Source organism: Vigna angularis, chromosome 9, assembly GCF_016808095.1.
Source record: "Vigna angularis cultivar LongXiaoDou No.4 chromosome 9, ASM1680809v1, whole genome shotgun sequence".
NCBI lineage: Eukaryota > Viridiplantae > Streptophyta > Magnoliopsida > Fabales > Fabaceae > Vigna > Vigna angularis.
This window is the reverse complement of record NC_068978.1, coordinates 5,515,852-5,660,030: the sequence shown is the minus strand read 5'-3', so window position 1 is coordinate 5,660,030 and position 144,179 is coordinate 5,515,852. Positions and strand designations below refer to the sequence as shown.

General features: G+C 31.1%; 11 protein-coding genes and 1 non-coding gene across 50 annotated transcripts in view; 5 read left to right on the top strand and 7 right to left on the bottom strand.

The window, feature by feature from the left end:
• Positions 1-9,529, bottom strand: part of LOC108319240 (pyridoxine/pyridoxamine 5'-phosphate oxidase 2) — a 19,608-nt gene extending 10,079 nt beyond the window's left edge. For 28 of the 29 annotated variants that reach the window (XR_008245360.1, XR_008245363.1, XR_008245368.1 and 25 more), the window contains exon 1: positions 7,500-9,529. The gene's annotated coding sequence lies outside the window, so the exon portion shown is untranslated. The remainder of the gene's footprint in view (positions 1-7,499) is intronic. The other variant, XM_052868711.1, reaches the window with a different exon arrangement.
• A 26,925-nt stretch (positions 9,530-36,454) lies between these two features.
• LOC108319242 (transcription repressor MYB6) lies at positions 36,455-37,725 on the bottom strand. Its single transcript, XM_017550303.2, has 2 exons — positions 37,450-37,725; positions 36,455-37,275 (listed from the first exon to the last, which is right to left on the bottom strand). Exons 1-2 carry the CDS (start codon positions 37,580-37,582, stop codon positions 36,539-36,541), a joined length of 870 nt encoding a protein of 289 aa, XP_017405792.1. The 5' UTR covers positions 37,583-37,725; the 3' UTR covers positions 36,455-36,538.
• A 40,766-nt stretch (positions 37,726-78,491) lies between these two features.
• LOC108319230 (dof zinc finger protein DOF2.5) lies at positions 78,492-80,630 on the top strand. 3 transcript variants are annotated; one of them, XM_017550283.2, is made up of 2 exons: positions 78,492-78,637; positions 79,255-80,630. In XM_017550283.2, exon 2 carries the CDS (start codon positions 79,300-79,302, stop codon positions 80,158-80,160), a length of 861 nt encoding a protein of 286 aa, XP_017405772.1. In that variant the 5' UTR covers positions 78,492-78,637; positions 79,255-79,299; the 3' UTR covers positions 80,161-80,630. The 3 variants fall into 3 exon arrangements, with proteins under 3 accessions (XP_017405772.1, XP_017405771.1, XP_052724567.1); XM_017550282.2 differs by having other exon boundaries at positions 78,497-78,637; positions 79,222-80,630; XM_052868607.1 differs by having other exon boundaries at positions 78,497-78,637; positions 79,195-80,630.
• Positions 80,631-83,818: 3,188 nt separating this feature from the next.
• Positions 83,819-89,964, bottom strand: LOC108318803 (uncharacterized). The gene is made up of 3 exons (XM_052868606.1): positions 89,443-89,964; positions 87,488-87,636; positions 83,819-84,261 (listed from the first exon to the last, which is right to left on the bottom strand). The coding sequence occupies exons 1-3, from the start codon at positions 89,626-89,628 to the stop codon at positions 84,123-84,125; spliced, it is 474 nt and encodes a 157-aa protein (XP_052724566.1). The 5' UTR covers positions 89,629-89,964; the 3' UTR covers positions 83,819-84,122.
• Positions 89,965-91,554: 1,590 nt separating this feature from the next.
• On the bottom strand, positions 91,555-91,628 carry TRNAV-AAC (transfer RNA valine (anticodon AAC)). The gene has a single exon. It is a non-coding gene; the product is annotated as a tRNA-Val (tRNA).
• Positions 91,629-92,844: 1,216 nt separating this feature from the next.
• Positions 92,845-97,110, top strand: LOC108319231 (probable serine/threonine-protein kinase WNK10). 3 transcript variants are annotated; one of them, XM_052868870.1, is made up of 7 exons: positions 92,845-93,571; positions 94,314-94,351; positions 94,581-94,629; positions 94,898-95,118; positions 95,215-95,372; positions 95,463-95,862; positions 95,999-97,110. In XM_052868870.1, the coding sequence occupies exons 1-7, from the start codon at positions 93,495-93,497 to the stop codon at positions 96,826-96,828; spliced, it is 1,773 nt and encodes a 590-aa protein (XP_052724830.1). In that variant the 5' UTR covers positions 92,845-93,494; the 3' UTR covers positions 96,829-97,110. The 3 variants fall into 3 exon arrangements, with proteins under 3 accessions (XP_052724830.1, XP_017405774.1, XP_017405773.1); XM_017550285.2 differs by having other exon boundaries at positions 94,581-94,808; positions 96,002-97,110; XM_017550284.2 differs by having other exon boundaries at positions 94,581-94,808.
• Positions 97,111-98,019: 909 nt separating this feature from the next.
• Positions 98,020-99,279, top strand: LOC108319246 (protein yippee-like At4g27745). 3 transcript variants are annotated; one of them, XM_052868592.1, is made up of 3 exons: positions 98,020-98,081; positions 98,254-98,379; positions 98,773-99,279. In XM_052868592.1, exons 2-3 carry the CDS (start codon positions 98,287-98,289, stop codon positions 98,998-99,000), a joined length of 321 nt encoding a protein of 106 aa, XP_052724552.1. In that variant the 5' UTR covers positions 98,020-98,081; positions 98,254-98,286; the 3' UTR covers positions 99,001-99,279. The 3 variants fall into 3 exon arrangements, 2 of the variants coding, with proteins under 2 accessions (XP_052724552.1, XP_017405797.1); XM_017550308.2 differs by having other exon boundaries at positions 98,075-98,161; XR_001831265.2 differs by lacking the exon at positions 98,020-98,081 and having other exon boundaries at positions 98,181-98,379; positions 98,773-99,117; positions 99,213-99,279.
• Positions 99,280-109,305: 10,026 nt separating this feature from the next.
• On the top strand, positions 109,306-110,037 carry LOC108319248 (calcium-binding protein KIC). Its single transcript, XM_017550310.2, has one exon. It carries the CDS (start codon positions 109,454-109,456, stop codon positions 109,841-109,843), a length of 390 nt encoding a protein of 129 aa, XP_017405799.1. The 5' UTR covers positions 109,306-109,453; the 3' UTR covers positions 109,844-110,037.
• Positions 110,038-111,780: 1,743 nt separating this feature from the next.
• LOC108319261 (serine/arginine-rich splicing factor RS31) lies at positions 111,781-114,827 on the bottom strand. Of its 2 annotated transcripts, XM_017550333.2 has the most exons (6): positions 114,692-114,827; positions 114,381-114,503; positions 113,006-113,118; positions 112,666-112,889; positions 112,129-112,593; positions 111,781-112,040 (listed from the first exon to the last, which is right to left on the bottom strand). In XM_017550333.2, the coding sequence occupies exons 2-6, from the start codon at positions 114,484-114,486 to the stop codon at positions 112,010-112,012; spliced, it is 939 nt and encodes a 312-aa protein (XP_017405822.1). In that variant the 5' UTR covers positions 114,487-114,503; positions 114,692-114,827; the 3' UTR covers positions 111,781-112,009. The 2 variants fall into 2 exon arrangements, with proteins under 2 accessions (XP_017405822.1, XP_052724478.1); XM_052868518.1 differs by lacking the exon at positions 114,692-114,827 and having other exon boundaries at positions 114,381-114,674.
• A 5,234-nt stretch (positions 114,828-120,061) lies between these two features.
• Positions 120,062-125,829, top strand: LOC108319262 (calcium-transporting ATPase, endoplasmic reticulum-type). Of its 4 annotated transcripts, XM_052868815.1 has the most exons (9): positions 120,062-120,217; positions 120,295-120,476; positions 120,750-122,255; positions 122,354-122,475; positions 123,157-123,435; positions 123,553-123,936; positions 124,354-124,463; positions 124,543-124,771; positions 125,072-125,829. In XM_052868815.1, exons 3-9 carry the CDS (start codon positions 120,770-120,772, stop codon positions 125,630-125,632), a joined length of 3,171 nt encoding a protein of 1,056 aa, XP_052724775.1. In that variant the 5' UTR covers positions 120,062-120,217; positions 120,295-120,476; positions 120,750-120,769; the 3' UTR covers positions 125,633-125,829. The 4 variants fall into 4 exon arrangements, with proteins under 4 accessions (XP_052724775.1, XP_017405824.1, XP_017405823.1 ...); XM_017550335.2 differs by having other exon boundaries at positions 120,062-120,476; XM_017550334.2 differs by having other exon boundaries at positions 120,063-120,390.
• A 455-nt stretch (positions 125,830-126,284) lies between these two features.
• LOC108319244 (pentatricopeptide repeat-containing protein At5g08510) lies at positions 126,285-128,512 on the bottom strand. The gene is made up of 2 exons (XM_017550306.2): positions 127,361-128,512; positions 126,285-126,922 (listed from the first exon to the last, which is right to left on the bottom strand). The coding sequence occupies exons 1-2, from the start codon at positions 128,288-128,290 to the stop codon at positions 126,320-126,322; spliced, it is 1,533 nt and encodes a 510-aa protein (XP_017405795.1). The 5' UTR covers positions 128,291-128,512; the 3' UTR covers positions 126,285-126,319.
• A 1,047-nt stretch (positions 128,513-129,559) lies between these two features.
• Positions 129,560-138,433, bottom strand: LOC108319259 (U-box domain-containing protein 44). The gene is made up of 5 exons (XM_017550331.2): positions 138,211-138,433; positions 135,847-137,220; positions 134,893-135,196; positions 134,168-134,655; positions 129,560-131,058 (listed from the first exon to the last, which is right to left on the bottom strand). Exons 2-5 carry the CDS (start codon positions 137,068-137,070, stop codon positions 130,063-130,065), a joined length of 3,012 nt encoding a protein of 1,003 aa, XP_017405820.1. The 5' UTR covers positions 137,071-137,220; positions 138,211-138,433; the 3' UTR covers positions 129,560-130,062.
• Positions 138,434-144,179: the final 5,746 nt, after the last annotated feature.

Here is a 144,179-nt window from a genome sequence, read left to right as displayed (position 1 = left end):
TGGAAAGGGCGAGGGATGTGGAGCAATCGGGGTTGGTGGCGAGGGTGACCAGAGGAGGTGCGGTGAGTAAAGGAGGACCCATTTGGGGGAAGTATACCGGCAGTGCGGGCACAGTAGCTAGCACGGAGATCTATCGAGGGTCATCAGAGGGGCGCCCGAACAGTAGCGGAGGTCCGAGTCAGAAGAAAGAAGCGACGACCAGAACCGCTGGTTCTAAAGTGGAAAGCACGTCAGGCGGCGGCGGACCGAATCGCGGATTGCGAATGCTGCCGTATCCGGAATACCTTAAGAGGAGAGAGAAGGGTCGTTGTTTTCATTGTGGAGGACCTTACAGCCCTGGGCATCGTTGCGCGGAGAGGAGTCTCAAGGTGATGATCTTGGGGGCTGACGACGACGAGGCGGAAGTGGCAGAGGTAGAAGAGGAGGCGGAACAGCGATGCATGAGTTGTCAGTGTATTCTGCTGGGGGAATCTCGCAATCGAATACGATGAAGTTGTCGGGATGGATTCGAGATCGGAGAGTAGTCGTCCTCATTGACAGCGGAGCAAGTCATAATTTCATCTCGACACTGTTGGCGGAGGAGATGGGTTTAGAGAAGGAGGAGACGAAGCCCTATAGCGTTTGCCTGGGGGACGGCCAGAGAAAGGAAACGCAAGGCCGTTGCATGGCAGTTTCTTTGATACTGGACGGAGTAGAGATTAAAGAGAATTTTTATCTCTTCGAACTGGGGGGCGTCGACGTCATGCTCGGAGTGGAGTGGCTGGCTACGTTGGGGGAAATTAGAATGGATTGGAAGCAGATGACAATGAAGTATGGCATGGCAACAAGAGAGATAGTGATAAGGGGTGATAACCGATCTTTGAAGAAGGTCGTCAATCCCGAGGCGTTGCAGAAGGAGACAGAGATTGAAACTCTAGCGGTGGTGTGGGGTATGTATCAGTCTGAAACAGCAGGGGAAAAGAAGGGAGCAGAGGATTTAACCCCCATGCAGGAAGCAAATCTGGAAAAGATTTTGGGGGAGTTTGAGGGAGTTTTTGAGATGCCGCTGGGGCTTCCTCCTGTCAGAGAAGTGGACCATCAAATGACTCTTAAGGAAGGTACTGGTGCAGTGAACGTGCGACCATACAGGTATCCTCACCTAATGAAAGCTGAAATAGAACAACAGGTTCAGGAGATGTTGGGCTTGGGTATTATTCGGCCCAGTAACAGCCCATTTTCCAGTCCAGTAATTTTGGTTAAAAAAAAAGATGGGAGTTGGCGTTTTTGTATAGATTACAGAGCTTTAAACAGAGTAACTATTCCCAATAAATATCCAATTCCTGTGATTGAAGAACTTCTAGATGAATTATACGGGGCTGCTTATTTTTCTAAAGTGGATCTCAAATCTGGATATCACCAGATAAGGATGAAGGAGGCAGATATATCCAAAACAGCCTTTAGGACTCATTTAGGACATTATGAGTTTTTAGTAATGCCCTTTGGCCTCACAAATGCTCCGGCCACCTTTCAAGACATGATGAATTCATTGTTGAGACCGTTCTTAAGGAAGAGTGTGCTGGTATTTTTTGATGACATTTTGGTGTACAGTAAGTCATGGGGGGATCATGAGGAACATCTTCGACAGGTGCTGAAAGTGTTAGAACAACACCAGCTGTTTGCCAACAAAAAAAAATGTGAGTTTGGCAAGCGACATATTCGATATCTGGGACACATGATATTCGAACAGGGGGTGGAAATGGATGGAGAAAAAATTTCTGCAGTGACTGAATTGCCAGCACCCCGTTGTATTAAAGAGTTAAGGGGGTTCTTGGGACTCACTGGATACTACAGAAGATTTGTCAGGAATTATGGGAAGATTGCCCGACCCCTTACGGATCTTTTGAAGAAGGGGAAGTTTGAGTGGACAAATGCCGAAGAGGAAGCCATGCAAGCTCTAAAAAAGGCAGTGACCACTGCTCCGGTTCTGGCTCTGCCAGACTTCTCACAGCCTTTCCAAGTTGAATGTGATGCTTCGGGGAAGGGAATAGGAGTTGTGTTATCACAAAATAGGAGGCCTATTGCTTACTACAGCAAGGGATTATCGGAGAGTTCGTTGGGGAAGTCAGTGTATGAGAAGGAATTGATGGCGCTGGTATTAGCTATTCAACAGTGGCGTCCCTATTTGCTGGGAAAAAAATTTAGTGTCTATACAGATCAAAAGAGAGTATTTACTTGAGCAACGCATAACGACTCAGAACCAGCAAAATTGGTTGGCGAAACTCATGGGCTATGAGTTTGATATACATTACAGGACGGGAGCATCCAACAAAGTTACGGACGGGTTATCCAGAAAGGGAGAAGAAGGGGACGAAGGAGAAAGGACGCTGTTAATGATAACCAGGCCCTATTGGCCTGACTACCAAGAAATAATAGACGAAGTGGAAAGAGATGCGGGGTTAAAGAAAATAATGGGAGAAGTGAAGGAAGACCCAGATTCACACCCTGCTTATACGTTGGAGAATGGGAGACTCCATTATAAGGGAAGGTTGGTGCTTTCAGCAAAGTCAGAATGGATTCCGAAAATCCTCGCAGAGTTTCATGATACTACGCTTGGGGGACACTCGGGTGTCTATAGAACCTATAGAAGAATTGGCCAAGCTTTTCACTGGATGGGCATGAAAAAAAGGGTGACCGACTACGTAGCCTCTTGTCTTATCTGCCAGCAACATAAATATATGACGTCATCTCCGCAGGGATTGTTGCAGCCATTGCCTATTCCCAAGGCCATCTGGGAAGAGATAAGCATGGACTTTGTGGTCAAATTACCAAAATCTCAAGGCTTTGAATCAATAATGGTGGTAGTGGACAGGCTGAGTAAGTATGGGCATTTCATACCCATCAAACATCCACATACAGCCAAGATAATTGCAGAGATTTTTGTAAAGGAAATAGTACGTTTGCATGGAATCCCTATATCGATTGTTAGTGATCGGGATCCCACGTTTGTTAGTACATTCTGGACGGAATTGTTCAAAAGACAGGGTACCCAATTAAAATGAGCACCGCCTACCACCCAGAAACGGATGGGCAGACAGAGGTTTTAAATAGAGTGTTAGAGACTTACTTGAGGTGTTTCTGTTCGGAACAGCCCAAGGCTTGGAGCAATGTGTTGCCATGGGCTGAATACTGGTATAACACCAGTTATCAAGGGGCTTCGAAATGTACCCCGTTTGAAGTAGTTTATGGAAGAAAGCCCCCGGTAGTAACCAAGTTCATCCCGGGAGAAACAGTGGTGGAAGCTGTGGTGCAGGATTTACAGACGCGGGATGAGGCTATTTCACAGTTACAATATCATTTGACCCGAGCCCAGGAGCGGATGGTCCAGTATGCAAATAAGAAGAGAAGAGAGTCTAGCATAAAAGAAGGGGATTGGGTTTTTTTGAAAATAAGACCTCATAGGCAAGTATCTATGCCGGTCAAGTTGCATCCCAAATTATCTGCCAGATATTATGGCCCTTTTCTGGTGGAAAAGCAAGTGGGTCCAGTGGCTTTCAAACTGCAGTTGCCTGCCACTTTGAAGATACACCCGGTGTTTCATGTATCACAATTAAAGTTGGCTGTGGGGGAGCACAAGGTGGAAGGGGAGCTACCAATAGGATTGCAGGCGGACGGCCCATTATATAGACCATTAAAAGTACTACAAAGAAGAGGAAGAAATGAACAAGGGGAGGAGACCACTCAAATATTGGTTCAGTGGCAAGATGGAGGGGTAGAGGGAGCGACTTGGGAGGATGAAACATTTATCAATCAGCAATTTCCTGATTTCAACCTTGAGGACAAGGTTGTTGAAGAGGAGGGGGGTATTGATAGGGGATTAAAAGTATATGTAAGAAGGAATAAAAAAGGCGGAAAGTAAAGAAGTCAGTTAACAGTTTGTTAGAAGTATATGAGAGTATAAATAAAGAGTTTGTTGAGAAGGGCGGGGGAGGATAGTTTTGTATTGTTTAGTGTGAAAGGGGGGAGATGAGGCTTCCTTGATAGCTGTGGGAACAATTGTATTTTCTTTCATTCACTAAATACAATCAGAGGATTATTCACTGTGTCGAGTTTGTTTGGTGTGTGTTTCTACTCTTTTTCTTAACTTCTTGATTAAAGAAGTCTATCACACACTACCATGCGTCAGCTTTAAGAAAAAGAAATCATACTCAAACACTACAATTAAACCACTGCACAGACTGACTTAGACCTTTATTAACCAATCTAATTCCAGTACCGAACCATATAATAGGTGTAACAGTATAAGCAGTGCAGAGACAACGGATTCGTGCAGATAAATAAAAGACAGCAAGGGAGGTTCCAGCTCAGGGCACATTCTATCCAAACATTTATTATATTCTGCCAAAGTTTTAAAACAGCGAACTCATGTAGTTTCAGGTTCAGCCACCAACGAGTCAACCACAATTCATGTTTCATATGCATACATGTGCTTATTAAACTTAAGGATTCATATCCAATTACACCAGCCTCCACAGTTATGCATCATTCCTAAACACCACCACTCACGTGAATATTCAGCATATATAAGAAGAACAATTCCTGACAGCTTCTAATATGCAACACAACACTAAAACAGTCACTAAAATCATTGTTAAAACCAGGCAATATGCACCACATACACAAGTCCAGTCCACGGAACATATTCAGGTACCAAAGGGTCAGCAGCATAACAAAACCATCACAAGACAGAACATACACAGCGTGAACAGCTTCATTCATTGGGATGCAGGGCAGGGTTTGCAACTACATAATTACTGAACAGGTTAGAGTTTCACGACTATCATTCCAGAAGTATATCAACCAGACTTAACGTACCGAGTTATGACCCATAATTCCCCCAAAATAATCCATTTTTATAGCTGAAACAATTTAGCACTTTTCACTGGACCATGAATTAAGTTCTAAAGTGTTCAAACAGACCGGCAAGTTCATTACACCACATATCATCCAAACAGTCACTTAATTTTATGTTCTTTGACAACCAATTAGCACATTTACACAGAAAGTACTATAAAGCATGTTATCACCCAACCAAACAAATGAAACTCGTTCATTAGAAACAGCCAACACATTATAATAGTATCATATCAACAACCAAACAGAGTATCATCTCTGACCATGTCCGTGACAGAATCAAGCAATGTATCATATACATACAAGCAAAACGAAACATCCAAGGTTAACTCCTTGTACCTTAATTCTTCCTAATTCTACACTTCTCGTTCTCGACGTTCTCGACTTTCGACACTCCCTTTCACTCTCTGTTTTCTCAAGGTGGGTTTGTTTGGTACTTCTACCCTATCCTCTCCTCTCGCAGTCCTTAATAGGCTTCTCTGCCTTGAATGACACCCTCTCAAAACCCTAAGGTTAACTCTCGCCCTCGGATTCCCTCTCCCTAGCTCTCACACCACCAAAAATCGACATTCACTCCCCCTTTCGTTTTACTCGATCATTGAATGCTCTCCCCCTAGCTCTCCCTTACTCCTCCCTGGCCCTAGGGTTTGTGTTTTCGAGGATGCAAAAACAAAAACAAAAGAGAAGAGAAGAATTGAAGGTTTCTTTGAATTGGTGATGAGAATCGGATTCCCTCTCCCTAGCTCTCGCACCACCAAAAATCGACATTCACTCCCCCTTTCGTTTTACTCGATCATTGAATGCTCTCCCCCTAGCTCTCCCTTACTCCTCCCTGGCCCTAGGGTTTGTGTTTTCAAGGATGCAAAAACAAAAACAAAAGAGAAGAGAAAAATTGAAGGTTTCTTTGAATTGGTGATGAGACTAGGGCTCCTTGCCACCTCTCGCTTGTAGGGTTTCTCTTTTGAGTTTCTCATCCCAGGCAAACAAAATAAAGCTCAAAAAAAATCAAGTAAAGAAAGCTAAATAAAAACACAACACTTTTTGTTCCCCCTGGCTTCGAGTTTGGGACACCCCAAACAGCACACTACCAACCACAATTCTACCACTACACCAATTCATTTCTTTTTATTTTTATTAACATTTAATAGATATTTAATTGCTACCTTGTGGCCTCTATATAAAAGTAAGACCTTATTAAACAAACACACATTATTTGCACCATAACAACACCTACTAATTAAACCACATGGCACTTGTACAAAAATATAACTCATTTTATTAACAATATATATTCCAACAAATAACTTATGCATAAAGTTGTATTAATTTTACGGGTCTTACGTTCTTTTCAACTTCAAAAATTTTCGTCCTTGAAAATTGAGTTACCTACACAGATATTCCTTTACCCTATAATCCTCTATCACCCAACCAGAAACTAGTCCACCCAAAGCCACCACTGATTCCGACATCATCACAACATTTTCATTCTAGACTATCAAGCCACAATAATACTTATACAACATTAAACAGAGTTTCCAAAACTTATAATCTACTCAAACAGCAATAGAACAACATCAGCAATGCTATAAAACTGCATTCTAGAATACGAACACATCATTTTCTATATAAGTAGAAAACAGCATCATAACCATCATAACTCAGTAAGCATACACTGTATAATGTTCTGATAGTTCACTTCAAAGAAAACAAAGCTTCAATTACACAATTAAAAAGTTTCAGCATCAACCCTCATCCATTTTCGTTACAAAAATTAAGGTTTCATGATTAGGCCTTTTTCTTTGACTCACACAGTTCACGTTACCGTAACTTTGCTCTTAGAAAATGAGATTATTTTATTTAGATTCTTATTCAAGAGAGTCTAGTAGCATACATACCATAGTCTAGCTAAACAGTTCTACATTACTAGTCCACATACACCTTAGAACATGACAATTACCATAACAGTAGAAGATATACACCCTATCATTTATTTACCAAGCAGCTCACTGTGATGCCCTACACAACCACTGATCAAACTCTAATTTTTCATATTGACCTGCTCAAAACTTCTTAACTGAGTTAGTTAAGCTATATGCAACTGATGCAGGGGATGATATTGGGTATGCTATGGCAGAGTTGGAATGAAAACTGAAATATGGGTGAACAAAATTCAACTACCATGATGAACAATGATAATTCTGAGATGTAACTTGAATCAGAAAGTAGAAAAACAAAACGCATCACAAAAACAGATTGAAGACTGAATTCTGACTCGAAAACAGAATTAAAATGCAAATGCAGAAAATGGGTATGTAAAACGGAAAAGAAGATGAAATGGGTAATTTCTTGAATTAGAGAAACTCAAACACAGTAATGGTCATTCAACCTTCATTGACTGCCAAGTACTTATTTCTGAATTCTTGGAACATGAAGATCATTTTAGACCACTTAAAAATAGTTTTCAATCAGAAATTGCAACTAGTACAATGCAATGCTGTGAATGCACATGATCTTGTTCTGGGTTTTGTATTTCAGATTTAACATAGGGAATTGAAGGCATTGTAAAGAAAACGAAAATGGGTACAAAAAAAACAGTAAAGGATAATTACCAATATTAAGCAAGTATGTAGAACAAACTGGCAGAATGTAGACTTATCAATGATGAAACCAGCAAAATGGCAGAAGCAAACGTCATTAACTGGACCGCTCAGTATGTAGAGCAACTATTAAGCAAACATGGCTGGAATTACAGCATCTAGTCATGTAAAATTCAAAATCTTTCATTTTTCAATCAAGCTCAAGTATCTTCTTGATAATTCCATAGACAAATCTTTTTCGGCTTTCTTCTCGAGATGCGTCCTAACTTTTTTGTATGCTGAAAAATTAGGTATAAGACCCTTGTCCATCATCTCAGAAAGAACCTTACTGGCAAGCAGAACATTCCCATTCTTCAAATGAAGGGTAGCTAGCAAGCTGTAGTTTGCATTGCTATAATAGCTAAGCTTATCGGCAGAACCAATCACATACACGTGTGCTTCCTCGTACTTTCCTGATTCAAAATAGGACTTTATTATCGCAGCATGAGTTAAAATACTTGGTTCAATACCCTTCAGAGTCATTTTATCAAGAAGCTTCATAACTAAATCAAACTGATGCCTCTTACAAAATGTGTTAATAAGAATACCAAAGCTATGCGCATTAGTTAAACCATAGTTTTTCTCCATATCTTCAAGCACTTGCCAAGCTTCATCAATTTTACCACTCTTGCATAGACAACTGAGTAGCAAATTATACGTACCTGCATTCATATCACAATCACTTCTCTCCATCTCCTTAACCAAATCTCCTACTCTTTTACAATCACCTCTCTTACACATTATCCTCATTAACACATGATAGTTTTTAATCTTTCTCCCCGCTGTTCTTATCACAAACTCAGCTATCTCAAACGATCCTGAAAGACCAAACATTTCTATCAACAACTGAACTCCAAAACTTTGATAAACCCCGCCAACCTCATTGAACACGGTCATAATCTTTTTCACACATTTTATTCTAGAAGTCTTGTCCAAACCTAAATCCAGCAAAAACCCAAAAGCCTTTATTCCCAAAAACACCCTTTTAAGGCTAAATCCACGCAAAACAGGAACCATTGCCTCAAAATTCCACAACAACCCACAGTTAAGAACAAACAAGCTACCTATATCCGGATCACAACAAATATCAGGATCAGAAACTTTAAGCCAATCAAAGAACTGCAATGCTGACACTCTGTCACTGGCTAATATCTGAAAAATGTCAACAACTGACGTATGAGACAAAGACACGTTCATACTATTCAACTTGGCTACCAAATCATCCCCATCCTCACGAATCAGTGCAATGATTTGAGAAATCTGCTCTGAAGTAGCAAGAGGCCTACCCCAGTAAGGAGTACGAGTACAAAAAGTACAAAAATACACGCGAGTATGAAAGTGCAAATTGAGATTGAAGGGTGAGTGCCCATTATCAACATTAGAACAAGGAGTTGAAGAACCCGCAAAAGGGTGATTGGGGAAGGAAAGAGTTGAACACCCGAATGAGATGCGGGGAGGAGAAAGGAGAGTAGCTGAACTTGAAGTTGGGGTGTCAGAGAAGAACGAGATGTGAAAAGTAGAATTACAAGATTGATGAATTGAGACCAACCTGAGATTATTGCGGATGTTTCTAATTGCCATGATATTTTGTTGGTTTTGGTATTGCTGAGCAATTGAATTCAAGACTTATAGGTTTTGGTAAAACCGCTGGGCAATTGGTGTGTGCTTACGTTCTTCGAAACGCGTACTTTGATGGGTACTTTGATGGGCTTGATGATTCCATAGGTGGTCATGTACGAGGATACCCAATCTCACGGAAGAAGTGTAAAGAATATTAAACTTTGCCAAATTCCACAACGAAAATTTGGAATAAACAAGAAGGTTTCTTGTATAGAATCCTTAGAGAAACACTCTCAATTTCAAAACGGAACTCCACATATGCAAGAATACATCTTAATAAAGCAGACTAATTCATTCTTCCAAAAACAGGGGGCATGGGGCATATTTATAATAGGAGAGGCAGTCACGCATATAAAGATCCAGGCGGTGTGGGACTTGGGGCGGAAAACTCAACTGTTGCGTCAAGAAGTAGAAACAGCCCCCACGCATATAATGATACTAGGCTCGTTTAATTCCAAATCTGAAATGAAGCAAAAACAATGAATTGTCAGAAACTAAACTAGGGTTTTCTAGAAATCTGCGCTTGAGTATCCAAATGAGTAGCTCAAATTTTCAAAAACAAAATATGTAGATTATTACATGGAAATATATAACCTTAAAACTACTATTATCAATCTCTTACTGCGTTTAACTCTGGAAAAGGTATAGCGATGTTGACTGTTATTCAAATATTGTAATTAATTTATACTACACGTCTATATACTCAAATCAAAACAAAAAACCTAAAACTGAAGAAATTGTGGTAAATAGTAAGTAACAGTTTACACACACAATCACCATCAATCAAGGTGCAACAACATAGCAATGAAGATGATGGTGAAAAATAATAATAAGAGATATAACAAATTACATTAAAAATTACGAAAATAAGAAATGGGAAGTCTATAAAGAGAAGAACGGAAGACATGATAGAAAATAGTCATGTAAAGTGTTAAGAAATAGATGTCAAAAGAGAGGTAACTTTTTGTGGAAAAACAAATCTTGATGTTAAAAATTGGTTATTTTAACTCAACACACACATTTATATATATATATATATATATATATATATATATATATATATATATATATATATATATATCCGTGTGTGTGTGCGCACGCATTTAAATAACTCAACGGATGTACAATGTAATTCAAAACCTAACAAACACACGCAATCATATCATTACTGAAATAGCAACAGCCATAACCCAGTCTCATCACATATATATTTCACCAAGCCGATTACAGATTGCACAGCAAGGTTAATAACCCAGATAGGATTGTATCAAGATACGTATTCATTCTATCAATTTTGCATTATAGCACACAAGACAATAAACTGCAATACAATACCAACCCTTAATGTACTCTGACAGAGAATAATAATCCTACCAACCTTGGTAGTTTCACATAGCACCATCAATCATACATTCATTCAATTCATTTTATCCTATCCAATACAATAAAGTTTTAGTAATCAAATTTAAACAGCAGAAAACAGTACATAAAATAACAAAAAATAGTATAAAAACAGCAGCTTTTTGATATATAAATTTCCTTCAAAACAGCCAGGTTTTGTGCAGAAATTTTAATACAAACAGCAAGTATTTTATATAGATTTTATAACAGCTAACAGCAAGCCTTTTTGAAAGCAAACAGCAAATGATTTAAGTGCAATAACAGCATCCAAAACAGCACCAAACAGCAAGGAATTAAGTGCAATAACAGCAGCCAAAACAGCACCAAATAGCAAGGAATTAAGTGGAATAACAGCAAAGATTTTTCTCAAAACTCTGCACCTACGGCACTAAACAAAAACTGGACAACAGAGAAAAAAAATAAAATGAAAAAAAAAATACAAGAACACTATAACATTAGTTTCCAGCTCACCTTTTATAACCACACTTCAATGTACACCCTATTTGGTTCCAATATAAAAAAAAAAATAACATTAGTTAAGTTCGTATAAAAGAAACCAACGTTAGTTTTCTTTTTCAAAAAGTTTCTAGAATTAAAGTTTGGGCCAGCTGCACCGTAATGTCCATTAAGCACCACTTGTTTTATGCACCGCATAGAGAAAAGAACATAAAAATAATAGAACTAAATATTTGGACAGCAATAGAATTATTATCCAGCAAACCACTACCTAAAAAAAGTAATAAAATATGAATCAATAACAACACCCCCAAGAAAGAATATAAATGCTCAAAGGCTGCACCAACCTACATCAAACGAAACTTCCCTGACTAACAAGCTTAAATTTTCTCCCAATTTTTTTTCGAAACCCATGTTGCATCAAAACTTATTTTCAGCGTCAGGTGTTTCTCTAAAAGAACCATGATTCAGCTTTAAAATAAATTGGCAGAACCATGGAACAATTATAAATCACTGTAATATATCATGTACCAGCCAGCGTGCAACAGTCAGCACTCATAACAAAGAAACCAAAACAATATCACAGAGCTTAGTCCCACCCAAAACAACTATCACCCAAACTCAATAACAGGATAGTTCATATGACGTCAATCTCTTCCTCAGAAACAGTCAACTACATTAATATGACAGCAACCCAAAACATAGCAACATCACGGACCATATACAAAACACAATCAATCAGTTCATCAATAAAATTTTAAGTCACCAAGCATTTTCAGATATCAAACAATAAACAATCAAGCACAGGATTAGCTCTCCATACCTTGGCCGATTCTTACTTTCTTACTTGATCTATCTTCCTAACGTTCTTCTCCTTTCCCGTCGCGTCTCGTGTTCTCCCTCAATCCTCACTCTGTTTTTCACTCAAGTAGGAATGTTGTGTGTGATTTCACTCCTCCTACCTCCCAATCCTTAAATACCCGCACTCCTCGTACCTCCTTCGCGTCCTCTAACGGCTATTTTCGCGCCTTAACTCCTATTACCAATCTTTATTGCTCACGGGTTCTAGGGTTTTGTTCACTCTGATTAATTAAAATGCAAAAATAACTCACTTTTTATCATCAGGGTTCCAACGGGTCTCTTAAGCCACATAGTATCCAACAACAACTACACTTCTTTTAATTTGGACCTAGTAACAAGCCTTTTAATTTGGGCCTCGTAATAGTTCTTTTAATTTGGGCCTAGTAACATATATTTGGGTGTTGCTCCCTATACCACCCTTTCTTCTTCACCTTCCCAACTTTCAGTAAAAAAATTTTAATTACAAAAGTAATCTTTTTTATTTTTAACTTTATTTATTTATTTTAAACTCAAACTCTACCCAGTTTCACTTAACCCTACCTCCCAATTCTCCATTAAAATGAATTTTAATGGAGAATTTCAGCGATTGAAGGGAATTAATGGTACCTATTTATACACCTACAAGGGACAAGAATAACAACAAATAATAAGAGAAAAAGAAAGAAAGAAAGAATTAATAGGAACTAGAAAAGAATGGCACGAAGTGGAGGAAGGAATTTAGACGAAACACCTACCTAGGAGGTGGCCACTATTTGCTTTGTTTTGCTCTCAGTATCTATCATCATCGAATACGTTTTCAATCTAATAGGAAAGGTATATATATATACATATATTCATATTATTAGTTGTATTTTATTTAATTGTGAACCCTAATACATACTTTCACTATGAGTTGAAAAGATCAAATCTGGTGGAGTTGGAGGGTGGGAATCTGAAAAGAGAGAAAGAGAGTTGAGAGGTGGAAGAGAAAATGAGAGTTAGGAGGTGGGGTGAGTGAAAAGTGTAAAAAAGGTTATTTTTGTAATTAAAATTTTTTGCAGAAAGTTGGAGAGGTGAAGGGAGAAGGGGTGGTGGTGGAGGGAGTAATACCTCAGATATTTTTGACATGGGCATTTTTATAATACGAGACCAAAATCTTATAATCGTAACTTATTTTTTGAGAGTTTTTTTGCTCCCTCCTTCACCCCAAGTGCTTCCTACACCTTCTCACTATTTTTTTTATTTCAAAAATACAATACACCTCCCCATTATCTTTAACATAACTATCACTCAAAATTGAAATATGAACAAGGCCTTATGTGAAAGCACCAAAATCAACAAAGGCACCAAATGGCTGGACAAATTTTACTTTCCCAGTAAAACTTGCCCCAAGAACCAAATCTTCATTCTTTATCGAAGGCATCTCACTTTGATGTACTGACATTTTGGCCTTTGTAGCCCGAGACACTGCTTCCAAAGTTGGTGGCATAAACTATGATGTTCCATCAAGACGTAGAGATGGGTGTGTCTCTATTGGTGACGAAGTGCCACGAAATTTTTCTAGACCATGTTTCAGTGATGATCAACTCATCAATAACTTTGGACAAAAGGGTTTGTCTGTAGATGAAATGGTCACACTTTCAGGAGCACATTCAATCGATGTGGCTAATTGTGGTGCCTTCTCGAATCGCTTATACACTTTCAGTGGCACAAAATCCCTCACTCGACCCTTTATATGCTGAAATGTTGAAAAACCAGTGTCGTTCACCACCCCATTGTGACAGACACCACAATTTCTCTAGAACCTTCCACTCTTATTCGTTTGGACAACAAATACTATGAGGGTTTGATCAACTACCGTGGCTTGTTGACATCTCATGATTCTTAAATGGATGGCAATGTCCGTGAACGAATATCAACATTCATTTATTCTTTAACGGATGTCGATATTTGTTTAAGAATTTAAGGCATATTCACATCCGTTTAAATATTATTAAAGGGTAAAAAAAGAATGTAAAGGTGCATGGAGCAGTGTGTGGTGGTGGGGGGAGTAACTCTCCTTCTTTTTCTATACTTAAAATTACTTTTGAGCATTTTCTTTATTCTTTTTATGTTTGTATGATCGTCCCCCTGATATCTCCATACAAATACGAGTACGTAAGATCTTTTCTAAATAATTCAAAAAAATTAAAAATATTTATAAAAAATCTAAGTTTTTTAAAACTTGAAAATATCAAGTAGTTGTTATCTTATTTAGATTTACCACTGCTTTTTCATTTTAAATAAAAATATAGAAAAACAAAATTAATATTTGTTGAGTCCAAAAATTATAAAAAAATTGTATAAAATTTTGATTTAAACATTAGTCATTAAACGAAACATTTGTTTTGAACATTCCTCGGATTGCTTTCTTCTACTATAACATAAAGATAACATACACCCTTGCACATACATGAACTATACGTTGGTTTAATATAAACTAATTAATAGAAATTTTAAAAAATTGATTAAAAAAAGTGAAAACTTTATTAAAATAGGCCCAACATAAAGAAAAGCTAAGGCCCAATATTCTCTGGCCCAAAAGTGTGAAATATCACTTTCCCAGAAGCCTCTTCTGTCAGATGGTAGGTGAGTCTGAGAGTGAATATACGCGAGAGAAAAAGGAAGGGCCAAAGCTCTCTAGGGTGACTCACGAGCGGAGATGGCAGCGGAGCTCATACCAATGATTGTAAGTCGGAGACGTAAGAGAAGACTAAAGAAGAAGAAAAGAAAGACTTGTAACAGAGGTAAGTAAAAGAACGTTTCTTGTATTCTGTAATATATGAATCTACTGATGAATGAATGTTTTTCTCTTCATTACTCATTAATATGCTGGAATCCCTGTTTATATAAGGTTTTAGTGAAACACAAAAATGGGTTAGTTATAAACCCTAATAATCTCTAACAGAAACATAAATTCCTAAAACTAAAAACCTTAAAACATTAAATGTTACTCTTAGGAGCAATTACTACGAAACAGAAACATTAATAGCCTCCCTTCAAGCTGGATGATGAATATTCACTAATCCAAGCTTGGGGATGATAGATTTGAAACGAGTGCGGTGAGGAAACTTGGTGAAAACATCGGCAAGTTGTTCCTCCGATCGAATGGGGAGAAGTCGTAGAAATTTAGCTTGAATTTTCTCACGTACCACGTGACAATCCAACTCGATATGCTTGATCCGCTCATGAAAGCTTTGATTGTGAGAAATGTACCTTGCAGAGTTGTTATCACAGTAGAGAACGACAGTAGCAGTGGGTTGAATTTGGAGATCTTCAAGAAGATAGTGAAGCCATTACATTTCACAGACAGTGGGCAGTTAGGGCACGATACTCTGCTTCAGTAGAAGACCTTAAAACAATGCTTTGTTTCTTTGACCTCCATGAAACAAGAGAGGTTCCTAGGAAAACACAATAACCCACCAGTAGTGGATCTCCTCGTGTTAGGACAAGTAGGCCAATTCGAGTCACTGAACCCTTTGATCTGTATATCAGAATCAACAACAAAGAAGAGTCCTTCAGAAGGGTTGGACTTGACATATCTAAGGATATGTTGTAAGGCTTGATAATGATAATTAGTAGGTTCCTGTATAAATTGGCTTAAAAGATTAACAGTGAAACATAAATCAGGTCTAGTATTAGTGAGATAGAAAAGCTTTCCTATTAGTCTGCGATAAACACTAAGGTCATCCATATAGTTCTCTGTTTTGTATAAGGAATTGGTGCTACTAAGAAAAGGTGTAGCACATGGTTTGCTTCCAATCATTCCTGTTTCTTTAAGGATATCAAGGGCATACTTTCTTTGACAAAGATGTATCCCTTTCTTAGATCTAGCAACCTCAAAACCCAGAAAATATTTGAGTTCCTCGAGCTCTTTTATCTGAAATTGGTGATGTAAGAGAGCCTTCATGTCAGTGATTTCATTCATGGAATTTCCTGTCAAAACAATATCATCAACATACATAAGTAAAGCTGTGAAATCAGGGGGGTTTTCTTTATAAACAGGAAGTGATAAGATTTGCATTGAATATAATTTTCAGAAAGGAGAAAAGTGGAGAGTTTGTCAAACCATTGTCTGCTGGCCTGTTTCAGTCCATATAAAGATTTAGTGAGCTTACAGACTTGTCCCTATGTGCTAGTATTTAAACCGGGGGAAGGATCCATGTAGACATCTTCATTTAGGTCTTCATGTAAGAAAGCATTATCAACATCAAGTTGATGTAGAAACCAGTTCTTTGAGGCAGCAAGAGCAAGTAATAGTCTAACCGAAGTGAGTTTAGCAACCAGAGAGAAAGTATCAAAAAAGTTTATCCCCTCCTGTTGGGTATAGCCCTTGGCAACAAGACGAGCTTTATACCTTTCCACACTGCCATCAGTTTTGTGTTTTATTTTGTAGACCCACCTACATCCAATGGATTTCTTTCCAGGTGGAAGTTGAGTCAAAAACCAAGTATCATTGTCTTGTAACGCCTTAATTTCTTTTTGCATAGCATCAACCCATATCTATTAAGTTGCCTAATAACTCTACTGTTAAAACCCACTATGCAGGAACTATACAATTTTCAAAGGATTTCACAATTTCCAATGTTTTATACATACTTGAATTTAGTTTCAACCTTATATCTGTTCAAAGTTTAACTAGAGATATAGACTGCACACTATCTTTTTCCTCTAAGATGTGTCAGATCCAGGACAACTCTACATTGAAGATGATTGGATGTGCTAAGGTGTATAAAGAGCTTTACTACCTACAAGCTGTTGGAAGAGATCTGGCACCTAATTTTGTTTTCTCTTATGAGCATGTAAATATAAATCTATGGCACTGTTTCTTTGACCTCCTTGAAATAGTGCTATGATACCATATTAAAATACGCCCAACGTAAAGAAAAGTTGAGGCCCAATATTCTCTGGCCTAAAAGTGTGAAATATCACTTTCTCATAAGCCTCTTCTGTCAGATGGTAGGTGAGTCTGAGAGTGAATGTACGCGAGAGAAAAAGGAAGGGCGAAAACTCTACAGGGTGACTCACGAGCGGAGATGGCAGCGGAGCTCGTACCAATGATTGTCGGTCGGAGACCTAAGAGAAGATTAAAGAAGAAGAAAAAAAAAGGCTTGTAACAGAAGTAAGTAAAAGAACGTTTCTTGTATTCTGTAATATATGAATGTGCTGATAAATGAATGTTTTTCTCTTCATTACTCATTAATATGCTGGAATCCCTCTTTATATAAGGTTTCAGTGAAACAGAAAAATGGGTTAGTTAAAAACCCTAATAATCTCTAACAGAAACATAAATTCCTAAAACTAAATAGAAACATTAATTTAAATTGATTCTATCAGTAACTAGTTTATAAAGTGCACGATTTTACATCAATTAATTGTATTTACCCAATAATTTATTATATCTAATTAAAAATATTTTTTTAATTGATAAAAAGTGGAAGAAGAAATATTTGTGGTTACTAGACACTCTAATTTTGAAAAAATAATTAGATGACATGCCACCACAATACTGCTAGATATTTTATAAAGGATGCATGTTTCTCCCTCTTTCTGTAAATTTACATAAAAAGGATATTTTTGAGAGTTATAAATCTGATATTGGGAAAGAAGGAAGAAAGTATGAGTTCAAATTCTTTATTAATATTTGTGACATATAAAGTAAATTTAAGATATGTGAAAAGTAGGATGGATAGACTGAAAATTCAATTCATCTTATTAATAAAATACTAACAACTAGTATTTATCAACTGGCTTAAAACCAATAATGAATCAATAATTTATGGCTATAAAATAATTACAACAATTTATAAATTATTTAATATCTTATTTACATAGATCAAAATTAATAAAATATATAACACTTTAAAAAGTTTAATTATATTTTGAAACTATTATTCTAAGTTCTTAAATTAATATAAAATCGAGTATTACCGTGAGACTGAATACAACATCTTAATTATTACATCAATAATATTTTTGTATATAATTTATATCTCTATTATATATGTTTATTTATTTGATAAAGTTGTAATAATATAGAGTTTTGATAATTTTTTAATGCATTATGTTCGGTACCGACTAGTACATTTATTTTATAGAAATAATTGATCTTATCTGTGAGACGAAGGTTGATTTATTTCCCTAATAAATTTGGATTGTTACAGCACATAAACATTAATAAAACCACGACAGAACAATTCAAAAGTTGGTATGGGTTCTGTTGCTATCAGACACAGTGAGTCATTGAAATGTTCCAAAACCCAACCAAGTCGCATGCAAACTTAGAATTTCATGCAACTAGTTAAACACCTTCTAAATATTTTATTCTAAACCTGAACTTAGACCCGTTTAGATTCAAAGCTACTTTCCCATTAATTATATATATATATATATATATATATATATATATATATATATATATATATATATAATTATTTTATGCCTATTAGGAAATTTAGTTGTAAGTATAAATTTTATATTAAATAAATATGAAGTTGAGTTTGAATATAATATAATATATATATATATATAAATTTATTGTTTTAAAATTTTTGAATTAAAAATTATGACAATATATTAAGTATAGGTTAAATTCATATTTCATTAATATTGTAATTTTTAGTGACCTTCTTAAAAAAATCTATAAATAATATTATAATCTAATGATTAGTGATTGAGTCAAACAAATACAATATATACAAGTGAAGAAGTATAGATGTATGGATTTCTTGAATAAAAAAATTTCAGACACATGTGTCCAATTGAAATACTCGTGATTGGAACTTGGATTCACAATAATTTACATAAATTAAAAAATAAGAGAATATATAATTTTAAAAAATAAACTACATTATAAATTATTTAATCACTATACTATTGATCTCTAACTAAATATATTATTACAAAAAAAAGTTATTTAATAACTACTTTTTGTAAGATCCCAATTTTTCGTTTTTCAAAACTTATAAACACAAATTATATAATTTAAAACAAAACTTTATTTCTTTTTTATTAAAATTTTCAAAGAAAAAAATGCTTTACAAAAAAAATTAGAAAAAAAAACACACATAATACTATTTCAAACATCTATTCATATATTGACCGTTTATTTAAATATTATGCATTTTCTTTAACATTTGTACTATAAATTTGTTTACATATAACATAGGATAATCACGGAGATTATCGCAACCATAATAGAACAATAAACTAACCAACTAACATACAAACATATGAATATTATTATAAACCTAATATCTCTACTTGCTACTAATTATATTAAAATTCTCATCTTAAACTTTATTTTCTATATATTTATAAACCTAATATCTCTAGGAAAAATATAATATTTTATTATTATTTATGATTTTCTAGTAATACTCATAATATATTTTAATTTATAACAATATAATAATATTAAAAAATATAGGTTAATATCTAATAATTTTTTTCTAATAAGAGATAATTATTCGCTAAATCTTATTTAAAAAAAACTATATAAAATAAATCTTTTAAATTGTAATAAATAAAAAAAATTTATCTTTTACTTAAAATATTTAATTATATTTTATATATTTTTAGTTATTAAAATTTTTCAATACTTTCTACATTAATTATTTAGTATCTAATATAGATTAAAGTTTAACTACTAAATTGTTGGAAGTTCCACCTCGATTAGAGATAAGACCAATTTATAATACCAATTTATAATATATAAGTAAGGTGCAAACCTAACTTTACAAATCCATTTTGTAGGGTTGAGTTAGGCTTAAAACTCATTTTACTATAATATCAAAGCGTTAAAACCTATTTTAGCAAGTTTTAAGTGAGCATATTTGTTTCAATTCCATCCGATATGAACCGCTATTCATTATTTATTTGTTGTCTTGGTTTGTTGTCCAAAAATGGCATAAGTATGTTTTTAAAAACATTTATTCACGTCTTTTTTTTATTATGAGTCTTCAACTAGTATCTTTTCCACGAGACATGTGTTTTCAGGGCTTGTATAGAAAATAAACGAGTAAAAACAAAAGCTGATATTGGGTTATAATGACATAAATATTTTAATTTGATACAAATTTAGTTGAACCATTTTAAATAACTAATTAATTATAATATTTAATTTTAGTGTAATAGATTAATATTGACTTAGTGTGACTATTTTGTAGTGTGTCACTCTTATGTCATGCATACGAGTGACTCGTAAAAGTAGACAATATAATAAATTTTTGGAGCAAAGTAGAATTATTGCTTTAACAACTTACTTTTATGTGATATTCATGACTATTTTTATGTGTACAAACATTTAACAATAAATAATTATTATCTATCGGAACAATTGGTAATATCAAGATATATGAGTAAAAGAAAATCTAGAAGTTAGATGCATATAAACACATATATTTATAGTTTTTTTTTTCATAAGAAATATATCAGGTGGTATAAATTGTTGAATAATTCTAAAGAGTAAGTTTATATTTATTTGTTATGATATTTGTTTATGACTATTTTTGAATTTGAATAAAATGTTATTTTAGGAAAAACATATTATTAAAGCAATAAAAAAACTTTTTATAGTGATTATCAGTCACAATCAATTTAGTTACAAGCTTTTATCAATGTATAATAACTTGCCAATGTGGATAATTCAGCACCAATATGTACTTAACAATATAAAATGCTTACATATTGTATATTGAATGTAATTATAACTAATATAGAATCACATGTTGTACATATAATAATCAATGGGACAACCGACCTTCAACCGTTCAAATTAATTGGTATGCATGGAGAATCGTGATAATATAAAGTTTTTTTCACTATCTTAACTTTTAAATTAAATTTAGATACACATGATGTATTTGAAAAAACATTCTATCTAAATATTTCTTTTGAAAAACATAATTAAAATCTAATAGAAGGTTACAGTAATTAGTATAGAGGTTAATACCAACTGGGATTGAAAATGCGTGTTATTTAAATTAAAAATGTATACGTAAAATTATATTAAAAATGGTTTAATTAATTTCATTTGACTTTTTTATGATTATTCTATTCATGATTATATAATTAAATATAATTTTGAGTTGGCAACGTGACATTCCAATTATATAAAAAACATATATAATAAAGACATTATCATGCATAATATAGAAAAATAATCAAGAATAATTAGGACAATCATTTTTAAAGTGCTAAGAAGTCATGGCGTGAATTATTAAAGTCTTCCCGCATACCATGGGTTCTACATATTATAGTTTTTCAAAATGCATAAGTAAAAGTAAGGAGATCCTAATGATACTAGGATTCGGCATCATCTTCCTCCAATGCTTGCTCCATGAGCACCTCCTTGACATCTGCTCCCATCTAAATGGATGATCATCGCAAAAGGAAACACACCAACATAACATGAACACAAACAAACAAGGGTGAGCTAATTATATAAAAAGCATACGATATGACAATATGTGCATGCAAGAGTTAACTTCAATCAAGCAAGATAAACACGCATCCTAACATGTTGATTACTAGACTTGACTCGTCCGGACTTTAGAATGATAGTCGAGCTATGACGGGTCTTGCACTCGTGGTGGCTTATGAAACTTGGGTTCCCCCACCCTACCACACTCACGAGGTTATCCTGTTCCGGGCCTTGAGGCATACTGGAAGCCCCCAAGACTAAGACCTCCTGCTACTCCTCACCACATGGTTTAATCCTCTCTACGTGAGAAGAAAGGCCATTGGAGTTTCAAGATGACCCTCAAGACTGAGCTCCTACTCTCATTCTAAACACTAAGAATCTCACCAAGAGATCCTACACAGATGGGACTTGGTTTACAACTTGTATCATCTTTCCACCACTTTATAACCATACACTTTTTGTTATCATCCACATACTTGTTTGAATATCACAATACAATACTATAGATGCAAAGGAATGCTTCACCAACAACCAAAGAGCACATTAATCAAACGTAGCACAATATGTAATTAGAGAACCAGACCCAGTACTCGTCGCACAGCGCATCACCCTCGCATGGCGAGACTGGCACTATTCGCATAGCGCACCCACCCAGCTAGCCTTGCGAATTAAGTCTGAATAAGTATCAGACTTTGGGTCTCTCGCATAGCGCACCCAGGTCACTATGCGAGAGCCCAGACAGAGACCAACCCCCTTAAAACTCTCACTATGCGCCTCACTCGCCTTTCGAATTAAATGGGCAGTGGTTCCAGACCACCATCAGTCGCATAACGACAGGATTCGCCATGCGAATCCACAGACATAGAGCAACACCCTCTGGTCATTCGCACCAACTCGCACAACGAATGACTCAGACAGTGAGCACCCTCTACAGGGTCTCGCTATGCGAGACATCTCGCATAGCGACTCTGCATCATCTGCAGAACGCAAATTCTGCAGAATCACACACTCACACCAGTCCTTAACATTTCTTGTTATTTTCTCAAACTTCTAACACTCATAATTTGTGTTTTATACTTACTTAAACCCATATAGATGATTATAAACATTCCCACTCCAATTCTAAAATGATTAAGACTCAATCCCTACTCTAGAACACCAATCTTTCACAACTTAGGGACTCCAATCCATTTCTACCATTTTTAGCATGTTCTAAACCAATTTTATGTTCCTAGCAAGTCCCATTGGACTTAATTAAAATGTATTGACCCTCTTAACACACTCTAGACTTCTGAGGCTCAGAATCCTTACCCCACTTTCTCCCCAATGACCTAAAATACTTCCTAAGTGTTAAAATGTCTATCTAAATATTACTACAACCGAACTCTTACCCAGAAATACTTCGTACAAACTCAATTAGCAGTAACTAAGTTCACCCCACACACCATCCATCACAATTTCATCACGCCCAAATGCTTAAAGTCAAGAATGCAGTCCAAACACCACACCAGTTCATAATTTAACATGCATACATATTTATAAAACAGATTCAACCAAAAAAAATTTGAAAAATTATAACTAGCTCCCCTTACCTTGGTGGTTATAAGCACAATACAGTTCACAACAGTAACAAGACCTCAATAGCTACACAACCAGCACACAGCAAGACCCTACAACCCACTAAAGTGGAGACAAAAACAGCTCTTAGAGCTAGAATAGGCAGAGAATCAAAAGGGAACACTACCAGCTGCATGCAACCAGTAAAGTTGCATGCCCTAGGTTCAAGAGAAATGGAGAAACTCACTTACCCGGTCAAAATGGAAACTAATCGAATGGATGAGAAGCTCTCAACTGTGTGAGCGAAAGGATACGACCTATTTGACAATGCAACGGTTGAAATGTATGAATGGGTAGAGAGAAGGCAGAGCAAGAAAAAGAAGATTGAGTTTAGAGGGAGAAAGAAAAATTGGCTAATGAACTTAGAGTTGGAAAAACGAAACCCCTTCTAAGATCATGGTGCCCTTAGCTTTGCGGACCTGATTGCCTCAACATAGGGCCCAATAGCCCTATTTTTTTCAAGCCTTTACATGGAACGAAAAATTTGGAAAATAATTTATTTAAATTTACATTTCATAGAAAGTAAGTACTTGCATTAGTGTTTGTTTTCTTATATGAAAACTAGTTTATATATATATATATATATATATATATATATATATATATATATATATATATATATATATATATATATATATATATATTAAGTTAGTCTTCAAATGATTAAAAATAGTTTATAAAATAAGCCAAAGGAGGATAATTTAATTCTATTTCGTTTTTAATAATAAAAATAATTTAAACAGCCAAACATATCACATAAATGCTTACTAGATAGTCGAATATATAACATACGATTTCTCACTCTTATAGCTTTTTAAAACATTTGTAGTAAAAGTCATCACAACATGTTTTTATTAATACAAAATGTACAATTTTATTTTATTTATTCAAATAATTTAAATACATTATCCACCAACCTAAAATGTCTTTTTTTTGCAACAAGGTGACTCTAGCATGATAAAATTTGGTTGCATTATGCATCAATTTGTGCAATATTTTTTGCAAATGAAAGTATTTGTCCTCGTGCATGATAAGATTAAGTACTAATATGGGTCCATCTATGACCTTTTCTTTTCTTTTAATTTCGGTCCAATTAATTAGTTTGTCCTAACTATGTTGGTTAATAATTATGCATTTAATTATAGTACATTACGTTTGCGGTCATTAACAACAAACAACCCCTTTAATTAGACAATTGAGGTTACCACCACCAACCTATTTTGTCTCATATACCCTATCATTCAAACTTGTATACTTAACAATTAACGGCGTGGTTGGAACGTTGAATAGAGAAAATTCCTTTCTAAAATACTATTCACATATACATCACTCACTTCAATACTTAAAAGTGAAAAAAAAAAGTAAGATCGTTATAATTTTATAATCAAACATCTTAAAACATCAGTACACGCTTATCCATAAAAATAAACATCTACAATAAAAAAAAAAATTCGTTGCCTCACATCTTAAAACCATATTACACACTTTATCTTGGTGCATCTATATTTTTGGTGGGGTGGTGCATCAATTTCTTTTCTATTTTTAGTTTATTTCAGCTTTATATCACTTATTTCTATTTGTTTCCCTATCTTTTAACATCTTTCCTCCTTTTTTTTATTAAGGTATGATTAGCTTGAGATTATACCCAAAAAAAAGTTAAAAAACATTCGTAACAACCACTATAAACAAGACTCTAAAGTGTGATTTTCAAACACATGCATAATTGTATTAATACTATACTGATCGGTCATCTACTATCGTTAGCATCAGAATACTGCAAATATCATTTTAGCAGTTTAGACATACAAGGAACTCGTACTAAAAAACTTGAACTTTGTTTCATAATTGGAACAATTATAAAAGTTAAAGTGATGCCGTATATTTTTGGAAGTTATTATAGAATAACGTGTATTTTAAATCCTAAAATTTAAAACCAAGGTGAACAAAAGAAATATATAGATTATTATATATACATTTTCATTAAAAAGTAGGTTATTAGGTTTAACTTACTCCAACTTCAATACGATATTTTCAAATTTTAATTTATTTCAGTTTGGTTAACAACTAGTCAAAGATGAACTTCCTCGAAATTCACATAAAACTTAAATATCTATTTAATCTATATAATTTGAGTATTTTATATTTTTAAATATCTATTTTATATTACACTTCAAGATGTTTGACTATAGATATGTTGCAATGGCCTACATGTTCGTCCACAGGTGTATTCGTTAGTAAAACTGACTGATTCAGTTTTTGGAAAATATATCTATCAGTTGAAATATATAACATGTAACGCATGATTAGTTAAAATCATTACATGTTTGGCTTTTCTACCATGGATACGACAATTCTTTGTTTTCCTTTATTCTATGCCGTACGTTCTAATTTGTTGATATGAGCATGTAGAATTTGAAAATTCTTTTCACACTAATAATTTGTTTTGGTTTTTTCACACTAATATAAATATATATATATATATATGAAATTATACATAGTATATATTACATCAATTATTGTAAAACTAACATATAAAAGAGATAATTATTAGTAAAATCAATATATATTATGTGGTTCATTTTAGGATATTAACAACACACCCTTCGTTTTTTTTTACTATTTTACATCTTCTCCTATTATGCTAGGCTATTTTCGTCTTCTCTTATTGTGTCTAGCACTGACACATGAAGTCACTGGTTTTTGTATCAGCCGCCAAGTTATACCAGAAAAAAAAAACATGCAAACACCACCTTTTCAATATGAGATCCAGTGGAGATATATAAAGTTAATGAGACATTATTCTAATTTTATATAAAAGATTCACAATTTTTAATAATTTTAACATATTATATATTTATAAATCTTATTTTTTATACAGTATTTAACTTTTTTATTTTTATTCAATATAAAACTTATACTAATATTTAAATTTTCAATAAACATTTTATGTGTGTCTTTCATCCTTACATTGCCATGATTACTACTTTATCATTTTCGTATGAAAGTCACCTTCAATTTAATATTCTATTTTATCATTTTAATATTTGTTATAAAAATTGTATGTTAAGTTAGCCATGATAAATTTTACTATTTTGTGTTTTAAGCTGAATACTTTAAGTTTTAGTTATATGATAAATTTAGACAATAAATAAATTTGTAAAAGTTTAGTTGTTTGTTAAATTTGATTGGCTTTAATTATAAGTTAAATTTAGTTAGTGGGTTAAAATTTTAAATTATGCGCTTGCTAAAGAAGTTTATTGGGCATTGTTTACATAAGTTAAGGAAAATAATTGACCTTGAAAATAAATGTAATATTCTTTTATGTTCTTTTCAACGATATTTTACGTTAGTGACCATATATAATCATAGTTTATATCAACTTGTAAAATAAGATTTATACTTATTTTATATATTTTAAATTGATTTTATTTATAATTAATATTAAGATATATGTAAGATTAGACAATAATTAATAATAAAAATAAAATTTTACTAAGATATACTCTATAACTTATATAAAAAATAGACTTTAAACATAACTCAACTTTATAAAATCTGTTTGTAAATTAAAGTTTACACCTACTTATCTGATTTAAATTGACTTATTTCTAATGGACATGAGACTTCAAATAAACACATATGTTTTAGTAAATTATTATTATTATTATTATTTTTCGAAATTAAATTTTTGAAACTTAATCATCATCAATTATGTTCGAAACAAATACACATTTTTAATTAACATTATTATGAATTATTTAAATTAAAAAAAATTTATTGAGAAGTTCTTTCTGGATGAAAAAATGTTCAAAAATTTATTATTATTGTACTAGAAATACGAGTAAAAACTAATTATTAGACAATTTCATTTTATTAATTTATAAAATTTAATTGATAAAAGTAAAATTATTAGTAAAAAAAACATTAACCATCAAAGAATTGTTTAAATTGATATATATTTTTATTTCTTTATTTGTATCCAATAAATCGAAGTTATTTTATAAAAAAATAATTTTTTAAAATTTATATTTTGGTGTAACTTATTTAAATTTGTTTTATGAAAGAATAACTTTATTTTAGTTAATATTTTATTGAATGATACTTAAAAATTAAATGTTTTATTTGAATAATATTTTAAAGATTTGTTTTTAAATAATTTAATTAAAACTGTCAGCAGCAGCTATCGCTACATTAATTTCTAATGTACGATATAAAATCGCAACAGAAAGTACAGTTTAGAAACTCAGTCTCTTCACCCTTTTCATACCAACAAAACTTTGACTAAGAGTTATAAAATGTCGCTCTCTAACTATCAGATTTATAAAGTTTTATTTCAACCACAAATAATGATAATACAATCTTTTACCTTTGAAACTCTACTTTTCATTGATAAAAACACTTACGTTGTATCTAGGTTTTGTTGTTTCCATCAGTTCTTCGTTGCATGGCGACTTCATCCCTGAACAAAGACATATATGCCAAACTAAGCATTTCGTTTACCATGTCATTCATTGAAGTTTTCTCAGCGAATGCTGGAGATAGCTTCATCCTTGATACTGTTTGTTTTATATTGTTCAAAAAAAGGGATTTTTCTTCGAAAATTCATGTTTTCAAAAGCAATGTTCAGTTACGATCAGTGTCGATGATATCAACTTTACGCTACATGAGTGGACAGTGGTGTTCTTCTCTCACACCTTCCGAGAAGCTCACTGGTGCATGAACTATATATATCTTTCTTACTACAGTCATGAATATAGGCTCTTTCAAAGCTCACGTGTACAACTCTTCTTTCCCTTTCTTTATTCAACCCTAACTTGATATGTTCCATGAAAGTGACATTAAAATATCTAATTTTTATTTTAACTTTCAAGTGTCTCAACGAGTTAATCCTTTTTTATAATTCGAAACAAAAGGACAACCATGTTTCTACAATTCAAAGTCAAAAACAATTTCAAAACCATACGTACGCCTGTTTCTTTCATTGGTTTAGTCAATATTTTCGGATTGTATAAACTATTATATAAAGAAATTAATACATGCTACCCTTTTTCCCCTTTCATACACTTCTCATAAACAATATATACTACTTTCTCTTTTGGGTCTAAGTTATGTATTTTCGACTAAAAATTAATTTTATACTATATATATATATGAATAAGTTGAACGTATTTTTTTGTAATTTATTTAAATTTATTTTATTATGTCTAATTACTCTTTTTAGTATTTGGAAGGGTTTATATTATATTTTGAAGTTTTTCTCAAATTATTTCAATAAGCTCGTTAAAAATAATAACTTATAAAAGCAACTTGTGTAAAAAATACTTTCATTTGGTTCTCAACTTGAACTATAAAAATGTAATGCAACATGCGTGCGCATAATAAACAATATTTAATAAGTACTTAGTGAAATTGCTTACCCACGTACAAGCATTATTTATTTATTTATATGTAAGTTTTCACTACTATCTTAATTAATTGTGTACTTCTAGTTATAATTTTTAAATACTATAATAACCCTAATTATTCCGGTAGAGAAAATGTTGGGAAAATAAACAACGGGAATTATAACAATTAATAAAAGAGGAAAAATATAATGAAAATAAAATATATTTTTTTTATGGAAAATAAAAATACCAATAGCAATTATAAATGTGGGAATTAAAAGTAGAGAAGAAATTGAGGCAAAACTTATCTTTTTATAGTAATATAAAAGAAATATATGCCTAATTAATAATATAAAAATATATAATAACAATACATGTCAATTATAATTCTAAAAGTTTATTAAATTTTAAGCAAGTGTGTTTCCTCAAAATGATTCATAATGACGTGATCTCTTTTCAAAATTAGCACGTGGCATACGTTTCCACTTTAACACTGTATAAATATAGTTTAATAATCTGCTGTTATTTTCTGTGTAGCTGTTTAACACAGAAAAAATGGTTCCAAGAAAATGTTTTTCCACCTACCGCAATTTTTTTCTGATATGATTCTTACTTAGTGACATAAAAGGTGAACAAGTAAAATATTAAATTTATATTTTTTTCTTTTTTATTATCACTTAATATTTTTATTGATAATAAATTTATAAGAAAAATATTATTTTTTTTATTTTGTGATAAAATTTGTTAATAAATTCTATTAATAAAATTTAGTAAAATTTCTCAACAATTATAATGCAAATATGAGATTTATATATATATATATATATATATATGTGTGTGTGTGTGTATAACATATTTTGGTATATTTAGATCATAAAAGGTAAAATGTTTAACGTTTTAATATTCGATGATTTTACTTTGTAATTAAAAACGTCTCAATTAATTAAAATGTCTATAAATAACGTGAGAAGCAAGAGTTGAAAACTAGAGATTAAAGAAAGAAAGGTATAGTTTGACGGTAGTTACAAGAAAATCAATTTAAACGGAACTAAAGTAATGTAGTGGACTAATATACTAATTATAATTTGACGAATATTAAAAGTACAAAGCTACTTTGATGAAAATGTGTGTTATTAAAACCCAATACGTAAATCCAACCACTAATTAATAATTTTAATTTTGTCCATGTGTCCATAATAGTATATGTATATATTACCCTAAAACTTATACCAAAACGCCAAGAATTTAGCTTGGTGAGTGATGTAAGTGTTCCATATTATTGGAATGTGGCACAATCAATGATCATGTTTAATTAGTAAACACCATTATTAAACAAAACCTACCTACTTTTGCATGCTTCAACATTGAACAAGATTTCCAACCAGTTCAAACTTTTGTATCGGTTGGACCAACATTCAAATATATAGAATAATTAACATTAAACTCTTTGTTTTCATTGTATTAAGATAAAAATTTAAACCATATGACGGCATTTAGCACGACTAAGAAAGAGGTACATGCATGATGAATATATATTATAATAATTCAGTAGTCAAGATTAGTATGGTAGTTTGATGTAGCCTGTTAAGTGTACAAACATGTTTATTGTTGTTGATTCTTTTATTAAAAGGAAAATATTTGGATTTGTTTGCTATACCTAATCGATTAAAATCTTTTATAAAATTTCACACTAACATGTTAATATATATTTAATTCGTTTCAACAACTTGGATGGTTGAGTTATATGATTGATTGAGTGTACAGATAATATAATTCAACTAAATACAATTTATTAATCAAATGAATTAGGTTGCGTTGACAAATCCAGCTCAATTAAATTAATTAAACGACTGCTTAATTATAATATTGTTTTATATAATGAATAATGTATATATAATTAATAGAAATATATGCTTTTATTTTTTATTTGTTTTGTGGATTGGATTCGATTTAATGTCTGAGTTTGGAAAGTTAACTCATTTTTGAACAGATATTTTGAGCCGCAACTTGTAACAAAGTGTATGGAGCACTAAATTCATGTTATAATCCAAAACATGAATTATCCCATTGAATCAAAACTTATCCCATTGAGTCAATAATATAGTCAATTGGATTATCTCAATTGAATCGCAATCCCACCACTAAAACACACACTAATGTTTGCACTTACAAATTAATGAAATGAATCATTAATTTTTATCCTACTTTTATTAAATTTATAGCTTATAGTTTTTAAGGATGGTATTATTAAAATGTGATCCTATGATGACAAATATAATATGTATACCAGTATATCCGATATGATAATATGCTTATTATGAAAATAAATAGAGATGATACATATTTAAAAATGTATACAAAGTATTAAAATAGAATAAATATATAATGGCACTTGTTTATATTCAAATTAAAATTTATATTTTTTAGATTTTATTAAAAAATGTTACAAATTATTATCATCTTATTACAATATTATAAATTGAATATTCTAAAGTCATAAAATTTAAGTTATAAATTACTTTTGGATATCAAACATGAAACCACATTTAATACATTTTAAGTCATAAACTTTAAGTATTATAAATTATCTTAAAATATAAAAAATGGATACATATTTGATATGGCTGACCTAAATTGGAGTATTGATTGAATTATCATGACAAAGAATGATATTTTGTGGTAAATTTTGTTATGCACAATGTTATGTCTCAAGGAAGGATAGTTCAAGATGATATATTATGAAAAAAAAATATATTTCACACTTAGATAAAATGATACCTTAGAGACATTACATTAGGTAGTTGATGACAAGAGAATCTTTCACCAACTCTGTAGACAATACATTCTTCACTAATAGATGAGATATTATTCACTAAATGGGTAAAATTGATTCTCCTTATTAGATGTTCTTTATCACATGCTCTTCATTTCAAGTATATAAAACACATTTCACCATACAATTGTCAAATATATAGTAATTAACCATAACCAATGTATCTTTAAACAAATCGTCTTTAATATCTATACAAGAATGAATATCAATAAAAATCACTTTATTCGCTAAACATATTATCTATGGTTTTGTTTCATTGAGTGATTATGATGCTCAAAAAATGAAAAAGACCTAAAACTCAAGGATAAGAAACAAAGAGATTCCAACAGTTTGAAATGAACTCCAGTTGGAGGGGTGAGAATGATATCCGTGATAGAAAAGTTTTAGAAATGGAAGTATAAGTGTAAATATAAATAATAAAGTTTAATTATATATATATATATATATATATATATATATATATATATATATATATATATATATATATATATATATATATAATATGTGTGTGTATAATAAACTAATTGATTTAAATTAAAAGTAATATTATTACTTTTTATATAAGTTTGATTCATGTTTGATTGTTATTAAATTCCTCTCAGTAATTCTAACTAAGAGTACAAAGTCTTTAGGTTTTATTTTCCTTATAATTCACAATTTATTATTCTAAATATATCTAAGCTTATGAAATCAATTTTACTCATTCTAATTTTAAGAACATAAAAATCTTTACTCATTCCAAGTAATACAATTTAATTTTCCCTTTCGAATTAGCATGTCTTGTAACACTTGTCTTCTCATTTGTCTTAAAGAAAAATTCTTTTGCAAACATAATTGTTCTTTTAATTTTTTTGTTTGGGATAAAAAAGAGTGAGGGTAGGGAGAAGGAATTAAAAATTGTGTTGGATACGTCTTATATGGCAAATCCAGATGCTAAGTAGCAAAAAGTTGTTAAGACGCTCTCTTTGTTTATGTAATATTCATGGATCCTACCAATCAACATTTATTTTATGGATATGCAGAACAATATTATATATATATATATATATATATATATATATATATATATATATATATATATATATATATATATATATATATATATATATATATATAAATATTAGTGTTGATGATTATTTATTCAGTAACTAGTCAACAAAGGAGGTTGCACTTTGGCCGAAATCTATATTCAAAACTAAACTCATTTAACCTTTCGATTCTGAACTTGATTACTAAATATAAGTCAAAGAAAAGTGTATTTTCCCCTCTTGTTTAGGTTAAGTTAATCTAATTTCTCTTGCAACAAAGTTGTTAAAGTATAATTAAGCTAATAATAATAATAATAATAATAATAATAATAATAATAATAAGTATTTATAAACTATTATTTAAAAATAATAACTAATCGGGCCAGATTATAGTAAAAAAGATTTCTGTCATCTATTCTTTTACTTATATGATATTTATTTAAGAAATATTTATAAATATTTTAAAATTCATAAATATAATATTCGCTTTTAACCTGTTTATAAAAGATATTAAAATATACGTTAATACTAATCATTCGTCTTATCAACATAAATACTTTTATCATTTTTATTATTATACTTAATTTATATCAATATATATTTAACATAAAATTTTGTAGTGTGGCAACTTTTAACCCTTTTCGGATTTTTTCTACTTTTATTTTCTAAAAATAATTTTCTTCAGTTTTCATAATTTATTTGTAAATCCCATGCAGCAGCGTGATGATTCCTTGAATCGGTAATATCTTCAATATGCAAGAAGAAAGCCAAATAAGCCATATTTAACTGAAATATATAACACGTATATCTTCTACTATATTTGAATTAATAAATAATTATGAGTTTAAAATTATTAATTAGATTGAAAACATTTCTCGATAATAATTAAGAAAGAATTTTAATTTAGTTACAAATTAGAAATAAAAAATGTAAAGACATTGGAATTGGCCATATCAACAATAATAATACATTAGATATTTTTTTTTTCTGGCAAATAATCTCAAACCAAAAATTATGATAATTGAAGTTTCAGTTTCAGTCTCAAGGATACACAGCTTGTGACAACTTTGTCACTAAATCTTAAATCATAAATTTGATTTTTCACTTTTAAACGAAAACATATTGTATACCATATTTTTTTTCTTGTAATTCATGGTTTTACCATTTTTAGTGTATATTTTCAAAAACATTAAAACAAGTAACTATTTTTAATTTCTTTTCTTTTTTGTTAACAATTTTTTTTCTGTCAGCCAAATATTTAAGCTTGAATTACTTCAATTTGTTTTTTCTCAAATGTTACTTATACGTCAATTATCGTTCAGTCAATTTTGCAGGCCATGCTGGTTTGAATGAAAATTTTCTTTTGACTTATTCTTACGTGGCAACATAAATGTTTGAATGAACCAATTGTTTTGGAAATAGTTCATTTTTTTAAGAATGTTATAGTATGATGCAGTGGCACCATATATCGTTAATTTCAACACTAATGGATCTTAGTAGTGAATATTTATTAAATATCATAATTTAACTTTTCAAGGAATATAATCGTAATTACGAACACTAAAAACAATTAGTGCCGGTCGTGATTTGATTATCTCTTAAGCAAGCACTAATCTATCTCTTCCTCTACTGAAATTTCAGATAAACTTTAAATATATCATAATTATAACTAAGCATATGCTGCCAAAAAAATGGAAAAGAAGATTAACTCAACTAATATAAATTAAAGGGTCGATCAATTCAAAGACGATTTTGTTTTGATTTGAAAGGGTCTTGTAATTAAACTGTTTTGGCATTTATACAGTTAAAATATAAATATACGATTTAATATATATAGATGTAACTTTTGTCAGCATCTATGTATCTATTCATAATTTGATGTTAATATAATTGTTGATGCTATTTTAAATTAAAGATGTAGGTAAGATTCCTTTTAGGTTGCAACTTACTCCACGAAATTTCATATTTATCATATTTATCTTTTATCTTAATATATTTTTTTCATCAATAATTACTAATAATAAAATGATAATGTGTGTACACTTATCTCAATATACTTAATTTAAAATTTTTGATGTTAGATATGTATATATCTAAATAATCCATATGACAGAAATTGTCAAAATATGTATATTGTGATTTTTTTTCATCCCTTAACCTAGTTGATTTTTTGTTGTTGTTCTATTCGTATACCTACTCGATTATGTTGTAAATGACCTATGTGACTATGTCCTTTTTGATTGAATAATTAATTCTGGAAACATTTATCATGTCACTATAATGTGTTCCAATGCCATTTAAAGCATTAAACAAAACAATAGCAATTAAAATACAATATATTATTTGATTACAGATTATCACACGACCAATTTATTTGACTTTTACACTAAAACAAACCAACTATCTTCAAAATCGACTCAAAAATAAATTTTTAATTGACTGATATTAATATTCATTGAAAAAAATAAGAAATTTAAACTTTAAAAAATAGTTAAATTGTAATTTTTTATCACGCTTTAATTTCTAATTTGCTATTTTAGTTTCTCAATTGCGATTTTAATTTGCACATTTTTAAAAAATCTACAATTGAATCTTGGTTTTCACATACACAATCACGGTATTTTAGTTTTCACACACATGAAAAGGTCTTTAATACGAACCAAACGCACTCTAAAGCTTAATAGTATCTTAGACTGAAATTACAAAATGCTATTAAAATATGTCAGAAATTCGTTAGTTAATGTGATCCATCACGAGTTTGGATTAAGTTAGGTTGAAAAAAAGTTTAAAATTTTGATATGAATCAATTTTGAGTCTAATCCATTAAGAACCTGACTCATTCGATTTGAACTCAACTCACATAAATTTGTTTTTTTGTAATTATTTTTTATTATATTTGTAGTTTAAGATGATTTATGATTGTATTTGAATCATATTAAGTTTTTTTTTCATTTTAAATTGTTTTGGAATTTAACATAATTTTAGATTGAAATTTATTTAGATTTGAATTAGAAAAAATTATTAATAAAATGATTAAAACCATAATCTAATTTAAAATAAAACCTAAATCACATAAAAGAAATTAAAAGATTATTAAAACCATAATCTAATTTAAAATAAACTATAAATTATCAATAATAAATACTGTTTGGCACTGACGAATCTAAGACCTTAATAAGAAAAAAAAAATCAAATGATGTATTTATATACTCTCAATTACACATATTTCTTATAAAACAGTGACTTCAAATATATAATTTCCTTTTTTTTCATAAACTTAGTACCATGCGTCCATCACTGCCGTTAAGATCTGTATAATCATGAAGAAAAAATAAAGGTAAGCACATGAGAAGCAAACTTTCAAACATTTATCTTTCATAAAAGTTTTTTCATTTTCCTAGAAAGTTTAAAACGATGAAATCTCTCCTCACATGCATGGTAAAGTTTCACTCTGTATTCTTCTCAACGATCATTCTCCTTCTGAATAAACACTCACTATCAATTTCAATTTTCTACTGATTTTTTTACTGTTTATCTGCCATAATTACAAAAATAAGACCCAATAAATATCTGGACTCATCATGATACTGAGCAAGCATTACCACACATCAGTTATAATTTATTAACAATTTGACACAAAGTAAATTTTATTTTAAAACTTTAGCATAAGCATTATGAATTTATAGGAAAATCATACTTTCACAGTATTTTTTTTATAATATTTTAATATTATTTATATATTATTACGTGATTGATTTATATTAGTGTTTATGATTATAAAATAATTTTAGATCAATTACATAATTAAAAATACATAATATTAAAATATTATAAAAAAATGTTATCAAACGATGATTATCCAAACTTATATTAACGACATGATATAATATTAACACGCAAAATACTAGTTTATATTATTATTATACATCTTAGGCTATTATAAATAATGATTTCTTCAACTTCCACTAAAAAATATTATATCACTTAAAGTAAAAAGGACTGGTTTTTTAGTCAGTGAATGGCAATTGTTTATGGAGTGCATCATACACAAGTGACTGAATTTTTAATTGTGCAAAAACCAAGATGAGATTAGATACGATAGACAATATAAATTATAAAAGTATAAAGTAACATGAGTGGTTGATCAATATGCTCAGCATTATTCTTTAACTAATATATATATATATCTTTTTTCTAAAAATGTTTAACTGTGACGAGTGTTGCAGATTCATCATAGTCAAAGTTTCTCAAGACTCAGTAAACACAGTCACAGAATTACTTACAAATTATTTACCAACAATGTTTTTTTCACATGAACAGTAAAATTGTAACTCTTGTACGAGTATGATGAGAGATGAGTCTCATCTTTATCAAGTGAATAGAGATTCCCCAAATGAACTCATTTCGATGAATTGGCTATGATCCATGTTCAGGAGGTGGTAATATTCTTCATACAGTTGTTGCAGAGAGCCATGATCTGAAGGAAAATAAGAGTGGCATTCCATATCAGAGGCATTGACCAGGTCATGGTCCTCACTGAAGAAGCCAAAATCATCACTTTCTCCCACATTTCTAAATTCACTAGCCAAGTTTGATTCTTTTGTCAAGGGGCTTTCTTCCTTTTCTTGGTTTGTTGATGCACTTGCCGAGTTGGAATCAAAGGTGTATGTGTTATTACTATCTGTTCTTGGCAAATACAAAGCCTTCACTCTGATTGGTTTTGGTAGGTAAACTTGTGTCTTTGGTGGCTCTGCATTATCTTTGTCTCCTTTGTTCTTCTGCTTGTTCTTCTTTTTGCCACCGTTCTTCTTCTTTTTGCTGCCACTTGCAGGTTCTTGCTGAGGACTCTCCAAGGAATTGGGTGTCTCAGTATCTTCTCCTGTTTGATTTTTCAGCTTTTTGCAGAGATGGGTGTTCCAATAGTTCTTTATTTCATTGTCGGTTCTGCCTGGTAATCTTCCTGCTATGAGGGACCATCTATTCCCCAAAAGTGAATGCATTCTGATTATAAGATCATCTTCTTCTGGGGTTATGTTTCCTCTCTTTATATCAGGTCTCAGATAATTCATCCATCTCAATCTGCAACTTTTCCCACATCTAAGAAGCCCTGCATATTCAATCACAGTCATCAATCAGTATTTACCCAATGAATCAAAATTAACAAAAATTCAATTTGTACACTATTTGTGTATTCATAAACCATAACTCATTCACCCCATCAAAGAAAAGATTAAACTTGAGAAATGAACAAGCTAATCAGCAATTAAAAACTCTCAATTACCAGCTTTTTTGGGTAGTGATTTCCATTGGCCTTCTCCATGAGCTTGGATATACTTTGTAAGCAATGCATCTTCTTTAGGAGTCCATGGACCTTTGTGCAACCCTACTTTAGAACAACAAGGAGCTCTTCCCATTTTTTGGCTCTGTAAAATTAGGGTTCTTACTTGAACTATGCAAGAGAGAGAGAAAGAGAGAGAGAGAGAGAGAGAGAGATATAGAGAGAGAACGAAAGGTCCTCTTTGTAACTCTATGGGAAGGTGGAAAGTGCAGAAGCAGAACACCTTAAGATGCCAACACTTGTTGAATTTATATAATAGTGGAGCCGTACCAAATTTTTTTTAATTTTATTTATTGTTTTTTTGGTCATTATCATGCTGTGTATGATGACAAATTGAAAAGCCAACAGTGGCTGCTATTATATATTCATTTTCCCTACATGTCTCGATTTATTTACTTAATATTCATGTGGTTAATAACATAATGGTAGTTAGTTATTGTTAAATAAAATGTTTAAGGTGAGAAGATGAAATCTTTATCACAACCTAATTATTTTATTAATGAAAATGAAAATTTAAATATTCATCTGTAATGAAAAAGAGTCAACTACCAACAGTTAATTGGTTGCCATGTTAGTGTCGGAGAGTGTTGTTTAGATCATTACTAGCTTGGTTGGTTATCGAGATTCTTATTTTTGTTTTCAGTTTTGTTTTTTAAGAAAATTACAGGAAAACAAGTTATGTAAAAAATATATTTTTTGTTATATTAATTATTTGTAACCAGACTTTAAAATATGTAATTTTGATCTCTGTTAAATTTAAAAAAAAAACGTATTTTTTATTAAATATAAAATATGTGAATATAAAATATATTTATAATAAAAATACTCTTATTATATAAAATATAATAATTCATAATTTCAATACCTTTGCCTTCTCTCTCGTTTTGGTCGTCCGATTTTAAGTCCAATTTTTATTATTGTGTTTCTTTCAAATTAAAATGAAGATTTATAATCAAATAATAATACACATAAACTAAGCAGGTCAAGGTATGATTAAATGATATAGAGTTAGACAAGTATAAAAATACTTAAAATGTGATTTTTCTTTAGGTTAAATAACATAGGATATCGATCAGGGAAAAAAATAAGACTAGAATAGTCAACCCAAAATGATAGATAGATATTGAGAAAATTACTTTTGTGCGTGCCACTGTTTTCAAAATGGCAATTTACGATCAAGATTCTTTGAAAAGTTGTAAAATTTGTTTGATTATTATTTTTGTTTTATGCGATGAGAGTATAAAGAAAATTTTTTTCTAAAAATCGTTCTATTTATGATAATATTTTTCATTTCTACACGGAAATAAATCTAATAAAAAACATTTTTTCCACATAACTCTCCTTTTTTATTTATTTTATTTTAACCTAATAGTAAAAAAATACAAGAATACTAAGACAAGCTAAGCATATTCCTTCTTTCTCTCTCCGGCGGCATCATTAGGCTGCGCGCTCTCTCTCTGGCGGCGGCGCCCTCTCTCTCTCCGGCTGCAGTAACAATCAGAAGACTGACAACATTTTGTCGTTTTCTTTTTTGTCCTTTCTAAACACCACAAACATCTCACACTATCTCTTAATGGTCACTCATTAATTAAACGTCAAAATACTAATTATGCAGTCATTAACTATTTAAAAGTTAACCTAATTTGAATAGCTTTTGCAATTTGGAAAGTGGGCTGTCCATGGCTTGAAACTCCTCTGGTTATTCCATTATGTATAAATTTGCCTCTAACACCTCACTATTGAAAATGAAAAAGTAATTTTAAAATAAATTCTCGTTATTTTTAGATTTTTATGTCAAGGTTTGTTCCAAAATATTAAATACTTTTACGTAATTTAAGAGTCAAAATTAATAACCATTTAAATGTATTTTTCTATATCAATTCTTTTAATCTTAGAAATAAAATTTATTTTTCTATTACATTGATAGTCTCACTTAGTTTAGGTTTTAAAATTTTTCTTTCTTTTTTCATTTGGATATATCTCTTAAATATAAAAAAGTAACGAATAATACTCTAAAACGGATAATGCATCAAATGAATAATAATAGAATATGATATATTGACAATTTTTTATAATAATTTTTTGAGAATAAGTCACATGTTATTATTTTATTGTTCTATTTAAATTAATTTTAAAAAAAATATCTGAAACTGTCCCATCATACATCATTACTTGTAAAAAAAAGTTGTTAAAAAAACATCGTATAATAATTTATCCAACAATATCATCTAACAAACTTGGCATCGAAACCATATTTATTCAATTCTGAATTAAATTAAAAAAGCATTGTTTTTTGTTTTTTTTCTAATGTAACCAAAAAACATCCCTTGTAATATTTTAGGGTTTCAATTACCTTATTTTACTGTACAATGAACTCGTATAATGTAGGACAGTTTGAAAGAAATCATGCATGTAAGACGTCAAAACAAAAGCATGCAGAAGAAGTGGTGGAGTTGTTTTTCTTTTCATGTTGTTGAGTTTGGCAAGCACGAATCTGTGCAAAGAAAGCAAATTAATTAAGTAAAAGAAAATGCATGGTATTCCAAATTATATATATTTAGTATTTGGAAGACGACAGATTGAAATTAAGCCAAATATTAGCTCACTTCCTTGTCAGAAAAAAATTCATCAATTTTGAAACATAGCAACGAAGATATTAAATAAAAAAGACAATTTGAGTTCATCAGCAAGTAGATTAATTATGTTCAACCACACGTGCTTGTACTTTTGACCATCTTTATGGGCTTAGATTAATAATATCTGTAGACAAATGTAAAATATTACTATTTTAATAAAGTGCCTTATCCTGAATCAATATCTTATGACCTAAAAATTATCAAATACCAAATTTTTAAATAATGGATTTTTATTAATATATTTTTTAGAAAATACGTATTATTGTAAAATAAGATTGATTTTTTAGTCACCGACTATTGAAAGGTATATCTAATAATTTAAGTGAAATAAGGATTGAAATGAGAAACTTAAACAAGTGAGAAACAACTTAAAGAAATGAAGTATTTTTTAATGAAAAGAAAGAAAACATATGGTGAACGAATCTAATTGAATTTTACATTTACAATTTTAGCAGTTAAATTATGTAAAAACAAACATTTTAATGAGAATGCATATCAAAATTTAGATAAATGGAATATTCATATGTATTAATATTATTGTTTTTTTTTACTTGTATAAAAAGTAAATCATATACGTACTAAAATGTTTCTATTAGATTAAATTTATCTTTTGTTAATTTTAGGTGAAGCAAACATACTAATTGTTTAAAAAATACTGTAGCATATATTCTGATTAAAAATTACTCTAAATATTTAAAAGCAGGAAGTACTTACATAGTTTTAAGAAATTAAGAAAATAGATAATAGTAGTTTTGTTTATCCAAAATCATTTTAATAGAAAGGCAATGATAAAAAGATAAAATAAGTTCGAAAAAAATATATCATTATTTCTAAATGTATTTATTCAATAATATATCAGTGTAAATATTAGTGCCGTCAAAATGGGTTGAAACCCGTGAGCCAATCCGGCTCACCACTAGTTTGAGCTGGGTTGGGTTGAAAAAAAAAATGCAAAAATTTTGATGCGAGCCAATTTTGACACGACTCACTAAGAACTCGGCTCACACGGGTTGAACCCGTGGTGGGTCAAGTTGGCTCACCAATCCACCTATTTTTTTTAATTAAATTAATTATTCAAATTCTATTTTTTTTATTAAAATCAAATTAGTTAAATTAATTATTCAAATTGCACAACCTTTACTTAGTAATAGAGCCTTTCACGTTGCTATCTTTCCAAAAGTTCTCATTTGCAAATAAAACCCTAAGATTATAGATTTGGTAATATTATAAATGGAGATAAAGAAAAAAATGTTTCAAGAGAACATAATACTATGGATTTATCCATTCAAGATTCTAATTTAATAGATGAATAATATTATAGATTGGATAATTCAGGAATATATCATTTGTTTTATCTTATTTTCAGACTCATCTACAAGCATGACAGTTTTATCTTGTGCTATATATTTTTGTTTACGGCTATATGTAATTTCTTGATCAAACGGTTGTGTATGTCCCGTTAAACTAAATTGGCAAAATTTTATGCTTGGTAGCTTAGAATATATATAATAATATATTTCTTTTGTTTCATTTTTTTTATATCAATTGGTTCAATTATTACTGTTTCAATTTGATCGATCAAAATAACATGTTATAAGAATCTGAGAAGAAGAGGGTGAAAAAAAAGTTAATTAAGTGAGCCAATGAGCCAACCCGTTTAACCCACCAACCCGTGATGGGTCGGGTCGAGTTCGAATTTTTTCGACTCACTAATAAATGAACCGGGTTGGGTTGACTCATTAAGTGATCAACCCGTGGTGGATCGGGTTGGGTTGGGTCGGGTTACCCGTTTTGACAGCTCTAATAAATATGTGTTTTTCCTGTGTCTGTATTTTTATTACAATTATATAGTTTTACAAAAGTAAATATATTTGTATAGAAATAGTGAAAAATAAATGCTTAATTTTTAGTTAAGGGATTGTGGACTTATTGATAGATTGAATTATGCAATTATGTACTTTTACCACGTCATATAATTATTTAAATTTAATAAATTAAATGCTTTTAAAGAAAAATGGTACCAAAAATATTGAGAGAAAATTATATCCTTTACAGATAGATATAAATAAATAATATAATATAACTTTAGCAAAAAATGAAAGAAAAAACATAAAAAAAGGTTGTATCTTTTTTAATAAAGATATAATTAAGTATTTGGGTAATTTCAATAGTCCTTTCAATGGAATTGTTGACTCATCAGTTATATTTTACTTTTATTCATCCCTTATTTAAATTGTTGAATGAAGATGTTTTGAGAGGAAAAAATTACCTTTTTCAACCAAGAAAATGCTTCGAAGCTTTTTATTTGTAATTATTATTTTTATACATCATAAATTATATTGTTTTTTCTTCAAATCTAAACTTGTTTTTATTGTTGAATTTTGTTGAAATTTAAATTTAAGTATCAGGAAATATTTTTAAAAATATTATTATAATATCTTTGAGTTGAGGTTTTATGTTTAGAATTTATAAAATTATTTTTTATTTTAATATTTAGTATTATGTATTGTAAAAATTATGATATTATAATGTTAATTATAAATTTTTATTAATATCGTTCCAATTTCAGTTGAATTATTTCAATCACTAATCTTATTTCAGAAGTATTGTCAGAACCATTCAAAACGTACCCAAACTCCTCTGAACGGAAGCCAAGTGTTAAACTAAGGGGAGTCAGAAATCAGATAGTGGAATGCAGGTGTCAGTAGAGGAGCGGGCGTTCGTTTTAAACAAAACTGAGTTTTTGAAAGTTTACGTCACACTCTCTGCATGCATCTTCTTTTCCAAAACTCTGATATTTCTCCTTTCTCCTCCTTCTCACTAAAAGCTCTCCCTTCTCTCTATGAAATCTTACCTTTGCTTTTCTCCGATCACCGTTCAGGCACCGTAGAAGCATTTCCAGCGTCTTGAGTTTCATTTTGAACCGAACAAATTCGAGTTCTGAACTGGTAAGTTTCCTTGTCTTTAGCCGTTTGTTCTCTAGTACATGCAAATCAAGTTCTGGTTGCATGTTGTCATCTTGCCTGAGCCATTGTTGGTTTTCTGTTGTTTGGTTTAGTTCGAAGAGTTGTTGAGCGTTGAGAGTAGAAGGATTTGTAGTCAGACGAACCGTACTTCTGTCTCTAGGATGTTCGTTCACGCTCAGAGGTAAGGGAAGCTTATCTAATTTAATTGTATGTTCGTTTGTACGTTCGTTGATAATGAATGCATGTTGCTGAGTGGTTGAATGTATATAAAGTATGAATGCTGATATGCTTGTTTATATTGAATATGATTATTTACTATGATATGGATTGTATGAAGCATGAAAATTTATTATGATATGAATTTATAAAGTTATGAAATTATGTATTAAGAAATGAGTTGAAGATAAATGAGTCCTGGATATGAAATTTCCCTATGATCATGTACGTTCGTCATTGAACGGTCATTGACTGTTCGGTAATACTAGTAACCTTGGTTAAAATTGGACTCTTTCATTTGGAAAGAACCCTAGTTGAGGAAGAGCGTCTTCGTGTGGTAATACTATGCTTGAACGTTCAGCCAAGCGTAGTTGTATCTGAGTATTCTGTGATAAACTTAAATTTTGTAAATATATGTATTTGTATATTTTAGTTATTCTTAAACACTATTCCAATAGTATCTTATTATATTTATCAAACCTTCTAAAATAAGTTTAGTAGTGCTCGGTCTTTCACCCAGCGCTCGTATTGAGTAGTGCTCAGTCTTACACCAAGTGCTCGTACTCCTTTCTTTTATAATCTATCTTGATGGAAAATAATGTTCGTTCAACTTCAATAGAGTTTTCTCTCTACCGTGTTCGGTCATTGACTGGCATTCGATTTTCTTGATGCTAAACCCAAATAAGCTAATTTTTCGTAAGCGTTCGGTTTCTTCGTGTGAATTCTTTTAAGTATTATTCTTTGAATGTCTTGAAGTGTCTACATCCCTTAGTTCCGGCCTAGAACTGTAGTACTTGGCAGGGTCTTTTCGGTGTTCGATTGAAGCTCTCAAGAGTCAGTTCATCTAATTGGCTCACTTTGCAAGTAACGTTCGTTCTAGTCGTTCTTGTTACATATGATTGTACTCGGTTTCTTTCTCAACCCGATAGTAGCCCTCTTTCGGTCTTAGTCTATTCTGGAATGGGAGACCCCTTAGTCTCGCTCCAAATGTTCGGTCCCGTTCTGAATCAGTGTTGAACGTGCGATATTTGGGATCCTTATGAATTTTGTACGAGGTGGTTAAGTGAGAATGATTATGAATGAAATATGAAGAGAATGTGATATGGATGGAAATGTGTTGATTTTGGACGAGCGTTCCGGGGAGGAACAACTCATGAATGAATATTGAAATTGGTAAAGTATGAATGTGGGCATGTGTGGGAACGACAGGAGGTTCTAGTCCTTAGGGTTACTTTGGACAGATCGGACTAACCTCGGGTGGCAGCTGTTGAGGGCATCCCAGTTACTACATCACCCGGGTGCACGAACGCCTGTAGCTACATAGATTTCATACAGTCCGGACAGTCAGTCTAGTATTATGATTTATATGAAACGTATGATGAAATATATCTTGTGTGTTTGATTGTGTGAAATGAATGTCTATACATGAATTAAATTACATAAGCTTACCCTGTGTTTCCTGTCTTGTCTTGTTTTGTACGTCCGTCTTTGTCATTGCAATGATCATCCGTTGTGGATGTGAGCAGAAGGAGACGAACTGCTGGAAGAGGCGTTAGAAGAAGAAAATCTAGTTGAGATTGAAGTTAAGACCGAAGAGTAGGACGTTCGGCCAGTAGTCTAGTTATAGTAAGGTGGTCGTTCGATCACCTTCTCCTTCTGTTTTTGTTTGACCGTTCAGTATAGGTTTTTGTAAACCGTTCGGTTTGAATTACTTAAGGCGTTAGGTTTAAATTTCTGCTCATCTTTAGGCCGTTCGGCCTTAATCGTACGCTCTTCTTAGTGTAAGACTGATCTGAATTATTATTAAATGTAATTATTCTTTTATATAATTTATACTGTATTTTTGGGATGTTACAAATATTGATTTCAATTTGTATTTTACTGTTAATTATTTTGTATATTATATATATATATATATATATATATATATATATATATATATATATATATATATATATATATATATATATATTATAGTGTGAGGAAATCTAATAGATTAGTTTGGTGATTAAATATTATAGATGTATGTTTTTTGATTTGTAGGTAACATAAGAATTACACATGAATTTTATATACAAAAGGCGAAAATTTTCCTTAAGGATATTTTCTCTACGTAAATATTTAAAATTCGTATATAATAAAAAAAAAGTTATCTACCGATATTATATACGAATTTTTAAAATTAATTATTTAAAGTAATTAAAATATAAAAGTAAAAAAACTTTTATTATTTTGTTTTCTTCCTCTCTGGTTCTTCATCTCTATAATTTTTGTAACCTCAATCCCTCTTGCCCTTAGTCCGTTGTCATCGTTAACGTATTATCCTCGTCAATCCTTGGTACCGCCATTCCATGTCATCTTCTCGCCGTGACTTTCTCTCGCTATCATTCCCTCTGGCTGTTACTTCCTCTCGCCATCACTCCTTCTCGCCGTCAGTCCCTCTTGGCGTCACTCTCTCTCGCCTTGGCATTGTCGATCACAATCACAAAGTTTTTCATCTGGTAAGTAATACCCTCTCATCGTTGGTTCATAAATCTCTAAAATTGTAAAACCAAAAGACCTTAATTTAATATATCTACTTTCTTCTTTCTTGTCATTGGCATGTAATAGTATGTGGTGTGGTTCGAAAGATGTTGTTCCTTTGTTAACAGACATCGATGCATATTGGGAACATTGGAATTGCTTTTAAGGTATGTTTCAGTGAAATTTGTCTTCTCATGAGGTTTTTGTTATGTTTTTTGTCAAACCCTAAAAAATTCAGTGTATAACAAAAGGATAATGTAAGTACTCGAAGGGTATGCTATATGTTTAATTAGTATACACTTGTTGGAAGTTTCACATTGATTAGAGATAAGGCCAATTCATAGTATATAAGTGGGTGCAAACTTCACCTTATAAGCCGGTTTTGGGGGGTTGAGTTAGGACTAAAGTCCACTTCTTAACATGGTACTAGAGTCATGTTAGAATCTATCCTAGCGGTATTTATTGTTTGTTGGACATATTGTTCCACCCGCTATCGGGTCGCTATCAAACCACCCATTTGTGTATAGTGTCACGCTCGAGATGTATATACCTCGGCGTGATGGAGTGTATTGGAAGTCTCACATCGACTAGAGATAAGGTCAATTCATAGTATATAAGTGGGTGCAAACCTCGCCTTACAAGCCGATTTTTTCCTGCGATGTTTATTGCCTTGGTTCCTTTGAACCGATGCAGTATGTGGTATGTTTTTTTCGTCAAACTTTATTTACTTTTTTTATCTTTAAGAAATTTGGATAACATAACTTTAATTTCCCTACGATTTTTGTCATCTTTTGCTTGCAGAACACCACTTATTAGGTTCAAGAAGATGTTCTAACTGTAGTAGATGGATCCAATAATACTCTTTGAAGAACTTCAGCTACAAAGTCATGAATCTGCAGATGTTCTAGCTGGGATATCACTTCCTCCTATTCATTCTCACTCCATGGAATAGATTCCAAATATTCTAGGCATGACACAACCACAGGATCAAACATGATTATTGTCGATACCTACAAAATAACGCAAGTAAACGTAAGAACATAAATCTAATTACAATCAAGAAATAAGAATAAAAAGAATGTACAAAACAATGAACATCAAAATGAAAGCAAGCTCAAAACTTTAGGGACCCCATCGTTCATGGAACACAACCTGGCCTTGAGATCCTCATAGTGCATCAAAACCACAACTTCCACATACACTTCCACGTCATCACAGTCGTTGATCTCCACCGAGTGAGACATCGCACCGTCGCAGCAGAACTTCTCCGCGAAGAATCGACTCTTCTCGGCCAAAACGCTCTTCCAAACCTCCATCGACACCCTCAGGTCATTATGCCCAACCACCATGAGCCGGATGTCGCCCCCCTCGAGCAAGGCAGGCTCCCAAAGAAGCTTGGAGAGCCAATCTTGCACCTTGCAGCGCTTGCCGTTGGAGAATTTGTGCTCCTCCGACATCATGTCGAATAACGTTTGCGTGTGCACATGAGTTTGAGGTTGAGTTTGACTGGGGCGAATTGAAGATGGTGGTGGTGGGAGGGTTGTGGAAGGGGAGAATGAAAGGGTTGGATAAGGTATGAAACCTTGCTTTATCATCACTGATACTTCCCTCGAAGAGTGGTTACTGTTTTACGTTTCTGAATTTTAACTATCGAAGAAGTTATTACCTCGGTTAAGTGAAAACCGAGATAATAAGGTTCTACTACCTCAATTCTAAAGACAATCGATGTGTAAACCTTTTAGAAAAATACAAAATAAAATTATAAATGGCAAAATTTGAAAATATTTCTATCTATAGGCATCACTTCACTGTTAAACCGAGGAATAAAAGCCCTATGACATCGGTTCAAATGGAATCGAGACAGTAGAGGTTGACAAAATGGATTTGGAACGTTCAAATACAGAGGTTGTCAGCTTTTGACAGGGCATATTGTCTCGGTTCTACAAAGAACCAAGGTAGTAGGCCTATTTTGAAAAAACTATCAGATAAAAAGTCTGATTTACAAAGGGAAAGCAGTGTGTTTTGCCTTGGTTGGTCAGAAAACCAAGACAATATACTCCTTAGGCGTCGGTTCCAATTAAATCGAGACATATAATTTTCAAAAATTATAAAATTGTTAACGTATTTTGATATGCTTCTAGTTTTTTGAACGCGAGTTAAAAAACTATTTACTTACTTAGGATAACCCTAAGACATGATACTAAAATATCCAAATGAACAGCCAAATAATTAGCAATGTAGGGATAAGATAATGCCTTAGGTGGGTACGTGGGTTTGCATGTTTTGCATGCTTGATGTGAACTTTGAATTGGAAACACAGATAACACATGTATTGGTTTCAAGGGTCCCTTTTATATTCTTTCTTAAACTATCCATCAATATAACAATTCTCTTTTTATTCTCTCTAAAATCTCTATAAATATCACCATATATATATTTTTTCATTTTTCTTCTGTCCTCCACTTTATGTTTTTGGTACATGTATAGTTATTGCAATGCTTTTCCAAAAACATCTCGACAAAAACTGTACCTAGCAGTAAAGTTCATTCAATATATATGCATTCAAAAGGGAATGTAGTTTTAAGGAAATCTAGGGGTTAATTATTAAGTCATAGTCCATGCTTCATTGATGAAGATAATTAATGGTATCTTTAGTAAGATATATTAATTGTTGCGAGTATCTTATATTTTAAGATCCAATATTTATGTCTTGTTTATTGAAGCAAATCTATATGAAGGAGCATTTCTTGAAAATAGTTAAGTTTTGTATTAAAAAAAAACTTAGCTGCTTACAAATGAAAAACTCTTGTTTTTATCATATATGTTAAAAATCAATATTTTAATTTAAAATTAAAATCAATTGTAAATTAAACTCTTGTTTTCGTTTTTACTGCTGCTGTAGTATATTTATGTATGGATTAAACTAAATATGCTGTGACAATCACTTAAACTGTTTTAATATACAAGATATTAACAGTTAGTATATTAAATTGATAGCAATAAGAATGCTCTGATGAGTGTTAGTTTTTTACACAATATCACGTATTTAAATTAGTTTACTTTTAATTTTTTCGAGCAAATCATACAAAAAAAAAGTAGTTATTTTTCTTAAAACAGCCATCACTAAATTCTTTCATCCTCACATTGTAAAGTCATGAAAAATTACAAGCAAGTTCATTGTTACAATAGTACATGAAACTGTGATTTTTTTTTTTGGCCTAGTGTAAATCAGTAACTTATATTGAATATTATAATATTTGTTATCAAGTCAATGAATTATATAATTAATTATGTTGAACTGAATACATTTTTGACATTTATACATTATTAAATATTTGTGATAAATTTTCAAGATTGGTAGCTGAAATTTAATGTACAACAACCTTCTTTTTACAATTAAGAGAAACGTGTAGTAAGGTTTGAATTCAATAATTAAAGGTACATATAAGCGAATTTATGCTTATACAATTATAGTTAAATTGTAACGGTGTAATGTAATTCTTTTAAACTATTATACCATTTGCATGTTAAGCAGTCACCAATTGGTGGTTTTTTAGTTGTTCAACGACCGTCGTCTAAGAAAATGTAGTTTCTTTAACTACGTTGGCTTGTAGTTAAACTTAAAGCTCAAAATAAAGAGCTTTAAAACACTGATGGTATGGTAGAATAATAGAGTTAGATATTAAAACACTGATGGTATGGTAGAATAGTAGAGTTAGATAGAGAAGATCACCTAAATTATTTTAGGTTATTGTTTCGGAAGGCTTTTCTTACGGCAAGTGTCCTAATATAAAGTTGTGTATTAAGTATTGTCTAATTTTTCATTAATTGTTATGTGTACAGAACATGGATTATGCTTCATCAAATCCTTTATGGATGTATGATAGGTGTCATAAAGGAATATGTGTTTTGAAATAGTCTTTATAAGTAATATTAGGAGTTGAAGAGTTTATAAGTAAAGCTTGTGAAAGACTGTTATCACAATGAAGGGGACTTTGACGTCCATGTATAAAGTGTGATTGTACAAAGATTCTGGAGGAAAAAGTTGTGAAGGTTCTCACCTCTACAACACGATTTCAAGCCTAATTATTTCATTTGGAATGATCATATGGGAAAACAATGACAAAAGATGATTTAGACAATGATGTCACTTGGAAGGGTGTGTAGACGAAAGGTGGACCGAATGAACAATTTATGTCGATGGAAGACATGATGCATGATGCTCTTATGCAAAGAAAGCCTTGCCAAACATCAAATTCTTCTAACGTGAAAGAGGCTCTGAATGAAGAAACTCAGATTTTTTTACCTTTTTTGGAGGCAAATACATCATTGTATGAAGGAGCATCAAACTCCATCTTATCAATGTGTGTCAGGTTATTAGCTTGCAAGTCTAATTAAAATATTTATAACCAATGCATAGATTTTATTGCAAAAAAGCTTTTGGATGTAACACCCATGAAATAGATTTGCCCAAAACCTACTACGATGTAAAAAAGTTAGTGCCAATGTTGAGATTACAGTTATAGAGGATTGATTGTTGTGTGGATGGTTGCATGCTCTTCTATGATAATGAATATGGTAAGAATGATGATGCATTGGTTGAATGAAAATTTAATCGAAAGCCAAGGTATAAACATTACAAGACAGGAGCAAGTACTAAAAAACAAGTTCCTGTAAAATCCATGTTCTATTTGTCAATAATTCCAAAATTACAAAGAATGTATGCCTCAATACAAATTGTGGCACAAACATGGCACTACAATAACAAGTCGACAAATGGAGAGGCGTGGAAGCACTTTGATAAAGTACATCCTGATTTTGCCATTGAGTCACACAATGTTTGACTCACTTTATACTCTAATGGTTTTAACCCTTATGTGTAGGCATCAAATATACCATACTTATGTTGGTCAATAATTATGACCTCATACAATCTTCCTTTATAAATCTGCATGTTTAAACCCTATATGTTTTTTACATGTCTTATTCTGGGGCCATTCAATCCAAAGGTTCACATTGATGTATACTTATAGCCCTTGATAGACAACTTGAAAAAAATGTGAACTAATATCTTAACATACGATATTTTAAGTAGACAAAACTTTATGACGAGGACTAATGTAATGTTGACAATTAATGATTTTTCTGCTTATGGTATTCTGTCTGGTTGGAGCACTCAAGGTAAATTGGCATGTCCATATTGCATGGAATATATAAAGGCTTTTAAATTATATCATGGGGAAAAAAATTTGTGATTTGACTCCTATGAAAGGTTTTTACTAAATGACCATGCCTTTAGGAGGAATAAGAATGTTTTAAGGAAGGGGGAGTGGTTATGCCTCTTCATTGTTTGTTGGCCCCTTTCTCCTAAATATTTACTCTTTATTCCATGTTTCTATTTCTCCAATAAAGCTAATATATTAATTGTAATAACAGAGAAAAGTTCCATAGAAGATTGATGATGAGGAAAAAAAAAGGTTCAATCCAAGGCATCTCTTAGACTGTCAGAGATGTTTAAACAAGCTCGAAGAGAAAAAAAAACATGATTGAATGAAAGATATTGTTTGAAACAGTCTTTTGGAGAAGTGGAACATGTCAATTTATAAGCAAAAGTGTGATACGACCAAGAAGAACCGAACATCAGAAAAGAGTGGCAGTTTGCACATTAGGGGATCTATTAACGTGCATGGCCACACAATTAGTTTGGTATGACATGTAATTTTTTTTTAATTTCTAGTTATAAACTTTACAATATTTGTTAACAAGTCATATTTTGTTTGTAGTTATAGGAGTTTGGTCGCTCAATGCATGTTGACGAAAATTTTCAACAGATACATATTTATCGCTCAACAAGAGATTTTATGGATGACAGTCTAGGCAAACACATGTTACTTTCTACCAACACTATCACATTCTTTATTATATTTTGTATTACGTTTTAAACCTTAGCTGTATGTATTTAATCAAATATTTATTCATTTAACAGGAAGATTTTCAAACAAGATTTTCTCAAGCAATATTTGAGACTGCATCTATTGGTGTCTTATAATGTAGTTCCCTAGACCCTGTAGAGGAGGAACAAATGTTGGTTAAAGGCTATGATTGGAAGGTACAAAAGACACGTATATGGGATTGGAAATGTTGATTCTCAAGATGACTATGTCGACAATTACATACGATAGACACAAACATCTTCTAGTTAGCAACCAAATGTAGAGGACTTTATTCAACTTCAAACGCAAATAGCAAGCCATGATGAACATATTTGGCAAATAAATTCTGAATTTCAAAACTTTATGATGTCATCATGCAGTACCTTCTGCCTTTGGCAGTCGAAACTACACAACAATTTTTTCAACCGCAAAATAATGAACAAATAAATAAGCTAAACAATAATGTTCAACCAGAAGATTAACCACCAGATGAACAAAATTATAATTGTGATTATTAGCATTAGGCATGTTAAGAACTTATCAAATTATAATGTACTTTTATATAATTGACAATGATGTTTATGTAAATAATAATTTGTATTAAATGTCAAATGATTGTTTGAGGTTTAAATGTTCAATGTATATGTGATGGTTCCTTTCTTATATATATGTCCAAGTCTGCCAATAAATTATAATAACACAAGCAAGCTCTTTTTTTGTCACTTTGTTAGCTGATTACTACAGATTTATCTATATGTAATTACATACGAAAAAAATTTGTATTACATATAGATAAATTCGTATATAATTACCTACAAGTAAATCCATATGTAACATTACCTACGATTATTTTATTTATAGATTTTTGTATGTTTGTAATTCGTAGATAACATCCCTTTACATATGAGCTTTCGACTTTACATGTGAATTGACTTTACATGTGAATTTTAATTATAGGTAATAACATTTTTTTTGTAATGTGTATAAAACTTGACTATGTAATTTTAATTATATTATTTTTAATAATAAATTATTATTTATATTTTATATTTAGCTATAAATTTGTGTAGTAAAATAATAGATAAATATAATGTGATGATAAGTGTTTTGAAGTGTTCATATATTATAAATATCAAAAGAGATAGTAATGTCAAACATTTTTGAATATTTGAGTAAATTATAATTTTTTAAAATTATACATGAGAATGTAGAATTGTTTAAATTTTTATCATATATATATATATATATATATATATATATATATATATATATATATATATAATTTTATTAATTAAGCTATGTTTATCAATGTTATTTGCATATCATCAAGTTCAAGTTGACTAGGAATGAGAAACACTATAATTGTAGAGAATTTACATGGTTGGTTTTAATCGATAATGTCATTGCAATTTAATGAATGGATACTTTCATTACTGTAATTAGTAAATAGAATGACTTCCAGAGTTTCACTATGTCACATACTTTAAAAGTAAATCACATTTAATTCTTCATTGTTCAACCACTTTTATGCACTAATACACTGCTAATTTATACACTATTAACTAATTTAGTATTTTGATAAGATTTTTCATTAACACTTATAATCTGTAATTATTTAACGTTTTTCTCACCTATTTTCCTATCTGTAATTGTATATGTACACACTGATATACTATTGTTCATTAATTGGTGTAATTTCTAAAAAAGGAAAAAGTTTATGTTACATAAACAGAATAAAACATCAATTATTCAATTATTTAACTTGAAATTAATTATATATTTTTTCATATATAATTTGAACTTATTCACTGCTAATATTGAGCACCCGATTTTTTAATATCTGGAAAGAAAATTCTGGTTAATTGCACACTAATAAAAAAAATTATTTTGTTAAACAATGAAACTATATTAGTTTTCTCTAAAATTATCAGTAGTTACTTATAACTGTTGTTCAATTTCAGAAACTATAATTATACATATCTTTTATTAATTATACTTTATTCCCATAAAAGTTATAGGTTTCTTCTTTTCTCTATTTTGTGTGTATAAACTACATATATAAACTTTCTTAGTAAACGTACTTGCACACAGAAAGTAATAGTATATAAACTTTAAAACTTTATCATTGTTTAGTATAAAATAGTGTAAAGAGTTTAATTTCTGATAATTTGGTAGTATTAGCATTTTTTTATTAAAGAGTATTTGTTTGTATTTTTATTATTTAGTGGTGTGTAATATTATATTAATCTAAAATCAAGAAAAAATCAGAAAAAATTTGAGAAGATTTGTATGACTTTGAGCGACAAATCTTTTTGCACGTGATTGTGCTGTTTGACAATCAAAATAGGTGGCTGGTTTGAACTTAATTAATAACACAGTTCAAGATTTGACTTAAAGTGTCACAGTCCTCTATCCTACAGTTTCATATTATTTAACAAATGATTTAGTCAATGCACACTCCTATGAATATTTACTTGTGGTCATCTAAAGAAATAAAAAAATATTAATTTCATTTTAAAATCAATCTTATTACAATTTTTTCAATATAATTTTACAAATTTTAGCATTTGGTCTTTACACTTAGAAACTATCAATCTTATTGGAACCTATTCATATTGATTTTATTTTCTTTAGTGTATATAACTTTTAATCTATTTAAAAAGGGTTTAAATAATATGTATTTATATATGAAATAATTAAAATTAATAACCTTTAGAGAAAAATAATATTATGTTCTTAAAGTTAAATGAAGATATGTAAAATATCATTAAAATTGAAAATGTTAGTCAATTTGAAAAAAATAAATATCATAATTAATATGCCAAAATTTAAAGACATTTAGAGAGTAGTATAAAGAAACTAAAATTTAACATATAAGGAAATGATAATCGTATAAAACATAAATTCTTTGCCAATTTTAATATTTCTTGTATATTCGGATTCCTATCTCTATTTTCTTTTATTATCACATCACTCACCATTTTTTTTTCTCGCCTATACGATGGGGGTATATATACGCCTTGACCAGGTATAATTTTCCACTATTTTTATTCTACGGTTTTGACAAAAATTTACATGATTATGGCATCATGATCATGATATATAATTTTTAAATTGCGATCACCACGTTTGGATTTACTCATTTAAATATTTGGGGCTTGAAGTAGGTGGATGATGCAATTGACTTAAACTAAAATAATCTCAATTTACTTGTGAAATAAGATTTATTTCGTTTACATTTAGGTATTTGATACAGTCAAAATTAATTTATATAAGGAAAAATTTTTGCGTAAGGGAGTGTGTATTATCAAGTCAAATTCTTGTGGTCCAATCGTTGAACATCTGCTCTATTAAATTTTTCACTTGAGATCATAAAAGAATGTAAGCTGTCATTTGTTTGAAGTTTTAGTATTTTCTTCAAATTTATTTCAATATGTTTATTATAATAGATATCTTGACTTAAATGACACTCTTGTTATTGATTGGAAGTTGTTTTTTAGGAATTTAACTTTGAATGTAGATTACCAATATATATATATATATATATATAATAGAATGTATATGATAATTTAGTTTGTTGTATTACTGTGTTAAGTACTTCATTTTCATAAAGAACAAAAGGAAAAAAAATATTTTAAAGAAGTGAATTTTAAGATTAACTCTATCCTATAAAATTGATTTGTAAGGTAAGATACAAATGTTAGGTTGATCCAGGAGAGGATTCACTAAGTACTCATTTTCGTACTACTGAAATTTGAATCTAACCACATAAGGGATTGACATTACTCTTTACCAAAAACCTTAGGACAATGAGTTAATGAATTTTCAACCTTATATGGTTCTTTACTTTTGCATTTCTGATTCAGGATTGTAATACCATATTAAAAAATGGATTTTAAATCTAACTCAATTTTATAAAATCATCTTGTAAAATAAAGATTATTTTCATATATATATATATATATATATATATATATATATATATACTTTAAACTGACCTTTTAGTTGATAAGAGACTTTCAATAAAATAAACTATGATAAAATAGAAAATTAAGGAGAATGGAGGTATTCAAAAGAAAATTAAAAATTAACACTATTAAACAACTTCATATTAAAATCTTGAGCTAATAATACTTTCAAAGTAGACATCAAAACTTTCCTTAATCAAATCATGGTTACATCTCAATCCAAAACTTAATGAAGATTAGAGAATAAATTGAATAAGTGATAGAAAAATATTAACTTTCATCATATATGATCGATTTATCTCTTTTAATATATTTTTCGTTACTTTTCCAATGATATACTTCGTTAACAAATATTTTATCAAACTATACTTTTGAGGGAAATATAAGGAAAGTTATTTTTAAAGACATGAAATCCATATAAATTTTATAACATGTCTATAAGATTTTTATATATATATTTATGCATTATAATTTATATTTTTAAGATTTGAGGTAAACTGCACTAACAGCACATCACATCTTCTAGTTAAATGGATTAATAATGTTTGTTACTAACCAAACAATTATTTTTGTGCTAAGAAAAATTATATGAGATGTCTATAATTAGTTAAAGCATGATATCATATATCATTGAGTAACATAGCATGGTTAAGATATTAACGATGATCTCAAAGTGGTTTTTGGTGTCCGGTTATAGGTAGGTTTGCTATTTCTACTAAAGGTATTGTAATTGGTTTAGTTTGTATGGTTAGACATGTTAATGTACCTAAATAGAGTAGTTGTGTAAAAATGTGTTTATATAATGAACATGAAAGACTTAAAATTAAAGCATATTGAAGTGAGTTAAAGCATATATTGAAGTGTGAGTTGTTATAAGAGTTTTTTTTTTTATTATTATTATTTTATATGAGTAGAAACTTATTAGTTCTTTCAAATAAGATTTATAATTTCGGTATTTGAAGACTGGATTATGTAGACTGAACAATCTAGATATTAGACATTAATGTCTTTTATGGTCTTTTAAGGACACAATATGGATGAACTTAACCAAAAGTTGGATCTCACTAATACGTATTTAGGTCACTGGGCTGATAGGCTAATGAACTCACATAAGCTATAACCTATCTGAATGAATTCATGGTTAACGAGATAAAACACTATAAATAAAGTATTAATGATAATTTATTATTCATTTTTTACATTAATTATGATTTGACTAGAAAATTCTGATGAAGTGCATGCTGATTTGAGTGTAGGACTATATTGTAGAAACACTTCATTTCTGGTGACATAAACAAAAAGTTTGGAGAACGGATATCGAACAACGTTGAAAGATCATGAAAAATTTATTTACAGAATTATAAAAAAATATATTGATATTGGTATATATTAACAAAGTATTATTATATTTAAAATATCAGTCCATTAATATATTTTAAAAACATTAGAAAAATAATATAAAAAATTCAACCAAAAAAATTTAAATTCAAGTTAAATCTAATATTGTTAGAGCGGCTGCAACGGAATGGTTAGCGTGGGATAACAAACCAAGAGAGGGGTGAATTGGTTTTAATAATAAAGTGTGCCTTGTTAAATTTCTTCTCAGTTTTACTTACTAAGCATATAATATAAATGAATCACAAGAGTAAGGTTGAGAGAAATTTGCACAGATGATTTTAGCCTGGTTTGGATCTTACCAATCCTACATCCAGTCGCTTATCTCAAACCAAGATAAACACTTCACTAATCACAAAACGCTACAAATTACAATCACAAAGAACCAATTTGTAAAAGTTTAGAAATCACCGCTCTTGATACCACAAGAGATGAACCTGCACCTCCTTTGAGTCTTCACAAAGGATGAATCACTTCCTCCGAATACTTCACGAAGGATGAACCTCTTACAAACACTTTCTTAGTTGCACCAAGGATGAACCAGCTATTCCTCTGTCACCGCAGTAGCACTTCAACAGCTTCGCAGACAAGAGTTTCCTTAGCTGAGAAGGAGTACACACAATTCTCAATGATTTTAGAGATCTAGAGCACAAGGGAAGAGTTGTTGTTGATGGAAAATGAGAGCCTATTTATAGAATCAAGCAAATACTCCTCCGTTCTTCGTTTCCAGCCATTTAACGCTTTTAATCGATTAATATCATTGTTAATCGATTAAAACGAGTGCAACGGCTAGTTTTAACAGCTATAAACTTCAACGGTCACTTTTAATCGATCAATTTACATTTTAATCAATTAACTAATCGATTAAAGTAATTTTTAATCGATTATTACGAAGCCAGCTAGAGTTTTTCAGCGGTTATCGATTTATTCGATTATTACTGGTCTTAATCGATTAATATGGTACATTCTTGACTCCAAACATCAAATTTGAACTATGAAAGTACATGGAACAAAAAACTACTAAGAATCTAAGTCCTAACCACTTAATTACAATTATTACAAAAGTTTTATATAATAATACAAGTCTTCAAATGATCTTCTTGAAACTTATACTTCTTGACTTGATTTGGACATTATCAAATTAGGAGCATCTAAAATATTTCAATTCTTTCTTGATGATAACAATCTATTCTATTTTTTTTAGGAAAGGTAAAGTATAGAGGAAATAATCAGCACCACAAGTTAATTCTTTACCTTTGAATTTTGTGCATTCCTAATTTGATTTTCACAAAAGAAAATGATATTTAAGTTACTTAAAGTAGGTATCTTTGACTAAATATAGCATTGGTGATTTCTTCCAGCATTTGGTGGCCTCATCACCGCTCGTCCTCCCATGTTACACTCGCTCTCCAGATGTCCGTTTCTCCTACAGCGAGTGCAAAATTTTCCTCCCACCAACTAAGGACATGACGATCGATAGTGTGGTCCTCCACACTGAAAAAAAGTCACGGTCCCTTGGTGTCCAGACCGATCGGCAGCAACCAAAGATTGTGACTAAGACCCACCAGAAGTAGATGGTGGTATAGGACGAGCGTAAGGATTTCTTCTCAAATTCATATTGCTTCTAGACGAGATCGGTCTCCTAGCCGTCTGTTGTTTTTTCTTCTGCTGTTCCACTTCTTCCACATTCTTCTCCAATACCTTGGCTCTCTCCACCATGGCAGGAAAGGACTTAATGCACAGGCTGGAGATCAACAAGTTCAAATCACTCCTCAGCCCATTTTCGAACTTCCTACACTACTACTCCTCACTGACGGCCATGGTATTGAACCGAACTAAATGCTTGAATTTGTTGGTATACTCAGATACCGACATACACCCTTGTTTCAGCTGAAGAAATTCCACTTCTTTAGCAAACCGAACGCTGTCAGGGAAGTACTCTTCATAGAACTTACTCCTGAAAACTTCCCAAGAGATGAGAGTCTGACCGTCCGCTAATATCATTTTAATACTACTCCACTAGTGACTGGCCTCTCCAGTCAAAAGATACTATGTGAAGGCAAGTCTATTGTCATCAGGGCACCTCTTGGCATTGTATATCCACTCCATATCACGCAGCCACTGATTGGCCTCATCAGAAGACACTTCCCATTGAATTTGGCAGGGTGATGTTGGAGAAAGCTCTCCAAACTCCACTCGTTCGTATGATTCCCAGATGAAGTGGATGGTCCGGCTGTACTTCTAGTAGCGGCTAATATCTCCATTAACTGCCTCTGGGTTACTTCACTGTTCGCTCTAGCCGCTTCTAAGCTTTGTAAAGCCACCGTGTTCTGCTGTACTAGAGCAGCGTTCTGTTGCTGTAAAGCTTCTATCATAGATTCCAACAATCTAGTGTTGTCAAATGCATCACGCACGGTAGGTTGAGGAGGAGGTCGAGGAGCCATTAGTTCTCTGAGAAACAGAGAAAATAATCATTAGTTTAATTCAAAGAGTTTGAAATACTCATTAATGAATCGTTGAGCACACAACAAGAACATAATATACTCATAACCTACAACGTTCTCTAAGGAACAAAACTGCTCTGATACCACTCATGTAACATCCCAAAAATACAGTCTAAAACTATATAATAAAATAATCAGATTAAATAATATACATACCAATATTACAAGTTCAGATTCTTTACTATTTTGTTTCAGAGAAATGTTTGAATTTAAAATAATTAATTTGTACTTAATTTTACCATATTTAAATAAATCATCGTGGAATATTATAGAAACTTAAAAAAAAATAATCTGATTATCTATTTTAAAATATTAATTCTATACATACAATTTATTTATTGTAAATTTTCTCTTAAGTAAAGTCTTTTAATTTTGTTATTATTATTTTTTATCACTTTGTATTAAAATAATGTATATATATATATATTATTTATCAAAATGAAAAAAAAATAGTTTTATTATTTTATTAATATTTTTACCATATTAAAAATAAATAAATATTTTAAACGTTTCATCACAAATCTACTATATATACATATTAATACATCATATATTATAATAAAAATTAGAAATTAATTTTAATATGTGTACGTTTATATTAATTCATATCACTAAAAAATAAGTTTAAATTAAACTTATCTTAATAAAATGGATTTATAAAATGAAAATTGTATCAATTATATATATTATAAATTAGTTTTATCGAATATGAAATTTACAACAAATAATACAAATAAAATTAATGTTAACATAATAATATTATGTAATAATGTATCAAATTTTAAAATTGATCATAAAATATAGAATAAAATAATAATTTTAATTTATTTATGAGAACAATATAAAATAGCTAAAAAATAAAATAATTTTTTGTACTCCTCTTTTATCGTAGTACTCTTGCATTTACCAAAGACAAACTATGTTGACGTGCATGCAGTAACCTTTTCCTTGTTGATGCATACCATTCATAATACTTGAGTTGAATTGTTTTAAAAGCCATGTGATTTCAATGCCGACCAAAACTTTTCAATTGGCATAAATCTAGGACGCTATCACTAAAAAATGAGTTTAAATTAAACTTATCTTAATAAAATGGATTTATAAAATGAAAATTGTATCAATTATATATATTATAAATTAGCTTTATCGAATATGAAATTTACAACAAATAATACAAATAAAATTAATGTTAACATAATAATATTATGTAATAATGTATCAAATTTTAAAATTGATCATAAAACATAGAATAAAATAATAATTTTAATTTATTTATGAGAACAATATAAAATAGCTAAAAAATAAAATAATTTTTTGTACTCCTCTTTTATCGTAGTACTCTTGCATTTACCAAAGACAAACTATGTTGACGTGCATGCAGTAACCTTTTCCTTGTTGATGCATACCATTCATAATACTTGAGTTGAATTGTTTTAAAAGCCATGTGATTTTAATGCCGACCACAACTTTTCAATTGGCATAAATCTAGGACGCTATCACTAAAAAATGAGTTTAAATTAAACTTATCTTAATAAAATGGATTTATAAAATGAAAATTGTCGGAACCATTAAAACACACTCAAAACCCCTCTGAACGGACGCCAGGTGTCCAGCAACGAGGATTCGAAAATCAGATAGTTGAATGTAGGTGTCAGCAGATGAGCGGACGTCCGTTTTAGGCAAAAACTAAGTCTGGGAAAATCACGTCACACTCTATCTGCATGCACCTTCTTCTCCAAAAATCTGACCTTTCACTTCTCCTTCTTCTCTCTAAAAAGCTCTCCCTTCTCTCTACCGAAACTCACCATTTTTGTACTCAAATATTCGTTCAGGCACCGTAGAAGCACCCGCGGCGTTCAAAGCTTCAGTTTGATCCGATCAGTTTCGAATTCTGATCTAGTAAGTTTTCTTATCCGTTAGTCGTTTGTTCCCTGGCACATGCAAACCAACTTCTGGTTGCATGAGTCCATAGTCTTATTCTGAAACAGTGGTCTGTTGTTTGGTTTAGTTTAAAGGATTGTTGGGCGTGAGGGTAAAAGAAGTTTAGTCAGGCGAATCCCATTTCTGCCTCTTGGAACGTTCGTTCATGCTAGAGGTAAGGGAAGCTTATTTAATTTAATTTGTCTGTTTTCTGTGCTGTATGAACGTTCGTTGAGTTGTAGTAAAGCATGCTGGTTGTGATATTTGTCTATATGATATAGGATGATTATTATGTTTCTGATGTATGAGGAATATGAAATGTGCTATGATATGAATGTATGCAATTATAAAGTTATATGTTGAGAAATGAGTTTGAATATAAATGAATTCGGAATATGAAATTTTCCTATGATAATGTACGTTCGTCATTGAACGGTCCTTGATCGTTCGGTGCTTCTAGTAAACTTGTTTGAAATTGAATTCTTTCATTTTGGAAAGAATCCTAGTTTAGGACGAGCGTCTTCTTGTGATAATACTGTGCTTGAGCGTTCGGACAAGCGTAGTTGCATCTGAGTATTCGGTGATAAACCAAATGTTGTAAACATATATATATATATTTGTATATCTTAGTTATTCTTAAACATTATTCCAATAATATCTTATTATATTTATCGAGCTTTCTATTATCAATTAGTAGCGCTCGGTCTTATACCAAGCGCTCATAATGAGTAGTGCTCGGTCTTACACCAAGCGCTCGTACTCGTATATAGTATGATCTATCCTGATGAAAATGGCGTTCGTCCAACCTCAATAGAAGTTCCCTATATCATGTTCGGTCATTGACTGACATTTGATTTCTGTATGTGAATTATTCTAAGTATGGTTCTGTAAACGTCTTGACGTGTATATCTTCTTTTGGCTCCTTCCTAAAGCCTTAGTACTAGACATCTTCTTTGAAGTGTTGATTTGAGCTCAAGAGAGTCGGTTCATTTAACTGATTCATGTTGTAAGTAACATTCGTTCTTGGGATAGGTTGAATGGTAATCGGTCTCTTTCTCAACCTGACAGTAACCCTTTCGGCTTTATTCTATTCGGGAACGGAAGACCTCTTTGTTTCTTTCCTAGTGTTCATCCTCGTTCTGAGTGAGGACTGAACATTCGGTATTTAACGTTCTTAGAATTGGTGGCAAAGATGAAATTAAAATGATGGATAATGAAAGATGAAGAGGATATGATGTGAGTAAAATGTTGTGAATTGTGAACGAGCGTTCCGGGGAGGAACGAATCATGGATGATATTGAAATTGGTAAAGTATGAATGTGGTAATGCTTGGCTGACGATTCATTCTGATGTTCTGTGAGTACTCGTCCTCACGTAGAGGAGGGTAGGTCATGTGTGGGAATGACAGGAGGTCCTAGTCCTTAGGGGTACTTTGGACATATAGGATTAACCTCGGGTGCACGAACGTCGTAGCTACACAGATTTCATACAGTCTGGACAGTCAGTCTAGTATTAGGATTTGATTGAAACATATGTTGAAATGTATCTTATGTGTTTGAATGTGAAAAATGTACGTTTATACTTGAATTAAATTACATAAGCTTACCCTGTGTTTTTCTGTGTTGTCTTGTTTTGTACGTCTGTCCTTGTCATTGCAATGATCATCCTTGTGGATGTGAGCAGAAGGAGACGAGCTGCTGGAAGAAGCGCTGGAAGAAGAAAATTTGATAGAGGTAGAAGTGAAGGCCGAACAATAGGACGTTCGGCCAATAGTTTAGTTTTAGTATAGTAAGGTGGTCGTTCGATCACCTTCCCTTTTGATTACTTTGACCGTTCGGTATAAGTTTTGTAAACCGTTCGGTTAAAATTTCCTTAAGTTGTGTAGTAAATTGGGTAACTCTTTTATGTAAAGTCGTTCGATCGAGACCGTACGTTTCTTAGTGTAAAGACTGATCTGAATTATTAATTAATGTGATTATTCTATTATATAGTTCTGGACTGTATTTTTGGGATGTTACAAAAATTGTATCAATTATATATATTATAAATTAGTTTTATCGAATATGAAATTTACAACAAATAATACAAATAAAATTAATGTTAACATAATAATATTATGTAATAATGTATCAAATTTTAAAATTGATCATAAAACAGAATAAAATAATAATTTTAATTTATTTATGAGAACAATATAAAAAAGCTAAAAAATAAAATAATTTTTTGTACTCCTCTTTTATCGTAGTACTCTTGCATTTACCAAAGACAAACTATGTTGACGTGCATGCAGTAACCTTTTCCTTGTTGATGCATACTATTCATAATACTTGAGTTGAATTGTTTTAAAAGCCATGTGATTTCAATGCCGACCACAACTTTTCAATTGGCATAAATCTAGGACGCATACCCTAATCTTTTAGGGTACCCGCCATGGAACTTCCTCTCCTTCTGCCTTTCATTTTCCTTCCACATGGCTTTCTGGGATTTTCCACCTTTTCTTATTCAGAAGTTTCAGAATGGAGTTAATTAGATTGACTGCAAGCTGCACATTCTGAATTCAACTCACGACTTTGGCTCTGACATACATTCATTAATGTGCTTTCATAAGACTATAACAGCTTCAAAATTGGTTATTTAAATCAAATATCCAATATGATTTTATTTGCTGAAGTTAATTGAAATTTGAATTCGTTTTTTTTTAAGTTTTAATATATTTTGATTCTTAAATTTTAATATATTTTGATTCTTAAAAATAAATGAGTATAATTTTTTAATTTAATAATACTAAACTTTTTTAATATATTTTTATTTTTAAATTTTAAAAATAAATGAATATTTTTTTAAAATTTAATAATATTAAAATTTTTTATTTGTTAAATTTGTCTTAATACTAATAAAAAAAAGCGTATTAAACAATTTAAATTACTTAAATGTTAGTATGATTAACATGTAAAACATAATTAATGTAATTATATTAAAAATATTATATATATTTTTAAAACTTAAAGATACAAATATATCAAAGTTTTATACAAAAATAAATTTTAATTTTACGTTATAATTTAAAAACTAAAAATATATTTAATTTTTTAAAATAAAACATCATTTTAGTATTATCTTAAAAAATCTAAACCTGCACCACTATATATCACATGGTGATGATAATGGTTATGGCAATGATTTTTCAAGAACATTTATTTTGAGAGCAAAATGTAAAAGATTCATTTTGTAAGAAGCTATTTATATATCTTCTTTGCTTCCTATACTAGCAACAATCTGTTATTTTAAATTTTCTGGTGCATGCACACATAAACTCGTTCATGCATGTTTGCATATTTAATGACATTACTAATAACTTATTTTCTAATTAAAAGTTAAGCAATTTGGCTGACTGAGACAGGCCCACGACAAAATAAGATTTTATAGAATGAGATTAAACGTTGGAATCTTTTATTTATTATTACTATTTCTTAATTTTAATGATGACTGAGGTTTGTTGCTTAATATAAGATTGATGTTATATATAGTCAAACGAATAAAATATGAAACTTCATCTTATATCAATCTCTCTCTCGATAGATTCTCCAATTGTATTATGAAGAATACTAATATAGTTCTTTGTATGTTGCTTCCATTAGGAGCTATACTTTTCATTATAAAGGGTAGTGTTTTTTTAATGTAAAATTTGTAATATATATATTATTGTTTAATGGGTGATTATTGCTAGGAGTAATAGTAACTTGATTCTTTCCCTACAGAGAACTATAGAATCTCAATGGAAGTAACAAAGTTAGGGAGAAAAAACTAAGCTTTCTCTACTCTAGCAATCCATCATTAAAAAGATTAAAGATAAACTAAACCTTCATTATTTCATCTAATATTTAAATAAGTATAATGTGCATACACATGTTTCATGCTAGATGAGAAGAAAAAAAAAAAAAAACATGTGATTCCTTTGATTTTTTCGGTGAAACGAATGAAAAAGAAAAAAATAAACAAAATATATTACTTTTTTCTTTTTTTTTGTTATGTTAAGAAATGAATTTTAAATCTAACTCAATTTTATAAAATTGATTTGTAAAGTAAGATTTTGTACTCGTTATATATTATAAATTGGTCTTATCTCTAGTCAACGTGAAATTACCAACATTCTATCATATAGAAAATGAAAAAAAAAACATAATTATGTTTTCTCTCTTCTCAAACTGTGAACACGAATTATGAGTCTCTCTAGAATTTTATTATATATGCAACCAAACAAGAAAATAATGCACGTAGGAAGATATGCATGATCATACTGTTTAAGGATTAAGTCTTGTTTTAAATAAAAAATAAAAAAAATTCTTCAAACCACGTTACTCTCTTTCCTTCTTCTACGAAAGATCTGATCCCATTATATTCAATGGTCCACATATGCATGTTTGTGTGTTTTCTTTACATAATGCAGTTCGAGTTGGAGGAACTAATTTGCAAGACCACTTATCTGGCATGCATGTAACCAAGATTATTCCTTAGATACCAAGGTCACATGCATGCACTTAACATTTTTTTTTCTATTATTATACTCTGTTTTTTAAATTGTAGACAATGAATGGCAATAACTCATTATCTATATATACTAGAATGTCTGAATTAACATAAGTTCAGTTCTGAAAATGGTGTGCCGTTGAAGGTCATTTATGTTATAAGTAACATATATATAATAAGGCACTTCCTTATGTATATGGTTGATAAGACATCTTAGATATTTTATGGAAGGATGGTCGTTCATAGGCTTTACAACATTATCATCACATTAAATGTAACAGATAAAGGAATATTTAATTATTTGTGTAGTTTATAACAATAGTTAGAGTTATAAAAACATCATTTATAACAATAGTTTGAGTTAAATAATAATCCCTGTTAAAATAAACTGTATCACATCACATTATCACATCTGGTATGTAAATTTTAAATTTTATAACAAATTTACAAAATTATATATTATAAATTAATTTTATTTTTAATCGATCTGACTCCAACTTCTTTTATCTGTTTATATATATTCAAGTATTTTAAAGTGCCACTCTTTTTTTTCTACTAAATATTTTTGTCTATTTAATTTATCTTCATTTTTTAAATTAGTTATGATAGTTTATTTTAGAAAGAAATCCCAATACTTGAAAACAGTCTTCTGTAATAATTTTAATTAGCTATTATAAATAAAAAATCTAATATTACTTAAATCAACTATTTTTTTATTGGTACAAATCAACTATTTTTTTTATTGGTGTAATAAATTTAACTATAGTTCGAAGAATAAGATAAAATAAACTTATGGTCCATACAAGACGTAGAAGATAAAAAAAAAGTCTTAATTTATTTTAGAAAACAAAGTCTTCAAAAAGTTTAAGAAATAGATGTTTTATTTGTATTTTTTGTGCAACTTTTTCCATGAAGAACATTATGACAGAAATCTAAAATTCGTCGAAATTGTATCTAGTAATAGACAATGGAATGGATTTGGTTTGCCAATGTTGTTTTATGTTAACAAAGGAGTCAAATTACCTAAAATGAGCTAAGCCCTTGGTAATTTCAGCGCAACCATGCCTAACTTCACTCACAATCAACCCAAATTTTGGAAAAAAAAAACATCGACTTTTGCTACATTCGGTTGAATATTATGTAGTTGAAAATCTTATTCCAACGTTAAAAATATTATGAAAAAAAATACATATAAAAATAATGAACTAAATTCTTTTTATATCAATTACAAAAAAAAAACTTTTGATATAAAAAGTTTTTACTTTTCTAAATTCTAGCACTTCATGATCTTCATCATAATATCAACCTTTATTTTTCTATAACTTCTTTTTACAAATTTGAAATTCAGAATAAGGATATAAGATTGTTATAAATTAAAATGTGACGATTAAATATTTTTTGTAGTTAAGATGTATTTATGATTTCATATTTAAATTCGTCAATTTAATCAAATACGTACACATACAGTACATTTCAAACATTAACTTTGACACGGCAACAAAGTTCTTCCATCTCACAGAATTAGACAATTGGAATCTCTTCTATATTTGGGTTTTATTTTCTTCCACTCCCATAATTTTTAAAGTAACCATTTTATCTTTTGTTAAAGGGACTTCTGAATTAAATGTTTTGGAAATCTTATGAAACAAGTTTTCTGGAATTTTCAGATCATGATTTTCAAAACAGGTTTTCTGGAACAGAATTTCCAGAAAATGTTTTCCGGAACATGATTTTCTGAACAAGCTTTTTTGGAAGTCATGAAATGCATTTCGGATAAACTTTCCAGAACTAGTTTTTTTTTTTTTCCTGGAAAAGCCTTTCTCTCTCTTTTTTTTTTCTTTTTTACTTTCTCTGCATTGAAGAAGGGTATTTTAATCTTTTTGGGTTGATATGGAGTGCAATTAGTAATGTGAGTATGCAGGAAGAAAAACCTTATGTAAATGGATGGTTTGAGGTTTCAAAGAGGTTTGGGCTGATTATGTTTTTCCTTCTAGGTTTTGTTGATGGGCTTCTAGGCTAGAAAAAAAAATTGTTTTATTAAACATCATAAAAAAAAAATGAAGAACAAGGTAAAAAATAATATAAATATTTCTTTAAAAAAAGTAAAAGATTGTTGTGTCAATTGAGGTGTCATTTAACTGAAATTAATCTTTTATCAAAATTATATTATTCTGTTGCAGGTTTCCTTTAACTATATTAAAACTAATGGATTGAACCCTTCTAAAGTAAGACATGGGAAAAGGTTAATACATTATTAATTAACTAAATTAACAAAAGAATTTAAACAATTTACAATTTATTCTACATTATATATGTTTTATCATACTTCAATTCTAGGATTTTCTGAATGTATGTCAGGATCCACAAAGGAATGTATATTTATGATGATCAAGAACACAAAATAAAGAATAAAAAAATGCATACTTTCTCAAACAGATTCTCTTTTTACCCTTTTTAGATTAAGGCCTCAAAGTTTTAATATGCAATCGTTACCAACGTGATTTATTCAAATTTGTGTAAGTTATGTGTAACTTCTTCCTGAATATTATTAAGAAAGAAAAGAAAAATTAAACTTAGACTAAAATTAATTTATGCATAAGTAACTCTTAAAAAATACTCAAATCGGCATGTTTTAACTTATTTATGATTTAATTTTAGTTTATTATGTATAAACAGAAAAAAAATTACTAAAAAATATTTTTCTTAAAAAGATTTCAATATTTGAAAAAATTAATTACTAGAAAGAAAAGAAAAGAAAAAACTACTTTATAGAAGGAATGATTTAAACAGGAGTGGCCATATCTTATCATTATGATGCAAGGTGTGCATTGATGCACTGCTTTAAAAAATACTAAAGAAATAAATAAATAAAAGAAAATTGAAAGAATTTACACGTGCTTCTATAAGCCATCTCTTCATAAATTAAAACTTATAAAAACAGAAGAGATGAAAAATGAGTTATCATTGGTAAGAAGAAAAAAAAATAGAGTGAATAAAACAAATGAGAAATAATATAAAATAAAAGTGTTTAATATAACGGAAATAAAATAAATTAATAGGTAAATGAAAGTATATAATAAAAAAAAAATAACCAATGAATTTCACTTTTTTTGTATTTACAATCTTTTCTTTTCTACCATATATAATCACAATTTTATATTTCACCTATTTTTTTCTCTTGTCCTTTTTTTCCTACGCGAAGGAATAAATATTATCAAAAGTGGATTGTGTCTTTCCTTAAAAACATACTTAAAGAACCAAACTAACTACTACTTATGTTGAACCTTATTGATTTTTTTAAATTGATTATTATAAAAGTTAAATATCTCTAATTCTATTTTAACAAAGTTATTAAATCTTGTATGGTCTAACAAAGTTATTAAATCTTGTATGGTCTAACAAAGTTATTAAATCTTGTATGGTCTAGGACACATCACATAGTTAGCGTCTAGAACCGTTCGATCAATGCTTTTATATTAACAACTAACCAGGTTAATATTGAGCCAGCGACTAAATTATTAAATTATTGTTATAGGGTCAATAGCTTGGACAAATAAGTAGTTCATAAATTAATAACAACGATTAAAAATATTGATATTGATTAAAGATATTGATTGAAGATATTGATAACTGATTAAAACTGTTTATGAGTAACGGACCGAAATTAAAGGTAAGTTTATTTTGTTAGGATCCATAAAATAACTTATAAATAGAAGGTTAAGTCGTTAAGGTAAGAAGCTTTTTAACTTATTATGAGTATTTACTTTCTATTGAATGTTATCACTATTATCATGTAAAATCACGCCTAGCTTGATCTTTTGCAGGTATCCTCTCACATTCTAAACTTGAAGCGCTAGAAGCAAGAGAGTCAGAAATCAGAAGACAAAAAAATTACAACATGAATGTTAGTCTCTCAATCCTACACAAATATACACAAAAAAAATCTTTTACATTACAGTAATTGAAAAAGGTTTTAATTTCCACGTATTTGTTCTTAGTAATATAATAATTGTAAAATAACTGCATATTTGAGAGCCAATAGTATTTTTTTTTACAAAAAAACATTTCTAAACGACGGTTCTTTTGAGACAAAAAGAAAAGATCGAAATCTTTTTTTGTCTTCTCCTATAAAGTTTATTATTTATCAAGCAAAATTGAATAGTTGGTCAACAATCCTAAATCTTATGCTTTAAAACTTGAAATATATATATTTTTCTTACAATTTTAAAGTTGCAACACAGTGTAGTTAAAATCATTAAACATAATTATTAACTTAATTAGTTAATTAAAAAAATATTTTTCTTCTATCCATTAGCATTATTTTGGCCCACCTTAGTCTCTTTTGTCACCTCTTTGTCGGGTATGTCACTATTTTTTGAAAAGAAATTAAATAAAAAAATAAAAAACAGGATCCATCATTTCTTCTCTTTATGTTTTGGTATTATGATTGTCCTTTTTATAGTAATGTCATCTCCATGGATTAGAAAGGAACACAATGATAACACATAAAGCAATGTTGTAGCAGAGTTTAGGACAGAGTTATTAGTATTATTGACCAAAAAGACGAAAGAATAACACATCACTTCTTTTTTTTCTTCCCAACTTATTTTACTAAGAACTTTACACCCTTCACTCCTTTCAAGATCAAGGCATCATTCCAATTTTTTATTTTTAATCAAACTTCTCTTTGGAACTTATGGATAACATAGTAACAAACAAATACCTTTAAAAAACACAAATTATTTTCCTCAGTGTTATTTTATCTTCTCAAATTATTAATTGACTTAAGTAGTGTAAAACAAACTTTTAGAGTAATTATAGATAATATACTTTTACATTCATTTAATATATAATATATAAATTAAATAATCATGTAAACTCTTGTATTTTGTTGAAAAAGAAAAAAGTAAAATAATAATAATATCATATTAATGTAAAAAAATTTATTGTGTCAAAATATCGTTTTCTATTGAAAAAATGTTTTCGGTATAGACACAAAAAGTTTGTCGTAATATTATTAAGTGTATTTTTTATTTTTTTAAATACTGGCATGATTATATAATTTTAAGTTTATTTAATTTTATAAAATCGATTTGTAAAATAAGATTTGTAGTCTTTTATATACTATAAATTTAGAGTTAAATATGTTTTTAGTTCTTAAATTTTAGGTTTAATTGCTTGTATTGTCCCTAGTTTGGCTGCAACGTGTCAAAGTAGTTCATTCTTTTAAAAAAATTTCAATTACGTACAAACTTGGTTTAAAAGTGTCAATTTCGTCCAAACGTATGTAAAATTTGCTTCAATCAAGTCCCTTCCGTTAAATTCACCAAAACGGACATTAATTTTTTAGTTCTCTCTCCTCTGCTCCTCTGCTCTGCTCCTCTGGACATTATAAAATAATATAATGATAATATAAAATATAAAATAATACATTAAGCAATTATTAGAAAATTTGAAGATGAATATTATTTTGTTGAAGATGTACTGACACGTTGATATGTTATTTTGTTAACAAATTGCGGCAGTAAAATAGATTTGATTAAATTGTTTTGATTCTTTATACATAATTACTTTAATATTTTTTAAACTTCATCAAATACAATTCAATTTAAAATGAATATTACTTTTATTTTAAAATAAAATATTAAATTCGTGATAAAAATTATATTTCGCACAATATTTACAAACTATATTTATCATAAAAAAAAATAAATACATGACAGTAAAATATTGCCACTTATATTATTATCTATGAATAAAAAACTAAATTAGTTAACTCATGGCTACAGTTATATCTTTCACGCAAAATATAAAAACTTTAAACTGTACATATTTACAAAAACATAGGTATTGATATCATCTTTCTCATTTATGAAAAAAATCACACAAGATACAAAAATAATAATTACTCTCCAACCAAAACATTTAAAAACTCTAAAACTAAACATACTCTAATGCATATATGATTTAATAAATTTAACATAATTAGAAGTTTGTATTTTAAAAATCTAAAAAACTATCCATATAATTCATCTTGACTTCCTCTAATCATACAATCAGATGAATAAAATCATTCTACTTTTCCTATTTTGAATATTAAAAAATTATTCATATACTTATTAAATTTATTTCAATTAATATAAAGTTATTCACTTTAATAATTTTATATGTAATCATGTGTTTAAATAGTAAATAAAATATTTTTAATTAAATGCATTTTTTTCAAATATCGTTAAAATTAATTTATACACTTAATAATTTTACTTATATATCTTTCAATCACACATATTTTCTATAAACCAACGTGTCAGTACATCTTCAACAAAATAATATTCATCTTCAAATTTTCTAATAATTGCTTAATGTATTATTTTATATTTTATATTATCATTATATTATTTTATAATGTCCAGAAGAGCAGAGCAGAGAAGCAGAGGAGCAAAGGAGCAGAGGAGAGAGAACTAAAAAATTAACGTCCGTTTTGGTGAATTTAACGGAAGGGACTTGATTGAAGCAAATTTTACATACGTTTGGACGAAATTGACACTTTTAAACCAAGTTTGTACATAATTTAAATTTTTTTAAAAGAATGGACTACTTTGACACGTTGCAGCCAAACTAGGGACAATGCAAGCAATTAAACCTAAATTTTAACATAAAATTAAAATTTGTCTTTATTTTAAACTTTGATCTTAAAACTTTAAATATATATATATATATATATATATATATATATATATATATTTCTTCTAATTTAATTGAATTAATTGTTTTTATGTGTAAAATGACATTTCAAATTGACATTTGAATTATTTATACTTTTGTGATATGTTTCAAGTTAATATTAAACAATAAACTCTAAACCCTAAAAGTTAATATTGTTTAATATGTAAAAAAATTTAAAATCATTGAATTAAAATGATCACATCCATTCACTTTTAAAAGTTGGAAACTAAAATATAAGTTTGAAACATAAACAAATTTCAATTTAATCTCATTTTTATAAATTAAAAACATATTTAACTTTTAAATTTATAACAATTAATAAATCTTGTTATAATAGACTTTTTGATTACCCTGATTTAGACTTTAAATCTTATTAAACCATACAAAACATTGTAAAGTGGATTTTACATTAAAAAAAAGCTTCCATTCAAAATCATATTAAATTGTATTTTTGATCAAATTATTTGATGTAGTTAGTTTCGAAGCAGGTTGAAAATTAATTAATGATAAACAAAGTTGAGAAATTGGAAGGTCCATAACCAAAATTACTAAGTTGGAAAGGTTTGATAATATTGAAACTAATATTACAATGTGAAAATACAAAAAGAAAAGATAAAGCAGTTTAGTTAAAAGAAATAATAAAATAAGAAACTAATATAAGTTTTTTTTAGTCACTCAAAATTATAATGTAGTTAGCTAACTTGAATTATTAGAATGACTAGTTAAAAACATCGAAATTAAATTATGTCAATTAAGAAAAGTTTAACGCTTAATTATTAACATATGACATTCTTCGTAGTGATAGTTAATTGGTCACTTATTATTAACACATCGAAATTAAATTATGTCTTGATCTACCATAACTCATTCATATATATTAGGTGAGCAAATGCCCTTCCCTTAGTAGTTAATTACAATTAGGGTTTTCAGATTATAAGTTGTTATATTTTGTCATTGTTACCCCCAATAATTTTGAATGCGTTGGCCAGATTCAAATTTTGTATTCCTTTTTCGTGGGGGCGGATTTGGTATTTTCCTTTACCTTATGTCCAATCAACATAATTAAAATCTCTAATTCACTCATTAAGATGGTTAAAAATGTGAAAAATCAATTGACAAAGACAGTGAACAATCAGTTGCACAATCCAATGGAAGATTCACTAATAAAATATTATTTAATAACACATGAAAAAAAAAATACGGTAACATCGATAATGGATTTATATTATCGTTTAAATGTTCGAATCATTCAAATTAATTAAATATTTACTGAAATGTAAGTTTAACTTAGTCACAAAAAAACTAATTTAATAAAATGAAATTCAAATATAGTTTTACATAGTAATTAACACGATGCATATATTTAATCTTAATTAGAATAAACATTTAATATTTTTAATATTATTGTACTGTATGACTATCTTGTTCATGGTAATGGTAAGGGTAGAATGGTTTACTTCGTACGATTTCTCTTTGTGACTGTATGGTTGAGAGATGAGACTAATAGTTAGATAAAAAGAAAAAATATTTATTTAAGGAAAAGTATAAAAATTAAGTTATAATTAAGTCACTACTAATTAAAAATTATTCTCCACGACATGTTGACAGGTTGGAGGTAAACATTATTTCCACATAATTAAAAAATTGAGACCACATCCGAAACAATTATAAAAATAAATTAACTTGTAAAATGAAAGTTATTTTTTGTAAATAAATGCAATTATTAAACGTCGTTAGAATTGTAATTCGACGTAAAATGGTATACAATGGACTTAAGCCTAACTCAACCCCACAAAACCGGCTTGTAGGGTGAGGTTTGCACCCACTTATAAACTATGAATTAGCGTTATCTCTAGTCGATGTGGGACTTTCAACAAGTTTTCATTTTCGTTTTGAAGAACTTATTTGTTGAATTTGTTTGTTGTTTTTTTTGTTGAACTTGTTTGTTGTTGTTTGATTAAACTTGTTTATTGTTGTTGTTGTTTGATTGAACTTGTTTGTTGTTGGTTATTGTTGTTTGTTGTTGATACTACATTACACGTTCATAGTTCTTGCTTTATAAAATACCAAAAACTTAAATTTGTTGTTTTTTTGCTTTTCAGATCTCGTAGAGTTGTAAAAAACGATCACAATTAATTAAAAAAAACAAAAAAAAATATTAACGTCGTATAATGACAAAATTCGACGTTAACGTCATATATTGACAAAATTCGACGTTAATTTAACGTCAAATCTTTTAAATTCGACGTCAATTTAAGGTCTCATAATATGACGTCGTTCGCGAATTCGCCGTTAAAAGCCCAAAATATTCAACGTTGTACACAATTTTTGTACTAGTGTATTATGTGACACTTTTACAATTCTTTAAAAACTATTACAATAATTACTACACTTTATATATATATATATATATATATATATATATATATATATATATATATATACTTATATATTGTATATGATTATAGACCTGTTAGGTCTTACCAATCAAGTTATATAGCTTAAGTATAGTTGAGATTTGATATCGGGAATCAGATACCACAAAATGGGTACTGTGTGTTGGTATCTCCTATGGTCTTTTGAAGCTGCATAGTGTAATGACTTAGTAAAAAATGAGTCTCACTTAATAGGTAATTTGGTCATTGGGCTTTAGGGCTAATGGGCCTATAAGTTGTGACCCATTCAGATGGATCCATGGTTAATAAAGTAAACACTATAAATAGCACATTAACGATAATTATTATTCACTTTTTTGCATTAATTTAGATTTGACTAGAGATCTCTAATCAAATGTCGACTTAGAATCTTTCGGAGGTATTTTCCTTTTTTTGATGGCGAAAGCAAGAAACTTGAAGGACTTAGCTAAAAGTGAGTCTCACTTAACAAATTATGTAGTCATTAAACTTTAGGGTTAATGAGTCCATAAATTGTGATCCATTTAGATTATCCATGTCAATGAAGTAAACATTATAAATAACACGTTAACTATTCACCTTTTAGCATTAATTTGAAAAGAAAAAATCGGCCTAAATGTTGATTTGAACATTTAAGAATTTTTTACAGGTATTTTTTTTTGTGGTTGGAGCAGGAAACATGAAAGAAAGATACCTAATAATGTGGAAGATTGAAAGAGAATACTTTTACTGAATATATTCAATCTTAATATATATATATATATATATATATATATATATATATATATATATATATATATAGTTTTAATTAAAATAGATACCTAAAATATAAAAAGTAAAGGAATTATTTCGACTTACAGATTGATTTACTATATTAAAGTAAATGAGTTAACTTAAACCCAATTCATTTTTTTAGTTAAAAATTTTGTAATCCAATTTAATTTATTATGAATTGTTGAGTTCATTTATTTAAGAATATTTTGTTTTCTAATTTATTTTATATATTTATTTTAATACCATTAAAATAAATTGATTTGATTTATTATTTTATAAGAATGAAATTAAAATATTCACTTATTTTCTAAACATTATTTTAAGGTTAATACTTAAAAATTAAAATATCAAATTATCAATAAATTAAAGTCAAAACTATTTAAATATTATTTAACAATATAATATTTAAAAGTATCAAATAATAAATAATTATAATAAAACTTATGAGAAAATATAGAAAAAATAATAAAAGATTGTTTGTGGTACATTAGTAATCCCTCAGTTAAAATTCATCAACCTCAAGTTAAATAAGTTATCCATATTTTAAAAAACTTATCTTTTTTAACTTAACCTGAATCATCATAATACGACCGAATTGACTTAAGAATTTAAATCTATTTTACCATTTCTAGAAAATATAGCCCTTATGATTTGAGTTTTCATAATTCAAATAACCAGAAATTCTATTTTTATTATACAAATCAAAGTCGAATATACGTGTGACAGCACAAATTAATTTGTATATATTAGTGTTAGAACTTATATACAGAATCAGAGCTTAACTTTTTAAATGTAAATAGTAAAATCAAATTTGGAAAACATATGTAATAGATAAAATTATATTAGCACATGTATTCAGTATGTTCCAAGAAGGTATTGAAGCAATTAAAAAAAAAAAAATAGGCGGTTAGTGCAGAAGAAAACCCGGGCGAGTCATTAAAAGTTGAAAACAAACAATCATGTTTAGCACAGACCAATGGTCCAAGCGGACCCCAACTTTAAATTACAATAATATATTATTCCAAACAAACTTGTGTTAATACATAACTCTCTTTTATTCATCTAAAATAAAATATGGACAGAAATCAATAATTCAGATAAATTTTGTTTAGATTGGTTTTTATCTTAATGAGATTTTAAATGCAAATTTGTGGATAGGTGGTAAAATTTTAGCAATAATTTGAGCGTTCATGATATCTCTTATTATTGAAAGAGAAAAAAATTATTTATAAAAAAAATTTCGACCTTCAAATTAGTAAGAATAGTAAGTATTAAAAATTATGAAATAAATGTTTCTTGAAAAATACTAATTATATCTATAGAATAATGTGTATTTATATTTTTATTGAAATAATACTTATTTTAAATATATAATAATAATGTAATTAATAATATAATATATGTTCAAATATGATGTATTTGTAAGAGGAAATAATATAATATATGCTTAAACATGTTTTTACACAAAATAAACATTGATTTACATTTATATGTAACATTAAGCTATAAAGAGAATTAATTAGTTATATCAAAAGCATACGGTTTAGCACATTTTAGTTAGCTGGTTTTGAGTTGTCATGTTGGTAAAATCCTTGTTTACGATTAATTCATAGCATGAGCACACAGATCAAATTTTACTTTTGAAATAACCATTTAATTTAAGAATCGAACGTGTTCATAACTTTGAAAGCAATATGGTGCAACCGTTGAAAACACATGCATGTAGGGAAGTTTATTGAACATATTGAAACATTATGAATTAATTTAAAAAAACATTATGAATTCAAACAAACCGAACCCTGTATTACGCATAAAAGAAATAAAATTGAACATATTTTTCCGATAAGAGATAAGTTAATTGAATAAATAATGCTTACGATTAAGAATATAGTCTTTGATTCTGGCCCAAAATAAAGAGTACTTGATTACAGAAAAAGTAAGTTTGACTATTTGAACCGCCAATAAGAGTCTATGTTTTTTGAAAAGTTGAAACACTCCACACTACATACTCATTATTCTGAAAAAAAACAGAAAAAAGAATGGATAAATATTCAAACCATTTTTAGATTATAAAATAGTCTTTTCAAGAACTGTGTCTTTCACAAAGTTAAATTAATTTTGTATTACAATTCGTAAAAGATAAAGTAATTTGAAAATGGACAATCGTACTAGAATTGTTTTTAAATCTATAGGGCATTATCTTTCACTTTTTTTTAAATAGAAAAGTTAATTTTTTTAATACCATTTTATCCTTCTAAAAATGGTCAGATAATTAAATGGTGTCAATAACTTTAAAAGAAAGAGAAGATAAAATAATAATAATAAATAATATGATATACGTGATGAAATATAAAATTGAAAAGGAAATGAAAAGAGAGTGTGTATATGTTGATTATAGAGATTATTAAAAAAAAAAAAAAAGAGTGAGTCCCTTAAAGGCTAAAAGATGGATGATTGGTGAAGAGAGATATTGATAGTGTAGTCAAACGAAAGAAAACACTTGTGTTATCTCTTCTCGCTTTCTCCTTTTCCTTTGTTGCATTCATAAAGTAAGCCTACGCATAAAGCCACCCCACAAACCAACCAAAACATTCTTTCTTGCACTAAGGAGCAGTTCCAGACAAACAAGGTGAATTTCTTTCTATCTCTCTCTCAAATCACCCTTTGCTTTTCTTTCAATTTCATGGCTCTAGCATGTCTTTTCTCTCAACCACAATACTCAGTTATTTATTCTGGGTTTCGCCTTCTTCAAAAGCTGACACAAAATATCAACTTCCACTAGATTTCATACTTGTTTCTATCTTTCATTTAATTCATTTTCTACCAAGATATATATATATATATATATATATATACCAGACGATTCTTGCTAACTGCACGGTCCACATATATACACATTCCACCTTCTATCTTTTTCTACCAAACCAAGTTTTTCATCAAATCCCATAAACAAAAGCACTGCTTTTTCTTTTCCTTTCCTTTTCCTTTTTGCTCTCGTGTGCGATCATTTGTTAAACCAAACAATAATTTATAAAAGTATTGATTATTGATTCCTTTACATTTTCTAAAACTTTGTATTTATCTTAGTACTATGTCTTTGATTTTCTTGTTGACTATATATCTTCAAAATTCTTCTGTGTAAACTTCAAATCTCTGAACCATGTAGTTTTATTTGGTTGGGTAAAGCTGAGTTTTTGTGGCTGTGGAGTGTAGATTCTTGTCACATATGAGCACTTGTAACTGTAGGTGTTCGTTCTGTCTCTTCTGGGGTTTATTGGAGTTGTGAGAGTCATGGAGGGGATGGCTCCAAATTCATGTGCAAGGCCAGGTTTAGAGAAGAAAGCAAGACCACAAGAGCAACTGAATTGTCCAAGGTGCAATTCAACTAACACAAAGTTCTGTTATTACAACAACTACAGCCTCACACAGCCAAGATACTTCTGTAAGACTTGTAGAAGGTATTGGACAGAAGGAGGGTCTCTGAGAAACGTTCCGGTTGGAGGTGGTTCAAGAAAGAACAAGAAGGTCACTTCAGGAGGAGCAGGAGCCTCAGCTTCATCATCTTCATCGTCATCATCAAAGATTCCTGACCTAAATCCCCCAAACCTCTCAGCTCTCTCTTCACAAAACCCTAAAATATTACATGGTGGCCAGGATCTCAACCTGGCTTTCCCAGCCATGGACAAGTATCATCATCATCATGGCATCTCCCCTTATGTCGAGATGCAAAACAGTGACAGCACCACTCATCATCACCAAAACTCTCCTTCTTGTTCTGCTGCTCCAACCTCTCTTTCGGCTCTTGAGCTGCTAAGGTCCAGCATGGCATCTAGGGGTTTGAACCCTTATGCTCCTTCTTCCTTGATGCCAAACTCAGCAAACAACAATGCCCTTTACCCATCAGGGTTTCCCATGCAAGAAGTCAAACCAAGCCTCAGCTTTTCCTCAGTTGATGGGATGGGAAATAGATCATACGATCATCAGGTCCAAGAGAGGGGTGGCAGAGTTTTGTTCCCTTTTGGAGATGTCAATAAGCAGCTTTCTGCTGCAGGATCAGCTGAAGTGGAACACGGTAAAGAACAACAGCAACAGCATCAACAAGGAAACTCAACTGGATATTGGACTGGAATGATTGGTGAAGGGACATGGTAAGAAAGAAAAATGGGAGGAAAAAGGAAAAAGAAACAAAAAATCAAGAGAACATGCATTAATAATTAACATACTATATTTATATAATATCTTTATTTTGATCTTCTCTTTCCACAATATGGATATCGTTGGCCTGAAGTTGTTCAGAACTAACAGTAGGACACACAAGGTTAATTATTATTACTACACACCTCCTTTGTTTATGTGAGAGTTCTCATCTCGATTATTGCTTTTAATTTACATATTATATATATAGACATAGAAGAAGAAGAAGAAGAGATGAACATGCAATTCCTGTATTGATTGAATTCTTGTGTGGGAATGAAGCAGATGTTGTTCATTGTACGTATGGTTTTTGAAATGTTTGGTTGAAAGGAGTTTTGGGGTGATGAAGGAAAGAGAAAGAGAGTTAGGTGTTCCAAGTTTGTAAGTGTAACCATAATTATAAATTTGGTTGAGTTGCTTTGTGGTCTTTCCAGCTACTCTTTCTATCTCTGTGTGTGCAAAAATTAGTGGGTTGTCAGCTTTGTTGTCTTCATTATCACATCTGAGATTCTTCCAACTATGAAAGCACTTTGGTGGAATTATTCGGAGGAATTATAGTAAAAGAAATCAGAAAAGGAAGGACAAGGGAGTGTTGTATGATCTCAGTGTTTTAGCTGATTCAGGAATTAATGTCACACCCACTTTTAATGCAAGCTAGGATTAATAAAACAATGTAATAATAATACTATTAGCATATTAGCATGAGCATATAATATAATTGGACAAATCTTGAAAATTGGATTACCTGCCCCAACTAAATATACTACTAACCTAATAACATATTATATATAATTGTCATCCACTTGCATTCATTATTTAACTTCATCAGTGTGCCCTATGTCATCCATCCACCTGCTGTTAATTATAGTATTTCCAATGACTTAGAATTTTTTCTCAAAAGCACAACTTCCTTCGGTATTTTTGTGGGGTCCTCAAACATTCCCTTAGGGCAAGTGGAAACTGTTTCTTCCACTGGCTAGGTCAATGCATTGCCTTCACATCTCCACCATTATTATTCATTAACAACAGCTAAAATGTTCATTTATGTTGTTCTGTTGTGTTTTTTTTTCTTTCACTTTCAGTCATCTCCATTCGGGGACACAATACCTTTCCTCTTTACTCCAATCTCTTAATTATTGTTATTCCCTTTCGATCTTCTCAGGGCATAGATTCATCTTTCGAATTCAAAATCTTCTCTTTTCGCTGTTCGTCTCTTCAAACTCGTCAATTAAAATAACAGTTTCAGCTACGTAAAAGTCTTCGGTGATATTCAGAAAAACATCACCTGTCTCCTTCTCTGGTTCCCTCTATTCTCATGTCCTTTCAATTATACAAACACTATCCTTATCTAAATCATGCATGCTATTTTTCGTTGACTGAAATGACCATGTTTAACTTTCAAAATATTCGATTCAAAAATGTATCAGATATATTGTTTATAAAACTTGGTTTATTTTCATTTTTTTAATGTTTTTAAGGCTTTTTATACTGATAAAGAAATATAACACATTTTCCTGTTTCTTATCAATAAGTTATAAGTTTTAATAAAATTAAACTGATCTTAAATTAAAAATAAAATAAAGGAATAAAAAGTTCTCTAAAAAGATATATAACATTTGATACGTATAAAGAATGGGTGCTTGTGCCAATTTTATTAAATAAAATAAATTGCTAGTTTGTTAAAAATATAAATATATATGTATATATTTGAAAATAAAAAATTCAATATCATTTAAAAATGTTTATAAAGATGGTGCATTTCTCTTAAAGTTATTTAAACAAAAAAGAGTATTGAAGCTTCTAAAGTTGATATGTAAGGATTTAAAGTTTAAGTATATTTTCGTTACATGTTCAGGAAATAATGGAACAAACTTCCTTCAACACACAAATGCAAATAATATAAGAAAATAATGAATGCAAAAGAACGGTAGAAAGTAAATAAAGGATATTTTATTTGTCGGCTGAAATAAGTAAAGGATGTAACAAGAAATAATTAAATATTAATGAATTTCAATTTATACTTACCAAAATTTACTATGAATTTAAGATTATTATATTTAACTTTTTTATTTTTTTAGTAAATTCTCACTCAAATATTTTATAAAGTATATAAATTGAAAAACAACTATTAATTATAGTAACATAATAATTAACACAGCAATTTTTTTGTAAAATGTATCAAGCATGTTAAAAAAACATGTGAATAAAGTTTATTATATTTTAGCAAAAATCTCAAAAGGCAATTTTTGCTAAAATACTATATACTTTGTTGAGATTATCTGCTGCCATTATAAAAGACATGTTTTGATGAGAAAATAAGGAGAGTATTCAAATATTTAGATTAGAGATAATATTGGCACCACATTCATAAAGTATGATATGAGAATCGGAATGATAAGTTATGAAATTAAAGGTATAAAATTAAATTTAATTCTTGTAAACTCTAAAAAGTTTTAAAAAATTAATTTACTATAAAATAAAACAATGGTGAAGAACCTGATAGATTTTATTAATTAAAAACCGTAAGGTAATTTTGAATTTTATTATAATTTTAAAGGATTTAAGACTACATTGGAAAGAATAAGAGGACTAAAAAAGGTGAACTAATGTGTATTATAAATCCATAAAAATATATCATTTAATGTTGTGTTGTTTTCTATTTTGTGATAAAGTAATCAAAACCAAGAGAAACATATTTGCTTAAAGGGAATATTGTACAAAACTAGAAAATATTCTCTATATCCATAAAAAATTATAAATGTGAGTAAAAAATTTAAATACAAAAATACATGTTTTCCAGTTTTAGAAAATACTAAAACATGGCAATAATACTTCTTAAATATCTACTTTATAGTGATAAAACAAAACTGACTTTAAGGAAACTATTGTATTTTGTTAATGTCTTGTTAGTGAGGATCACGTATAGATAAATTAGTAGCCATAGTCTCATTAATAAGAGAATAAAGGTTGTTCCAATTAATTAACAAAAGATTAACTTGTCATTATATTCCTTAAAAACCAAATTTAAAAGTAAAATGTACATTAAATTCTTAATAGACATTAACAAAAACATGATTTGAGACATTAAATACATTTCTTATGTAAGACATTTATTTTATTCCTCATAAAATTTAGCCTCTTAATTCTCTTAAAAATGATAAGGTAAAATTGAAAGAAGGAAGGGAAGAAAAGGAGAATATAATATAAGAATTGTATAAGAAAACAATATTTTATTTTGTTTTTATAACAATCTGTACATTATTACTTTTCATAACAGAAGTCAAATTGACTTGTTAATCTATGATCAAAATATTAATTATTATAAAGGGGAATTTAGAGTAAGAAAGCACAAACATATAAAAGTATTCAGCTTTTGCGTAAAAACAAAAACATGCTTTGAGTTTTCAACATAGTGTGACATGGGTTTTCAAATTTCCACAAGATCATTCATAAAACTTTTCTCTCATACGAGAATGTCTTTACTTTCTTTTTGTGGCCAAAACTCAGCATTTGACTTGTCAAATTTCAGATGACGTCTAAGGTAAGTATTCCACTTATGCTCATGATGACAAAGACCTTTATTTTGAAAAGAGAAGGTTATACCAATAAACTTGGATACCAATGCAAAGGATGATTCTTGTATATCTCAGTTCGGAGGCATGAATAAAAGGAAAAAGGCAAGAAAAGAAAGGTACATTTTAAAAGCACCGTTATAATTCGATACATATACTTCTCTACTGTACAGAAATAACTCAACATATTTATTTGTTTAATAATACTTTAGAAGCAGCTTAAAAGGCAGTTGGCAACAAAACATTACTTGAGTATCCTTCCACTTCTGCCTTCTATACAAAGGTGTGACCTTTTTCCAGAACAAAAGGACAAGAGGCTCTTGAGCAGGTGACCAGGTTTTCAACATTTCACTTATCAGCATTGATTCCAAAAATCCTCACCTTGTGCATGTGGGGGAACTTTGCAACAACCAGCACAATCACAGCAACAGTATTGAAGAACAGCATTGGATTCTGATAGTCGGTTGTGTGGGAGGCTATCAAGTACCTGACAATGACAAACAATACAGTAAAGAACTATTCACTTTTAAAATTCTAACTAGGTCATAGAAATTTACTTCATAATATCAACTATTACTGATCTTCATCTTCCAAGGTATAAAAGATAATAAAGCTTTTATTTTGTTCAAATTCATAAATGTGAATATTAATAATGCGTATGTTATTTAATTATGCCAGGTTTTATTTTCATTCATGTTTTTAAATAATCTTTAAAAGAATATGAACTACAACTAGTTTGTGAGTTTACTTTTATCTAACCTCTCAAATTAGACGACCTTACAAATTAGACAATTCCCCACTAAGTAGGGTCAGCCATGGAATACTACAAAACCATTGTGTTATGTCAAGAACTAAAACCTCAGCAAGTCCATTTAAATCAACCTAAGGTGATACTCAACCGTATTAACCTCAATAGATGTTAGCACTATTTCCCCCACTTGGTTTTTTTCTTTCTCAGGGTCAAACATCCTTAGGTAAGATACTACCATATTTTCAACAGGTGACATCTTATGATTTTCTGCTCCTCCTCTATAACATCCTCACATTTGCAGTACAAAGCTTATGTTGTTGATAAAAACTAACATTTAGTAACATGCAACACTGCGACTTTTACACCTGTGCAGTAGATTTTTCCTCAATGCTCAGGACAGTTTCTGCAAGAATCCGAATCACATCAAAGCTACAGACATGCAATCCTATTGCTGAAGCCAAAATCATATCCACAAGCATTAACTTCAGCTGTTGAAATTCTCAGTGTTGAAAAACAAGATTGCTGTACCATTTTAGTGAATGTTTGGGAATGAAAAGTTCTAGGAAAATATTTATATTAACCACCCCCAAATGACTTCTCCAAAATAAACTGAACCAAATGGGTACTTGAACAGGATCAGTATTCAGTCATGATAAACTTCATCGATTTTGGCGGCACTAAAAAGTAAGTCTATGTGCAATGCTTTTGGAATCCAAAAATGCTTTCATTTTCAAGAATATCTTCGGGAAAAATAAAAATCTGCCAATTTACATGACCATCTATTTGGACTCTCCCTGGTGCTTACTACACTGAATCTTTGAGAAGGTTGTTTTGAAGTATTCAAATTTCTTTACTTTATTTCTCTTCAGCGCTTTGTTAAGGTGGATTTCTTATCCTCTTAAGTAATTTTGTTTTTCATTAAGATTTTGTTTCTCAAAGTAGGGGGCACCTTTAGAGAGAAATGTGTACAGTTTTAACATTGAGTGGAAAACCAATTACTGATACTGTGATAAAATAAATCGATATATGTAAGAAATCATGTCAAAATTTATTTCATTGATTTTACATTAAATATATAGTAGCAATAAATGAATCCTTTGTTTCAGAGGAGTCAAAATGTTTTTTAGACCAAACATTATTTGTTCTATCAAAAGAATTCTCAGGAAAAACTAAGCCATGTAAGCCCCTGGAAATTTCAGTTACAAAGACAAAAATAGCTTCACCCCAAATTCAAGGCAGATAATAGATCAAGCCAAGCCCCAAACACCATGAAGAATACAAATCTCCAGATCTTATGCTAACTTATATTTGTTTCATATAATTCTTTTAGCAAACATTAGTACTCATTCGAGAAGGCTCTTTGGCTTCTTAAATTATATTTGACCCAATATTTATATCCTACACTTCCAATAAAGCTCTTGGATGTCTATAATAGCAATTTGTAGGGGCACACACAGAGAGCATAAAAAAACTATCTATTGAATCGACATTTAGTATTAGCTATCCAATTGATTTTATACACTGATAAAATTCTTACCCTTCCTGAAATAAATCTTGATTTCAGACACAGTCCAATGACATATAAAGCCATTTGATAGATATGGAGCTATGCAGAAACTTTCATGAGTAGTCATTTTACATTACTTTTATGTATATATATATATATATATATATATATATATATATATATATATATATATATATATATGTATGTATGTATATATATATGTATGTATATATATATGTATGTATGTATATTTCTTTTCTTCTCAAAAAACATTCTTGTTTTCCTTTTTCTTGTAAAACAATTGTTATGTAACGTTCATTATACAGATTATCCCTTCAAATATAATGAACTTCTAAGCAAACAACCATAATTCCAGAGGCATTCAATTTATTAAGCTACATTGCAGCTAAGTGACATCTTCTCGTACACAGAAGAGAATCAACACACAAAATGAGTGAAAAGGGACAGTCTAATTTGATCAGTAGTCTTACGACCAAAGAAAACATGTTTTGAAAAAAAAATTAATATATTGGACTGTAGTGGCCAATCCCAAAAAGCAGTGTGGAGTCGCTGACCCTGAGCATGCTAGAATAGGATAGTGTGATGGCTATCATTGTAACCAATTAGAACAAAAAGGAATAATGGGTAAGACTTAGAAGACATAACAAGACATGACGATAAACATGCTTTGGAGAGATTTAAAAAACAGACAAAACTAAACTATGGCAGAAGGTCATGGTTTGCCAGAGCCAGTGACAGGTTTGCCAGAAAAGGGCTGTAGGGATCTGAGATGACACAAAACTACAGAGGTTATGGAAGACCAACAGCTGTCACAGCTAACCAGAAATACTGGAAAATGTTGGAAATGTTGTTGGATAGTGGTGGGAGTTTGTTGGTAAGGAGAACAGTGGGTGTGCTACTTCATAACATGCATGTGACAGACAAAGTAGTGTTTCAGTTCTGATTCAAAGAGATGGGCAAAACCCATAATTGTCCCCAATACAGCCCTAAACAATGCTGTCTCAAAAAGTTTTTTTTTTCAAGCTAAAAGGTCCAATAACACATTCCAGCAACGATTTTCTGCAATTTTGCCATCTACCACAGCTGTCACGGAGAATACTTCAAAAAGTGATGCTATTCAATTTTAGTAGCATAGCATGGCCAATTGTGTCACTATTTGATATTATTTGCAACTATGAATTGGATAAACTGTTATTCATGGTTTCTACATAAGCATTAAACTTATTTGCAAGTTCTAGCACACCAAGAAGTGAATGCTTGAATAACATTACAGGAATGACACATACATTTGCTCACATCAGTGTATAAACAATATTTTAAGGAATACTGTTTAAATTTACATAGCCATGAGTGCACCACACAAACACATTCACAGATCCTATACAATCACCAGAAAGCAAATACCAATTATGGCTTGCATATTAGAAAACTTACAGGACCAAAGGAACAACTGTTAGAAACTTCCTGTTACGAGTAAGCTGCTTTCCATTGTCTACCTGCTCCCACCATGTCAATCTATTGTAGATGCCTTGGTCCTCTGCAAATGGAGTTCCTTTCTTCCAGTGAAAAAAGTGATATGTTACCTGATGGACACAGCATAATCAATTAAGCCATTTAGAGATATTAAATTATTTTTAACATTAATTTAGCAATAATTTATAAACAATATTAATATATAGACTGATACAATCAATCAATTTTGATTGAAAGTAGAGAAGACAAATGACCTGCTCATTACTTCAAGAAGTAATAAATGATAAAAAATGAGTTTTCCAAATATTATGTTTAATGTGTTTGATTAGAAGACATAACTTCCACTCCAAAAAACAAAAGGACAAAACAAACGTGATAGAACGTTCATTCCAAACCTATCAGTAAGAAAAATATTTGATGAAGATAAACATTAGGTTCTATGAGAAAGCACTATCACATAAACTAATATTATACTTTATAAGAATGACTACACCTTAAAAGACACCGTGAAACTTGAAATGGCTTACTTTTAGAATCAAACAGAGCATAAGCAAGAACTAAAAATGAATATTGAAAGATGATACTTGCAAATACAGTAAAATAAAAGCACATCCAGTACAAGATTCACATCAATTAAGAGGAAGCACATGTAGTTCTAGGTCAAGAGGAAGCAAAGAAAATAAGAATTCCCTGCTCTGCAGCTTTTCCACTTCCCAGAACCCCATTCAACTTCTTTTAACAATTTCAGAAACAGTTGCCATTCTAATTTCTAAAAAATAAAAATGTATCTCCAAATATCATCCAGAATGCAGAAGGCCAACTGTTCACAAGTAAGACGCCAAACGAATTTTTATGGCCAGTAATTTGGAGCAAAGCCAGACCATCATCATGCTTATCAGCAGACGGAGATTATGAGAAGCACAGAAACCTAGGGCATTTTTAAGCAAATTATATAGCTGCATAAATGTATTTCTCAACTAAGAGAGGCAAATAATGATTTAGGAAGAGCTGGGACTGTGTATACATCTATCAAAGTTTAGAACATGGTGGGGTGGGGCCATGGAGATAGGAATGAAAAGACAATGGTGTAATAATAACCAATTGTTTTCTTGAGCTTTACAATAAACCATATCTAATGAATAGTGAGAAAAACTGTGTTAAAAAGATGAAGTAGAGTAGTAAGAAGCTCAAAAACCAATGACCAATGCCAAATGATTATCGGGATAATCTAAACTTTTTGCTAAGATTATATATTGGTTAACACGTAGAATTTTAATAACCTTATATAGTGTCTACAGACCATTCTTTGAGTACTCAAATTCCCAATAACTAACTTCCTACCAAGGGAGAACAAGAACAAGAATATTGCAGAGTAACTAACTTCCATGCCATGAGACAATAAGAACAAGAGCATACGCATTGGTGGTAACATAAACTAGGAATTAGGGCCACCCCCATCCTTAACAAGAGAAAACTGATGTAACATAAACTAGGAATTTGTACATGCATGGTAACTCACATATTGTCTGTGATCTTGCCAGATGACAGAAGCACCTCTGATTTGCATGTGCATGATAAAGGTAATTCCCTTCCCCACCCAATCTCTCACAATCAATGTTTCGGAATATAAAACCATGTATTGTGCCAAATGGATTATAATCACATACTTAATAACGACGAATGAAACAATAAATTAAGACCCCGATTCTATCCAGGTCAATCACAATTAAAAACCATGTAAGATGGCATTCAGCTTCACATATTGCGCTTACCCTAAAAAGCCTTAAACTGCAAGGTCATCAATACCAGGGATAAATCAGGTAACAAATCAAAGACCCAGAACTCAATTTTATTTTCTCAGAACAAAAGGCAGTAATTAAATTAATTGATTAAAAGAAGTAGAAAAAGGAATATACAGCAAAATGTGCGAGATTAACGATGGTCCATGCGATGCCAGGGGAGCAACCGAAGACGGAGAGAACGAGGATCCAAGAAAAGAAAAGGATGAGGATGTAGGTGGTCCAGACGCCAGGGTACGTAAACCACTCCGTGTTCCGGTTCAGATCCGCCGGTGGCACCGCCTTCACGTACAGATTTGCCATCAAACCCAATATAGATTGATAGATACCCTTTTGACGCAAAACCCCAATTACACGATCCCAGATGCAAAAGTTTCCACCTTTCAAATGCTTGGACAATTTGATGGGGCTTTGATTGATGGGGCCTCAAAATTTCAAAACCCAGAAACACACCCTCTTCTCTTTCTCTCTCTTTCTCCTTCTCCTTGTCTCTCTCCCTCTCTCTCTCTCTCTTTTATTAAAATATCAGGGATGATGGATGGCGTGTGTTTCTGTGTGTGGAGGAATTGAAATTGAAAGCTTAAATTGGTTTTTACTCGTAAATAATAGGAGTCGTAATTAATATAGGGAAGAAATATCTTTAGAATAAACCTAACTTTTATACATTTCTTAGGGCAGCGCAACGACGTCGTTTATGATTTCACAGATTTTATACAAGCCTGGATACAGTTATTTTTGCCAAAGTTGAAATAACCAACATTATTTCTGATGAAGTCTGAATTTTATTATGATTTTGTATTTATTTCAGTTTTTTCTAAATAACAGTGCATGTAAAATTTGATTAATGAAAATGTTATGTAACTATTTTCTTTTAAATTCATTAGGTTGAAAATAATGATCATTTATCGACACTTCCCTTTAAAATTCAATAATTACTTTAAAAATAAATGGTAAAGTACAGTTCAAAAACATATTAATTACTTTTATTCTTGCAACAAAAGTCTTATTTTAAAGTACAAACACAGAAGTTAAAGTACAAATTATTCTAAATAACTTTCCATAACATTAATTGATTTTGACGATTACAAATAAATGAAAAATAGTTTCTGATTTTCTTAAAAAGCATAAAAATAATTATTAGTTAATATAATACACTTAACAAATTCATTCCTTTAAAATATGTTTTTAATTACTAGATTTTAATTTGAAATTAAAATTAAAATTTCAAATTTAAATACATTTTTTACGTGTCAAACCCATTTTATTTTAATATTTAAATTATTTATACCCGTTTAATATATTATCATTTTAATATTAGTTAAAAAATATGTTTGATACATAAAAAGTTAAATATAATTAAATTGAAATAATTATTTTAATTTATTTTTTAAGTTTAAAACTAAAATATATAAAATTTTTAAATAAAAATAAATTTAAATAAAAATAAATTTAAATTTTACAACAAAATTAAATAATTAAAAATATATATAACCTTATAAACTGAAAAGTGCTAAAATACAATTTATTAAAATAATACATTTCATGAAATACATCACAGAAATAACTAAATATCAATTATAGAAAATGAAAATATTAACAATGAGATATGGGGCAGTTTTTAGTCTACATCAAAACTACTAGTTTTAGTGTATATGTAACTGTCCCATTATAATCAAACTAATTATAATATTATTTTAGTTAAACATACCAACTATACTAAGGATATTAAAAAGAATAAAAAAAATAGTTCCTTTTAATTACTTTTCATTTCTTATTTCTTATATAGCAAAACCACGTTTGCTGTGTAACTGTATCAGGCAAATTCCTTCGAGTTATCTTACAATGAATCATAATCAGTGAAACTATTCGATACTAATTTGTGTCTCTCAAAACATTAATGTGTGTCTCTAAATAATGTCATAACGTATATAAGTGAATGTATAACTATTTATTATTTATTTTTAAAAAAGTTACTAATGAATATAAATACAGAATATAATGGCGAATTATTTTGATAAGTATGCTAAAATAAAGTTATTATTTTTTGTTTTATGAACATAATTAACTTTTTAGGTTTTTGTGTTTATTTATTTTTAATTCTATTTTTCAAAATTTTAAATTATTGTCTCCCCGATCTTGTTCCCTGTTTATTAGTTTAATGAAATCATATAAATGAATTGTGAAAATGGAAATGTTATAAAGAAATTATTCTAAAATAAAAAGAAAAAGTGGCGTCGCCCGGACTCGAACCGGAGACCTTCAGTGTGTTAGACTGACGTGATAACCAACTACACCACGACACCTCAACTGGTGATAATAGTATAAATATTTTATTAATTGGTTATCAATCTTTTCTAAAATTACAAAACAAAAAATTTGGATAAATCAAATTTTATTTAAAATGTCAAAAACAACTAAAATTAATGAATTACAACAATATAAAAAATTAAATAATAGATAGTTTTTCAAAATTTCCCAATTTATGAATGCAACAACTATTTTATTAAGTGAAATAGTTTAAAATGCAACAATTAATATGTTATGTTATCACCTAATAATGGGTGAAAACCAGCTTTTCTACAGGAATTACAAAAAATTATAAAATTGAGTATTTATATATTTGAAAAAATAATTATTTATTTTATATCATCATATATCCTACAAGAATCATGCCCAAAATAGATAATATTATATCAAAATTTTAAAAATAATTTCTTATCCATCAAAATAAATAATAAAAATATAAAAATTAGAAATCATACACAAATTCCATACAAAATTGTAAGTGTATTTTCTATAAAAACAAAAAAAAAATCAAACATAAAAGTACTACTTATATAAAAATAAATAAAATCATCTATGCAAACATAATTTTTAACACACAAAATAAATATTCAACAAGAAGTATAAAAACACCAATTTATTTTATTTGAAAGTAGTGTTTCCATCACATCATATGACTAAGACTTTTTTTTAAAAATTTATCCAATTTCCATAAAGAAAGAAAATGATATCATTTTAATAATTTTTTCAAAAAAGACTCTTACTCAATATATTCATATTTTTGTACTAGAAATTTCCAATGTGAACAACTCCTTACAGTCTAAACTAATGGAAATGGTTCAAAGCAACATTCTGAGGGAGGGAGTTCTTGTGAGAAAGATCTTAAGGGATATAGCTTCTCTGCAACATGGAAATCTTAAAGCACCTTTTCAGAATTCATCATTCTGAAGAAACTAATGAAGAAATCTTGCAGCATTTTTACTAACTAATTTACAGTCTAGAATTGTTCTTAAGCTTAAAGCTCTGCAGTAAAACATTACATTCTCTCTGTTGCATTCTAATATGCTGTGACATATTTTTCTGTCACTCTTTTCGATTATGTTTCTGTTACACTTGTAATAGGCTGGAAATAAGTTATGTCTTACCGTTTCTCATTTTGTTGGATGTTTTTCTTTTTTTAAACCCTTTTGTCTTATTTTAATCTAACAATAAAAAGAATTCATCCGTGATATTTTGTCTTTCCATCAACATAAAGATAAAAGTCATCTGATTCTCACCTCAGCATAGCTAAGATGTACGATTTGTTTCCGTTAGTTAGTTCCCAACTTTCCCTTTTTCCAACTTTTCAAACGCAAATTTCATAACAAAATTAGCACTCTGATTCACCATCCACCTGTCTGTTCCCCGCTTCTCTTTCGCCTCCACAGTTTTCTCATTTTCTCTCTCTTTCCCGCCAACCACCTTTCTTCAATCCCCCCTTTTGATATTTTTCCTCAGAAGATTGGACAATGGGAGACCCATCTGGTAAATTTTGAACCTTTGGAAGGTTTTGGTACCTGGGTCGCTGGAAAGAATGGACTTTGAGAGGAAGGTGGAGGTGGTGGGTTTGGTTTGAGGATGAATTTTTGTTATGACATGGAAGGTTGGGTTTTGGATTTAGGTTCATTGCCTCCAACCATTGTCATCGAATGCCGATTCCAGCTGCGGTCGGCATTCGATTCCTCCTTCGTTCCGTTCCTACCTTTCTCCATTCCAATCACAAACTAGGCCCCATCCGATAAACATATACTAATAATTAGAAAAAAGAAACAATTTGTCTTGAATTCTGATTGTTTCAGCCACTAGAATGAATTCTGGTGCTGTCTTGACACTGCCTCCCGTGTGCAATGCGTTCGGGACCAGGGAGCCTCAGGATTTTGAGGACGAGTTTGCGGAGAAAGATCCAACCGGGCGGTATACAAGGGTATTATGACTCGAGTCTCACAAGCACCTTCACCAATTATTCATTTATATGTTTTTTGGATTCATTTTTAGTCAACTTCGGTGGTTCTTCTAAAGTTTAATAATTGCGTGTGAACTGTTGTGGTGTGTTTTTTATGGCTTTGGCGGGTAAGTTTGAATTACTTGTGTTGGTGGTGAAAATATGGTCGTTGAGCCAGAGGGATTGTTTTTAAGCAATAGTGATTTGAAATTGATTAGCCTCGTTTTTCTCGTTTGCCTGGATGATAAACTTGAAATGCAAGGTATATAAGTTGAAGAAATGACTATATGGTAGAGATGGTGTATCATGCGGAAAAAAGCCTCATCTCCGTCCTTTTGAATTAGGAACACTTTTGTGAGGCTTGCAAGTGTGTTATCATTAGAGAAACGGTTTAAATTGGCTGTTTGGTATCTGGTATTTTATTTATTAATGATGTATCTGTAATGAATCACCTTTATCAGCTGTGAAAGAGAGTTTCACAAATTAAGTTCCACTTTTACTTTGTAATGCAGAAGTGTAAAACCTATCTCATACTTAAGATTCAATACTACAAATAATCCTCTTTATGAAAAAAAATGCTTTCTGTGAAGCACAGCTAGGGGCACTTAATACAATATACCCACATTGTTCAAGGGGATTTGTTTACTTCATTTCTACGATTCACTTTGTTCATTATATTTGCTATTAGTTTGATTTTTTTTTCTCTCTTTTGTTTTTGTCTCAGTATACTGAAGTCTTGGGAAGGGGTGCCTTCAAAACTGTGTAAGATTTAATGCCTAATCCTTCTCTCTTCTATCTTTCTTTCTATATATAATTCTTTGTTATCTCTAATATTTCGTATTTTCTTCCTAGTGTTCTAGGTTAATTTGATTCAGAATTTTACTTGCTATGAATTATTTCTCCAGGAAATTTATTATTCAATAACATTTTTTATTTTTATGGCAGTTTTTACTCGTGAAAGCATGCTATTTAATCTCTTTCCCTTTTCCAGTTATAGGGCCTTTGATGAAGTTGATGGAATTGAAGTTGCTTGGAATCAAGTTAAGATTGATGGCCTCTTGCATTCAGTAGATGATCTTGCGAAATTGTATTCTGAAGTTAATCTTTTGAAGTCTTTGAAACATGACAATATCATTAAGTTCTGTGATTCTTGGATTGATGATAAGGAGAAAACTGTTAACATGATTACTGAACTGTTCACATCAGGAAATTTAAGGCAGTAGGTTCTCCTGATTTTTGTCCCCTTTCCTTTATATTATTTGGTTGTAACATGCACATATGAAATTTTTGTACACCTTTGGCTGACAGATATCGCAAGAAGCATAAATATGTTGAAATGAAAGCTATAAAAGGTTGGGCCAGGCAGATTCTTCATGGCTTACTATATCTTCATAGTCACAAGCCACCCATTATTCATAGAGACTTGAAATGTGACAACATCTTTGTGAATGGAAACCAGGGTGAAGTTAAGATAGGGGATCTTGGTTTGGCAATTGTCATGCAGCAACCTACCGCCCGAAGTGTTATTGGTAACATATTACTTCCTGAATTGTGATGTTTTTATCATATTGGTTCCAATGGCACTGAGCTATGCTTGTGTTTGTTGTTTCTCTATTTTACAAAAGGAACTCCTGAGTTTATGGCTCCAGAACTATATGAAGAGTCATACACAGAACTGGTTGACATCTATTCTTTTGGGATGTGCATATTGGAGATGGTCACTTTTGAGTATCCCTATGCCGAATGCAAAAATCCAGCTCAAATCTTTAAGAAAGTTACCTCAGTGAGTAAATAAATTATTGGCATATTCTTACCACTTTAACTTATAACGCAAACAATTTAACTTGCTGTATTGTGATGCATGTCATTGCAGGGCATCAAACCTGCTTCCCTTAATAAGGTGAGTGATCCTCAAATTAGGGAGTTTATTGAGAAATGTTTGGTTCCAGCATCTGAGAGATTGTCAGCAGAGGAGCTTCTGAAAGATCCATTTCTACAAGTTGAGAATTCAAAGGATCCCGTCCTTTATCCTTTACAACCACCTAGAAGAACTCTGAGAGCGTACTCATTCAAGTCTAGTTCTCATTCTATGGACTTGGATGGTGACTACAAACAGTTTTCTATGAGTATCTGTTCCGAAAGCAACCAAGAAAGCCCATATTGTCCTGTTTTTGAGGTTCAGAGGGCAAATATTAACAATGAGTTTAGGTTGAAAGGGACTAAAAATGATGATAACTCGGTATCATTGACCTTGCGTATTGCTGATACATGTGGTGAGTATTTTCTCTTTCCTTCGCCTTCACCTTATGCTACTTTTGTTTCAAGGAGGAGCACGTGAGTAGAGAACATCTGAATTGGTTTTCGACAGGCTCGAAAGTTGATGCTGAAAGGTGTTTGTTGTGTTCCTAGCAGGTCGAGTGAGGAACATACATTTTCTGTTTTACCTTGATTCAGATACCGCAGTCTCTGTGGCCACAGAGATGGTTGAACATTTGGAGCTGGCAGATCACGATGTACCTTTCATAGCTGAGCTTATTGATTATTTGATAATGAAACTTCTCCCTTGGTGGAATCCTTCGCATGATCGTTGGGCATGTGGTGAAATAAATCCTAATATAGATGCCCAAAACTTCATGGGATGGCCATGGGCTTCTGCCCTACCAAGTCTTCCCTCTGATTTGGCTATTGAGGAGGATGGCTACTCTGGGATTGATACAACCCCCAAAGAAGATTTTGTGGCAGCCGAGAACAGCTTAACAGAAAGTGGTGATAAGGCTACTTTCGAGGGTGATTATCATTCACAAAGATCTGAAGCTTCTGAGGTAGTTGTTGAGAATGCTTCTATGAAAGATGACAATTGTCATTATTCCAGTGTTGATGCAAGCTCTAAGTGCTTAAGTAGTAGGTCCATCTCTGAACTTGATCTTGGGGATGAATATTTTGAGGACTGTAAATTGCAACAAGAAAATTATTCTTCTGGGGAAGAAGTTGTGATAAATGAATACCCAGCGAACTCGGGGTCAGTTCTTGGAACATCTACTAATGTTGGGAGCACAAGAAGTAGCTGTTCTTATGTGTCTTCATCAGTAGAGGAGATTGATCTTGAGCTACAGCTTGAACTTGCTGTAATTGAGACTCACTATCAGCATTGGATTGATGAACTCAACAAAATGAAGTTGGAGGCATTAGAATCCACCAGAAGGAGATGGATGGCCAAGAAGAAACTGGCTGTTCGGTGATTTTGAGCTTGTTGATTGACCTCTTGTTAACCCTTGTCGAAATTGTTTCACTGTAAAGTGTGTTGTGATCTTAACTGTACTTTGTATATTGGATGTGGCTCTTTTTAGTGAGTGTCCTTACCCTCAACCTACTTTTTCCTTGTTTTGGAGATATTTCTCAATCTCTCTTTAGCATAATGTAGGAGATGCGTCTCAAGAAATTTTATAGTTCTAGAAGACACATTCTCATGGAGACACTTTGCTATTTTAGTATATTTTTCACCATTGCAGCTTTGCATACCACGATTCTTGCATACAATTAGACAAATATAATCACATAAAGTACTTTGTTTTCGGTTTAAAAGAAAGCCAATGTGTCTTCAAGGCAAATTTGGTTAAGAAATTAGGAAGTGGGAGGCTTTTTTATTTTGGTATATAAAAGCATACTCTTCTATGATTTAAAGTCTGCATTTTGAAAAAAGGGCATACTTTTTTTTTGTGTTATCTGGCCCCGTGAAACAATATTAAATGCTGAGTGGTTCAATTTACATATCAAGAAATGACAAACAACTCCAAAACAAATATAATTAGAAAAAAGAATGTGGCATTAGTTGAGGTTTGATATCAGAACTCAACCTACCCACTCCTAACACTGCAGTTGTCTTACAATGAAAAAAAAGTATTTAGGCTTTACATATTTTTATCAAATATGATCAAAGTTTCTATATTTTTTTTATAGTGATAAGTTCATATAATTCTAAATTTTATAGGTCAAATTTATGAACAAAATAATATAAGAACTTTGATTGTTTCTAAAAACTATGTATATTCAAGCATACCCAATGCATAAACCATTACAAAACACAGAGGGAAAAGGTAAGTTTTATTTCAACTTAGAAGATGGTGAATGCAAACATAATAGAATACACAAGTCCTAGATCAACTGGTGACATTTTCAGAGGAATCTTTGTTTGCATTGATTCTAGTTTTACATTTTGTTGCATTTTCAAAGTATGCGTTTCTTCTCTCATGTGTTTATGCTTAAAGGAAAACGTAGCTTTTCAAGTAACACATAACATTTGTTAAAGAATTGTATCACTTTCTTACCGAACCATTTTAGTACATTTCTTATGCCATCACAATCAACACCTTTTATTTAAACAAAACTCTCAATTATCAAAGTCTTTTATGATCTGCGTCACTCAATTACCCTCTTAGACATATTCTTTTCTTCAAAATGTTGCATTGTGATTGACGTCACATAGTTTGGTTAGGTACGTATCTTGCACTTCAATCAGCCTTGTAGACACTGTTTGTTACCCATTTGACAAATCATAGCCATTGTCACTCGTTGGTAAGATAGGCTTGAGGCTTCTATTGTTTGGTCACTTTTCTATTATTGAGTCTTTGACCAACCTTTCCCTTTGCACTTTTATTTATGAGTAGGAGCAAAAGTGGCAGTGCCAGGCAAATACATCAATGGCGGAGTTGATGGGATCACGGGCATACTGCTGCTTTAGGTGCCAGAACCTTGTTGCTTTCCATGATGATATTGTTTCCAAAGATTTCCAGGTGAACTTTCTGTTGCATTTTTGGCATTTTCTCCAATTTTATGCTGGATTTCTAGATTGGAATGGATGATAGGATCTGTTGGTTCTAAATTTCAACTAATCAGCAGTTGAAACTGGTAATTACTAACCAGATGATTCCCTTGAGATGTTAAAAGAATCATAAAATAAAACTTTTAAGAAAAAAAAACTTCTAACCTAGTTGTTTGCTAAAGATTAATATTCATATGCCCATATTAATCATGTCAAAAACCTTGCAAACACGGCCTGAAATTAGCCTTATCTATAGTGAAGCGATTCACTTGAGTTTTTAGCATTTTCAGTTTCCTTCAAACTGGTGAGAGTTTTTGTTATGTTCTTTGAATAACCTAGGATTTTCAAGAGTTATCTGTAACAGGCAACAAATGGTAGAGCATTTTTATTCTCTCACGCAATGAACATTGTTTTGGGTCCTAAAGAAGATAGACAGCTTATCACTGGTCTTCACACAGTGGCTGATGTGTATTGCTCTGATTGTGGAGAGGAACTTGGCTGGAAATATGTTAAAGCTTACGAGGAAACACAGAAGTACAAAGAAGGAAAATGTGTGCTAGAGAAGTTCAAGATAGTCAAGGGCAATGGATAGTAAACAGATTTTACTGTTTTAGATCCAAGCCATCTGATCTCAATTGTTCATATGTTGGTTGTGAAGTTCTTGCAAAGACCAGGGGGGAAAGGAATTTAATTTGTTCAATTTCAAAAGGTGAATTTAGTCACTCTAATTCTTTTCTTGATGAAATAATTTGTTAAATGATTTCTCCCCTGGTATGAACAGTTGGTTGGTCCTTTCTCTTGTAGAAAAGATTCTTTTCAAGAAAATTACGAAGATCACTTATTGGTCCTGGTACATAAAGCTTCGCAACTAGCACAAGCCTCTTGTTTTTGCATTTTATCAGCCAAAATGACTGTATAGGCATTTGTAAATATTATGATTTTACAGAAAAGTTCATGAATCAATTCTTAATAAATATTATAAGCTTATTTAGTAAAAGGTTTTACTTGAAATACTATTGAACAAATACTTGATTAATCTGTTTACCTGAATATCATCATGTCGTTTGACTGCCTCTAGTTTCGCATGAAGTAGAAACTTTTTCAGTGCAAGCACATAAAAATCTCAACTGTTAGGAAAGTTGAGACATTGTAGCTCTCAATTAAGCAGATAGGGCCCCACATATATATACTGGTTGTGCCCCCATATTGAAACAGGATATACTGTCTGAAATATGTGCTATTTGTAATCCTTTCTGTCATAAATAGATTGATTTTTATCCTTTCAAGGAGTAAAGTAAAGTGTATAAGCATGGCACTTCTTTTGCTGTTTCAGATTCTAATAATCTGTATCTAAGTGGTCGGAGTATTTCAAATGATATATAATCCTGAAGAACTTTAGCAGTTTTTTCTCTAATGGTATAATCCTCAAGAACTTGAAGAGGACCATATAATTGTTTATGTAAAAACTGTCACTTCAATTACTCCAATAGTAAAGCTACATACAAACTAAAGTTTAAGAATTTCATAAACTAGTCGAAGATGGTCCCAATGTGGTTAAGAAAAATGGCTTTTATTTGCACTGACAAATTGCTGTCCACTGAAGCTTTTGCATGACAAGTCATAGTTGAATAAGACGGAAGTGTTGACTGTCAGAGTCAGTTCTTTCAACAATTTACTTCAGACTGATGTTCAGTTGTAGGGTATTCTGTGTGTAGAACTCTTGCAGTATTTATTTATCTGAACCAAACACACGAAACTAATTCCAATGCAACGTTATTTTAGTACCATCAGTTGTTAAAACAGTTCCCATAATTGTAAAGTGTTAATCAGAATAGTCCTGCTACTCAGTTAATAAAGAGTTGTGGAGGTGAAGTGAAAGGTTAATAATATGTTTAGAAACACATTGAAAAAAAGAATTGCGTAAAATTATAACTATTGATTTTCAATAATCATGTTCAAAATGTAAAAATGTAAGTAAAACAAATCAAGATATGGGTGTAATAGAGTCTTCTTTGGGTTAAAAGCTTCCATTTTGACATAATCTAAATAACAGCAAAAATACAATTGATTTATCCACTTTTCTCCATCCAGTAACTTTCAGTTCTCCCTTTCTTTCCTTCTTTTCTTTGAAAGTTAAGAAGAATCAAGGTTTTTGCAAATGTGAATTAAAACATTGAGGAGCTTATTTTTTGTTCTTCTAATCGTGCCAATATATGAAACTGATTTATCTTCACTGGACTTTAGAGTTGAAGAATATCATTTATGAAGTCAATTAACTACAAATGTGCTTGTGTCATATGGAACTGCTGGAGGAATTTTAAAGAGCTGTATGAAATATTATTGGACAAACTATCTTTTCATTGATTCACTTTCAAACTGGTTCTGTAATTTTTCTCAACATTTTCCTCTCCTCTACCAAAAAAAAACCTGCTGAAGCACGCAAGGCAACAACGCTTCCAATCACGCACCAGCAACCATCAGTTCAGTCTCATGGGCATCATCATTCAAAGCGGACGGCCACAAGAACACCACGCAGCCAGCTCCAAATGGGTGCGCATCAAATGGAGCTGGATGTATATAAACTCTTGACCATGGTGTTTGGATGCAATGAATAGAGTCTGCTCCACTAAGCTGTCTTCTTGCATATCCAGAGTTTCTTTTTAAAACTGGGAGTGTTTCTCCTAGGATTGTATGCAAGAAACCTTCCTTGAACTGTTAACCTCCAAACACCATGGGAATTTGGGAAAGTTTAGATTTTTTTATATTTCTGTGCATTTCTTTCGTGAGATTGGGAATCCTCGTACCTGACCACCGTCCCACCACCAAATCACCAATCATGCCTCCAGCCTACCAAATGTGAAGTTTATAATCCAACACAACCAACAATCTTGCCAGGACACTGCACACACGTAACAATCCGCAACAATCCTCACTCTTGTAATTCCACCTTTCACTTTTCTCTCTTCTCCAACACCCTACCTTCAAATTCAGCCACACCCCTTCTTTATCCTCCCCGCTTGGAAAACTATTTTATTTTCTCATTTGGGTATTCAACTCTGTTTCTCCAATCACCCTTTTGCGGGTTCTTCAACTTTTCGCTCTTAATGTTGATAATGGACACCCGCTCTTCAATCTCAATTTTTCGCGTGTATTTTTGTAAGCGTACGTGTACTCCTTACTAGGGTACGCCTCTTGCTATTTCGCAACAGGTTTCTCAAATTCTCAAATTATTGCACTGATTCGTGAGAATGGGGATGATATGGTAGCCAAGTTGAAAAGTATGAACCTGTCTTTGTCTAATGCGTCAGATGTTGACATTTTTTAGATATTAGCAGTTCAGAATTTAAATTGACTCTTCCAGCTCATTTATTCAGTTCCAATCCAACAGACCACTGCAGGTAGCATCACTTGAACTCAAAATGTTAATAAGTGTGGGTTGTTGGGAATTATGAGGCAATGGATACCGTTGTTGCTGCCAATTGAAGACTTACTGGAAAACTGCTGAAGCAGCTTGAAGAGTTAATTTACATTGTGAACTGCTAATTGAATTACTTCTAGGATTAGTTAGGGGTAGTTAAGTTGAACCAAGTGTAATCATTTTACATATGTTATCCGTTGCAACCAGTTTTCTCCAATTCTTTTCCAGTTCTGATTTTCACTTCAGCCTATGTAAGACTTTGATCTGTCACAGTTCAGATATACAACACAGACGGTCCTTTACTAAGAAACAACTCGTATGTTTCCAGTTTCACATGGGTTAGTTTCCAAATTTCTGAAGATGTAAAGCTTTTCCAGAACTGAATTCAGTGCAACGTAAATTGTTCTTCTCAATTGCTTCTTTCTTTATTTGTTTCTGCACTGTTCTATTCATTGCTAATTATCCTTTACTGTTTTTTTTTTTTGCCCATTTTCGTTTTCTTTACAATGCCTTCGATTCCCTTTATCAAATCTGAATTAGAAAACCCACAAAATGATCATGTGAATTCATAGCATTGCATTATACTAGTTGCAATTCTGATTGAAAACTGTTTTCTAAGTAGTTTAGGATTTCATTATAGATACTGCTGTCTATGTCTATGTGGATCCTGTTCCTAATTGCAATTTTGAATATTGTTGGAATTTTTTCACTCAAAAAGTACGTGGTCGAAAGAGTCAAATCAGTTAAATAAAAACGTATTTCTATCATATTTTTTAGGAGGATTTTATATATTATTTAGGATTTTATGCATTATTTAGTTAATTATTCAGCAGATATTTCTTAAAGTTGGTTACAAATTATGTTTTTATTTTGTAATATAAATATTCACTATTTATGCTCAATAAAAAATATTAGTTTCTCATTCGTTTTGTTTTTTCTTATACTTTAAAACCCAACATATTCATGTTTCAGCTGAATATTATATCGCTTGTGATGCCTTTTCTGAAAATAGTGTTGATCCATTTGTGCATAACTTTGATGATTTTGAATGGAGTGATCCAGCTACCAATGTAGATTTTGATGCTCCACCAATCTATGATGATGATTCATCCACTGAGTTATTTGTGACTTTTTATTTCAATTTTCCTGATGTAGCTGAGATTCACAGTCCAAACTTAAATGCTGCTAATCTTCATGTTGAAACCGCACTAAATTTGAATGGTGATTTTTGTTTTAATAACACTGGTGCGTTTTGGTAGATGTGTGAGTGGTTCAAAGGTGTTAAAGCCAACTTCAAACATTCAACTCCCTATACGGTATAGATTAGTACAGCGGCTGCCAAAGCCTGATGACTTGGATTATAATACTGCTGTTGCTGATCTAAGTTCACAAATTTTGATAATTACACACCTCTCATTCAACTCAGTGAACCATCTTCACTGGGAGTGAAGTTGAGACATTGTAGCTGTCAATTAAGTAGATAGGCCTCACATATATATGAATAATAATACTTTGACAATATTTTTTTGATAATATTTTAACACTATTTACGTGTCATTCTGTAATTGGTCCAAAATTACTCTACAATCAATAATAATAATCATAAACACCAACATGGACCAATCACAGAATAACACATAGATAGTGTTAAAATGTTATCAAAAAATTGTTGTCAAAAGTATCATTATCCCATTTATATATATATATATATATATATATATATATATATATATATATATATATATATATATATATATATATATATATATATATATATATATATATATATATATATATATATATATATATATATATATATATATATATATTGGTTGTGCCCCCATATTGAAACAGGATGTACTGTCTGAAATATGTGCTATTTGTAGTCCTTTCTTTCATGTATAGATTGATTTTTATCCTTTCTAGGGGTAAAGTAAAATATATAAGCATGGCACGTCTTTTGCTGTTTCAGATTCTAGTCATCCATAACTTAAGCGTTTGGAGTATTTCCAATGGTATATTATCCTTAAGAACTTCAGCATTTTTTTCTCTAAGGTATAATCCTCAAGAACTTGAAGTGGACCATACAATTGTTTAAGTAAAAACTGCCTCTTCAATTACTCCAATAGTAAAGCTACATAAAAACTTAATCTGAAGTTTAAGAATTTCATTAACAAAGTCGAAGATGGCACCAATGTAGTTACAGAAAAATGGTGTTTATTGCACTGACAAATTGTTGTCCACTGAAGCTTTTGCATGACAAGTCATAGTTGAATAAGACGGAAGTGTTGTCAGTCAGAGTCAGTTCTTTCAACAGTTTACTTCATACTGATGTTCAGTTGTGGGGTATTCTTGTGCAGAACTCTTGCAGTATTTATTTATCTGAACCGAACACACGAAACTAATTACAATGCAATCCTGTTTTAGTACCATCACTTGTTAAAATAGTTCCCATAATTGTAAAGTGTTAATCAGAATAGGCCTGCTATTCAGTTAATAAAGAGTTGTGGAGGTGAAGTGAAAGGTTAATAATTTGTTTAGAAACACATTGAAAAAAAGAAGAATTGCGTAAAATTATAACTATTGATTTTCAATAATCATGTTCAAAATGTAAAAATGTAAGTAAAAGCAAATCAAGATGTGGGTGTAATAGAGGCTTCTTTCATGTTGACATAATCTACATAACAGCAGAAATACAATTGATTTATCCACTTTTCTCCAACCAGTAACTCAGTTCTCTCTTTATTTCCTTCTTTTCTCTGAAAGTTAAGAACCATCAAGGCTTTTGCAAATGTGAATTAAAGACATTGAGGAGCTTATTTTTTGTTCTTCTAATCGTGCCAATATATGAAACTGATTTATCTTCACTGGACTTTAGAGTTGAAGAATATCGTTAATAAATCAATTAACTACCAATGTGCTTGTGTAATATGGAACTGCTGGAGGAATTTTGAAGAGCTGTATGAAATATTATTGAACAAACTAGCTTTTCATTGATACTTTATTTGCTTATAGCTTCTGCCACTGTTACATATGCTGATGGAAAGTCCAAATTCTGAGGGGTTCTTCTTTAGAAACTCCACCTTAGACAAATCGTTACATGTACAAAACATATTATAGTATGAACCTAATCTGTTGAAGTTTAATATTTAAAAATACTATTAATTATGCTAACATACATAATTGTATTCCTAAAAGTTTTCTGAAGTTGTATAAAATAAGTGAATCTTCTAAATCTGATCAGACAAAACCTTCGTTTCAGTCAATAGAGCTCAGAAACATATCCCTTCCTCTCTGTTGTAATTGCCTTGCTGTCTGACACACACACACATACATACATACATACATATATATATATATATATATATATATATATATATATATATATATATATATATATATATATATATATATATATCAGTGTTTTGATTCTGTTGGCACGTTCTTTGTTATGTGTGTATGATGTTATATGTTTTATTACTTTTTTTTCTGCATATCATTATGATACTTGATAAAATAAATATAAAACTCCTGCTGCACTTATTTCAGGCAAACAATTGTTTGATGAAATGAAAATGTTGTTCAGAAAACAAGATAATATAGTAATATTAGCCTAAACCAGAGAGCCAACTCAATCTGTTGAAGTTTTGAACCATACAGCAAACATCTTGATGTTTGAAAATACTTTAGTTGTACCAACATACGTGAACATGTTCCTGAGGCTGTATAATAATAATGAATAGTCTAAAGTGGATCCAACAAACAAGAACTAAGTTCAGCTAATAGAGCTCAGCATTTGCTAGAATTGCAACATTTATCTATTGTTTTTGCTCGGGAGTGGATTAATTTAATATATTCAAGTGACTAAGTTCTTCTGTATTGAATCATGAAAGGTGATATGTGTCTTTGTGTTAGAAAATAAAACTTCTCTCTCTGCTGTGATGCTAAGTATATTGCAAATTTTTTATCCCACTCTTACATGTAAGTTAAGATCAACCATCCTATTCCAGATCATTATGTTGACAATATTTTATTCTAGTCTATTTAAGTTTGAACAATATATAGTTATTTTGATTCTTTGACACTTTCTTGTTCTTATTATTATTATACCAGTGAATCTGTGTTTTTATGTGAGTCCTGTGTGTGTGTGTGTATATATATATATATATATATATATATATATATATATATATATATAAATTTTTTTAAGCATAAAAAATGTTCAACATGCTTTATATTGAGCAAGAAAGTTTAGAATTGTATTCATCTGGTATAGAGAATTTTCTTTATAAAATGGCAATATTGGTTGGCCATGATACCATTGTGCTGAAAATTGAAATTTATAATTTGTTCAAATACTCTTTGTTTATAAGCTGGGGAATGGTAGTAGTAAATTGAAATTTGCAATTTGATAAAATACTCTATGCTTTTATTACAATAATATGTTATAGCTCCAAAAGAATTTTGATGACAATGTCAATTTTAAAAAGATTTTAAGTTTTTAATCGTTTACAAAGAGTTCTTAGTTTATTCAATCCTCAAACTTTTTTTATATTTCTTTTATTTAACTTTTTAAAGATAGTATGATTGATATTTTACTTAGTCGTCTTACTTTACTCTATATATTAAGAAGAAGAACGATTATTTTTATTAAAAATATATTGGATTATAAGAGAATTTTTCTTTGTTTATATTAACAGAGCGGTGACGACAATACTTATAGGAAGTAATTAGGAATGATAATATGTCAGGTAAGATATGAATAGTATCTCCGTAATAAAAGTATTTATTTATTGTAATGGCTAGATATCAATTTAATAATATTTATGCGTATTTAAAATTTGAAAGCATAAATAGTTATCTATGAATATTTTAAAAAAATATTTTATAAATTTATAAAACAAATCTAAATAAAATTACAAAAAATAAATTAAATTAAATATAAATTAAAATTTGATTTTAATTAAATTTAATATAATAAAATATAAATTAATTTTCATTTTAATTAATTTTAATTTTAAATTTTTTTTTGCAAATAACAAATACTGATAAGTACGAATGACAATCACATACACCTAACCTATTTAATAAAAATCCGAAAATAACAACCAAACAGTATTTTTTATCTAATACCAGTATTTTTTATCATCTAATAATAACATGAAAACTAATGGAAAGCATGACATCATTATCCAACAAATTTTTAACAAAAAAAATCAAAATCTCGTATCAACCATATTAACCACAAAGTCTTATATTTATTAACACTAATAAATAAATAAAGCGACTATAAAAAATAAGAGTCATGTCACTTCCTTAATAGATAAATTAAAATTATAAGCTAAAAATTTCTATTAAGCACTCAATTAAAAATACTCATATTGATAAATAAAAAAACCCCGAAACTTAATTAAATCTCTTAAAAAGTAAATTGCCTAAACAACTTCATAAAACAGGATGATAACATAATGAAGCTAATACATTATTAAGTATGATTGGACGAATTTTTCTTTAATTTAAAAAATAAAAAATAAAACACAATCTTCAATTTATTTTGATTTGAAGTTTGTGTTCTCACATTATGCAAGTCGGCACAAAAATCAGAAGCATTATTCTCATGCCTAAATCCAACAGTTCAACAGTACTTCATTCTGCATGATCGATCGTATTCGATACTTGCGTCTTCGTCAATCATTCCAAGAACCATATAACAACTTGAACAATATTTAAACCAAAACAACAAAAGATTTCCAACTCTCTTGTTTTCTTATGTGGAAATAGAATACTACCTTTATCAATTCGTGAAACCTACTTCTCTTTTTACCTCTTTAAAATCCAACTTTTTTTTCATGTTTTACGCTTAAAATCAACAAAACTTAATCATCAAAAGTTGCTAATTAGTTTATTATGATCATAAAAAATTGCCACTAAACAATGATTAACTATGATTGGTAGAGTTGTGAAACACGTGAAAAGGGCATGTTGCGAAAGAAAGCAAAGGAAGAGAAATATAAAATGCAAAGAAAGCAAACCAAAGTAAAACTAGATATGATTTGAAAAAAGAAATATAAAAAAATAATAAAATGTTGCGATTGAGAATTACATGGCCCATGTGGAAAGGTTGTGATTACTGAAGAAATAAATTATTATGGCCCTTGTGATGTATATGATTGATTGAGAAGACGACAGAATATGAAAATTTGAAATAGAAATTGAAGAAGAGGAAGGTTCATGGAAGGCAAAGAATGGAACTGAAGATTACGTCTGAAGTAGAATATCCTTTTGTTCCCACCAAAGGCAGCTTCCTAGAAACCTTCCTATGATGAAAATGAAAAATCAAATCATATACTTCTCAATCACACACAAAACATAACATAACCGTCTTCTCTAGATTCCTCAACTTCTTCACTTACAACAATTCCCAATTCTCCAATACTACTTAAATATTCTTTTGACCCACATATTTGTCTCTCATGCTCAACCTTATCATCACAACTTCCTTTTCTTTTCTATTCATCTTTTTCAAAAAATATAAGACAAAATTACATATTATAAGTTGATTTTATATAATTTAAAATATATTTAAAGTTTATCTTTTAATATGATATTAAAAAAGTTATTTGAAGCTTTTTTTAATAAAATTTATTATTTGCTGAATTTATAATATTATTTGTTATTAGATCGGCATTAATATATTTATTAAAAATAAAATAAATTTATAATATATAAATAAGCACAAACATTATCTTATAATTTATTCTATATTATTCTATGTTGAGACTATAAAAAAAAGTATGCATCCTGTGATGGTTGCTAGGAGTTACCCATAGAGAAATAAAGTTACATTTAAGAGAATAATTGTTAAAAAAGAGTCTTAGTCACAGTAACTACCAAAATAAATAGTTATTCTTTATATTAGTTCTTGATTCCTTTAGTAAATACTGTGTAAAGCCAATGAAAAATCCAACTTCCAAATTTGGTAGAAACTAATAATGATATCAAATTAAGAATCCGAAGTTTTTAGTAGAATTTTTTATGTTGTTTTCTGTTAAGCATTAAAATACATTGATACTGGTATTTTAAAAATATTTTTAATATATTTTAAAATATAAAAATTAATATTCATTAGTATATTCCGAAAAAATACAACACACAAAAAAATCTAACAGAAGAGAATCTAAATTCTCAAATTACAATTTTGAATGATTAATAACTCAATGATTTAGAGAATCTAAATTCTCAAATTACAATTTTAAATGATTAATAACTCAATGATTTCTCAATTCTCATATTAAATTTTATGGGTAAAAAATGATGAGTTACATTTCTCAATAGTAAGCATAAAATAAAAAATAAATAAATTACGTATATTACAGTAAATTTATGCAACAAATAAACTAGTTTTAGTAACTCTTTTTTACGGATCCAAGTGTATCTTAAGATGAATGGAATCTATAAATGGTGGTTTTGGAGTTTCAATGAACCTCATAAGTCGTTCGAAAAGGAAGAACTTTTACATGTCTATAAAAGAGGACTTGTCCTAACGAATTCTCATTGAGTGTTGAAAAGTCGCTTTCTGCTTTGGAACGTTGAGAAGCAGAAGAAAAGGGAAGGTTGGTATCATAAAATGGAAAGCAAGCAACAGAGCATGAAGCAAAACAGCAGCATGGAGACAGAGACAGAGTTTGAGGACTTGCTACCAGTCATGGCAGAGAAGCTTGATGTGGAATCCTTTGTTTCAGAACTCTGTGGAGGTTTCAAGCTTCTATCAGACCCAGAAACAGGTTTGATAACGAGTGAGAGTCTGAGGAGAAATTCAGCTCTTCTTGGCATGGAGGGCATGACTATGGAGGATGCAGATGCCATGGTTAGACAAGGAGATCTTGATGGAGATGGAAAGCTTAATCAAACTGAATTTTGCATTCTCATGATCAGACTCAGCCCTGGAATCATGGAACATGCTGAGGCATGGCTGGAAAAGGCAATTCATCAAGAACTCAGCAAGTCCTCAGCTTAGATATGTTATTCTTGTTATTGATCCTTCTGTCATCATGTATCAGAATCTTATCTGGTTTGATCTGTGCTGCAATTCATGAAACTCTTGTTTGTCTTCAAGGGGTGTTCATTATTAATGAAATGAGTTTCTCCAAACAATATGATCATCAAATGATAGCCAATAACAGATAAATTTTGAATCTTTTTTTTCTGTTATCTTGTAAGTGTTTATAGATAAATTTATCTCAGGAGAGGTATTTTTGTTACATTTTTATCTGATCATAGTTTCATTTGATGGTTTCATCTTCGATCAATAGTTATTATTGAAATGATTGAGTGAGTGTTGAAAGAGGAAAAGTCAATGAAAGAGGAAATGAGTTTTGAAAAATTGAAGTGGAAGATGTAGACATGAGACTGTTAAAGGAGCCACAAATTCAGTAAATTGAGATGAGCAAAAAGGACTATTCTGATTCATCACATTCAGTGGTTATGTATGAAAGGATAAAGGGCAAAATAATGGTGGATGCTTTTTCTTATTTTCTTTAAATCAATTTTACTTTCTTTCCAAGATGGTTGCCTAGTTGGTTTCGTTATTAACACCCTTAGTAAGAAGACTAAATATTAAAAGCATACTTTATTTTTATATATTATAAAAAATAATTTAAAATTGTAAAAAAATTCTATACATTTCACTTACTTAAAATAACTTTAAATTCTACTAAATGGGTTAATGACATTTGAATTCTTTTTTAAAAAAGCTATTAAATAGATAAAACAAGACCCATTCTCCTATTATTTAGGAGTTGAAATTTGAGAAACTTTGACCGAATTATGCGAAAATTTTTCTTATATTACTCTAATTTCAACACTTGCCGAAGGCCGACGGCTAATTATTTGATGTTTTCCCTAGAAGTTTATTAAGACCACATTAAGCAAATAAAAAAGTTCAAACAAGCCTGCCATATAAAAAGTTGACTTTTCGTTTTCACTAGTATGAAGTTATTATCTTAACTTTTTAATATATATTTTCATTCTTAAAAAGATATATAAAAACAAAATAAAAACCCATTAGCATTTAAGAGTGACAAAAACAGGCCACAAAAAACCTGTCATTTTTCAATACCTTCAACTCACCCCTTCATTTCAAAATTTCAAATCTAATCTTTTTTCTCAAATATAAAATTACACTTAAAAATATCAAACAAAGACCAATAGATCTCTTCTGAGAACGCTAAAATCAAAATCTCAAATAAAAATAAAAAAGGGAAAGAACAAAAAAATCACAATACGTCCCAACCCACATAGGCAAGCCGTCAGACCCAACCTATTTTATCACCCTAATAGCATTTGATGTTGTTTGTTAAGAAAAAGCATAAAAAAAAGGTTATCAAATCGAATAGCGCTTAAATAATATAAACATTTTTTTGATGGATTTAGCTTTTAGAATTGATTCATTACAGAAACATGCAAAGGTAGGGATGCGCATCCAAGACGCGAATAATCAAAGTCGTTACAATTCTACCTTAAATTGAAAATGACTAAAAAGAAGCCAATGCTGGTTACCAAAACCCGTTTACCTAATATTCTTTCCCAACCTTACCTAAATTTTTCATTCAAACCACCAAATTACTACACCAAATAAACCTAAACGAATATCATCCAAGGTTTCGAGCATCTAGCAAATAAGAAATTATTTATACTACTCAGACACCTACTTTTACCAAGTTTTTTTTTTCAGAATTGGGGCAGAATTAGTGTATAGGAGTACTTGATCAAAACAAGAATGACGTTTCTTCGGCAAAAAGAGGGCATTTGAAATAATGCATATCACCGTAGAATCAGTGCACGAGCGAATTAGCAAATAACATTTCTTTTAGAGCACAGTTGATTACAGATTAACTGCAAGAGCACACTCATTCACAATAGTGTTAATACTAGCTACGGAAAGAGAATTTGGGCTGTAGCAAAGCACGATGTCATTGAAAAAATATGCATTAATAATCCCACACTAAACAAGGTCTCATAGTAGGTCCCTATGGAACCATTGGCACTAATTGCTAGATAAAGACGCAAACCACATTAAACTCAGAAATACCCTTTTACTACATAATGTACCACTTGCTATTCTAACAACTAGAAAGTGACAGTGTCATTGTAGCCTTTCTTCTTACTCTAAAACCGGACATCCTTACGTTCTAGACCTGCGCACTGGAGAACGGCTGCAGATAAAGCAGAATAAATAAGCTGCAAGAGTGAATAAAAAAAGAGTGCATGAAAGGTTTAAATTTACTGATAAGAATATAATACCTGCGAAATCTACCATATTCAGGACTCCTTGGCTTCCCAAAATCAGGACTCCTCGGCTTCCCAAAATCAGGACTCCTCGGCTTCCCAAAATCAGGACTCCTCGGCTTCACATAATCAGGACTCCTTGGCTTCACATAATCAGGACTCCTTGGCTTTCCATAATCAGGACTCCTGCGCCTGCCATAATCAGGACTCCTGCGCCTGCCATAATCAGGACTTCTGTGTCTGCCATAATCAGGACTTCTGTGTCTGCCATAATCAGGACTCCTCCGCCTGTCAGGTCCACCATTATACCTATCATAGACAGGACTGCGTGGACGACCATAGTCGGGGCTTGGTCGCCTGTGATAAACTGGACTGGGTGATCTATCATAACCTCCTCTCCTGGGACTATCATAATTGTCACCCCTCTCACCATCATCCCTCAAAGCATACTCCACAGACACCACTCTGTCCAGGATCTTACTGCAAGTGTAATGAAACCAAAAAATTAATATTTGTAACTATACTACAAGACAATATAATTCCATTACTTACCTCATATTTGTACACTCTAATGCTTTAGTGGCATCTTCTTGCGTTTCAAACTGCACAAAAGCAAAGTTCCGGCGAATCCGGACGTGAAGAACATTTCCATATGGTTCAAAGTGTTTTTCTATATCCCGAACTCTAGTCCGGATTGGATCAAAGTTAATCACAAACAGGGTTTTTGTTGGCCTCTGGTTTGCCTTTGATCCATCACGATGGCGTCCTCGTTCACCCTGCAATAGAAAAGAATAGGAAAAAGCTTCCATTAAAATCAGGTAAGATACTATTGTTCTTGTGTGCTATCATCAATAAATAAAATCAAAATACAATCATGAAAACATTATCATACCCTAGCCCACTCCACAGATAGCCTCCGCTTTTCATGACCAAATGGAACATTGTCAAGTGCACGAATTGCTTCTTCTGCATCACGCTCATCCTCATAATAGACAAAAGCAAAACCTGAAACAAGGCTAGTATTAGAGGCATAAATGATTATGAAAGACATCAGCATGTTATTCCTCACCAGAAGTACATCAGCCAAACCAGGAAATCATTTTCCCTGTCAGGAACAAAGGAATACAACACCTGAATATATGAGGGCTGATGCACATGAAGCTGTAGAGGCGTTGAATGAGGAACAAAATCATGATTGCAAATAAAGGTTAAATCCAAAATTCAGATCTGAGACTGCTAAGCATGCTTCTCCATTCAGACAGCACAAGTGATTTCAGAAATAGAATGGCATGACTTGACAGAATTTCATTGATCCCCTATTTTCAGATAAGCTATGCATTGCTTAATAAATTGATTGATGATCCCACTAAGAACATTCTGATGGAAATGTCAATGTTGGGAGATGGTGAGGTGAGTGACGAATGATCAGATGAGAAAATGCAGATCAGTGGGTAGAAGGAGAGCAGGCAAGCAAGAAGGTTTTCTTCCAAAAAAAATTTGCAGAGAGGTTGGCAAGCCAAGACAGAAGCTCAGCATGTTTCCCCTTAGTAGAAGTTCCTGCGCCAAAACAAACACTTAAAAACCAGAGGATTTTCTTTCCAAAGGCACTGCAATTGTGGCTTCCATTTATTTCCTACCAGGCCATAGGAACTACAGATTCAGCCCACAAAAGCAGCCATATGCTCAAATCCAAATTCCAAAACACGGTCGCCCCATTTAGATGAACGTCTTATTTTGTTAATTTTCTTTAATCACCATAAATAAGTCCTTTGGCTCCCCAATGGAAGCCCAAGGTAAATCCCACAAGCCACACTCTTTGAACCACCTATGAGATCACTACTGAGACCTGGGGTTTAGTCAACCTTAAAGTTCCTCGCCTCTCCAAGAAAGTGTTCTGTGGGGAAACGAAACCATTGTCTTTCCCCACAAGCTCAACGTGAGCCACACCCTCTCTTTTACTCATACACTAACTTCACAAAAACAATGACATCTAGTTGTCTTAAAAGACTCTAGCGGATGCCACGGCCTTAGGCAACACAACACAAAATCAGTTGAACAACTGACCATTCAACATGTCAAATAAAAATTCAATACGACGACAGGGTAGGGTTTGCTCACAAAAGGTTTAACAAAAAAATAAAATTAATAAAAACAAATTTGTACTTCATCCTCACCATTTACAAGATAAGGGAAACTAATGAAACAGACAAAATTCAACTAAAAATATTTTGATTGCTCATGTGAAGATACAACCACGAGTGCTTTACCAGATTTCATGTCCACGCGGTCAATCCTTCCATACTTTGAAAACAATCTTTCAAGCTCCGATTGACGAGTATCGTACTCCAAGTTTCCAGCAAAAATCGGCCTCATCCTCTTTGCTCAAATAGCTTCCAGAATTAAAATCATCAATAAATTAACCCAATATACAGAATCAAGAAGGGTGTAAAACCCACAATGCCCTAAACCCCCTTTATCGCTAACCCCACTTAGGTATTTCAAAAGTTTCAGAGGAATCGCAGAGAATTTCTTTACCCAGAAACCCTAATGCAAAAGGTGAGAGAAAGTGAGAGCTTACCTGAAAGAAAAATAAAGGCTTTCTAAAGTTTTTGGTGTACAGAAGACTCAGAGTGATAAGTTTAAATATGGTAGGATAGCCTGCTGAATTGGGTTTAATCCAATTCTCGGTCGTGAGCCCAAAATCAAAAACCCTAATTTCAGTTTTTTCGGTGTGAATATAATTTTAGTTCACTAATATTTACAGATTTCATTTTTTTTATCTCTAAATGAATATTTGATGGATTTAATTTTTTTTTTAAATTATTATTTTTGTACTAATCATTAAGTGATGATATAACTATTATATTGATTATTATGTGATTTTAAGTTTATGTTGGACAAAAGTTTAATATATTTTAAGTTTTGCTTTTTAACATCTAAAATTTGATTGTCACTAATAAGATAATTTTAATTTATTTAATGTTTTATCAAGAAATTTAAAATAATAATATTTAAACATAGAAAACAAAGTTACTTTTTAGATAAAATCATGATTAAAATAAAAAAAATTAAGGTTAAATGAGTTTATGATAGATAACCTTTATAATAGAATAAATAATAAAAAATTAAGTCATTAATAAGTACAAAACCTTATTAGAAAAAAAATATGAGAAAAGCTTCATATTATGAAAAAAAAAATATAAGAAAGTACATAATGATTATATAATGTGCCGATATGTTCTTTTACAATAAAACAACATTCCATCAAAAGAGTCACGAAAACATAAAATAAAATTAAAAAACAAAATCAAGAAATATAAGGACATTAAGTTATGAAAGATAAACAACATTTTGAATAAAACCAAGATCAAATAATTTTCTTGTAGGTTCTAACAATAGATTACATTTATACAAACATTAATTTCCACATAACTAAAGAAAAGTATAATAAAAATAAAATAAAAAGTGTTTTACATTAGACACACTGGAATGTCATATCATCTGCTCTTGACCTTAATTAGTGACTAACTTATGAGATATTAATATAAGCATAATAATTATAAGCTAGCAAAAGTTCTTTTTGATATTGAAACAGACATGTGTTTCAGTCCTCCCAAAGTCCCACAAGTTTTAGGATGTCAACATGAAAACATGACTCTAAGAATGTTGTTACAAACAATGACTTCAAAATATACATCCTTCAACAATTATTTTAAATCATTTATATAAGAAAAACATCAGAAGTAAGAAAAATAGAACTAGTATGAAGAAGAAATCTGAAGGGACATCATAAACATTACAAGTACTACAATTATAGTTATTAGTTTTATTTTTTAAATGATTAAGTTATATGTACATAAAAATTGAATTATAAATCTTTCATGTGTACGTATTCTTCGATGTAAAGAAAAAAGAAAAACTATATTTAATATCCACATTAGTGAGTATGAACTTTATAATAAAATAATTTTATTGTTATATAGTTTGTAAAGGTTTTGTGTACTTAGCCTATAACAATTTTAGTGTTGAATGTTGGGAAAAGATGCACTTGAATAGTTAGGGGAAATTTTTACTCTTAAGTTACTAATGGTAATAAAATTTGTAGTAATGAAATGCATTTTTATTTGCTTTGGAGAACTAAACTGTTTTTTTTAACTGTATATTTATTACTTGTGGGTTATTTAGTGATATTAATCATTCTAAAAGAACTTAGAAAGTATTTATAAAATTATTATATAATCCATCGAACCTTGTGTCTAGTTTATCCATGGTGAAAAGCTTCCTACATATGTTTTAAATATTTTTATTCAAAAATCCTTTCTACTAATTAATTTTAGTCACCCAACAATATATTTTAACCCATTAACCTATTTCTCATTATTTTTAGTTAAAGTTATAAAACAAATTTAAACTAGTTGATCTATAAGGCTCACCAAAGGTTCATAAAACAGGATGATAATGTCCCCTGATCCCACCCAACATAAAAAAAGAGAGTTTCTTCATGCACCTCTATACATTTAAACCTACACCACCATAGAATTGTGAAATGATCTATTTGTCCTTATCTTCTTCCTTCCATCTTCTTTCTTCTCCACTAGTGCACCCTTCACCGTTTTCTTCCTCCAGCAACACACTCATTTATGTTGTTCTTCATTTTCTTCTTCTTATTAAAAAATATATTTTAAATTGTGCAACCAAGAATACATTTTATTTCATAATATATAATTCATAATAATAAAAAAAGTTGTATTCAAAATTGTATATTATGAAATATCTTTGGATTGTACATTCCAACACTCAAAATGAAAAACTAAGAGATAAAATTGGAAGGTATACGAAGGTGTATGATAAATTAAAAAAATACCTAGTTAAAAAAATTAACCAACAAAAAAATACCTCTTACCATAATCCAATCTACAGTCATAATGACAGTAATATCACTTCATACAACCCAACCTAGTTAAAAAATCAAAATAAAATAATTTCTTTTCATTTTTTTTATAATTTAATTTAGGTTTATAAATTGTGTTTGTTTCTTTCTTTTTATATTTGTTTTCAAAAACCAATTCTACCAGTTGTACATTATCATAAGGAATTTTGTATTATATTAAAATCAAAAAAATATTTTAATTTTAATCACATAATTATCACCTTAAACTGAAGTTGAAAGACTAAGAGTGACACTTAATAAAAAAACCAATATCACTTTTTATATTTGTTTTCAAAAATCAATTCTACCAGTTTTACGTTATCATAAGTAATTTTGTTTTATATTAAAATAAAAAAAAGACTAAGAGTAACACTTAATAAAAAAATAAATAAAACAATGACACATGTTCATTGTATGATATAAGTAGAATATATTACAATGAACAATGACATATGTTCATTGTGTGTTCATTGTCCAATTTTTATGCTAATAACATCTATTTAATTTATCATTATCATTTAGTCATAACCAACACTTTACTCTTCTATTTAATTTGTTATTTTTCTTTCATAAAAACCTAATTTATCACAACTTTACTATATTACAGTGTGTTTGTTTTCTAGGAAACTTAATGGAATGTAAAAAAAGTGAAGAAATTAATGTACAAAAACACGAGACAAAAAACAATATATATTTTTCTTGAAAACTCTGAAAGTAGCAAAATTCAACAGAATCAAATATGTAATCGGTTAAAATGATTAAATAATTAATATTAAAACATTAAAACAATAAATAAAACAAAATTATTTTATTTAAATTTTGATAATTAATTTTAATATATTTTATATTAAATTATTTTAAAATTTAATTTTATATTTTAGTATTTAAATATACTAATATATCAGTCAAAACTTTCATAAATTAAACTTCCCATCTTTTTACTTTTTCTATTATTTTCTCTTTAATATAAATGAGATTAAATATGTTTTAATACTTAAATTTAAACATCAGATTAGAATTATTTTAATCTTTTAAGATTTAACAATTAATAAATATAATCTCCCACTTCAAACATATTAATTTTGTGTTAATATGTTAACCAATATTTCAAAATAATATTTAAATATGTCTATAAATAATTCAAATATAAAAGTTCAAGTTGAAGTTTAAAAACTAGTATCATATTTAATCTAGAAATAGTATTATTTGTTTCTTTAAAGTCATCCATTTCTACTTTCTCAAATAAACAAAACATTGGAGTTTTTTTGGAAGACATTGGAGTTCAGGTATGCATACTTTCCTTGTGGTGATAAAAGTCAATGAACTTATTTTAGTTTCGAACGTTAAGAATACACGATGACAGAGACAAGTGTGGTTGGTGATCTTTGTAAAATGCAAAGCACGAAACACCATCATGGATAGAAAAGGAAGGAGGAAATTACATGGAAGCTTCCACACTCAGAAAGTCTTATATCTGACAATTAGGTTTGGTATGACCAAACCAGGTTGTTGGGAAAAACAAAAAAAAAGAACGTTAAAAAGAAGAAAAAGCACAGGAAAAGAAGAGGCTTTTATTATGTTGGTTCAGTTTGTTTTGGGTACAATGTGAGGTACTAATTTTGAATCCAGAAATAATACTTTCACATTCATCAATATTTTATATTTATATTAAATAAATGTAAAAATATCTTATCTTTTTCTTAATTAAGAGAGAAGATTCAGTCGAGAGACATAATATTATTGATACATTGAGTTCAATCACAAGTAATTTATATTTTTTTTATCCAAATCCTTAAAATATTGAATTTCTGAATTAATTAATTAATGTTATATGAATTTCACTTTTCATATTTTATCCCATATAAAACTTAAACATAAAATTAATTTTCTAATCGTTCTCCAACAAAAACATTATCGACAAAAAATCATTTTCATCCACGAATACCCTCATCTTTTATTCATGATCACCTGTTCATACTAACTAACGATAATCACAACATGCAAATGAACAGTTATTTGTATTTGCATACATTATTCTATAAAACCTATAAAGCTGTCACTGATTATAATTACAGTGCAGTTGCCACTTGTCATAATTATGACATTAACACTTAGCCAACACCCTAGCACTCGTCTCTTTAAAGTATAACAGATAATATAATTGCATCCAAAAGAGCTTTTCATTTTTGTTTTTCACGTTTCAAGCTATCTTTCAAGTTACTTTGATTTAGATCTTCAACATTAGGAACCTAAAATTTTACATCGATTTAGATTATTACTTCAAATACAATTAAATTTTAGAATTGTTATTCCAAATAGCAATGTTCCTAAAATATCTATAGCTAAATATCTTATCTTATAAAAAATTATTATTAAATTTTATTATACTTTTAATATATTATAATATAATAGTTTATAATTAAATTTTATATAATAATAATTTTTAAAATATAATACTTAATTATTTTTAAATGACAAAATCTGTTTTTTTATTCAGAGTATTTTCCTAATACATAAGGATGAAACTAAACTCTTATCAATTTTAAGAGTGAATCTAAAAAATAAAACAGAATAAAAACAATCTATACATTTGAGAAAGTTAAGGGTGTTGTGTGGTTGTTGTTTGGTTTCCCACTACCTGCAGACACCGCGTTTATTCACCAACCTTTCCCTCACCTTAGACATTATTGTTCTTTTGAATTTTTTAATGATAGTATTGTTCGCTGATCTTTAACTGTTAATATTATCTTCGTTTTCAATCAATATTCTCATTTATGATATCTTTGACGAATCTGTAAGCAACGCTGTTCGCTAGTATGAGTGCTACACAAAATATGCAAATAATGGATTTAAAGCAGAGTGTTATTGTATGGAATCAAATACAGAGACAGACAAATTTCAAAATGGGGAACGTTGCAGTTAATAAATGCCGTTTTTATTTACAATTAATAAATACTGTTAAGCAAAGTCAAAAGCAGAAAGTGGGTTTGTGCAGTTCATTCCAACTCACATACCCCTTTAGAAAATTCTAAAGTAACTGACTGGACTTGAACACTGGTTATAAATTATATTGGAAAGAAGAAGAATTTTTTAGGCATCAGATTCTAAAATTCTCTTTCAGAGATGGGAGTTTCCTAACCCACAACACCACATAACAAGACAATTTATCCAAAGGTGTGTTCAAAGACAAGACTAATTGACCAGTTACCAGTCCTCAGTCGTCTTAACAACTTCTGTTTCTTGGACGACAGGATTTTCATCCCCCAGTACCTTTGGAAAATTCCAGGCCTTAGCTTTGCTTGGTTTCCAAGCTAAGACAATTCAACGTTTGTCTGCTTCTTATAGTGGTACAAAATTTACTTTTTTTATCTGTTACTTAACCAAACATCTTGCTTCACCATGCACTTTATGCTCTGTGTGTGAGAGAGATAAGGTATGCAATTTGTCTTGATTTGATGCTCTCAAAATGTTTTTCATGTACCATAATGCCCTCATAATATGTCTTCTGCAAACACTTTGTCAGTTTACTACCTGAAAAAACAGGAAATGCTTTTTTTTTCCTTCATGTGGTTTTGTCGAAATTGACATGGTTGAGATTGTTTTGTAGTTTTTACCATCTATTTAGGGAGTACCTTATTGTGTGTGATTTTTTAATACGATGTAGGACATGGTTTCGTTTTGTTACATTTTTAATGTATAATTTCAGTGGTGAATTTGGACAAGCTCATGAAGGTTCCAATGGAGGAAAAACCATTCCCTGCATGGTCATGGTCTGTTGAACAGTGTTTGAAAGAGTATGGAGTGAAACTGGACAAAGGTCTGAGTACTCATGAGGTTCAGAAGCGGCGCGAGAAGTATGGTTGGAATGAGTTAGCAAAGGAGAAAGGGAAGCCGTTGTGGGAACTAGTGTTGGAACAATTTGATGACATGCTGGTTAAGATACTTTTGGCTGCAGCCTTCTTATCATTTCTTTTGGCTTATTTTCACGGAAGTGACTCTGGGAAGTCTGGATTTGATGCATATGTGGAGCCACTTGTGATCATTTTGATTTTGGTCCTTAATGCCATTGTTGGAGTTTGGCAAGAGAACAATGCTGAGAAGGCTCTTGAAGCCCTCAAAGAGTTGCAGAGCGAGTCTGGGAAAGTGTTAAGGGATGGCTATTTTGTGCCTGATTTGCCTGCTAGAGAGCTTATTCCTGGTGATATTGTGGAGTTGCATGTTGGAGATAAGGTCCCCGCTGATATGAGAGTTGCGGCTTTGAAAACCTCAACATTGAGGGTTGAACAAAGTTCTTTAACTGGAGAAGCAATGCCAGTTCTCAAGGGGACAAGTCCCGTTTTCTTGGAAGACTGTGAGTTGCAGGCTAAAGAAAACATGGTATTTGCAGGCACCACTGTTGTCAATGGGAGTTGTGTGTGTATCGTTATCACCACAGGAATGGACACTGAAATTGGAAAGATACAGAAGCAGATACACGAGGCTTCTCAAGAGGACAGTGACACCCCTTTGAAGAAGAAGCTGGATGAGTTTGGTAACAGGCTTACCACTGCGATTGGTCTAGTTTGTCTCATTGTTTGGGCTATCAACTACAAGAATTTCATTTCTTGGGATGTTGTGGATGGATGGCCCTCAAACGTAAAATTTTCATTCCAAAAGTGTACCTACTATTTCAAAATTGCCGTTGCCCTTGCAGTGGCTGCAATCCCTGAAGGCCTTCCTGCTGTTATCACAACTTGTTTAGCACTCGGTACACGGAAAATGGCTCAAAAGAATGCAATTGTGAGAAAGCTTCCAAGTGTGGAAACTTTGGGATGTACTACTGTGATATGCTCAGACAAAACTGGCACTTTGACAACAAATCAGATGGCTGTGACACAGTTCTTTACTTTGGGAGGGAAAACCACTGCTTCTCGACTCATTAGTGTTGAAGGCACAACTTATGATCCCAAAGATGGGGGAATTGTTGATTGGGGATGCTACAACATGGATGCTAATTTGCAAGTCATGGCTGAAATATGTGCTGTTTGTAATGATGCTGGGATTTACTTTGATGGTCGCCTTTTTAGAGCCACAGGTTTGCCTACCGAAGCTGCTCTCAAAGTGTTGGTTGAAAAGATGGGAGTTCCAGATGTGAAGTCAAGGAGCAAAACTTGTGATAATGCACAACTTGCTGCAAGCAACTTGATGGATGTCAACACTGTGGTGAAGTTAGGTTAGCAAATGGACTCAACTTTATGAAAGGTGAATAAACTGTCGAAGTGCTGTAGTGCCATGAGTGTGACAAGGTATTATTTATTTTTTGTTGTACAGGATGTTGTGAGTGGTGGAATAAAAGATCCAAAAGGGTAGCTACATTGGAGTTTGATCGCATTCGGAAGTCAATGAGTGTTATTGTTCGTGAACCAAATGGTCAAAATCGGCTTCTTGTCAAGGTGACTTCATCTGATGCCTTATCACCGCTTTGGCTTTTATCAAAAAAAGAAAAATGATCAACAGTTGTTTGACCTGAAGCTTATCACTATGCACCGGAAGTTGTATTCTTAAAGACAAAAATGTACTAAAGTGACTCAAAATATGATCTTTCAGGATTTTAGCATGTTTTACTAAAATAAGTAGAGATGACAAGTGAAATTTACTAACACTGGTAGAAATGGCAAGGTTAACTTGATTTGACTATATTTCCAAGTTGGGCAGAAAGGGGCCCAAAGGGATTTGTGTGTGATGCTGAGCCTGATTTTTGAATTCTTATGATTCAAATTTTGACAGGATCTTTCTTGTCTCTTGTGTCATACATTTTTTAATGATTATTACTTTCTTTGCGTGAGGCTAGTATGCTATCTTTACTTTTCTTTCTTATATTTTCAATTCTCGAAGTCACATTTTCAGTTTTCACTGACATTATGCCTTTTGATTTTGTCTCACCAATTCTTAAATTGTGGGGTATGTTTCAATAGGTAGAAATATTATCTTTATCTAAGCTATAATGGTAAATTGTCTCCTTGTGTAAATTGATAATTGTTTCGGTATTCTCTATTCACAAACTGTGACCTTTTCTTTTAGTGTCTGGTTTCATCTACTGCTGCTTTTTGAATTTTTAAGTTGCCGAATCACAGGGTGCTGTTGAGAGTTTACTGGAGCGTAGTTCACACGTCCAACTTGCTGATGGATCTCTGGTTCCAATAGATAACCAATGTAGAGAACTACTTCTTCAAAGACTCCAGGAGATGAGTTCGAAGGGATTGCGTTGCTTGGGTTTTTCATACAAAGATGAATTGGGAGAATTTTCAGACTATTATGCTGATACTCATCCTGCTCACAAGAAGTTGCTTGATCCAACTTACTATTCATCCATTGAAAGTGATCTAATTTTTGTTGGCATTGTTGGCTTAAGAGTAAGTTTGTATCATATCCTTAGCTATGGATCAATCAATGAATCACTCATCACTCTTTTGTCATGCAACTTTTTGAGGACATCCATTTAGTTCACAATAATTGTCTTGATCATTCAGGATCCTCCTCGTGAGGAAGTTCACAAAGCAATCGAGGATTGTAAGGAAGCTGGCATTAGAGTTATGGTAATAACTGGAGATAATAAGTCAACAGCAGAGGCTATTTGTAGAGAAATCAGATTGTTCTCTGAAGATGAGGATCTCAAAGGGCAAAGTTTGACCGGTAAGGAATTCATCACTCTTCCTCGTTCAGAACAAGTTAAAATATTGTTGAGACCTGGAGGAAAGGTTTTCTCCCGAGCTGAACCTAGACACAAGCAAGAAATTGTTAGACTACTGAAGGAAATGGGGGAGATCGTTGCAATGACTGGAGATGGTGTGAATGATGCACCTGCACTTAAGCTAGCCGACATAGGGATTGCCATGGGCATAGCTGGGACAGAGGTAACACAACTTTTGCTTTAGTCAATGTCATCTGATAGGCCTACGTTTCTTTCCTTTTTTCTGGTGTGGCATTGAATTTATGTGAGTATTGTCATAATTGGTTGGAATTTATATTGACCTGAATAAAACTTAGATACAATTCTGTAGGTATTTTTGGTACTGTTTTTCAATTAAAGTTGAAGTTTCATCTCCGTAATTAGTGTAAAAAGGGTATGTATTAAATGTGAACATAGATTATGGAGGTGAAATTCTAGTTCTAATCGGATAAAAACATAGTATATAAGGTCTTTCCAATTTCTATTCTTTAGAAACATAAGCATGAAATGTGAACCGTATATTGAATAAAAACAAGTTGAGATGAGACGTGTCTTCTTGAACTTTTAGCATTCTGAGTACGTTTCCTACTAAACCCTGCAGGTTGCAAAAGAAGCATCAGATATGGTGCTTGCAGATGACAATTTTAGTACCATAGTTTCAGCTGTAGCTGAGGGTCGTTCTATTTATAATAACATGAAGTCATTTATAAGGTATGCCATTTCTCTTGGTATTTCATCTTAAATTTGATTTATCTACAGTAGTCCTTCACATTTGTTCAATCTTCTTCAGGTACATGATATCATCCAATGTTGGGGAAGTAATATCCATATTCTTGACAGCTGCATTGGGGATCCCAGAATGCATGATACCAGTGCAACTTCTATGGGTGAATTTGGTTACTGATGGTCCACCTGCAACAGCTCTTGGTTTTAACCCTGCTGATGTTGATATCATGCAGAAGCCACCTCGCAGAAGTGATGATGCATTAATAAGTTCTTGGGTTCTTTTCCGTTATCTGGTAAATTTTTCTTCAGTCTCTTCAATTTAACAAACAACTTTGCATATTAATCCTCAAGTCTATTCTCATTCTGTACAACACTTATCTGCAATTCCTTAAATGCTTTTTGCGTGTTGATCTTAAATCAGAATTTGAGTTCCTGACCTTAAATACAAACGTTTGCAATACATATCATTGAGATAAAACTTTAATTTTATTTAAAGATTAATACCAAATTCATCTAACGAATTACATCTAAAATAGTTTAATTTAATTTAAACTGCGTTTATCACACTGTAACCAAACTAATGCTCATTTCAGGTAATTGGTTCCTATGTGGGACTAGCAACAGTTGGCATTTTTGTTTTGTGGTACACTCAAGCATCTTTTCTTGGAATCAATCTTGTGAGTGATGGTCACACAATTATAGAATTCTCCCAACTTCGAAACTGGGGGGAGTGTCCCTCATGGTCTAATTTCACTGTTGCTCCATTTAATGTTGGAGGAGGTCGCTTGATCACCTTTTCAAATCCTTGTGACTATTTCTCAGTTGGCAAAGTAAAGGCCATGACTCTCTCTCTCTCAGTCTTGGTGGCAATTGAGATGTTTAACTCTTTGAATGCCCTCTCAGAAGATAATAGCTTGAGGAAACTACCACCTTGGAGGAACCCTTGGCTTTTGGTAGCCATGTCAATATCATTTGGACTCCATTGCCTCATACTCTACACCCCATTCCTTGCAGAAGTGTTTGGAGTTATTCCTCTTACTTTTAATGAGTGGTTTATGGTCCTTTTAATATCAGCACCTGTTATTCTTATTGATGAGATTCTGAAGTTAGTAGCGAGGAGTCAAAGGAGGTTGACAAAAGAGAAAAAGGCATGAAGTCTTGGGTACATGACCACTATAGAAAGCAATAAGACCAGATGAAGATTGGATGATAAATGACGTGTCAATCCAAATTCTTTGATACATTTATTTTTCTGACTTTAGGGAAATTACAGTTTCATTAGTTTCTGGTACGAAATTTGTCACTATTTATGATCATTGCAGTAAATATATTGTATAAACATTTTGTTCAATTGCTCTTTTACTTTTTTCCCTTGAGAAAAATCTAAATGCTGACTCAAAGGAAAAAAATAAAAAAGGAAGTTCTATCTATGTTTTGGTGTTCAACACTACAAGTAATATATTAAAAAGTTTTAGCCTTTTTAGCACAATTCCTGCAAGTGATGCTTTCAGGAAAAATGCATATTTTTGTAGGTTAGCATAATACCTAATGACGGTCACAATACAAGTCAGGGATTAAATTGATGGATCGTTAACATTAGGAACTAAAATGATATATGGGTGCTAATTTCAATGATTAAAATTTGTTTTTCAGAATACTAAAATAATCAATTATTATAATTTTAAAACTAATTTTACAGTCTACACTTTTTTTATACCCATTTGCGTGCTAGTATTAAAAATTGCTTACATGTAAAGACGTTTGGTTGGCCGAAATGTGAATGGAGGAAAATTTCAGGGTTGCACCTTTGCCATATCCACTATGAATCGAACTCTTTATGGTTAGTTGCTAAAATCAAGATCCAAATGATATTCAAATGCACTTCTATTAAGATTTATCATTTCATAAACTCCATCAAGCAACGCAACAATTTCGTTACTTTTAGGATGTGATCTATCTTCCACAATGAACTTATGCAGTTGACCTCCCTCTTCAATGAAACTATGTCCTGCTGACTTTGTAATTTCGCTGCCCTTCATGACTTTCCTGAGCTTTGCAACTCCATCCCATTGGCCAGCTGATGCATATATGTTGGAAAGAATAACATAGTTCCCAGGATTCCAAGGCTCAAGTACAAATAGAGACTCAGCCGCAATCTCAGCCAGTTCCACATTACCGTGGAAGCTGCAAGCTCCCAACAAAGCCCCCCACATCACTGAGTCTGGTTTCATGGGCATACTTTGAATTACCTCATAGGCTTCTCTCAATTGCCCGGCACGGCCTAGAAGATCAACCATGCATCCATAGTGCTCTAGTTTGGGAATAATGTAGAAGGATGTGGTCATTGACTTGAAGATATGTCTGCCTTTTTCAACCATGCCTCCATGAGTGCATGCCAAGAGGAGCCCAACAAATGTCACATCATCAGGTGAAGTTCCTTCCCCCTGGCATCATCAGTGACACAGACACACATAATTAGAATCATTTGCAACTTCTCAAGGCTGAAAACCACTGCATGGCTTTTTGGAACTGTGTGCGTAAGTGGATTCACATAAAATAATTTCGGTATCACATTGAAATACGAATTGATGTGATTTTAAAGTAAATGTTCAAATGTTTGGTTCAGCGTTATAAAATGATTCTGAGTCCACAGTTTATTTTGAATTGAAACAAATTTACGTATTTTTTCTTTTTTTGCATTAGAAAAACAAATTTATACTGGCTTTTACAGTAAGTACAACAATACCAGTTGCATCTTTCACGTCATTGCATGTTAACGTAAGGTACGGACACAGTTCCAAACACACGGTGCCTTAAAATGGTTTACCATTAATATGATATCTGTGAAGGAAATAAAGAAGAAAACCGGCCAAGCTGCTTACCAGCATTTGATCATAAAGCTCAAAGGCCTTGCAACATTGTCCATGGACAGCCAAACCCATGATCATTGAATTCCAAGAGCACAAGTTTCTGAACCTGCCAATCTCATTGAACACCCGCCAAGCAACATCAATCTTACCACATTTTGCATACATCTCCAATACAGCATTGCTCACATATAAATTCTTAAAGAACCCATTCTTCCTTGCGTATGCTTCAACCCTCTGCCCAATCTCCAATGCTCCAAGATTTGAACAAGCTGGCAAAATGCTTGCCAAGGTTACTTCATTGGGCACGATGCCTTTCTCCTTCTCCATCTTCAGGAACAACCCCAAAGCCTCACCAAACCGTTTGTTTCGTGAGTAACCAGATATCATGGTGGTCCATGACACCAAATTCCTTTTAGGCATCAATCCAAACAACTCTAACGCTCCCTCCATATCACCAAATTTTGCATACCCATACATTATAGCATTCCATGTGGGCACCCCTCTTACAGGCATTTCATCAAACAATTGGCGGGCCAGTCCCAACATGCCCACTTTGGAATACATATCAAGCAAAGAAGTGGCTGCAAAGAGGTCAGGTTCAAAGCCTGATTTGGTGAAATGGGTATGGAGCATTTGGCCAAGGGAATGGGAAGATAGGGAAGTGCATGCAGAGAAGAGGAAGTTGAAAGTGTGTTGGTTTGGTGCGAAGCCATGAAGGCGCATTTGGTAGTAAAGGGAGAAGCATTGGTGCTGGTGTTGGGGATGGGAGGAATAGGCTTGAATGAGCTTATTGTAGAGAAAAAGGGTTGGCTTTGGGGAATGATGCAACACCGTGTGTGCATAGTGCAGGTTTGGGATTTCAAGTAACTTCTCAATGAGGATTTTGGTTTGGTCTATGCCATTTCTTAGAGTGTAACCATGGATTTGCTTCACTTGCCTCATAACATCACAAAACTTTTTGTGGGTTTGAGTCCTTCAAATGTTGTACACTTGAAGTTATGTGTTGTCTCAGATAATGTCACTTCTAAAGACAGTTTGGTTGGTTTACAAAAGCAAGGGTCAAAATTCATTTTTGAGAGTGTTCAGGTTTCTAACGGTTAATGGGATTAGCCATAGCTTTAAATTAGGGTTAAAAAGAGTGTAATGGTTTTTTAAAAATACTTTTATGATTAGGATTTTGTAATTTAAATTTCAAAGGATCTACAAAATATAAAATTGGTAGTAGAAAATCACTCATCCAAACTAATAGGAAAAAAATAAATTGAAATTGAAAAAAGAACATTATACTACTCTACTGTTCAGATTGAGAAGAGTTGAGAAATATCATATACTTGGCTGAATTTTTGTCATGAAAATGATATTTATACATACGCAAAATTCATACCAATTAAGTTAACAAAATAATAAATATGATTTTGAATGTCAAATTATTTATTTTTATTCTTTTTTTTAGGTCTCAATTAAATACAACATTATTTTGTTTCTCTCTAAAAAGTTCTTGATAGTTTTAATTGAATATCACAACTTTTTTTAATGATTGAAATCTCGTTAAACACTGTAAAAAAATTTAAAAAAAATCTCGGAATCTCAATTTAATATAGCTCCTTTGATCTCCTACAAAGTGAAAAGATCTATAAAATATATCTATATTTATACTTTAAAAACGAATATGCTTTAAGACTTCAATAAATAAAATTTTACATTAATTTTTAAAAACATATACTATCAGTATATTCTTTAAATATTAATAATTTTAGAAGTAACTGTATCAAAAATATAAACATCACACAACTTACCTGTTGCAATGCTGCAGTGATATTATAGCACAAATTTCATTCTAAAATTCAAAAGGAGAAATCAGTTATACTCTGGTGTAGACTTCAATTTATTAAAATAAATCTTAAGAACAATTTTATTTAAATGCCATTTTTTAAGTTGAAGTTTATGACTTAAAATAAGACATGATACCAGAATAACAAACACTACTGTAGTCACCAGAAAAGTTACATCATCAACCACATAAAACTTAATCTAATGAATGAAAATTTTGATTATTAAGTAGGTCAATTAGAACAACAAAATAACCTCTGATGTTACTTCTTGCCTCCTGTTCTGACACATTCTTGGTTGCATAATGCAAATATTTTTGTACAGTAATAGTTAATTCAACATGATAGCAGAGAAAAGATGATGATAAAGATCTTCACCATGTAAGAAGAATCAGAAATTCAATAGCAAAGAATGCAATTATTCCCGAAAGGTTTATTTTGTATTCCTTTTACACCAAGCAATAACAACAATCAATCTTCAAATGTACAATCTATATTATTTGAGACGTTTAATATAGGCCTCAAATAAATCCCTGCATGTTCAATATGGTGCTGCTTCCTTGACACAATAACAGTCCAAACTGAACCTGTGCCACATTGGTTCAAGGGCTAAAGAACATTCATGAGAACAAGCCAAGTTCACATTTGCAAAGCTTCTTGGCAAAATGGCTACAAGAATGATGAGGAACACCGTGTGGGGTTCTCATGGTAGGTGAAACATCATGGTATTACACTGAGGAAAGCAGTTATGTCTGTTAAAAAAGCACAGGTTGCATTTCCTGTCGAAGCATGTAGTTGATGTCAGGCACAGATGCATCAAGAGAAGGCTATTTCACATGGTTAAGCATAGCTTCTCATTACACTAACTTGCATCAACGTTATTCTTTAGAAGTATGAAGATTGATCATGAAGTACGTTCAACTGTGCCAATATTCTAGCTGACATGGATCTAACACTACCATTACCTCTCTGAGTCAAATCAACCAGAGGCATTTGAGCTGAGGCTCCATACTTCTGTTTGAATTCGACCAGCCGGAAAATCCTTTCCAAAGCATTTAGAGACTTCTCTAGCAAGCCAGGGGAGTGTGAACCAAGATACTTGATTATGAGTGGTATGGCATTTGCATCTGCAAGCACTTTACTACCATGCTGCAGTCTTTCACCTTCTATCAACGTTAAAAGGGCATCCAAAGAAGCTTCACAAACTCCAGGATCAGATTCCTCAAGAGTTCTTGTGAGTGGTCCCACTGCATTGGCCTCCAAGAGACAAAATGATGATTTGACTGAGCATATTCCACCATGAACCATGCAGCCAATATCAGCATGAGCTGAGAAACACCATAGTCCTTTGCGCTTTGGTATTGGCCTGCTTAGCAGAAATGAGCTTCTAGAAAATTGAGCAAGACACTGCGCCACGCGTTGTTTTGTCAAGGTGGTTCCATTTTCAAGCAGTTGCACCAAAACAGTTATGATTCCTGTTTCAGCTGCACTTTTTTGCCATTCCATGTTTGTTGGAACAGTAAAACGACAAAGGGCACCAATGGCATTCTCAACTAAAGTTCTCCTTTGATGATCCCTGTCTTTCCCATCTTGGACACAACTTTTAATGATTTCCAGTGCCCCAGCATCCAGAAGCCATCTAGTTATCTGGTCAGTTTCTGGAAGATAGCATATAATTCCCATGGCAGAAAGTTTTTCCTCATCATCAGATGAAGATTTTATGATCCGGAGTAGAGTATTGATGCATCTCTGGTTCACGCTCTCCTGTATGATGGCTTCATCACAATTCTCCACCAAGCAAGAAAACAACTTTACAGCACTTGCTCGTAGGTTTTGGTTTTCATTCTCGCACAGTTGAACCAATTTTGGAACAGCTGGGTACTGTTCATAAATAAGCAGAGTAATTCTGTTATGGTAAATGCAACAAAATTGGAAAATAGTCTCAACATTTGGATAAGAAACAAGTGAAGGAATGACATAACAGCAGTATTTATGCACAACTGGACATCTTCAGTATGAGAATAGATATTTGTATAACATTCTTACAAAAAGTGTGTATTTTAGACCTAAGTCAGTCTCGTAAAACTAACTTATAAGGTGAGAACAACATCTACTAATATATTATTGGTCTAAGATCTCCAATATTTGTTGTAATATATTAATATTATATTGCAAAAGTAAATTCTGGACGTTGGCTTTGGAAGTTTTAGAACATTAATAATTTTTATTAGTTGGCAATGTTAATTGTTTTAAAGAGGTGCAACATTCAAACTTGTTAAGAGCAACAATCAAAATGTTTTAAGTGTTCCAACGTTAAAATATTTATTGCCTTTATTTTTTTTTAATGATTTTATTCTACCCTATCTCTCTATAAATAGAGAGCTCTTCCTCCATTCCAAGACACACCAAAAATCAGTTTTCTCATTCTCCTCTCTTCTTACTTTGATCTTCTTTTCCTCTTCTAAAATATTCTGGGTTTATTTTATACTCTTTTTAGAGATTCTTGCTAGTTCTGAGATTCTCAGAGATATTCTGGGATGTATCCTTTAAGGACTTAGGGCTGACATCAACAACTCAATCCTAGAGGATCAAAACTTTGTTTTCAGAACTCAGACAATGTTTGCGAAACCCATAACTTCCGGAGGCTGCCAAGGTGCTTGCAGCAACGATGGCTTCTGATCGCATCTCTAAGGACCGCGGATGAGGACGAAGAAGATGAGGTACTTGAGTAAATTTTCGTATAATTTACCTACAAAGAGAAAAGCAAAACCAATAACTAAATTGTTTCTAGGATCAAACTTTGACACGAAAGACATGGGTGAAGCCAATGTGATTTTAGGTATTAGAATCATAAGGAAGGGAGATAGTATATTACTATCTCAAGAACAATATATTGAGAAACTTCTTAAGAAGTTTGAGTTTTATGACTTAAAACCAGTGAGTACCCCTTATGATGCTAATTCTAAATTAATGAAAAATAAAGAAGAATCATTATCTCAGCCTCAGTATGCCTAGATAATTGGAAGCTTACTGCACTTGATGAGCTTTTCTAGACCTGATATTCCTTATGCAGTAGGTACACTCAATGTCCAAATCAGGAACATTGGGATGCACTTGCTAGGCTTATGAGATACTTAAAAGGTTCAATGGATTATGCCATTGAATATAGTGGATTTCCCGCTGTACTAGAAGGGTACAATGATGCTAATTGGATCTCTGATTCAGATGAAACAAAATCCACTAGTGGTTATGTATTCACACTTGAGGGTGGTGCGATTACATGGAGATCAGCCAGGCAAACAATTATTGCAAGATCAACCATGGAATCTGAGTTTGTTGCTCTTGGATGGCTGGTAATGAGACTGAGTGGTTGAAAAACTTCTTAGCGAACATTCCACTAGGAATGAAACCAACACCATCGGTATCAATACACTGTGATTGCCAATCGGCAATAGCTATAGCTAAAAACAAGAATTACAATGGAAAGAATAGACATATTCAATTAAGACACAATTTGGTGAAGCAGCTGCTAAAGAGTGAAACTATTTCCATTGATTATGTGAAGTCAGAACGGAATCTAGCAGATCCTTTGAAAAAACCCCTGGGAAGATAAATGATATTAGAAACATCAAGGGGAATGGAACTTAAGCCACTTGCAAACAAACAAGTGATGATAACCCAACCTTTGTGATTGGAGATCCCATGAATAAGGTTCATATGGGTAAAAACAAGTCACTTGTTAGTTCTGATAGCACTAAATTGATTTTAATCAATTATGTCCCTTCCTATAGTGTGTGTGAAAGTGCTAGAGATTGCATTATTGAGAGGTTAAACTTTGTTATTAAAATTCTATGTGGTGAAAGAATTTTAGTTTAAACAAAGTTTTTAATGATTTTCATATCCCTTATGGGTGATTTATGATTTGCAGCATACACTTGATGAAATCACCTATATGACTGTCAAGTGGGGCCGCTTGCATGAGATCTTGGCATGATCTCTAGAGCACTCATGAATATCGGGCACACGCATGGCCTATTAAGCGCAACACAGCGATAACAACAAGGATTGTGGGGGTGTATTGTGATTGAGAAACCTCTAACACACGTCAAGTGTTTTTGGTTCATATAGCTTGCTATACCAACTACATTGTGTGTTAAGTATCTCAGTCTAAGAGTGGTTCATATAGCTTGCTATACCAACTCTGATGCATTACATCCTATGACACCCAAAATAAAAGTTTCTTATCTTTCTTTTAATGTTTGAATTAAAGACATTTTGTTCTTTGCAACTTTTGCAATATGTGGGGGATTGTTGTAATATTATATTGCAAAAGTAAATTCTGAACGTTGGCTTTAGAAGTTTTAGAACATTAATAATTTTTATTAGTTGGCAACGTTAATTGTTTTAAAGAGGTGCAACGTTCAAACTTTTTAAGAGCAACAATCAAAATGTTTTAAGTGTTCCAACGTTAAAATATTTATTGCCTTTATTTTCTTTTAATGATTTTATTCTCCCCTAGCTCTCTATAAATAGAGAGCTCTTCCTCCATTCCAAGACACACCAAAAATCAGTTTTCTCATTCTCCTCTCTTTTTACTTTCATCTTCTTTTCCTCTTCTAAAATATTCTGGATTTATTTTATACTCTTTTTAGAGATCCTTGCTAGTTCTGAGATCCTCAGAGATATTCTGGGAAGTTCCTGTTGTATCTTGGGTGACTTGCACAATACACCGCGAATAAGTCCTTAAGGACAGTGAATCTACACGTCTCAGAAAACATTGTTCGTGATTATGTCAGCTTTTATACAACAATATTAGTTCTAACACATCTTCATTTGAAACCAAACAATCCCATATGAGTGATAACATAAACATGGGAAGAAAAGTGGGATGAAAAACCATTCAACTGATACCTATTTAGAGCACAGTTGTAGTGATTAAAAAAACATTTATAGATGCTGTAAGTGAACTCGGCTTCAGTAAGATTCATACCTCTTTCAGTTTGGTTCTGATACACGATGCCGAGGGTGTTTGACACAAGGCATAAAAGGTCTGGATAATGTTCTGTTGCACAACAGGCTCTGTGACATTAACTAAATTGAAGAGATTGAAAACATCATCATCAGAATCTAGCAATAAAACAGGTGTTTGAGAGTCCTGCGAGATAGTTGATGTAGCAAGTTGCACGATTATGGTTGTTAGATCTTCCCACAAACTTGCAGTGTATATGCTTTGGTTGAAAAGAAGGTTAAGTAGTGGCCGTGCAGCCCCCTGTCTTATCATTTCCTGTCCATTTTTCTTTGAATTGGATAAATTCTTAAGAGCTTTGATAGCAACTGTTTTCACCTTAAGATCATTGTGTGAGAACATTTCTAGAAGAGGAACCAGTACACCACCATCAAACAAGGACTCTCTATTATGGTCATTTAACTCCATTTCTGCTAAAGTTTTGGCCATAATCATCTTTACATCTTCTGGTCCTGTACAGAGAAAGCGAGAAACGGATTATGTCAAAGGCTTGTTCTCACATAATCACCGTTGTCTTTTTTAGCCAACATTCATATTGATTATAGTATCCTTAACAGCAATTTATTCAGTTCTTAGAAACTTAATAACAAAACATCACATATTCTTACTCTATTAGTTGTACAAGATAAAAAATTCATTTGTAATTTGAATATTAATACACTAACTCCATTGTAGGTTAAAGAATAAACCTGTGGAGAGACGCTGCAATAAATGCTTGAAGTAATTTACTTTTGTCATCTGAATAACATTCTGATCAGAGTATGACAGATTCTCCAATAACTCCGTTGCATCTCTAGCAGCTTGATTGTCATCTCCACTAGACATAGTCACCAATAGTAGTATGCAACCTTGAACTTTTCCAATGTGTTCTAGTGCCAAATCATATTTGGACAGTTCAAGCAGCAAAGCTACTGCTAACTTCCTTTCCACTATATTACGTCCAAGAGACCGAACAATTGATTCAATTGCACCATCTACGGTTGAAATTTTTACCTGCAGAAAGAAAATTCAATAACATGGCTCAATGTCCATTTTGAAGTTGTGTTTATTTCAATATGAAGTAAAGCGGCATTTAAAAAGGAAGTATAAGCAACCAATCTTTTAGACACAAGATTAATTATGCTGAGAAGAATACAAGGATGAAAGCTAGCTAATAGAAGACAGAGGACCAAGAAGTACAACATGGTCAAAATTCTAGATACCATTGTGTTGAAAATGATTTTTTCAATTCACAGGCTCATTATTCTGGTAGTGAATAAAAAGGATTCTAACCAATTAGTCATAAACAAACTTGTAGAAGAGAAGAAGATATCACCTTCAACTAAAAGAAAAAATGAATTTATGAGTCTTTCTCTTTATATATTACTCGTCTTGTTTTTTTCTACTTAATGTGAGACTTGTAACTCACTTGAATTCCTAACAACTTGTAGAATTTAGCTTAGAAGGAAAGTGAGAGCTATAGGTCCATGTTATTGAGAAGCTTGAATCACTTTTAACCAAAATTTCTAGAATAAACTTATTTTATTTAAAACAATTGCTCTCATTGATGAATATATATCTTTAGAAAGCCAAATACTGAAAGTAGCAAATTTGCTATGCAGCTTGTTAAAAAATGAAGAAGCAGGGAGTACCAACTAATGTACCTTAGCTTCTTCACTATCCTTTGCCAGCATGCCAAGGATGGAAAGAGAATGTCTTCTTATATCACGGTTTCTTGATATAGTTTGAATGAGAGTTAGGATGTAACCCTCCAGAATGACCCATTCCCTGTGTTGTTCTTTTTCTTCACACAAATTCTGAACAGTCTGCAGATCATGCAGCACTTCCACATCATTTCCAGACAGGATTTTTTCTTTCAATGTAGCAATTGTAATCATTGTATTTCTGTCCTTCCACTCTTGTATGGATCGTTTCAACATTTTGTTAGGTCTCAAAACTGATGTGTCCAGGGGAATCAAGGTCAAGGGGCACAATTTATTTCCTTCTGCAAACCACTTTTCTATGGCACTTCTCTCAAATGTCTGCCCAGATGAAATTTCAACAGGATCCACCATAACATCCTGGGTGATGGGGCAATAAAATGACTGCAAAGGCTCCAATATTTGACTACCCAAAGATTGGCGTTTCGCAAAGTATCTGCGTTCCTTTTCCCTAGGGGATGAAGCTGCATCAGCCCTTTCCAACAAAGCAATGATTTGATCCATCTGCATAGCTTCAGCTAACTCCTTCCTATCCCGGGCCTTTTCAATTTCACTCTTAAACTCTTCAAGTTCCAACTTTATTGTTGAACTCTCATTCCTAATGCCAACAGCTTCAGCTATGAGAAGTAGCATTTTGTTTGCATGGGAACGATCAACATTGTTTTCCCTAATCCCTGAGTCAATTTTATCTAAAATCGCTTCTTCATCTAGAGCTTCTTTAAATCCAGATGTCTGCATGCTGTCACATAGCTTTTCAATATCTTCAACTATTCCTGAAGAAAGACCTGTTGTGGCTAAAGGAAGAAGACTAAGTGCCCAACTCAGCTGTTTTGTGTGATCCTCTATCTTCTTAGCAATGGACCTGCAGTTCATTAGTAGATAAACCTTGCTCTTCTTGCTGCACTCTTCTGCTAGTACCTTTGCATCTTTAATTTCTTTGTTCATGGTCTCAATGGCTTTGTTGAATGACTCAGAATCACTGACTTTTCCTTTCTTCAACTCTTCCAAGACAGGCTTAATTCTTTCCATGTAAGCACCAAGTTCATTAAAACTATCCTTTTTCACAAGAACATTTTTAGCATTAACTACGAACTCAGCAATGATCTCTACAGTTTGAGAAATGGCAGTTCCAGCAGAACCAGAAGATAAAAGATCTACAACCATCATCGTGCAACACAACTCAGGCAAGGAAATAAAACCCTTTTCCTTCCCATGAAACAAGAACACAGTCACTCTTGTTGGAAGAAGGGTAGCAGAAATTTCCCAAAACTTCTGATGGATACGCTTCCATACTCCTTCCAATTCAATTCCAAATGCCTAAATTTGATATCAATATATTAAAAAAAGATCTTATCAGATACATTTACCAAATGTTTTATACATCGAACTAATACTGAATTTATAATAAGTAAACAATCAAACAAGTCCCAAAAAAGTAGTGTCGGTCAAATTACTTCTTGAACAGGAATTATGTTTTGAGGTTCTTGAATGTGCATTTTTCAGTTAAATAACTCCCTACCTCAAGAACCCTATAAACTAAATTGACCAAAGGAATACACATTACTAACATAACAAATAAAAGCATTTCAGAGACCAATTAATGTATCTAGTTGGTTTGTGATGGTATATTATTATGAATGAAGAAATCACAGCAAACTTGGATCCAATATCGACAACCTCTTGAGCTGTTATAAAATAAGTCACATTTCTCAGTTTAGTTTCTTCAGCACAAACATCAGATTCTGGACCTGGCATCTTGCCCAACTAGTTGTAAGGAAGATAAGAAGAGAAAATTCAGATGAATCAAGAAGCTAAGAGTGCTTTGACTACATTCACAAATAGAAGTTGGTGTTTTCCAATTTGCAATATTCAATGAAAAAGAAGAATGCATATGCCATTATAAATTTGGAGAACTGTGTCCAAGAGGGGTACGGTTGACTTGACTTATGACACCTCTTCTCTTCCATGTACTCGTGCGATGACAAATACTGCCATTCCAAATTATCTTTCTCCATTAACATTTTCTCAGTTCCCTAGCCAAAGAAAAAGACAAATTCATCTCCCGAAAAGCTACCTCCCCCCACCCCCTTCTATAAGAAAAACTACCCTTTTTGGTTAGCCAACAACACCAATCTCAAAATAGCAAGGACTCACTAACTACCTGCAAGTGACCAAGTATCTATCTTGTGCAAAAAACTTCAGGTAAACGAAAGGTCAAGAAAGCTAAAAAAGTGGGGTGACCCCATTGACATATATGTTCTGATTTCTTGAACAAGCAACAAGGGAAGAGTCAAAGTCAACAAATACCTGAAGGAGCCATGGAAATTGAGCAACCCGGTTTCAGCAAAAGCAGCTAAACTTCCCTGAGAAACTAGATCCTATGACACAAGCTGAGATTACAAGCTGAAAGAGGTTGTGTTGTGTTTGTGTTGTATTTGTATCGCTTCCATACATGTGTTTCTCTTCTATCACCACACAAGACCTCTCCCTTGTCTAAGTCTAGGGGACTTTTCCACCCATCCAAGCTTACCTGGCATTGTTTGACCAGACACAAAGTAAAGGTTTTACCATTACAATTATTATATTACGTTATATAACATTATAATATGTAATCTATGCATAAATATAAAGCCACCGTGTAACAGGGTTTTCGAAGAAATTCCCTTTTGACCATGATGGATGAGCCTTTGAAATATTGCAATAATACAAAAACCAGTGCTGAAATATTGTAAGAAATTCTGGTATTCACCCCAGATAAATATGATGCAGACTACTTAAAAAGGTACAATTTTTTATAATTGTTTTTTAGTTTTAATTAAATAATTTTATTATTCGATCAAATATATAATCATACAATCTCAACTACATAATTTCTTACCTTTAAATCCTCAATTTTTAAAAATTAATTTTCTTACTTAGAACATAAATACATAAACAGAAAAACACGAGTTTTTATCTTACTGCTATAAGATTGTTTTCTGCAGAATGATGAAAAAAGACTATGAAACAAAAATGTCCTCGTTACTGTCATATTCCATGCTCATAGTATGAATAATGACTTTTATTTCGTAAACTTGGGGTTCCTAACAAGATCAATATTAATGTATCTATAAATATTAATGTATCTATGCCTCTTTTTTCCTGAACTTTACGATGGTCAGGTGCATTGTATATTACAGGGATCAGAATTTCCGTTGTCAGTCAAAAGTTTTCTAAATATAAATTTAAAAGCAATAGGTTTAGGTTTGGATAATTTTCTATGTATCAATTCTCTGTAGTAAATAGAAATACAGATAGAATAAAATAAAAATTATGCATACACGAGCTGATGACATCATAGAGACTTTTATATCAAGTCGATTCTATCAGAAAAATTAATGAGAGATATTCCATAAGGATTTAAAACCAATAAATCATATAATATTTTCATCAAATGTTTTATCAAAATTATTGTCTTGGTTTATTGAACAGTTTTTAAAAGTTAAAGTGTATTTGTAATTGTTCTTATTGATTGGTTTAAAATGTATACAGAACTTTTTATTAAAAGTATTTTTTACTATATCTAATTCTTATATTATTCTTAGTTGATTTGTAAAAGTTCAATACTCGAAAAGATTATTTAATGATAATTGATTATCGTATTTAATGATATTAGGTTATTTAACTTAATCAATTATGGAATGAAATAATCCATTATTTGCAATACATCACTTTTACAATTTACAAAATATAACACAATCAATTAATATGTTGTTAAATAGTTGTTAGAGATATTTTTTGAAAAGAAAAAGTTGTGTATTGATGTCAACTTTATATATATATATATATATATATATATATATATATATATATATATATATATATATATATATATACTTTTTTTCAGTTAGTACATTTTAGCAAAGTGTAACGGGTTTTAGTAGATAAAAATATTTTCATATTATGTATTTTAAGTTTTAAGGTAAAGGGTATTTGAATAATTTTCATTCTCAAAACTAAAAACCCTTAGTCACCTCTCTCTCATCCCTCATTCCTCTGAAAAAATCAGAAACACTCACCTAATCCTAATACATCTTCCTCACTTATCCAATTTGTTTCTCTCTCATCTTCATCCTCTTTCACATCCACACACACTAACCTACGACACCGCAATTTATTGCTCTTGCTTTGTTCGTTCATTTGTTTTCCACTTTAATAACAAAATAATTGATTGATGTTGATGTCGATTTTTGATTGGAGAGTTGTGTTATATGTTTTCCCTTCTGATTGATATTAAATTTCGTTTTTAAATTTTAGAATTAGTAGTTTATGAGATTTGATATTTTGACTATTAAGTTGTCCAGAAATATTTTCCAAAAGAGGAAAATTGTTATGTGGAAAGGGGATTCCGGAAGGGGTAACTCATTGCCTAAAAAATAGATTTCTGAGGTCCGCTCTTAAAAATAATTCTTAAAACATATTTTTCGCTGAAAACAATATTTCGGAATATATTTTTCACCTTCAATGAAGCTCCTCCACATCGTACTAAATGATTTAACAAGAATAAATTATTGAAGAGAGTTATAAACAAATAAAATTGTTGATATGATTATGTCTCCTTATTCAGAAAGGAGACCATTGTTCGTTCCATTTCGAATGTTTCATATTGATAAGCATATTTTTATTTCATTTTTGCAAAAAGAATAAAAATATTTTAACAAATCACACATCTTCTAAATTTGAGCAGATTGTAGAATATTGAGTAGTTTCCAAAAAGAACTACATTGATATACCAACTAAATAAAATCAACCAAAAATTAGTAAACTAGTCATAATGAACCTGCTAGCTCTCAATTGGACCAGAAAGTTACTTTCCAAAGTAAATCACATCATGTAAGTTTATTGTAAACAATTCACATCTCCAATTTGTTTGGTCAATATACATGATGTTGTCATTCTGATTTATCATTTGTCGCAGATGTGAAATTAAGAAAAACAAAACGCACTGAATTTCATATTGGAATTTAAAGTTAATAAATTTGTTACCATCACGCTCATAATTTAACTTCTACTCCTTTCATTTCTATGATTTTATCAAAATTGTAAACATGATGTTGTCATTTTGATTTATCATTTGCCGCAAAAGTGAAATTAAGAAAAACAAAACGCACTGAATTTCAAATTGGAATTTAAACATAATAAATTTGTTACCATCACACTCATAGTTTACCTTCTACTCCTTTCATTTCTATGATTTTATCAAAATTATAGACTTGATGTTGTCATTTTGATTTATCATTTGCCGCAAAAGTGAAATTAAGAAAAACAAAACACATTGAATTTCAAATTGGAATTTAAACTTAATAAATTTGTTACCATCACGCTCATAGTTTAACTTCTACTCCTTCATTTCTATGATTTTATCAAAATTATAAACATGATGTTATCATTCTAATTTATCGTTTGCCGCAGAAGTGAAATTAAGAAAAACAAAAAGTATTAGAAAGTGGATTTTTAAGCCTAACTCAACCCCACAAAACCGGCTTGTAAGGTGAGGTTTGCACCTCACTTATATATTATAAATTGGCTTTATCTCTAGTTGATGTGGGACTTCCAACACACCCCCTTCACGCCGAGGTATAGACATCTCGTACATGATAGTAGAAATTAATGGGTGGTTCGATAGCGGCCCGACAACGGGTGGAAACAGAAATATCCACTTAGAACTCGCTAGGATAGGCTCTAACCTGCCTCTGATACCATATTAGAAAGTGAGTTTTTAAGCCTAACTCAACCCCACAAAATCGGCTTGTAAGGTGAGGTTTGCACCTCACTTATATATTATAAATTGACCTTATCTCTAGTCGATGTGAGACTCCAACAAAAAGCACTGAAATTAAGAAAAACAATCAAAAGGGAAAAAATATAACGCAACCCTCCAATCAAAACTCAATATCAACATCATTAATTATTTTGTTATGAAAGTGGAAAACAAATGAACAAATAGAGCAAGAGCGACAAATTGAGGTGTCGCGGGTTACTGTATGTGAGTGAAAGAAAGGATGAAGATGAGAGAGAAACAAATTGGATAAGTGAGGAAGGTGGATTAAGGTTAGGTGAGTGTTTCTGATTTTTTTTCAGTTGGGGCTACTCTAGGGATTACAAAAAGAAGGTTAGAGTGATAGAGATGAAAGAGAAATGGTTGAGAGGAATAAGGGATGAGAGAGAGGGGTGCACACTTAATATGCTGATGTAAAATTGTTATATTATGTGGAATTTTTATTTAAATTAACAGTTTTTGACGTGGCACAAAATTTAATTGGTTATGTTAGGGATTTAATTTTCTTCAGATTAATGATTTTGTGCATTTCAAATTAAGGATTTATGGACTGAATAGGGTTTAGAGAAAGAGGGATTTCCTCCATCAACGTTGGTGACCATTGCGACGTCGCCGACCTCCATGTTGCTTGAACCCCTCCCCCATCCTTCATTGATGCTCTTCCTCCCACCCATGGCAGCCCAATCTTCCTCCATTTCAACCCATCGGCTCGTGTTTCTGGATTTTTACTTCACAGAGCTCGAGATGCGAAGATGGAGGCAATGCGCGATTTGAGGGTTCTTTCTTGCGATTAGGGTTCACGAATTTGGGGTTTTCTCTAGTGTGATTTTGAGGTGAAAAAAAAGTGAATGGGAATGAAATGAAAAGAACCTATTCATTGATTCATTGTAAAAAAAATGTTTTCAAAGTAAATACATTAATTTATTAGAAAATAATATATAATGGTGACTTTCGTTCCCATTCTGAAAGTGAAAGACCATAAATGTGTCCTATATTATATGAGCAGTGATACATTGATTCATCTTTTCTTTTCTTGTTGATCCCAGTAAAAGCACTAGGCACACATACATATTATCTTGTGTTTTAGAAAGAGAATGATATCTATGAAGATTATTTTATGGACTTAGATGGTAATATTGTGAAGAAGGGTTGGAATTTGACGTTTATGTAATGAGTTGGTGAAGTTTGGAGGATGAAATACAATTTCAGCTATTGATGTGAAAATTAACAGTTTAAGTTATAACATTTGCAGAATTTGTTTTACATGGACTGATATTTTGTTTTAACCCTTATCGTACACTTTTTTGTAGACAAAATTGTAAGTCATCGTACAACTTTTTATGTACAAAATTAAAAACTCTCTCACACATTTTTTTTGACCAAAATTACAAATCTTGCAATGACGTGCAACTATCCAAGTCCCCTATACATCCAAGATACTTATTGAGTCAAGACTAGAGCATCCCATCCCATGTGGTTCATTCTAACCTTAACTTAAGACAAGATATGGTTACATAAATATTTTGGCAATATAACATTATAATTCCTAAATTAGGTTTACAAAGGGGTAAACACCTCTATTTATAAAGGAAGGTGTCTCCAAAGTAGACCAAAATTCTTATCTTGCACCAAACCCTAAAAATCTTATCTTGGTGAAGGAGAGCTTGACATGTGACACTCTAACTTTTAGAAAAACTCTTTATTCTTAAAGTGTCATGTGGAAAGTCATTGTAGCAAAAGTTTCTCATTAGGAAAATGACACATGACCACTACCTTTGTAAGAAAACTCTCCGTTAAGAGCTTGTCATGTGGAAAACACTTTAGCAAAAGTTTCCCACTAGGAAAATGACACATGCTCACTGCCTTTGTAATAAATCTCTCCATTAAGAGCTTTTCTATGTGAAAAATCACTTTAGCAAAAGTTTCTCACTCAGAAAAATGACATATAACCACTACCTTTGTAAGAAAACTCATCTCTAAGAGCTTACCATGTGACCACAATGTCTCATGTGGGATACCCTCCACTAAGCTAGGGTTACAAAACTAATCACCCAAGATTAGCTTAAGTTAGGCCCAAATATTGTCCTACAACTTAAGCAAGATTGTTCAAAAACTCTATACTACTTGGTCCTTAATACAAGACCTAACAAGAAATCTTACACTATTTGACCCTTAATACAAGGTCTAAATACTCCTAATATACTATATGTGCTCCCTGATGGCCAAGAGAAAGAATTTTGCTTCACCTTGCATAAATGACTATAGTTATTCTTGAATGTTCTTGGACCATGGCTAGAAAGTATGCAACCAGATGATAATTTCACAATAGTAAAGAACTTACAAATTAATAACTCTTTGTCTATATTTGTCTAGAAGTTATTTTTTTGCTAAGCACTAAAATAATAAAAGAAGGAAAGTTATATATGTCCATTTGTTAAACAAATCGTTATCAAGCTTC

Coding starts and splice junctions, on each gene's coding strand:
- LOC108319231 (XM_017550284.2), top strand. CDS start 93,455: ATGAATTCTGGTGCTGTCTTGACACTGCCTCCCGTGTGCAATGCGTTC. Junction 95,373..95,462: donor TCTTTAAGAAAGTTACCTCA/GTGAGTAAATAA, acceptor ATGTCATTGCAG/GGCATCAAACCTGCTTCCCT. Junction 95,863..95,998: donor GCGTATTGCTGATACATGTG/GTGAGTATTTTC, acceptor TTGTGTTCCTAG/CAGGTCGAGTGAGGAACATA.
- LOC108319248 (XM_017550310.2), top strand. CDS start 109,454: ATGGAAAGCAAGCAACAGAGCATGAAGCAAAACAGCAGCATGGAGACA.
- LOC108319259 (XM_017550331.2), bottom strand. CDS start 137,070: ATGATGGTTGTAGATCTTTTATCTTCTGGTTCTGCTGGAACTGCCATT. Junction 135,197..135,846: donor AGGATAGTGAAGAAGCTAAG/GTACATTAGTTG, acceptor TTCTTTCTGCAG/GTAAAAATTTCAACCGTAGA. Junction 134,656..134,892: donor ATTGCAGCGTCTCTCCACAG/GTTTATTCTTTA, acceptor TTCTCTGTACAG/GACCAGAAGATGTAAAGATG.
- LOC108319230 (XM_017550283.2), top strand. CDS start 79,300: ATGGAGGGGATGGCTCCAAATTCATGTGCAAGGCCAGGTTTAGAGAAG.
- LOC108318803 (XM_052868606.1), bottom strand. CDS start 89,628: ATGGCAAATCTGTACGTGAAGGCGGTGCCACCGGCGGATCTGAACCGG. Junction 87,637..89,442: donor TTAATCTCGCACATTTTGCT/GTATATTCCTTT, acceptor TGTGTCCATCAG/GTAACATATCACTTTTTTCA. Junction 84,262..87,487: donor ACAGTTGTTCCTTTGGTCCT/GTAAGTTTTCTA, acceptor TGTCATTGTCAG/GTACTTGATAGCCTCCCACA.
- LOC108319246 (XM_052868592.1), top strand. CDS start 98,287: ATGGCGGAGTTGATGGGATCACGGGCATACTGCTGCTTTAGGTGCCAG. Junction 98,380..98,772: donor TTGTTTCCAAAGATTTCCAG/GTGAACTTTCTG, acceptor TATCTGTAACAG/GCAACAAATGGTAGAGCATT.
- LOC108319262 (XM_052868815.1), top strand. CDS start 120,770: ATGAAGGTTCCAATGGAGGAAAAACCATTCCCTGCATGGTCATGGTCT. Junction 123,436..123,552: donor TTGGCATTGTTGGCTTAAGA/GTAAGTTTGTAT, acceptor TTGATCATTCAG/GATCCTCCTCGTGAGGAAGT. Junction 124,464..124,542: donor AACATGAAGTCATTTATAAG/GTATGCCATTTC, acceptor AATCTTCTTCAG/GTACATGATATCATCCAATG.
- LOC108319261 (XM_017550333.2), bottom strand. CDS start 114,486: ATGAGGCCGATTTTTGCTGGAAACTTGGAGTACGATACTCGTCAATCG. Junction 113,119..114,380: donor CCGCGTGGACATGAAATCTG/GTAAAGCACTCG, acceptor GCCTTGTTTCAG/GTTTTGCTTTTGTCTATTAT. Junction 112,594..112,665: donor TTAGAGTGTACAAATATGAG/GTAAGTAATGGA, acceptor TTACACTTGCAG/TAAGATCCTGGACAGAGTGG.
- LOC108319244 (XM_017550306.2), bottom strand. CDS start 128,290: ATGAGGCAAGTGAAGCAAATCCATGGTTACACTCTAAGAAATGGCATA. Junction 126,923..127,360: donor AGCTTTATGATCAAATGCTG/GTAAGCAGCTTG, acceptor TGATGATGCCAG/GGGGAAGGAACTTCACCTGA.
- LOC108319242 (XM_017550303.2), bottom strand. CDS start 37,582: ATGGGAAGAGCTCCTTGTTGTTCTAAAGTAGGGTTGCACAAAGGTCCA. Junction 37,276..37,449: donor ATCACTACCCAAAAAAGCTG/GTAATTGAGAGT, acceptor TTGAATATGCAG/GGCTTCTTAGATGTGGGAAA.